At 38.1% G+C, this 144,179-nt stretch overlaps 1 protein-coding gene across 1 annotated transcript; it reads left to right on the top strand.

Annotated features, from left to right (window-relative positions):
* Positions 1-87,842: 87,842 nt before the first annotated feature.
* On the top strand, positions 87,843-143,940 carry LOC150085536 (ethylmalonyl-CoA decarboxylase-like). Its single transcript, XM_090373318.1, has 4 exons — positions 87,843-87,873; positions 106,437-106,528; positions 127,194-127,358; positions 143,086-143,940. The coding sequence occupies exons 2-4, from the start codon at positions 106,438-106,440 to the stop codon at positions 143,760-143,762; spliced, it is 933 nt and encodes a 310-aa protein (XP_090229444.1). The 5' UTR covers positions 87,843-87,873; position 106,437; the 3' UTR covers positions 143,763-143,940.
* The last annotated feature ends 239 nt before the right edge of the window (positions 143,941-144,179 follow it).

Genomic DNA, 144,179 nt, shown 5'->3' with positions numbered 1-144,179 from the left:
TGATGTTTTACTGTACAGAAAAACCATGCAAGCAATCATCATCGGAGCGTGACCAACTCAGCCATTTTGTGAAAAAAGCCCATGAAAATTCCTTGCGTAACTGACGGATTCGAACACGGACCTTTTCCACCCGATTTGGAGAAGACGGTGCTTATATGCATTGTGCTACTGCCAAGTAAATTCTGACTAATTGATAAAAAGAAGAATGTACAATAATGAGTAAATTTATCGAGACCTCATTACATCTAAGAAACCAAAATCGAAATTAATCGATTATCAATAAAAAAAAAAAAAAAAAAAAAAACCATTTTATTGCATTATTAGGCCACACAGGAGCATTTATCCTGGCCATCTGGACCAGGATCTAGATTGTAGAAAATCATCCAGCCACCACAAATGCACACTACAGGAGTAGTAATTTGCATTTAGAACTACCGTAGCCTCTTTAGTAATAGTTTAGTTGTTTCGCTACTCTGAGTTCGATTTCCGTCCATGACTGGAGCAATTTCTGAAGTCCTCTTCAACCGAGGCGATAGTAAGCCGATCTCACGCTCCTTAGTGATTTTATTCAACGTTTTTTCAGCCTGCACAACATGCAAATCGGCTATTGGACACAAAAAATTGTATAGACATAAAACACAAAGGCACAATATAGTCTTAGACGTTGATGTGCCAATAGCCCTACAACAACCAACAAACCAATCTGTGCATGCAAAAGATTCGGTTGTAGCAAAATCGGCAATAGTGTAGGCTTTAGATATAATACAAACTTCCCAGTAAAGAAGGCAGATTAAAATAAATCTTTGGCGAGGGATGCAAAGAAAAACAGCAAACACTTCTTTACTTATGTAAACATTAGAAGGAAGGAGATAAATCAAATTGGTCCATTTGATATGGATGGTTCCACTGTTGATGATCCTGCTCAGGTTGCGGACAAACCGGATGAGTATTTTCATCTACAATCACACATGAGGAATTCTTTAGAGAAGGGAATGCCAGAAGTTTACCAAACTCTAATAGAGAGTTAAATGATTTTGTAATAACTGAGAGCAAAGTGAGACAAAAATTTTTGAAGTTAAACATAAGAAAGGTACCTTGGGATGGATGGGATCTATCCAATTATATTAAGGGAGGCAGCGAAGAAAGTAAGAAGATTCTTAGCCATAATTATGAGAGCATCCTTGGATTTAGGGGAGGTCACACGAACTGGACCTGTGAGAATGTATCCGCAGTCACAAAGGGTTACACGAGTAATTACAGACCTCCATTGGCGTATCCAGGTGTCATCGTACGGGGGGGGGACATGGTGACCAGGCGTTTGTTTTTCTTTAGAACGCCTCCTGCGTTCTTTTTCTTTAATTTCATATTTTCGGTTAAGGGGGGCATAGGCCATCTCTGCCCACCCCTGAATACGTCCCTACAGACCCGTTAGTTTAACTTCTGTTCCGGGAAAAATAATAGAGTCACTGTTTAAAGAAGCACTGCAAGATCATCTAGACAAGACTGCAGTAATAATTCAGACACCGCATGGGTTTGTTAGGGGGAAGTTTTGTCTGACTAATTTGATTGCATACTATGATGTGGTCGCAAAGGAACTGGATGCAAAAAATAATTTTGATATCATATACTCCGATTTCAGGAAAGCTTTTGATACTGTTGCACATAAAAGCCTGCTGTACAAATTGGAGCAGTGTGGCTTTAAGGGTAAGTTGCTGCTATGGTTAAAGGGATGGTTGAGTGGAGGGCGACAGACATGGGTAATCAATTGACACTGCTCTTCGTGGACTAATGTTATTAGTTGAGTTCTCCAGGGTTCGGTGTTGAGCCCATTGTTGTTTTCAGTATTTATAAATGATATAGCTGAAGGCATATCAGTCTTAATGTCAAAGTTTGCAGATGATACAAATGTTGGCAGGGTGGTTAATGCCAATAATGATGGTATGCTACTGCAACAGGATCTAGAAAAGTTGGGCAGATAGGCTCAGAAATGACAATTGAAGTTTAACGTTGAGAAATGCGAAGTACTGCATATGGGTAGCAGTAACCCCAGAATAACGTATCAACCGCGGGATACATAAGGGTAGTATAAAATGAAAAAGAACTGGGAGTAATTGTGCAGACAGATATGATGTTCTCTGAGTAGTGCAGACAGGCTGCCAGAACAGCCCATGGGGTTTTGTTAATGATATACAGGAATTTTGCTAGCAGGGATAAAGAGGTGATTATCCCGTGCATAAGGCAATGGTCAAGCACATCGTGAGTACTGCATACAGGTTTGGGGGTTTCATTTTAGGAATTACGTAGAGTTGCTGAAACGAGTACAGAGAAGGGCAACCATTATTGTCAATCATGTCACCTTCCAGGTGACATGATTGACAATAAAACAAAGCTCTGTGATGATGGTATTCTTCCTGGTTCTCAGACTACGCACAGGAGGGGCTTATATTCAAATTGTGGGACGGTTGCAGAATAGATATGCGGAAGTTTGCCTTTAGCCAGAGGGGGTGGTCGATTGCTGGAATAAACTTCCATCTGTTGTGGAAGTTGATAGAAAAGATAAATAAAAACTAGACAAGCTATTGGATGGAATAGATAGCTGAAATGGGAAGTTTTTTTTGTTTTTTTTTGCTGATGCTCTATAAGCTTACTTTCTTCTATCCTTTGCCACTGTTAATGCTAACACAGAATTGCGGTAATGCAGGTGAATACGCCGGATTTAGAATAAGCGACGATGTAGTTGAAGTCATGAGGAGGCGCTACGTGAGACCGACTAACTCGACCACAATATGAAAACCCATTACCCCTCTCGAAAAGGATCAAACAGGCACTTTTAAACGTGGTGTGTGTGTGTATAATGTTAGTGAGTGTGGAGCCTCCGGTGTTTCCCACTTCTGCCCCGTATGTACGGTGTGGTGACGAACAGTACAACTTTGAATGCCATGAAAATTTTTTTGTGTTGCTTATATAAGTTTTGCGTTGAGTTCTGTTGCTGTGTTCTGCATTTGGCTGTGGGGCCCTTAATGGGACACGTTACCACACACACACACACACACACACACACACCACTGGGAGGTAGCAAGGATTATCAGCTATTCGCTGGCTAGTCTCCGCAAGGGTCCCCTGAGATTCCTGGAAGGAGAAAAAAAAATTAGATGGGAAAGTACACAATGTACGAGAGAAAGGGAGCAAAGATAGAAAGGGATGTAGACGAAGATATTCCCCTGGTGTGGCAGTGGATCAAAGCCCACATGCTCCACTGCCAGATCATAATCCCCTCCTCATCTCTACTAGCAAAATTCGTGTATATCACTGACAAGATCAATTGACCTGCTCTGGCAGCCCGTCTACACTGCTCAGAAAACTTTATATCTGACTGCACAATTACTAGCAGGTATTTTTCATTCTCTAACACACTGAGCGTAGTAAGACACAGTTGGTACATTTCTCTGGGATTACTTCTACCTATATGCAGTACTTTGGATTTGTCAATGTTAAAACTTCAGTTGCCACTTCTCCGCCCATCTGCCTAACTTTTCTAGATCCTGTTGCAGTAATATACTGTCATTAACAACCCTGCCAACCTTTGTATCATCTCCAAAAATTGGACATTAGACCTCATATACCTTCATCAATATCATTGATAAATATACAAAACAACAATGGGCCCAACACCGAACCCTAAGGGCTCCACTAATAATATAAGTCCACGAAGAGCAGTGTCCATTGATTACCACTCTCTGTCTTCTCCCACTCAACCACCCTTTTATCCATTGTGGCAATTTGCCCTTAATGCCATACCGCTACAATTTGTACAGTAGCCTTCCATGTGCAACATTATCAAAAAATAAATTGTTCCTGAAATCCAAGTATATGATATAAAAATTATTTTTTTTGCATCCAGTTCCTTTGTGACCACATCATAGTATCCAATCAAATTGATCAAACAAGACTTCCCTTAACAAACCCATGCTGTCTGAATTATTACTGCAGCCTTGTCTAGATGATCCTGCAATGCATCCTTAACCAGTGCTCCATTATTTCTCCGGCATATTAGTTAAACTAACAGATCTGTAATTACTTGTGTCACTCTTCGATCGCCCTTTGTGAATTGGGGATACATTTGCACATCTCCAGTCCATGGGGACCTCTACTGATTCCAAGGATGCTCTCATAATTATGGCTAAGAATTTGCTTACTTCTTTTGCCGCCTCCTTTAATATAACTGGATAGATCTCATCCACCCCAGGTGCCTGTCTTATGTTTAACTTCAACAATTTCTCTACCCTCAGTTATTACAAAATCATTAAGTTCAATGTTAGAATTTCATAAGCTTCTGTTCTCCACTTCCCTACAGAATTGCTCATGTGTAAATGTAGATGCACAATACTCATTCGGTTTGTCAGCTATCTGAGCAGGATCATCAACAGTCAAACCATTGATATCAAGTGGACCAACCCGATTCATCCCCTTCCGTCTGGAGTTTATATAAGTAAAGAAGTCTTTGCTGTTTTTCTTAGCATCCTTTGCCGAAGATTTCTCGTAATGTGTCTTCGCTTGCCTAACTTCCTTTATCGCTTTATATTAGACTGTATTTAGATGTTAAATATTGTGACTATTAGTACAGTATTTATATGTTAAATTTTTCCTTTTGTTTCCTATTTTGTTTTCTCTTATTATAACATTCATAAATATACAGATTTGTTTGTAACATAAACATATGTTGTAAATATTAAATAATAATAAGCAATAAAATAAGTAATAAGTAAAATAAGTAATAAGTAATAAATAATAAAATATTAAATAATAATATTTCTTCTTAAAATCTACATAAGCACTCTAGCGCTACAAGGCTAGTAGCAAACTTTTTCCAACAGTTGATTAACTTTTTTGAACAAAGCTAAAACTTTGCGATGCTTGACACTACAAAGATAAATCGTAATCTTTTAACAATAGCTGATTTGTTATTGATGCTTTGATTTTGCGCCAAAGCAACTAATGCTATGAAACCAATATAGTCTAGCCTTGACATATTGGCGTCTTAAGGCTGCATAACCCTCGCCCAAGAGCTAACGACTGCATAACCCTCGCCCAAGAGCTAACGACTGCATAACCCTCGCCCAAGAGCTAACGACTAATCACGGTTCTAAAAAGGCTATGAAAAGTATGTTTAAATTCCACCGGTCCTGATCGAATTCAACTCAGGTCTTCTCCCAATGCGATGAGAATGGAAGCAATCGTGCAACACCATGCTCATGCTAACCAAGGGAGTTCTCCAAACATCGCAAATGGCAATATTTATGTGGACTATTGATAAAACTCTTTTTCCAGCACAATATTTATGCTAATACATGGGAAGACCGACTGATTAATATCGTTCTCGAACGCCCAGTTTCATGTCATATGCACAATGCATTCCATGCGTTCATCTCTCACATATGGCGCCCATTATGTGGTTATAAGTTATGGGACGCTTTGTAAACCGACACTCCATGAACAGCGGAAAGATATCAGACAAAATAAATTGCTGAGTTTAATAAAAGTGTGTGTTCCCACTATTAGAAGAAACATAATCTTGGTAGATTGTTGATTTCGACGGTCATCCTTTCTTCAACCTAATGATTTTTCCGAAGTCCACCTTCTGTTTTTATGATTATGAATATGAAAGGGGAAAAAATAATAATAAAATTATCCCCTCTCAGCACGCGTTCATTAGAAAAGAAATTAAATGAAAACAGCGATTAAAACTAGATGCAAAATAATTATAACTCAGCAGAATTGTGGTATTAAAATTAACCAGAGTTATCTCTAGTTCAATTTATTTTCGAATGAATACACAGTGAGAAGGTTTATTTTTTTAATAATTATTGTAGTCTACTTAATCATGATTTCCAAGTCACCGTACTTAGATCAGTCTTCTTTTGATTCCTCCATTAGTTTTAGATTCATTATTTCATCAGTTTTCTGTTAACTTTATTTTCCTCATTAATTCCACGTTTGGGATAAAATCGATAGACAAATTCACTTTTTATCCCTTATTAAAATACGAGGTAGAAGCTAATATATTGATAATTTATTTATTTTTTCCAAAGTTGATTACCGCTTTTCATAAAAGCAGAGAATTTTTCCTAATTTTATTGCTTTTGTTTTTAAAAAAATGGCATGCGCCAAGAAAACAATTAATTTCTCGCCTTTAAATTCTGTCTTTAAGGAGAGTAATCGTAATCACATTATAGTGTCAGCCTTTGATCCTCCCAATTCACAAAGGAGGATCAAAGGCTGACACAAGTAATTATAGACCTGTGAGTTTAACTTCTGTTCCAGGAAAATTAATGGAAGCACTGGTTAAAGAAGCACTGCAGGATCATCTTGACAAGAATTCAGTTATAGCTCAGACACAGCATGGTTTTGTTAAGGGAAGGTCTTGCCTGACCAATTTGACTGGATACTATGATATAGTCACAAAAGAATTGGATGCAGGGAATAACTTTGATATTATATATTTGGATCTTAGAAAGGCTTTTGATACTGTTGCACATGGAAGACTGCTGCGCAAATTGGAGCAGTGTGGCATTGGTGGCAAATTACTGCTAGGGATAAAGGGATGGTTGAGTGGCAGAAGACAGAGAGTGGTAATTAATGGACACTGCTCATCGTGGACTAATGTTATTAGTGGAGTCCCTCAGGGTTCAGTGTTGGGTCCATTGTTGTTTTCTGTATTTATAAATAATATTGATGATGGTATATCAAGCTTAATGTCCAAGTTTGCAGATGATACAAAGGTTGGCAGGGTTGTTAAGGACGCTACTGACACTATGCTGCTGCAACAGGATCTGGAAAGGTTGAGCAGATGGGCTGAGAGGTGGCAAATGAAGTTTAACATTGACAAATGTAAAGTACTACATATGGGAAACAGCAACCCCAGAGCAACGTATCAACTCTGTGGTACTACCCTGACAGTGGTAGAGAATGAAAAGGACCTGGGGTTAATTGTGCAGGCAGATATGAAGTTCTCTGAGCAGTGCAGACGGGCTGCAAGAGTAGCTCATGGTGTCTTATCAATGATATACAGGAATTTTTCTAGTAGGGATAGGGAGGTGATTATTCCCTTGTATAAGGCAATGGTCAGGCCGCACCTTGAGTACTGTATACAGGTCTGGAGGCCTCATTTCAAGAAGGATGTAGAATGTAGAGCTGCTGGAACGAGTACAGAGAAGGGCAACAAAGTTAGCGAACGGAACGAAGGGTTGCTCTTACGAAGAAAGGCTTAAGTTTTGCAAATTACAGTGTCTGGAGACTAGGCACCGGCGACGAGGTGATCTGATAGAGGTGTACAAAGCCTTGAATGGTTTGAGCATGCTCAATGCTGATGGGATTCTTCCTCTAGCTCAGAATAATCACCTGAGAGGGCATAAATTCAAATTGAGGAAAGACAGATGTACGATAGATGTGCGGAAATTTGCCTTTAGCCAGCTGGTAGTTGGTTGGTGGAACAGACTTCCATCCCTTGTTGTGGAAGATGATAGCCTAAATAAATTTAAGGCTCAGCTGCAAACGAACGAACGGAGTGGTGAAGTGGAAGGGTTTTTTTTTTTTTTTTTTTTTTCTGGCTGATGCTGCATAAGCTTGCTTTCTTGCATCATATGCCTCTACTAATGCTAATGCTAATCATATTGGTTTTATTTAATTTAAAGATGCTAATGTATTTTTTCACTTGTAAGTATTAGTTGGTGATTCGACGTAGTATTAAGGTCGAGTTTGGAGCTCTAAAACCCGTGCCGGATTAAGGTACAGGCTAGAAGGCCTCCTGCCAAATACAGAAAAACAATGAGGCAAAAAAATATACAATACAGTATATCCTCAATAAAGGACGCCAAAAAGTCATTCTGTCCGGGGAGTGAAAATACCTTGGTTGGCACTGTCTAAAACTATTGATACCGGATACAGTGAATCATCAATTTTCCTTCGGGTGTAAAGATACATTTAAGTAATTTTGCTAAATTTATTGCATAATATAGAGTGCCGATATTGGAGTATTTTACAAAACATTACTGAGGTAAACCTCTTATTCATTTTTAATTTATTTATAACGTAAAACATACTGAGTCTCGTTGTTCTTATTTTTTCTAATAAAAATATAGTGAAAACCAACTATAATTCTGTTTATTTAATAAAAGGATAAAATTAAGACAATCTCATAATTTTTGGACACTACTGATATTACTGTCAGCCAGTGGCGGATCCAGTAAAAAATGATAGGGAGGGGCACCATTTTGTGCACTAGAATGGCGATCACATTAGCATCGGTGTTGCCACCTGTAGTCAGTTGAAAATAGCTGAGCCACAATGCAAAAATAGATAAAATCCTATGTTAGCAGTTGGTCCTTGAGGTTGTCACAGACATTCTCTCAGATATGCCAGACAAGCTGTACTTGCTACCTGGGAGTCTAAAACGCTGATGGAACTGATATTCGGGTGACACTCAAGTCAAGTGGACCCAAATTCGGCGAAGTCCGGACGGTCTGTGACAGCCAAATCCTCTGCTTGCACCTTCACGATGGTGGGACTGTTAGTAATCCTGGGTATAACCTCCATGCACAAGCACATGGTGGGTGACCACCCAGGTGTGAACCAACGTAAGCAGGGGTCGAGGTGTGGCGCCCACACCACATGGAGGAATGCCGCCCCTCTATGTTACCAGGCAGTACTAGGTGGTAGATGACTCTCATCAACCGGTGAAATACCACCACTTTGCTTATTGGAGGCTTGAAGTGGTGGAACCCATGTTTAGTCTCTAGAGCTAAGTTCCGGTCAACCCTTCCCTATCTCTTCCATCATGCAGTATGATTGATGACTTTTGAGGTTATGATGAACGTCGTGGCGAGATCCAATATTCCTTACATTTCGAGGGTACAGCTCTAAAACGGTTTTCGCAGGCCGGCCGCTAGTTAGTACACCGGACCGAACCTATTGGTAACTCTCTAGGAGGCTTCCGGATCAGCTAGTGTATAATCTTGCTACCTCTACTCTGCCAGATAGTGACTGGAGGGAGTCCGAGTAGTGTGTATGCGGGGAGCATTGTCGAGGCCACGTTATGTCAAGGATCTGGGTATATTCTTACCACATGTACGCCATATCCAAAAATTTCATTACTTCATACAGCATGTCCCACCCACTTTTTCTTACTATTGAATACACCATGAATTGTCAAACAAATAGAACAAGCTTATCTGCGAAAAGATCTAAACCTCCCAAGGATTTCCTAATTCATTTCACAAATATACGTGGTCTCAATTCTAATCTCAACGATGTCCATTTCCACTTGCAGTCTGCCAAACCCCATGTACTTTTTCTGACAGAATCTCAGTTATCGGTTGATTCAACTACTGCTCATCTCAGATGCCCAAATTATTCGCTGTATGATTCCTTTCGCCTCAAAGGTGGTACTTGTGCATATGTCCGTTCTGATATTCCCTGTCAGAGACTTGGCAATTTGGAATCTCCTCTCTTTGATCTTCTCTGGCTTAAAATCTCTCTACCTCATTGTGTCAAATTCATCTGTTGTCTCTACCGTTCTCCCAACTCCACTAATCACTTGGAGCTCTTTGACTTCCTCTCGTTGCAACTTGACTTTCTCCAGTCCAACTTTCCTAACAGTGAGGTAATTTTCCTTGGTGATTTTAATGTTCACAACTCCAGCTGGCTTCCGTTTTCTAGTCACACCGACCCAGCAGGTCGAGATGCTGAGGCTTTTGCAATTACTAATAACCTAGCACAGATTGTTCATTTACCTACAAGAATACCGGACAATCCGAATCATACAGCCAATACGCTTGATCTTTTTCTCACAAACAACCCTTCTAAGTACACGGTCGAAGTGAGAGGTCCTTTAGGCACTTCAGATCACAACTTGGTGATTGTCTCTTCTCCAATGGAACCTTTATCTCATGGCTATTCCCAACCTCGTGTTGTTTGGCATTACAAGAATGCAAAATGGGATGACCTGCGAGACTTCTTTTCTTCTTTTCCTTGGTCGGATTACTGTTTCAAAACTCCTGATGTCAACGTTTGCTCAGATCGTGTCAGTGAAATTATTCTTGCAGGAATGGAATCCTTTATCCCACACTCCACTTTAAAATCTCGTCCTTTATCTAAACCTTGGTTTTCCAATAAATGTGCTAAGGCTGTTCAAGAGAAGAATGTTGCATATCGTAATTGGCTTGTTTCTAATTCTTCAGTTTCATTTTCTGCCTACACCAAAGCTCGCAACAATTGTAAAGCAGTTATTAATCAGTCCAAACTAGAGTTTGAACAGGCTAAGAGTAGAAAACTTGCTTCTTGCCCTAATGGTAGCCGAGCATTCTGGTCTCTTGCCAAAGCTATTGGCCGCAACTTTTGCCCATCTCTGCTTCCACCTCTGTCCAAACCAGATGGTTCTGCTGTCACTTCAGCCAAGGATAAAGCTGACCTGTTAGCATCCCATTTTTCTTCCAGCTCATGTATTAATGATCTTGGTAAAACACCTCCCACCATTCCCAACACGGTCCATTCAATGCCTCCTGTGGTCTTCCGTCAAAAGGATATCAGAAGGATTTTGATGAATCTTGATGCTAAGAAAGCTCCAAGTCCTGATGGTATTTCTCCACTTGTTCTCAAAATCTGTGCTCCTGAACTTACTCCTACTCTTTGCCGCCTTTTTTCACTTTCTTATTCCAAAGGTGTTTTTCCTTCTGCTTGGAAATTTGCTCATATCCAGCCAGTTCCTAAAAAGGGTGACAAATCCCTCCCATCCAATTATCGTCCCATTGCAATTACTTCTACTCTTTCTAAAGTAATGGAGAAATCAATTAACCGCCAACTCTTAAACTACCTAGAAACCTTCCGTCTGATCAACGATCGCCAGTATGGATTCCGTCAGTGTCGATCCACTGGTGATATTCTGGCTTATGTTACCCATTTATGGACTACTTCAATGGAAAGGTTCGGTGAAACACAAGTAGTTGCTCTTGACATCTCAAAGGCTTTCGATCGTGTTTGGCATAAAGGTCTTCTAAACAAGCTTCCATCTTATGGTTTATCAACTGTTTTTAGTAATTGGTTATCCAGTTTTCTCTCAGATCGCTCACTGAGGGTGATGGTAGATGGCTCTCTGTCTTCTAACTTCTCCACTAATGCCGGTGTCCCCCAAGGTTCAGTTCTTTCCCCCACTCTTTTCCTCTTGTATATCAATGACCTTCTTCCATTGACTGGAAATCCTATCCATAGTTTTGCCGATGATAGCACATTGCATTCAACTTTCCATTTTGAGAAACCTTGCCCTGCTCAATCAGCTTCAACTTCTCGAAAATCTGCTACCAATTCCTTAAATGCCGATCTTCAGGTAATTCTCCAGTGGGGCAAAGACAACTTAGTTGATTTCAACCCTTCTAAAACTCAGTCTTGTCTTATATCTCGCAAAAAGGATTCTTCTGCTCCTATGCTTATCTTTAGTGACACTCCAGTTTCTAGGCAAAAGGATATATCTCTTTTGGGGATTACCCTGACTTCTAATCTCTCTTGGCACAAGCACATTACAAATATTGCTTCCTCTGCATCTAAAAAACTTGGTTTTCTCTTTCGCTCTCGGCGTTACTTTTCTTCCAAACAGCTGCTCACTCTGTATAAATCGCAAATCCGCCCTGCCATGGAATATTGTTCCCACATTTGGGGTGGTGCCCCCAAAACCTCTCTCAGGCTTCTTGATTCCATTCAGAAGAGGGCAGTTAGGTTAATTAATGATTCATCTCTAACAGAGTCTCTCCACTCGCTTTCTCATAGACGTACTGTTTCTGCTGCATGCCTCTTCTACAGATATTTCCATGGGCACTGTTCTTCTGAATTGGCTTCTATAATTCCCGCTCTCTCTTTCAAAACAGTCCGAACACGTGCCGCCACCAGCCAACATCCATTTACTGTCCAACTTCAAACCCACAGAACCAACTTTTCATCTTCCTCATTTATTCATTCAACTGCCGTTTTCTGGAACAACCTTCCTTCATACGTATTTCCTGAAAATTACAATCTACAGAAGTTCAAGTCCAATGTCAACAAATATCTTCTTTCGTCTTCTCAACCTCCAACCCAAGCACGGTACTAAGTACTATAGGTTCTAATACCTCTCGTGTTTGGGGTTCTCATAAAAAAAAAAAAAAAAAAAAAAAGCAATGAAAAAAAATTTTTTTTTTTTTTGTAGCTGAAGGGAATTTAAAAGATTGGTGTATATTTTCCGAAAAACGACAGGAGGGGGAACGTGTCCCGATGCCCCTACCCTGAATCCACCACTGCTGCAGGCACGATTAGAAAATTCGTTTGTAGTTGGTTTCTGATTCATCCCCTTCCTGCTAAATGCTAGCAGGAAGGGGATGAATCCGATTGGTCCACTTGATATCGATGGCTCAACTGTTGATGATCCTGCTCAGGCAACTAACAAACTAAATTAATATTTTGCATCTACATTCATACGAGGAGTTATTCAGGGAGGGGAATGCCAGAGGTGTATTAAACTCTGGCAGTAAGCTAGATAATCTTATAATAACTGGGAGTAATTACTTGTAATAACTGTAATAACTTAGATTAGTGAATGGAACAAAGGGTTGCTCTTACGAAGAAAGGCTTAAGTTTTGCAAATTACAGAGTCTGGAGACTGGGCACCGGCGAGGTGATCTGATAGAGGTGTATAAGGCTTTGAACGGTTTGAGCATGCTCAATGCCAACGGGATTCTTCCTCTTGCTCAGAATAATCACCTCAGAGGGCATAAATTCAAATTGAGGAAGGACGGATGCCGGATAGATGTGCGGAAATTTGCCTTTGGTCAGCGGGGGGTTGGTTGGTGGAACCGACTTCCATCACTTGTTGTTGAAGTTGATAGCCTAAACAAATTTAAGGCTCAACTGGACAGGTATTTCGAACGAACGGAGGGGTGAAATGGGAGTGGTGTGTTTTTTTTTTTTTTTTTTTGGCTGATGCTGAATAAGCTTGCTTTCTTGCATCATATGCCTCTACTAATGCTAATGCTAGTAAAGTGGAGGGAAATTGTTGAAGATAAACATAAGAAAGGCACCTGGGGTGGATGGAATCTATCCAGTTATATTAAAGTAGGCAAAAAAAGAAGTAAGCAAACCCTTAGCGATAATTATGAGAGCTTCCTTGTACTCATGGACTGGAGATGTGCAAATGTGACCCCAATCCACAAAGGAGGATCAAGGGGAGACACAGGTAATTACAGACCTGTTATCTTAACTTCTGTTCCAGGGAAATTAATGGAGGCATTGGTTAAAGAAGCACTGCAGGATCATCTAGACAAAACTTCAGTTACAGCTCGAACACAACGTGGGTTTGTTAAGGGGAAGTCTTGTCTGACCAATTTGATTGGATACTATGATGTAATCACAAAGGAACTGGATGCAAATAATGATTTTGATATCATATATTTGGATCTTAGAAAGGCTTTTGATACTGTTGTACATAGAAGACTGCTGCACAAATTGGAGCAGTGTTGCATTGGAGGCAAATTGCTACTAGGAATAAAGGGATGGTTGAGTGGGAGAAGACAGAGAGTGGTAATCAATGGACACCGCTCTTCGTGGACTAATGTTATTACTGGAGTTCCCTAGGGTTCAATGCTGGGTCCATTGTTGTTTCTATATTCATCAATGATACTGATGATGGTATATCAGGATTAATGTCCAAGTTTGCAGACGATACAAAGGTTGGCAGGGTTGCTAATGATACTAATGACAGTACGCTGTTGCAACAGGATCTAGAAAAGTTGAACAGATGGGCTGAGAGGTGGCAACTGTTGTTGTTGTTGTGATGGGGGTTTAATGGCGCACGAGCTGCTGGGGCTATAGTGCGCCTATTCATAGGAAAATAATAAAACTCAAATTTTGGATAGAATCAATTTATGGCTTATTAGAGTGATGTTTTAAAATTTATGATACAATCCAATTTTTTTCAAAAAAGAGAAGAATTCATTGATGTTTGCATCGTCACCTATAATATTTTTTAATGTCTTCGGTTCCGGAAAATTTTTTAGGGAAAGGAGGATGGATATTCTGTCCTGATCATAGTGAGGGCAGTCAACGAGAATGTGTTTGACTGATAAGTGCGAGGAACAGTGTGGACAATGAGGAGGATCCTCTCCTGTAAGTAGGTGAAGGTGAGTCAGATATGTATGTCCTATCCGTGCTCGTGCAAGCACTACTTCTTCTCTTCGTACTGTTTTGATGCTAGAGCGCCAAAGCTGTGGATCCTGTTTCAACTGATAAAGTTTATTATTGCTTTGGGTGTCCCATATCTCTTTCCACATCGCAAGACATGTTGTTTGTATGATATGATTATAGTCATAGATTGGAATAGGAGCAAGGGTTAAATCATAAGTTGATGGATTTTTGGCAGTTTTGTCAGCGAGTTCATTCCCTTTTATCCCCGAATGGGCTGGGATCCAGCAAAAGGTCACTGATTGATGACGTTCCTCAATTTTTAATAATAGGCTTCTGATTTGGTTTAATATAGGATGAACCTTATAACGAAAGTTTTGTATTGCTGTAATTGAGCTTAGAGAGTCAGTATATACAATATATTTTAGAGATGGGTAGAGATTCAGGTTTTCTAAAGCTAACTTTATTGCATGAAGTTCTGCAGAGAAGCTGCTATACTCAGGCGGCAGGGAAGCAGAAATGATTGTAGAGGGAAATACTGCTGCTGCTCCAACAGCTGAGTGTGATTTGGAGCCATCAGTATATATTGGCAATAAACTAGCATATTTCTGAATATGGCTTGCATGGAGTTGTTTCATGTTCAGTGACGGTAAAAGATTCTTTCCCCATTTTTGAAGGTAAGTATCACAAGTTAATTGTGGAGGAGGTGTCCAAGGTGGGTGTAAGCATTTCATTATGTCTAGCCTGTTGACATTAGGAATATTCCAACTCTGTGTTATTTCAATTAGTCGTAAGCCTGCCGGTCTTATTTTACTGGGTTTGTTTCTATAAAGGTTTTGCAGTGGTGGATTAAAGAGTACGGCCCAATACGATGCTGACAGCAGTTTTGTATTCGGGCTGCATACTTAAGAAGTAGTGTTTTCCTGCGGAGACAAAGAGGGGGCTCATGTGCTTCAATATATAAACTTTGGGTAGGGGATGTCCTGAATGCGCCAAGGGCAATCCGCAGTGCACTATGCTGTATAGGATCTAACCAGCGTAGTGTACTCTTTCGGGCAGAATCGTAGATTGGAGCACCATAATCCAAACGGGATCTGATCAATGCTCTATATAGCAGAAGCAAAGATGTACGGTCTGCTCCCCAAGACATTGCAGATAAAGCTCTCAGTATGTTCAGTTTTTTAAGGCAGGAAGTACGTAGCGATTTAATGTGTTCAAGGAAATTTAATTTTCTGTCAAGGATTAATCCCAAGAATCTGATATTGTTGGTCACTGGAATGGTAAAATTTGACATCTGAAGTTCAGGATCTGTATGCATTTTTCGTTGATTACAAAAGTGGACTGCAACAGTTTTCTGCTGAGATAGACGATAGCCATTGAGTCCTGCCCAACTTTGCACCTTATTCAAGGATAACTGCAGTTGCCGTTCAATGGATCTCATATTCTGAGAATGGCAAGAAATGGATAGATCATCCGCATAAAGATAGGTCTCAACTGTATTTGGGAGTTCTTTTGTTATAGAGTCAATTTTAAGGGCGAAGAGGGTTGCACTCAATACAGAACCTTGTGGCACTCCTTCTTCCTGTAAAAATGTCTTAGAAAGAGAGTTGTGGTATCGGACTTGGAACGAACGGTTCTGGAGAAAGTTTCTGATAAATATAGGAAGGTTGCCCCTTAGACCAAGGGCATGGAGGTCGCTGAGAATGCCATGACGCCAGGTAGTGTCAAATGCCTTCTCTATGTCAATGGAAACCAAAACGAGATGTTCATTTTTTACGAAGGCATTGCGAATTGCAGACTCTGCTTTAATCATGAGATCTAAGGAGGACCTGTTCTTACGAAAGCCATGCTGTTTATTACTCATTAGGTGTTGTGTTTCGATGATCCAAACAAGTCGATTATGAATAATTTTTTCAAGTAATTTACCGAGGCAACTGGAGAGGGAAATTGGTCGGTAATTGTATGGCCTTGTAGGGTCTTTTCCAGGTTTCAAAAAGGCAAGAACTGGGGCATGATGCCAGGAGATGGGATAAATGTTTTCCATAAATATTCTGTTATAGTAGACCAGTAGTATTTGTAAATTTTTGTCACCAAGGTATTGTAACATGATATAAGATATGCCATCTGGCCCAGCAGCACCGTTGTGTCGTTTTCATGGCATGTAGAAGTTCGTGATATTGAAGAGGCTGGTTATACGGAAGGAAAACTGAGGTTCGAAAGTTTATGGCTCGTTCTTCGGTCTTGGTCTTTATTTTCTGAAAATCCGCCGAATAATTTGACACCGCTGAAACTTTAGCAAACGTTTTGGCCAAAGCATTTGCTATGTCCTCAGGAGCTGAGAGTTCCTGCCCATTCCATGAAAGAATAGGTGAGGGGGTTGTAGGGAATTTTCCAGAAATCTGTCTGATTTTCTTCCATATTAACCTGGAGTTAGTGTTTCTGTTTATGGTAGATGCAAAATGAATCCAAGAATTCTTCTTGGCTTGCCTTTGAATGAGACGTGCTTTCGCTCTTAGTTTCTTGTAATTGATTAGATTAGTCGTGGTTGGTGATCTGCGAAATATATTCCATGCTTTATTTTTTAACTTCTTTGCTTTAGTGCAGTCTTCATTCCACCAATAATTATGGTGCTGTCGGGAATGCGGATTCGACAATGGAATTGAACACTTAGCTGCAGATAGTATGTGTGAAGTGATATAATCTGTGGCTTCATCTATCGACTGTGTCCGTATATATTGCTCATCCAGGGTGACTAAAGATTTAAATTTGACCCAGTTGACTTGAGAAAACTTCCATTTCCTGCAGGGATTGACTAATGGTGGTTGAGCAGTGAGCAGATCACAAATAATGGGAAAATGATCACTGCCCAAGGGGTCATCTAAAACAGACCATTCTATGATTGGATACAGAGTCGGGGAACATACTGATAGATCAATTGCAGAAGTTTGTCCAGTTGGCAATTGTATGTGAGTGGGTGCACCAGTATTAAGAACAGTAAGGTTTTGTTTGCCTAGAAAAGTTTCAATTAGTCGGCCATGTGTATCTACTTTTGTTGATCCCCATAAGGGATTGTGGCTATTGAAATCACCCAACAGACAGACCGGGGGTGGCAATTGCATTAGCAGGTTTTCAAGATCTTGGTAAGAGAAAGTATGACTTGGTGGGAGATAGACTGATGCTAGTGTTAACGCAATCTGGGTTATCAGACGTACGGCAACAACTTCAATATCAGTTTGCAAAACAATTTGTTTGGTCGGGATCTTTGAGCTGATGAAGATGGCCACACCTCCACGGGCAGCATTTGAAGTATTACGATCTTGTCGATAGATGACATAGTTCTTAATGTTGGTGGAAATTTGTGGAGTTAGGTAGGTTTCCTGTAGACAGAAACCAACTGGAGAATAGCGGTGAATTAGGACTTGAATATCATTAAGGTTGCTACGATATCCTCTGCAATTCCACTGTAGAATATAAGGCATTATTGGTGTTTAGTAGAAGAAGCTGTATCTGACTGCTTTTTTAATGTGGTTGGCTTGTGACGTTCAGGCTTTGGTTTGTCTTTTTTGGAAAAGAATGGTCGACCGGTGTCCATTTCTTCTTCCGCATGTAATTCTAATATAGGTTCTTGTCTAGATGAGTCGAATGTATCCATAGATGTTTCTGGGATATTCTTTTTTAAATGTGAGCTCCGATTATTTGATGTAGAAGCAGTCACTGTGGGAGGAGAAGGAGATGTTGCTGGTACTGTAATTGCAGTATTATTTGCCTGGTTCATCTGCTTAGGGGTATTGGACTGTTGCTGGGAGAGAACAGCCCGAGCCCAGTCAGAAATTGAAGTGTTTATAGGTACTGTAACATCGGTTTGGGTGCCCACTGATTGATACTTTTGCGCAATACTGGCGTATGTACGCTTAGTCAAACTGGGAGCAATTACTTTCCTTGCTTCTTGAAAACTTACTTTATTTTCAATATTATATGTCACAATTTTCTTTTCAGTTTTCCATTTCTCGCATGACCTGGAACAGGCAGGATGGTTGCCTTTACAGTTGGGGCAGGCCATTTCTTTTGCTGAGCAATCACTTTGAGTGTGTTCAGAGGACCCACAATTGGGGCAAACTTGATTTCCTCTACATGCCATTTGAGAGTGACCATACTTTTGGCACTTAAAACATCTCAAAGGATTAGGGATGTAGGGCCTAATTCGACAATGTAGATAGCCTGCTTTTATCGATGTTGGTAGATTTGGTGTATTGAAAGTGAGGATAATGTTCCTTGTAGGTGCAAGTATATTGTCTTTTTTAGTCTTAATCCTTTTGACTGCAATGACGTTTTGGTCTTGAAGTTCTTGCATTATCTCCTCCTCCGTGACATTCAAAAGATCCCAGCTGGATATAATCCCTTTGGATGTATTTAGGGTAGCATGGGGAGAAACCTTTACTGGAATTCCAGCAAAGTTGGCAAGGTTTAGTAGTTTCTGCGAATGTCCATGGTTTATTGTCTCCACTAGTAGGTCGCCTGATTGCAGCCTCTTGACTGTCTTAGGCGATCCTGCCAGACTTTCCAGATGTTTTTGGATAACAAACGGAGAGAGCTTACTGAGAGGCTGATCTCCAAGAGAGTGCATTATTAGAAATGCAGGACAATTTGTCGCTGAGGAAGTGGTTTTCATCCTCTTGGGTTGCGACGTGTTATGCTCGTTGTCTAACTCTGGCCGAGAGCTTGTCGGCTCGAGAGGCGGAAAGGCATGTTGATCCATGTTTGCTCCTTTTAGTCCTTGGCAGATGAGCTTTTCTGCCAAGACTTCCGGCCCCGCCACGGGGAGGCAGGAGCAGTGCCTGGTGTGACCAAGCGTAGAGTATTAGGTGTTAGTAAAAGAAGTATGAAAAATAAAGAAAGGTAGCTTTTCTTTCTTGCTCTATACAAGTACTTTTTGTGACAGTAGCTGATATAAAAATTAAATTTCTTAAGGACAGTAGTAACTTAATATAACTTTAGATCGCTTTTGATAATCACTTTTTAAGCACAGAGAAAACGCTCGATCACATTCGCTTGGCACCCGGGGCCGAGGTGGCAACTGAAGTTTAACATTGACAAATGTAAAGTACTGCATATGGGAAGCAGTAACCCCAGAGTAATGTATCAACTGCATGGTACTACACTGACAGTGGTAGAGAGTAAAAAGGACCTGGGGGTAATTTTGCAGGCAGATATGAAGTTTTCTGAGCAGTGCAGACGGTCTGCAAGAGTAGCTCATAGTGTCTTGTCAATGATATACAGGAATTTTTTTAGCATGGAGAAGGAGTGATTATCCCCTTGTATAAGGCAATGGTCAGGCCACACCTTGAGTACTGTATACAGGTCTGGAGCCCTCATTCAGAAGGATGTTTAGCTGTTGGAACGAGTACAGAGAAGAGCAACAAGATTAGTGAATGGAACAAAGGGTTGCTCTTACAAGGAAAGGCTTAAGTTTTGCAAATTTCAGCGTCTGGAGACTAGGCACCTGCGAGGTGATCTGATTTAGGTCTATAAAGCCTTGAATGGGTTGAGCATGCTCAATGCTGTGGGATTCTTCCTCTTGCTCAAAATAATCGCCTGAGAGAGCATAAATTCAAACTGAGGAAAGACAGTTGTAGGATAGATGTGCGGAAGTTTGCCTTTAGCCAGCGGGTGGTTGATTGCTGGAACAAACTTTCATCTGTCGTTGTGGAAGTTGATAGCTTAAACAGATTCAATGCAGAACTGGACAAACATTTGGGGCGAGTGGATGGGTGAAATGAGAAGGGTCTGTTTTTTTTTTTTTTTTTTTTGTTGGCTTCCCTATACAAGCTTGCTTTCTTGCATCATGTGCCTCTTGCTAATGCTAAACTTGGATTTATGAACAGGAAGTTCTGTAAATAGCAACAGCTATCTCGTTACTGGTTATGGCATTTAATTAATTTGGTAATTAAAGTAATAAATGAGTTACACTATTGAGGGAATAAGTGCTGCGTTTATAATGTAAATAAAACCAATTCAAAGAATACAATGTAATAAAATAGCACATACGGAAACTTTACTGCATTAGTAAAAAATTTATAGCAAATAATCTCAATTGCTGTTCTAAATAAACGGAGCAACCTTATTTCGAACTGAGACTTAACTAGTCTTATTACTTGATTACTGTGAGAGCTGGTTTAATCATCCCCCCCCCCAAAGACAAAGTCTGACAAAGACAACACTTCAGAAAGTCTGTTCCTTCTGGCCTTAACGATTTCTGATCGACATTTAAATTGCCAATGTTCTCTTCAAATACTTAAGTCTTCAGGCCTATGCTATGTTTGTTTTCTTTGCTTTGAATCATAGCAGCCGACTTCGTTTTTTTTTTTTTTTTTGTTTTTTTTTTGAGGGTGAGGGAAGAGGAAGAATCTACTATTAATAATTTGAGTGTACTTGGTATTGTTGTTTTTCTGCAGAGTAACCTAAAACGTCGTAAATTTTAAATAACAATTTTAAAAAAAATGAGTTTTGCAATAAATCAGTGATTCTAAAACTGTGGGAAGTGACGGCATTTCAAATGAAGCGTATTATAGTAATACATTTTCCAATTTAACTAAAATGCAGTTCTCTGAAAGGTGTGCCTACCGTAATATAAACCTTCCGACAAACTGTAGCGTCTCTGCCGACTTTTTTTTTTTTTTTTTTTTTTTTTTTTTTTTTCCGGGGAACCGTGGCATCTATGGCAACCCACTCAAACATTACTCGTTTACCAGTAATGTCTGAGTGGAATGCGAGTTTAAACTTCCATTTTTTGTCGGTCCAAATTTTTTTGAAGATGAATAGCCTGCTTCTGATCGTTAACCACTTTCCCAACCTTTAAGTCGTCGGAAAACTTTTGACAGCTCTACCTGCATTCTCCCGTATATATAATTTAGGAAGATAAGATATAGGAGAAGTCTAAGCACTAATCCCTGAGACACCCCACTTGCTGCTCCAGTCCACTCCGAAGAACACATTTCTAACCATCCTCTGTCTCCTATCCTTCAACCAACCCCTAATCCACAGATAGGCTTCCCTGTTATTTCGACCTGCCCTAATTTAAACGATAAGCTGTCAAGAAGAACTGTATTAAAAGCCTTACTAAAATCCAGATATATAACATCCAAGTTGTTTTTATCATGCAACTGCATTATAGCTAATCAGAGTAATTTACCAGATTGGTAGGGCAAAATTTCTCCTTCACGAAATCTTGCTGAGCCATATTTAGGATACCATCCTTGTTGAGTTGGTCCTTACTACATTTTTAACAATATATTCCATAATCTTACCAATCACAGATGTCAACCTCACCAATATATAACTGATCGTCACTTCTCTGGCTCCTCTCTTATGATTGGGGAGACACTGATACTTCTCCAGTCCAAGGGAATAATCGCTAATTCTAATGATTATCTCATTAAAATTACTAATGGTTGGCTGCACTCACCTGCCGCCGTTTCCAGTATAACTGGATATACACCATCCGCCTCTGAGGCTTTTACATTCTCTCAACTCAGTAGCTTTTCAGATATCATTACGTATGTCACTTGTTTTATAACGGTCCAACTAGGTCGCCATTTCGGTTGGACTGTCAATTATATTATAAGTTTGATATTAAAAATGACCATCAAATTCACTTTCTGCTTCTTTACATTCATATATGATCAAAACTCCTTTACCCCTGTTCTTAGCTCTCTACGATTTTTATACTATGATATTAACCAGAATTCAATAAGTTATTATTATTTTTAAATAAGAAATTAAACAACTGATACCTTTGCCCAAATAATTAACCGGCATAAAATAATAAAGGCGATAGTAGCTAAATCCGTAGCGTAGGGGACAGAAAAAATTCATACGTTATTGTTCATACGTGTTCAAATTTTGCCGACGAAAAGTGTTTTTCCCCCTTAACTCTTCCTTGATTCTATTCACAGAAAAATTAAACGGCGTGATATAAATCAACAAAAAAATAATGACTCTTAAACCGGAACCTTATTTTTGAGTTTTATAACCAAAGTACATGGCATTCTGAGAGCCACTGGAACATAGTCCTGGACAGCTGGCTCACGCAAAAACCTGACAATATCTCTGCCTTCGCCTACGCCTATGATTTGGTTCTTCTAATTCCAGGTCGATCGCGTCTTCAACTAGAACAATCAGCCAATATAGCTCTTTCTGAGATAATCAAGTGGTCAAGTATACATAAACTGCGAATATCTGCCACAAAAACAAAACTGATGGTTTTTAAGGGCAAGTTAGATTACAAAAGACCTCCAAATATAAAGATAGACGGAAAGCAAATCCCTTTTGTTCCTGAATTAAAACATCTTGGCGTAATTTTAGATGACAGGTTAACCTTCTCCTCTCATATTAATCACCTCGCCTCGCAGATTAAGAAGTTCACTGCAGCAGTTATCCGAATTTCCAAATCGGACTGGGGACTAAACAGGAAGACTCTCTTACTGTACTATACTATACAGCAGTGTTCGTACCAATAACAACATATGTTTCGGGAGTTTGGTTTCATAGAGCCGTTAATGTTAAACTCCGTTCCAAGCTCATCTCTATTCAACGGATTATGCTGCTTGCCATGCTCCGGGCCTGCAGGACAGTGTCCTCTGCTGCTCTGCAGGTCCTTGCTGGAGTCTTACCACTAGACCTGCATGTCATCTTCAAAGGACTATGCTATCGCCTAAAGCACGGAGTTCCCGGCGAGATTCTCGGCATCTCATGTAACTTAACTGCTAACATCAAAGACGAGAAACGGAGAATTTGGAATGAACTTATCAGTGTGTGGCAATCACGATGAGATTCCAGTACTACTGCTCAAGTCACCCGCTCTTTTGTTCCTGCAGTTACCTTCCCTCACAACAAGAACGTCCGCCAATGGTTTTCTCCCAGCCTAACAACATCGTATATACTTATTGGGCACGGCTCCATCAACTCCAAACTATTTCAATTTGGCTTGTCTGACACCAATCTCTGCTTATGTGGTGTTGAGTAAACCTGGACGCACATTCTGTATCGCTGTAACTCGTGGTGGTACGAGTTACAGCGTTACATTCTGTATCGCTATAACTTGTACCACCACGACAGATCTACATTACAAGCTGCTGTCAGCAACTTCTCTGAAGGAAAATGAAGTGGCACTGACTGAAAATTCTCAATCGTTCTCAGCTCTACAACAGTTCTGCTCTGCTGTTTTCACCAAAAGAAAGCAACTCTTCTCAAGTTTATCAACATATCGACAACAAGGAACCAACCCAACACCTGCAATGTCTGTCGATATTTCTTAAAACTGATATCGCCTGCCGTTTTTTTTTTTTTTAACTGGTGCTCCAGTTTGGCCAGCTGTGGATACAAGAGTAGTTAACACCAATTGGTATAGCACTACCTCCAGTGGGTGCGGTTTTTGTTCTTCCTATGACAGAAAAAGACTGCTGTTTTGTGGTTCCTGGGCCACAAATAATACTTCTGATTAGGTGAGTGATGTGATTTGCTGTGTGAACATGTTACATGTTCATTACACTTATAACATTGTAATTAACACGATTATATGTATATATCATTGTATATATTTATAATCATTGATAAAAAAACAAAGAAAAAAAAGTTAAAACGACAATAACTGTAACTAATATGTAAATAATATTTATGAGTCAATGCAGTTGCAAGCAATCATGCAATACACCCATAATGTCTATAATATTAAGGATAATATAAAGAACCATTAGAATGAGCAAATCAATCCAATAATAATACCATCAGGGACCTAAGAAAACGCAAAAAAAAAAAAAAAAAAAAAAAAATTATCGCTTTTTACCGACAATCTAGATGACTTCAACTGGGGCCAACCACCCAGAATGAAGGCAAAAAACGACAAGAGGTTCTCTGTTTCTGTGATGATCAATATATGCTAAGTAATTTAAATCTAAACCAAATATAAACCAGTATAGGCCAAATATAAACCAGAATGTAAATCGAAAGATGATAATAAAAGTTAAGAAAATTTAGAAATATTAGAATCAAAGGTAAGAAATATAAGTAAAATATAAATGTAAGGATATATTAATCATCGTTGACCCGACAGAGAACGTAATTTAATGATTAAAATAAGATTAAATATATAATACATACTACATATTGACCGTATCTAGGACATAATGTAATAGTTGTCAAAATAATATGTGGTGCCCCCTATGTGATGGATACGGTAAAAATAAATAATTAAATTAACGCATAGAGAAACATGCAGATAGTAAGAAGAAAAACTAAAGGAGTAGGAATAATAGAACCTGAACTCCACAAAGGCGAAAAATAGTGGTATAGATAAGAAATAGTTTCTCCTACGTCCTCGGATTGCCCTAATAATTTCGGAGAAATAAAAATAAAGAGTGTAGGACAGTTTAAAGACATTACAAGATATAAGTTGTGGCTCGGGTATGCCCGGGATCGCAAACCCGTTCCTATAGTAGGACCCTGAGCTGAATTTGCATGTTATCTCAGCGTGAACTTAAGTAAATTTAAATTAATTTAACTATATATTAAAAAAAAAAAAAATGATACACTGTAATTTGCAAGCCGGTGGGTACAAGTTTTCTACGCCGTAAGACACCAAGAATGCAAAGTGTATCCTATTTACATATATACATGGCACTAAATATAACGATTATACTGAAAATTATATTAAAACAATAGGTTCAGAAAACAAATTTTTGAAATTAATTATGTTTATCGCTTTCCTGAAATGATATTTCAGGTAAGCGATAGGGAAATTATTATTGATCAACCTGCCGTACAACGCTGTTAGCCCGCTGAACAATTTTTATTACTATTGCAGATATGAGCAATATTTAGACATTGCGATAAAATTATATTAGCATGCACTGATTTTGATATATTAGATTTCCAGTTTGTAAGGCTCACTACGTTAAAATTAAATTCATCTCTTTTATTATATATGTTTAAGTCTATATTATTATTATGGAATATTTCTATATGAAGATTTCTTTTATTATATACGTTTACGTCTATATTATTATTATGGAATATTTCTATATGAAGATTTCTTTTATTATATACGTAAACATATATAATAAAAGAGATGAATTTAATTTTAACGTAGTCAGCCTTACAAACTGGAAATCTAATATATCAAAATCAGTGCATGCTAATATAATTTTATCGCAATGTCTAAGGATTGCTTATATCTGCAATAGTAATAAAAATTGTTCAGCGGGCTTAACAGCGTTGTACGGCAGGTTGATCAATAATAATTTCCCTATCGCTTACCTGAAATATCATTTCAGGAAAGCGATAAACATAATTAATTTCAAAAATTGTTTTCTGAACCTATTGTTTTAATATAATTTTCAGTATAATCGTTATATTTAGTGCCATGTATATATGTAAATAGGATACACTTTGCATTCTTGGTGTCTTACGGCGTAGAAAACTTGTACCCACCGGCTTGCAAATTACAGTGTATCATTTTTTTTTTTTTTTTAATATATAGTTAATTTCATTTAAATTTACTTAAGTTCACGCTGAAATAACATGCAAATTCAGCTCAGGATCCTACTATAGGAACGGGTTTGCGATCCCGGGCATACCCGAGCCACAACTTATATCTTGTAATGTCTTTAAACTCCTACACTCTTTATTTTTATTTCTCCGAAATTATTAGGGCAATCCGAGGACGTAGGAGAAACTATTTCTTATCTATACCACTATTTTTCGCCTTTGTGGAGTTCAGGTTCTATTATTCCTACTCCTTTAGTTTTTCTTCTTACTATCTGCATGTTTCTCTATGCGTTAATTTAATTATTTATTTTTACCGTATCCATCACATAGGGGGTACCACATATTATTTTGACAACTATTACATTATGTCCTAGATACGGTCAATATGTAGTATGTATTATATATTTAATCTTATTTTAATCATTAAATTACGTTCTCTGTCGGGTCAACGATGATTAATATATCCTTACATTTATATTTTACTTATATTTCTTACCTTTGATTCTAATATTTCTAAATTTTCTTAACTTTTATTATCATCTTTCGATTTATTTATATTCGATTTACATTCTGGTTTATATTTGGTTTAGATTTAAATTACTTAGCATATATTGATCATCACAGAAACAGAGAACCTCTTGTCGTTTTTTGCCTTCATTCTGGGTGGTTGGCCCCAGTTGAAGTCATCTAGATTGTCGGTAAAAAGCGATAATTAATTTTTTTTTTTTTTTTTTTTGCGTTTTCTTAGGTCCCTGATGGTATTATTATTGGATTGATTTGCTTATTCTAATGGTTCTTTATATTATCCTTAATACCATTGTATATATATATCTACGTATGTACATAGCGGATTTGCTAGTTTCTGGCTAGGGGCCGCTTGGTGTTTTTGTTAATAAAGAAAAAAAAAAAGAGCCACTTGGATCGCAAATATCACAGAACAGTTAACCACAGATTCTGGTAAACTAAAATGACTACTTTTCATATGTGCTGTAGAAGTACACTTAATGTATAATCAGAATTACAACTCTTAACACACTCGTTTGGAGGGGTCTGGGTTCGATTCTCTTCGACGGCTGGAGAAATTTCTAAAGTCCTTTTCAATCGCAGCTATAGTTAGCCAACATCAGGCGGAGGGCGTAAGGTATTTCAGCCCGCACAACAAGCAAATCGGCCAGCGAACACGCACTTGTACAGACAAAATACACGATGATGCAATACTGTAAATCGCTGATGCCTCTACAAAAACAACAATTATAACAATTCGCAACTGTCTTTGAATGCCATCGACTTTCAAAAACATTTATAACCAATTTAAACCAAACGGGGGTACTGTACTTTCAATCATATCCGGCGCTACGTCGGGTTAGGTCAACTTGAGTGTCATACTGACGCTTTCATGGCCATTGTTACTTTTAATTTGACATAACTTAACTCAAATCTTGAATAGGTCTGATTTATTCAATTCGATCTGGAAAGAGAGCCCTTGATACAATACAGACCACAGATGTTAAGATGAAAGTCTGGAAGCGACTGGATCTAGGCGCCAACAAGAAACAGCAGATTAATAGTATTAATGGAACCTTTGCATGAACTAGGGGGAAGCAGGCGGGCGGTAAAACGAATGGAGTATCATTGGAACTTTTCATGTAGTGGGGAAGAGCTGAATTTTTTGTTTGCATCTGGAGCTGTGGGAAAAAGCTGCTTAAAAGTCTTGCTGCAGTTCTTAAACAGACAACCATGGCCGTGTTAATATAGATGAATGGAACTCGGGAGCATTCAACACCGTGCGGCGGAGGAAATATTTATACAGTATAACAGGGACATTTTCATGCAGTGGGGAGGGGGGTTTCTTTTTTTTTTTTTTTTTTGTATCTAATAAGAGTGACAAAGCGACACGGAAGACGACGTCTAGTACTCTGTTAAGTATAGCACTTGTGTGCTATTTCTGATGCAATGCTACACTGATTCATAATACAATTGGTTACCATATGATTACCGATTCTCGTGATACAATTAAGGTTACCATACGATTACAGATTCTCGTGATACAATTAAGTTTACCATATGATTAACCGTTTTGTACATATGATTACCGATTCTCAATAGCTTCAATGAACTTTCAATAAATTCTCTCTGTGGCTATCTCTGAATGGCTTGTCTGCTAACCCCTCGAAGTGCAAAGCAATCTCTTTCTCATCCTGCAAATCTCCACAACTAATAAATAAGGAGTCACTCTTAACTCTGTGATCATCGAAAGGTGTGACCAAGTTAACGACTTGGGGATTCTCTTCTCCAGCAGTGCTAAATTTGATGCCCATGTCCTTAAAATCACCAGCAAAGCATTCAAAACACTGGGATTTATCAAACGGAATACCTATATGTTCAAAAACTACAGATATGCTGTTATCCTTTATAAAACTATTGTTCTGCCAATGCTTGAATTCACCCATCTGGAATCCTCACACAAAGATTTTAATTAACAAAATTGAAGCAGTCCAAAAAAAATTGTCCCGTTACCTTACGTTCCGTAATCTTTTATTTTATCACTCGCTGTGTGATTACTTTCATCTGAGGCCTCTGTGCACTAGAAGAGTTATTGCTGACATCAACCCTCCTAGCCAAAGTAATCACTGGTTCTTATGAAGCATCTGATATCCTTAGTAAAATCAGCTTCAGTGCTCCTTGTAGACAAGTCAGGAACCTTACACTGTTACTGTTTTGTCTTGACTCTGCGACCACTGACTTTATGAAGTTCGGTCAACTGAACAGAATCAGCAAATGACTCTCTCATTGACTTTTTTGACAACTCCCAATCACTGATGAACTCCATCCACAAGTTTGCTCTTCTCTTGAACTGCAAAGTGACTAGCTCTCATCTAATCATTGTAATTTATTATTATTATTTGTTTTATTATTTTTCTATTTTCTAATTTATTTATTTATTATTTGTTTTATTATTTTTCTATTCTCTAATTAATTTATTTATTATTTGTTTTATTATTTTTCTATTCTCTAATTAATTTATTTATTATTTGTTTTACCGGTAACTTAACTTAACGCATACCCCTTTTGTACATATGATTTTAATGTTTGATCTACAGCGATGAGCCAAAACATTATGACCACTTACTTAATATGATGTTGGTCCTCCACGTGCAGCCAAAACAGCTCGTACCAGGCGAGGCATGGACGCTACAAGATTTCTAAATGTGTTTTGTGGTATCTGGTACCAACACGTAACCAGCAGTTGCTTTAACTCCTGTAAGGTCCGTGGTTGAGACGCCGCAGATCGGAGTTGCTGTTCCAACATAAACCACAGATGCTCGATGGGATTGACATCTGGGGAATTTGGAGGCCAGGACAATACCTGGAAGTCTTCCTCATGTTCTGCGAACCAGTCTCGAACAATCCGGGCAGTGTGGCATTATCCTGCTAAACGACGGAACCCCCAGAGGGGAAGACCGTTGCCATGAAAGGGTGTAAGGTATGTTAGTTCTAACGGCTACTGGGATTTCTCCCATCTCCTGGGATATACATTGTATAGGGCAAGAGATTTGAAGGTGTGTGTGTGGGGGGGGGTAATGTGCCGTATATTGTGTTGTGCCTTTTGTTCCTCGGGTCTATTAGTCTAATGATCGCTGTTTCTTGACCAACGGTTGTTATTTTAACAGAGCGTAGGGATGTTCGCTGATAAGTTACTTGTTCTAGGGCCAAATAGGTCGGGCCATAATTTTGATGTGTTTAGATTTTGACCTGTGGGGCATATAAAAAAAAAAAAAAAAAAACCGGTTGTGTAAGAGAAAAGTAAGGGGGGAGGCAGAAGACTGGAGGGTAGGAAACTATGAAAGGGTGTACCTGGTCAGCAATAATGTTTAGGTATTCAAAGTATTTTATTAAATATTTGCGGGCTCCAGGGTTTCCCCTATCCGCCGCTAAAAGGTAACAGTATACATTGTGTACAATTTAAGCCAACTATATACAATGCTGATGATACATAAAGGCTATTTACAATGATAATGATATAGAATAAACACTGGGCTTCGGAATCCAGCAGACTGATTAGTGCATAAGGTAAGAGAATCCAAAAACGTAAACAGTCTACAAACAAGCCAAAGTGATCAGTCCCCAACAACCAGCTGAGCGTTACAAAGATTTATACGTACTTCAAAAGAATAGTTACAATTTCTGGTTTCCAAAACAATAGAAAGGGCCGTAAACCCTTCTATCTAAAATTCGAAAAAAAACAGTACAGTCTTCCCAACCAACCGACAGACGCGGTCTTTCACTATCAATTAACATTAAGTTAGTATTTTACCGAACCTCAGGAGTAAGGATTTTTTTTTCTCCGTTTAAACATTTTCTCCACATAGGTGGAGAAGGCAGCATAATACTCAAGGCAGTTAACTAATCTTGGCAGTTCAGAGCAATCGAATACATTTGTGAGAAGTTGAAAGTCCAGTCTGAAATCATCATTACAGAGGACAATGAAAGACGAGATGCTCAACAGTGTCTTGAGCACCACAACTGCAGAGAGGAGTGTTACTTAATCCTAATGAGAACAATTTAGGGTTAAGGCTGCCATGACCGGTATAGAGAAAAGTAACATATAAGCCAGGATTGAACCGGTCCATTTTCTTATCATAATCAGCAACCTCGGGGAAAAACCTAAAGGTCTCCCTACCCAAGGTAAAAAGCAGACCAAGTATTTTGCCACGCTCTACAACATTCATTTCTCATTCTTTTAATGTCTACATTTTCTTGTAAGCCAGTAGTATAAGTAAAACCATACACAACCTCAGAAGCATTTTATCTTCTACAATATAAAAGATAATATAACATTACCTCATATTGGATTGGCAATCGATGACTGAGGACCTGGAGAGCAGCTGTAGAGACAGTTCAGCAGCGAGGGAAAAAAATCTTTGTGCTTGAGAAAGATAGTTTTGAACAAGGGAATTACCAATTCTATATCCGCAGGCCCCAGTGCATAACACACAGTTGGTATAAATATACAAGGGTAATATAATTTAATAGATTTCTTTACACCAAAAGTAATCTTGGTAATTTTAATAATTTTACAGGTTATAGTTTTAATTTTCTGAAGTACATATTTTGCATGATAATTAAAATTAAGACGGTCATCCAAATAAACTACTAAGTATTTATGCTGCCTAGTACTCCTAATCATTTCTCCATTTAGTCTATTCACGTCAAGGAAGCCCTTTAGCAACATTTGTTTTGTTTTATTGGTCGAGATTTGAAGTTTATGTGTTTGACACCAGATATTCAAGTCCTCGAGAACTTCATCTGCTCTATGCTCAATCTCCCGCCGGGAATTACCAAAAATCAGAATAACAAGGTCGTCTGCGTAAGCGAGCTGAAGGATGTCGTCACGAACAACCGAAAGCCACCAATCAAGGCCCATGTTCCAGCACACAGGGCCAAGAACAGAGCCCTGAGGGCAGCCCCTAGTTACAGATCTTGTGACAGAACAAAATCCTGAAGTGACTGTGATGCTGCGAGGATCAAAATAATTCGAAAGGAAGCGGTAAATGGGAACTGAGACCCCGATCTCTCTGGACCTCGCCAGGACACTCGGCCACCAAACAGCGTCGAATGCCCATTTTGAAGTCAACAAAGAAACTGAGAACATATTTAGAAGTGGAATTTTGAACAGTATTCAGAACCTGACAAATAGCATCAACAGAAAACCTTCTTGATGTTTAGGTACGTCGTAGACATTAGAGTGCTCGGCACATGAATGACTGGACCCAGGGTATCCCAGCAGAACATCGCCCAAAGCATGACACCACCGCTACCGGCTTGTTTTCGTTCCACGGTGCATCCATGCGCCATCACTTCACCAGGTAAATGATGCATACATACCCGGCCGACCACGTGGTACAGCAGGAAACGTGATTCATCGGACCAGAGACCTTCTTCCAATCACTCAAGGTCCAGTTTCGATGTTCGCGTGCCCATTGTAGGCTCTGTCGCCAGTGAATAGTGGTTAGCATGGGCACTCGGAACGGCCTGCAGCTCCATTTTCAGCTGGGTTCGATGTACTGTGTGCTGTGACACATTACTCCCATCACCAGCATTCCAATTACCAGTGAGTTGCGCCACAGTCGCCCTTCTGTTGCCACGTACCATCCGGGAAAGCCTTCGAGCATCGATGAGCCGTGGTCGTCCAACACCTCGTCGGCGATTCGCGGGTTTCCTCTCCTCGGACCACTTTCGGTTGGTACTAACCACGGCTGATTGTAGGAATCCCATCAGCCGTGCCGTTTCGGATATGCTCTGACCATTCGTCTGTCCATTACAATTTGGCCTTTGTCAAACTCGCTTAAATCCGCTGCTTTTCCCATCTGAAGAACAAGAGTAACATTGATTAACGGAGCTCAGTATCAGGTGTTTTTTATACCGTGTCCCGACCCGCGCACGCGCTCTAGTTCACCTGCAGTTGCTGCCATTTGCATTATGACTGGCTCATCGGTGTATATAAATGTTTATCTTACTGTTGGGTTTCTTATTATTGTTATCAGCTCTGTTCATTGTTCTGCTCTCAGATACACTGTTAATGGTTACCCGTTGTGTATCGTTATTAATAAAAATAAAATAAAAAAATATCTTCAAATCTGAACTGCGCTATGACTTATACGTACGCACACGAGTTATCAAGTACTAGAACTAGAGTATCGTGTGATGCCAATGAACGACAAATCAGGATATACTTTTCGATCTACTCAAACAGAAAATATATCAATAATTTTGTTATGCTTTATAAATATTATTCACTTTTGGTATATATTATCATTAACAAAATTAACACATGTTCAAGAAAAATAGAAAAAAAAAAAAACACACAAAAAAAGCCCAGTTATTTCAACACAAAGGAATTCTTATAATAGTGTACTATAATACACTTATATTTAATTTTCATTATATATATATATATATATATTTTTTTTTTTTTTTTTTTTTTTCATTTCAAACCATAATAGCATTCTCTATGGGTATATTTCATTAATACAGTAGTAGGAAAAACGTTTCGGTCTTCGTTGCAAGCTGTGGAATAAGGTTTCGTTTGGTGAAACAATTTATTTGTTTTTCAATAAAATTTCTGTTTGCATTATGGGTAGAATATTCAGTTTAATCGTTACAGTAATTGGTTACTGCGACAATTAATTAGTCTTTGTTTCAATGATTTTAAATAAATATATGGTTTTTTGGCTAGTACAGTTCATTACTTATAGCACATAAAATACCAATTATGACAAACAAATTTTTACTGTACGTGTAATCTAGTTTGGAAAAACAACACAAAGCATTTATGCCTGTTCAAAGGTTTATCAGTTACATCACATATACTATATATGCACTAAAATTTATTAGTTGAAAACTACTCACCCAATTAAAATACTTTCTGATGAGGCAAATCATACAGTTAAAGCAAAATTGAAAGTTCGTAAACAAGAAAAACTGAACACAATTCACTACAATTGTAACAATCAGACTTACGAAAAAAGGCTTAAAATTTCAATGCATCTATCGCCACCTATTGATATTTACTCATTAGCAAATACAAATAATGTCTCTCCTTAAATTAAATGTAATATTTAAGAAGAAGAAACATAAGAAAAATAATATTACTCGAGTCACTGATCTCTCGATTATTTATTTCGTATCCCTCTGTCCGCAAACAGTTTACAAGATCATGAATTTATTAAAATACTGTCATATTACAAGGGGACAATTCAATCAGGCAGTAGTTCCTTCTGTAAATGTTTCCATAAATGTAGTATGCAAAAAGGATCTCACCAACTTGTTTAAGTTGGACACAACTATCGGGGAAAAAAAAAAAAAAAAAAAAAAAATATATATATATATATATATATATATATATACAGAGTGCCCAAAAATGTATACACAATTTATTTATCTGCCCATAACTCAGTGACCTTTTTTTTTTTCTTTTTCACTTTCAAGTTGGTGGTAATAATGGAGAAGATCAGACTTACAGTGGCGGACATCACCTTAAAAAAAAGTAACGTTTCTAGTGAGACGTCTAAGATATCGTTTAATCACAGTCATTTTGTTTGTCGAATCACGTAATAATCACTACTGATGCAAATCAAGTCTATGACATAGTTCTGCAACAGATGGGAGAGGTCGTCTGCTTGAAGATTTATATTTAATCGCAATTTATATGTGATGAATATATCCAATCAGCCGGCCACATTCTCTGGACCTATGGGGCAGTCCAACATTGATATAACTATAGTAACTTCTGGCCTACGACACTACATCTATGATTGGCGGGTCATTTCTGACTGGACATCTAGTGACCATAGAGTTATCTCCTTTTATGTAAAAAATGTTACAACTCAGCTAGTCAATATCGAGTGCCAGGGTTGGTTCGATTCTCACTGAAAACAATTGATTGGTCTGCGTTCGATGCATCAATTCTTATGGACTTCTCTGTGATAAGGCAACGTCAGTTAATAGAGTATTCGGCTGACTCTCTTGATGTATTTATACAGGATTCAATTATAAGAGTAGCGTACAAGGCTGGTAAGAAGAAAGTTGCTAGATCGAAATCCTGTCCTTGGTGGACTTCAGAATTAACAGTATTAAGGCGAGCAGTAAACAGGGCTGGAAGAAAATATCAACGCCACAGACATTGGTACCCCTCCGAGGTTGCAAGGCTGCACGAGGACTATTTGTCTTTAAAAAACAATTATAGTAGGAAGATAGCTGATCAAAAACGGGCGACATGGACACTTTTTATGAAAGAATCGGGAAATTCTAACCCGTGTGGTTTACTATATAAACTGTCACGTGACAAATTCAGGTATGGGGAAGTGTTTAATGCTGTAACCAAAGATATCGGTGAGACTATTGGTTGGAAGGACTCTGTTGAGATAATTTTAAGTAAACTATTTCCAACTGAAGATCCTCAGGAAGATACTGAATATCAAGTGGTATACGTAGAGATAATCGGTTCTATGTAGCTAGAGGACATGCTGCGGAATTTACGTTGAACTTACAGGAGTTTTGAAGAAGCTTAATCTCACAAAATGTCCTGGAATTGATTTAGTCGAGAATATATTTATAACAAGGTTCTATAAGTCATTACCTAATATCCTTTTATTAATCTATAATAAACGTCTAACAGAAGGGCTGTTTCCAACGCAGTGGAAGGTTGCATTATTGAAGCTAGTTAGAAAACCTGGGAAGCCACTATCTGAACCTAAATCATATCGCTCTTTTGGCAAACCTTGTTAAAATCCTTGAAAGGTTAATGGCATTACGGGTAACCGACCTGGTTAACTACGGGTAACTGCTAGTGCAGCAGGTTATGATATCGCCTCAGCAATATCATATCCTGCTGTACTAGCAGGATATGATACCGGCGGAATTACTTGACAAGTACAGGTCACTGATGAAAAAAAGCCGTGAATTAGGGTTGAAATTGAAAGTGTCTGCAATTCTGCCCAGACACGATAGGAGGGAGTATATGATGAGAGCCCTGTCAATCAATTCGGCCCTGGAAAGATTGTGCAGGGCTCAAGGGGTAGAATTTTTTTCAGCCTGGTCTGTACTTGTTAACAGGAGAGACTGCTTCTACAGGGATGGGATACACTTAAATAGAAAGGGTGCAAGAATGTTTGCTGATGCTATCGAGGCAATGTTAGGTGGGTCGGAAAACTGCTAGATTGGGGGGGATACAAGGACTAATAGATTAACTGTAGCCACTGGCAGAGGTGAAAGTGATTCTTGCACTGCTTCTATTGGAATGAGCCGCAGCCTGGAAAATAAGATGCAGGATATTTCAGAGACTGCTGGGAATCATTGGGGTACAAGTAAACACATGGGTTGTGTTAGGGTAGCTAAGAAAAAGAACAGGTGCATGTATACTTGTGTGTACACCAATGCTAGGAGTTTAGTAAATAAATTTGATGAATTTGAGGTATTGCTCAAAACATCAAAGGCAGATATTGTGGGGATTTCAGAGACGTGGTGTCACACAGATATAAGAAATGCAGAACTGGAATTTGGGGAGTACAATGTCTACAGAAAGGATAGACAGGATAGGAAGGGAGGAGGGGTTATGCTATTAGTTAAAAAACACAAAAAATCCAAGGAAGTGAAGCCAGTCGACATCGCTGGACAGTGCAGTGTCGAGTCAGTTGGGTGTGACATAAGCATTGGGAGATCAAAATTGAGAGTAGGAGTGTGCTATAGGCCTAATGACTCTGATGAGTATAATAAGAAACTGTTCGGAGAAATAGAGTGGGCCAGTAAATCAGAGAGTCTTATAATGGGGGATTTTAATTTCCCAGATATTGACTGGAATTTGGGGGCTGGTCACTCACACAGTAGCAAGGCTTTTGTGGATTTATTGGATGATTGTTTTCTACATCAGCATGTTCGGGAGGCAACTAGAGGGAGTAATACTCTTGATTTGATTATCAGTAGTGATTCTTCATGCATTAAGAATCTGCAGATAAATGAACCACTTGGTGGCAGTGATCACAGTGTGCTGAAGTGGGAGTTACTCAAAGAGGTAACTACCATTAGGGGTAAAGGGAAGGGGTATTGCTTTCGTAAAGGCGACTACAATGGACTGAGACAGTATTTAAATTCTATACAGTGGGATCAACTGATGATATTGCCAACAGCAAATTCAAAATGGGAAGCATTCAAAGAACTTATCGTGGAAGCTACTAGGCTTTACATACCAACTAAGAAATATTGTTCAAGGTTTAGGCCTAAATGGTTGTCAGATGAACTAATGAGGCATATGGCAGAGAAGAAAAATGCATGGGATACATACAAATTAACACGTGACACGGACGCCTATGATAGATACAAGTTGATCTGTAACCAAGTTACAAAGGAGGTTAGGCAGGCGAAGGCAGATTACGAGAGATCCTTGGCAAGGGATGCGAAGAAAAACAGCAAAGAGTTCTTTACTTATGTAAACTCTAGAAGGAAGGGGATGAATCAGATTGGTCCACTTGAGATCGATGGGTCAACTGTTGATGACCCTGCTCGGGTAGCTAACAAACTAAATGAATATTTTGCATCGACATTCACACATGAGGAGTTATTCAGCGAGGGGAATGCCAGAGGTGTATTCAACTCTAGCAGTAAGCTACAGAATCTTGTAATAACTGAGAGCAAAGTGGAGGAGAAATTGTTGAAGATAAACACAAGAAAGGCACCTGGGGTGGATGGGATCTATCCAGTTATATTAAAGGAGGCAGCAAAGGAGGTAAGCAAACCCTTAGCCATAATTATGAGAGCTTCCTTGGACTCAGGGGAGGTACCCATTGACTGGAGATGTGCAAATGTGACCTCAATTCACAAAGGGGGATCAAAGGCTGACACAAGTAATTATAGACCTGTGAGTTTAACTTCTGTTCCCGGAAAATTAATGGAGGCACTGGTGAAAGAAGCACTGCAGGATCATCTAGACAAGACTTCAGTTATAGCTAGGACACAGCATGGTTTTGTTAAGGGGAAGTCTTGCCTGACCAATTTGATTGGATACTATGATGCAGTCACAAAAGAACTGGATGCAGGGAATAACTTTGATATTATATACTTGGATCTTAGAAAGGCTTTTGATACTGTTGCACATGGAAGACTGCTGCACAAATTGGAGCAGTGTGGCATTGGAGGCAAGTTGCTGCTATGGATAAAGGGGTGGTTGAGGGGGAGAAGACAGAGAGTGGTAATCAATGGACACTGCTCATCGTGGACTAATGTTATTAGTGGAGTCCCTCAGGGTTCAGTATTGGGGCCTTTATTGTTTTCTGTATTTATAAATGATATTGATGATGGTATATCAAGCTTAATGTCCAAGTTTGCAGACGATACGAAGGTTGGCAGGGTTGTCAAGGACACTACTGACACTATGCTGCTGCAACAGGATTTGGAAAGGTTGAGCAGATGGGCTTCGAGGTGGCAAATGAAGTTTAACATTGACAAATGTAAAGTACTACATATGGGAAACAGCAACCCCAGAGCAACGTATCAACTCTGTGGTACTACACTGACAGTGGTAGAGAATGAAAGGGACCTGGGGGTGGTGGTGCAGGCAGATATGAAGTTCTCTGAGCAGTGCAGACGAGCTGCAGGCGTAGCTCATGGTGTATTGTCAATGATATATAGGAATTTTTCTAGCAGGGATAAGGAGGTGATTATTCCCTTGTATAAGGCAATGGTTAGGCCACACCTAGAGTACTGTATACAGGCCTGGAGGCCTCATTTCAGGAAGGATGTAGAGTTGCTGGAACGAGTACAGAGAAGGGCAACTAGATTGGTGAATGGGACAAAGGGGTTCTCTTACGAAGAAAGGCTTAAGTTTTGCAAATTACAGTGTCTGGAAACTAGGCACCAGCGGGGTGATCTGATAGAGGTGTACAAAGCCTTGAATGGTTTGAGCATGCTCAATGCTGATGGGATTCTTCCTCTAGCTCAGAAAAATCACCTGAGAGGGCATAAATTCAAATTGAGGAAAGACAGATGTAGGATAGATGTGCGGAAATTTGCCTTTAGCCAGCGGGTGGTTGGTGGGTGGAACAGACTTCCATCCCTTGTCGTGGAAGTTGATAGCCTAAATAAGTTTAAGGCTCAGCTGGACAGGTATTTCGAACGAACAGAGGGGTGAAGTGGAAGTGGTTATTTTTATTTATTTATGTTACTTTTTTTTTTTTTTTTTTTTTTTTTTGGCTGATGCTGCATAAGCTTGCTTTCTTGCATCAAATGCCTCTACTAATGCTAATGCTAATGCTAATGCTAATATCAGGGTTCACTCCTGTAAAATCCTGTGAAGATTGTCTAGTGGCGTTTCGAACGCATATTGAGAATTCTACATCCAAATATGAATTAGCAATCTACGTTGATTTCGAAGGGGCATTTGATACAGTTTGGTGGGAGGCAGTGATGGCTCAGTTAAGAAACGCTGATTGTTTCAAGGAATTATCTATGCTTTTCAACAGTTACTTTTCAAATAGATATATGCTAGTGAAGTCCAAGCACTTCGAGCTACGAAAACAGGTTGTGAGAGGGTGTCCTCAAGGCTCCGTCTTGGGACCTCTTATTTGGAAGTCTTACAGAATTTGTTGGTTCGCACGTTCCCTAATTGTAAAGTGCTGGCACTTGCAGATGATCTGACAATTATAATTACAGGACGATCTCGCTCACTCTTAGAATAGAGAGCTAGTAGTGTGCTGACAGACTTAAGTTCTTGGGCTCAAAATTATAATCTTGCTATTACTCCTTATAAAACTAAAATGTTGTTATTTAAAACAGCTTTAGATATAAATCGACCTCCTCAGATCAAGTTGAATGGTGTACAGTTACCTATGGTCCTTGATACCAAATACCTGGGAATTATTGTGGACAGTAAGTTGTCCTTTCACCAACACTTATTATATTTATGCAATAAAATCAGGAAATTTTCTGGTGTTATCATTAGAATTTCAAAGTCTGACTGGGGCCTATCACATAAAACACTGTTTCTGTATTACAAGGCGGTATTCCTTCCTATAACTACGTACGCTGCAGGAGCCAGGTTTCATAGAGTTAAAATAGCTACGTTTCAGACTAAACTAAATTCCATACAGCGCATCATGCTTCTTAGTATTCTAAGAGTATGCAGAAAGGTGTCCACTGCCGCGCTGCAGGTGTTAGCCTGAGAGCTACTCTTGGATCTACATTTGTTGTATCGTGGTTTTTGCTACCGTATTAAGAGCGAAATTGATCTCTATACCAAAAAAATCATACAGAATTTTTTGGTATAGAGATCAATATTCGCTCTGATTGTAGAGGCCAAAAGAAAAGATGTATGAATGAAGTAATCAATTTAGGGCAGACAAGATGGGACACCATACCTACTGGAAGAGTGACCAAATTGTTTATCTCCAACGTGACTTTTCTCAATGATAAAAAAGTTCGCAATTGGTTTACACCTAGTTTACAGTCGTCAATTTTTGTTAACAGGACACGGGTCAATGATTGAGAAATTATATGCATTAGGACTAAGTAACACGGACCTTTGTTTTTGCGGGGCAATGGAAGGCTGGCAGCACATACTATATGATTGTCGAATATATGACAATGCTAGGACAGCGATACGTGAAATTCTTGAGAGTATAACTCCAGGAGAGGAAGCTGTATTTTTAAGAGACCGTAGTAAGTTTCAGATGTTCCAGGTGTTTGCTGAAGAAGTGTATGAACTAAGGAAAAGTATGATTCCAGTGATACGAGGTTGATCAAATCCATCTGGTTGGAGGCATCGAAGTGTTTTGATGCTGCCGTTCTTAATGGTTGCACAACTGGAAGATCTACTCTTCTTTTCTTTATCTCCCTCTTTTTTTTCTTTTTTTTTTTTTTTTTCCTTTCGCGGTTTTTTTTTTTTTTTTTTTATCCCTCTGGAGTGGGCTCCAAATAAAGAATTTTTTTTGCCTCAATTTTTGTTTCAGACCAAATAAATTTTGTCTGAAACCATAGGTGTCCCTTCTACTGGAACTGGCCCACCTTCCCGTGGTGTGGATGAGTACTCAGAATCATCTATCCAGGTGACTGATGCTTTTCGGTAGTCAAGCAGCCAGAACATTACAACAGAACCAGGGCCGTGCGGTAGATTTTCTCAGTATGATGCAAGTCTTCGAAATGCCGCCCCCCCTTACGGTGCCGCTTGATGCTGCCGCCTCTCTGTATCATAGCACCGCACGGCCCTGAACAGAACACACACACACATAATAAACACATACCTACGTCACACACACATATCTGGCCCATTTGTAGTGACAACTGTTCTTCAGAGAGGCACGAGGCGGGGTCAAACTGACGTTCTAGGAGCCGCCCCTTACATAAGGCCTGACGTAGCCCAGTGGTCAGGAGCGAGCACTTGGTTGTCGTGCCGGAGTATAAACGGAAAATTTATTTATTTATTTTATTTATAAACACATGTCCATGTTGCAAAGCAAAGGTATTGCGTCAGATAACGCTTCTGTTGCATCAGACAGTAATTGCAAGGTATTGCATCAGCCGTTTCTAAATACGGCGTTGGAAGGTTATACACGCGGAATATACACGGTTATACACGTTGGAAGGTTAAATACGGCGTTGGAAGGTTATACACGCTCATTAGCATCCTGTTTTGTGGAGGTATAAGCATGGCTCCATATGTTCAGTCGACACCAAGAAAAAAAAGTGTAGCTGTTGCTCTGTCCCAGAAAGGGCTTTCTACGCGTGCTATCGCTGATAAAATAGTCTGCCACCAGTCAACAGTATCCCGGGTGCTGAAATTAAAGCGCGAAACTGGTGATGTGAATAGAAGACCTGGATCAAGCCGTAACAGAATGACTACGCCTTCCGATTATCGATATTTGAAACGGCTATGCATTCGTAATCGCTATGATAGTGCTCTTGATCTAAAATTGGACTTTGACAGACAAGGCCACATTCCGAAAGCCGTCTTTGGTTATCCAAAGACGGCTTTCGGAATGTGGTCTTCATGTCTATCGGCCCAAGAAGAAGCCTATGTTGACCCAACAAATGAGGAAGAAGCGACTTGCTTCGGCTAAAACGCATGTTTCATGGACAAAATGTTTATCCCAAAAGAGCAATGGGTCATTGTCATCTTTTCTGACGAATCTAAATTCAACTTGCATGGCTCGGATGGGAGGCGATATCTCAGAAGACGAAAATCGGAAGCATACCATCCTGACTGCGTAACACCGACTGTAAAGTTCCCCGCCGGCCTGATGGTGCATAACAAGCAAAGAGGTGGGGCGAATTAAGTTTATTAACGGAACGGTGAATGCAGAAACCTACACTGCTATCTTGGAGGAGTGCCGGAAACCCATTATTAGGGATCACCACACAGACTTCCAAAACTGCATTTTTTAACAGGACTCAGCACCTTGTCACACAGCAAAATTGGTAAGTTTTATGCTATTTAGATTTAATAATGAGTTTGTCTTCTTGTCTCACAATTCTTAAAACATACTTACACCAATGGTTTTCCTCCTTTTCTCCCTTGAGGTGCAGTCATACTTCAGAATTGCTGGCATTCCAGTGTTGGACTGGTCCAGCAACAGTCCACATTTGAACCGTATTGAAAATTTCTGGTACATAATGTCGTCTAAAATTGCTCATAAGAAGCCAACAAGTAAGATTCAACTGTAGGAGAGCATTTTAAGGGTGTGGTACCACGAAATTGGGCAACCGTATATCCAGAAGTTGATTAACTCTATGCCAGACCGTTGCAAGGCTGTAATTTCAGCTCGAGGAGGAACAACAAAATATTAAGGACTTATTTTGCTGATTTACAGTTCATAATACTATTTATTACGTTAACTTGTCATTTCAGTTTGTACACGCAAATGCAATAAAATGTATGTTTGGTTGTCACGATTTCCATTTGCACGATTTATCATATTTCCATTAATTAGGCATTTTACCCTTTGGGAAGATATTTATGGCAATTAGGTATATCAAGTGGAGTCTTTTTATTGGATTTCATTCACAGAGATATATATCCCATCTAACAAATGCATTTCGAACATTTCTGCAACCCACAATGCAATGCAGCACAAAACACATTATTTGCAAAATTCACAAGTGATGCAGTGTTTTTGTTCGCCACTGTACACCTGAACAGCGGAAATTTGTGTTGAAGTGATATCGGAAGTTGGAAAATATCAACGAAGTCCAGAGACAGTATGGAGAGTGAACACCACACTGAACTATCAATGCGTCTCACAATTTCGTGTGTTCGTGATAAGTTTGAAACAAATGGCATTGTGCAAAATGTACATGGGAAATGATCAGGAAGACCTCGCACATGCACGAGATCACAAGAGGTGCTGGAACTTTCCGACAAACACCAAGGAAATCTGTCCGACAAGCTGCTCGTGAAACGGCAATCCCTAAATCCAGTGTGCATAACATTTTAAAGCGTGCAAAATGGAAACAGTACATTCCAAGATTAGTACAGGCCCTGAACGAAGACGATCCTGATCGTAGGGTTGAATTTTCCGAGTGGTTTTTAAGAAAATCTGCAGAGGACGCTCTGTTTGCCAATAAGATTGTTTGGAGTGATGATGCAACATTCAAGCTGAATGGTACAATTTATCGCCACGTTCGTACTGGGCAACCGAGAATCCACACGTCACTGAGAAACAACATCTGAATTTACCGGGCATTACAGTGTGGCATAGCTTATCATCCTTGGGTTTTATTGGACCATTCTCTTTTTTTTTTTTGATGCAACTGTTATCGGTGCTGTTTACCTCAACTTGCTTCAGGAATCAATCGTCCCACACATTCGTGAGCTATTTGAGGATGATGATGAATTTTATTTTCAACACGATGGGGCACCACCCCTTTTTCATGCGATGTTAGGGCTTATTTGCATGAAACTTTCCCAAACAGATGGATTGGACGAAGAGGCAGTGTTGAGTTTCCTCCGCGTTCTTCAGATCTAACGCCATTGGATTTTTATTTATGGGGATACCTCAAAGATAAAGTTTATGCCACAAAATCAGCAACAATCACTGAATTACGGCAAGCTATTGAAGCAGAATGTGCAGCAATATCAAGAGATATCTTAGGTGATGTATGCCATTCAGTTTCTAGACGATGTCACAATTGCTTGGATGAGAATAGAGGAAAATTTGAATATATTTTTTTCTCACATTTCTTCTTCGTTATAAAATTGAATTCACGAAACCAAACATAGAAGTTATTAACAATCAAAGTGTGTATACATTTTTTGGAGACCCTTTATATATTTAGTTAATTTTTTAATTACACACAAACGCTTGTGGTTATACAGGTGATAATTTTAAATGGGAATCCTTAAAAACGCATATCTTCAAACTTTAAACCTTCGAACTGGCGCATTCTCAGCTGCTCATGCGCCAAAACTCCAAACCAAGCAACCAATATCTACAGATGATATACTAGTGATCCAATTATAACAAAATAATGAGAACCAACTAGGCACATTGTCCGAAACTTTAAAATCTACTAGGAAATCCAACTCGATTTGACAGCAATTTGATTCTACTGTGGCCCAGAACAGATTGACCCAGGTGGCCGTGCTGTGATTAGCGCCGGGCCCAACAGCTAATTTAGGTCATCGACTAATAGTCATAAATTGATAAGTGATTCAGAACGTAGACAAAATTGTAGGAAGCCACCAGGGTCTAAACCTACCAGTACGTCCCTGACTGTAGTACACCTTATTCATATAGAAAATCGTAACGCTTTCACGTATTGCTGAAGCAGAACTGTTTCTGATTATCAGCCGCTTTTTTTTTTTTTTTTTGTCACAACACAGAAATCTATTAAATTAGTGGAAAGAAAATAAAATCATTAAATTCAAGTTTTCGAATTAGGCCAAAGCTGATTTTTCGTAGTAGCAACTTCAATTCTAAATGAGATAATTTCTCTAAAGAAGCACAGAAAGCTGATAAGTGTGAAAGTGTCTAAAATTCAGTTTCTCAGTATTAGTATTAGCAACGGCCGTATGGTGCAAGAAAGCCTATGGCTTATGCTGCACCAGCCAAAAAAAAAAAAAAAAAAAAAAAAAAAAAAATCCGAACAAAACAATGATAAAAACAAAAATTAAATAAATAAATAATAATAATTAATAAATAAATAAAAATAATAAAATAAAATTAAATAAAAAGGAAATTAATCCTATCATCCTATGCGCTTCCCTTACCCGAAAGTACTATCCAGATGACCTTTGAATTTCCCCAAACTGTCGGCCTCTACCACCCATGAAGGCAACTTATTCCAGTAATTTATAACTCGCTGGCTAAAATAAAACTTCCTGCAGTCCAATCTAAACATTTCCCCGCGTAACTTGAATTTATGTCCCCTAGTTCTAGCATCATTTATAATCTTGAAAATTTTGTCCTCATTCATTTTACTGATGCCTCTCAGAGCCTTAAACACCTCAATCAAATCTCCTCTAAGGTGTCTAGTTTCCAAACTCTGCAACCCACATATTCGAAGTCTTTCTTCATAAGGACGCCCTTTTGCCGATCTCACCAGGCGAGTTACCCTTCTTTGCACCCTTTCAAGAAGCTCGATGTCTTTCTTTAGGTGCGGTCTCCATACTTGAACACAGTATTCCAAGTGTGGTCTAACATAGGCCTTATATAATGGGATTATCACGTCCCTATCTCTACTTGCAAAAGTTCGATAGATCATCGATAGGACACCATGGGCCTTCCTTGCAACCTGTTTACAATGCTCAGAGAATTTCATGTCTGACCGTATCGTAACACCCAAGTCCCTTTCCTCCAGTACTGGGTTTAGTTGAACTCCACCAAGGGAATAAGTTATTTTGGGATTACTGTTTCCCAGGTGTAATACCTTACACTTTGTTGGATTAAAGCACAGCTGCCATTTTTCTGACCATTCTTGAAGTCTATCTAGGTCTCTCTGAAGAAGCTCAGCTTGACAGTGATCATTAACTACTCTACCAATTTTAACATCATCTGCAAATTTAGACATCACGCCCTCTATCCCTTCATCAATGTCGTTTATGAAAATTAAAAACAACAGTGGTCCTAATACTGATCCTTGGGGAACCCCACTTCTTACATCAACCCAATCTGAGGAATAACCATTTATCACAACCCTCTGCCTCCTGCCCCGAAGCCATCCTTCTATCCATCTAAGGATTTTCCCAGTGATTCCAACCTGTTCCAGCTTATAAAGCAACCGCTCATGTGGGACTGAGTCAAAAGCTTTGCTGAAATCTAAATAAACAATGTCGAAATTATTCCCTAAATCCAGCTCGTGAGTGACCCTTTCGAAATAGCGAACCAGATTTGTTAAACATGATTTTCCCTTTACAAAACCATGCTGAGTATCCTTGAGAATTTCAATTCGATCCAAATGATCCTGAATTCCACCTTTGATCAATGCCTCCATGATTTTCCCTACTACTGAAGTCAGACTGACAGGTCGATAATTTCCCACTTCACTTTTAGAGCCACCCTTATGTATGGGAGATACATTTGCACTTTTCCAATCCAAGGGAATCTCCCCAGAGTCTAGTGATGCTCGCATAACCAGCCTCAGTGGTTCAATGCACTCGCTTGCCGCCTCTCTCAAGATTATAGGGTATATTCCATCAACTCCAGGAGCCTTACTAGTCTGTAGGCTTGAAAGTTTTTTCATTAAATAATCTTGCGAAATTTCAATATCATTAATTACATATTTTTCAACTTCGCTCCCACAATTTCCCATTGCCACAAAAGGCTTTTCATTTGTAAATATCGATGCAAAATAACTGTTGAGTTCATCTGCAACGGCAGCTGGTGTATTTATTACTATCCCCTTTCCCTTACGTAAAGGTCCGATCTGGTTTGTCCTGCTCTTCTTGGCATTTATATATGTGAAGAATTCTTTATCCCCCCTCTTTGCTCTGTTTGCTAGTGATTTCTCATAAACTGCCTTTGCCTGTCGAACCTTTTCTGTGGCTCTATTACACATCACAGTAGCGCATTTAAATCAGCTGGTCTCTCCCCCTAAGGCTCTGCAAGATTTTGGGGTTCCTACCGTTACAAAATTTTGTTTATTTATATGTGCATTTCAGCTTTTTAAGGGGCCGCTCAATACTAGCGACCTTAGATTTTTTTATTGCACCTACGTGCCAACGCATCATTGTGTTTAATTTGAATATTAAAAAAAAAGTTGAACTATTTACAATTTTCATTCTATTTGTTGTTATGTTCTTTTATTTTGTTATTTGGAGCATTAGCAGCTAGGACCATATTGCTCCGGGATATGCGGTGGTCATTCCCTGACCTTTCCGCATCCTCCGTATTTGGTGGGGACGGGCTCGAGCGCCGGTCTAATAAAGAAGTAGGTGCTACGCACTGCTGCTACTTCCAACTTGGCTACGGAGGTGCCATTTTATTTTATGCTTATGTTTCTTTTATTTTACGATATTCACGGTCTACGCATTTTAATTTTATGATATTTAACTCAATGTGTAATTTATTTCAATGTTTTTTTTTATTTATTTATTATTATGTTTTTTATTTCTGCATGCATTAATTACAATGCGTGAAGACTATCATTAAAAATTATCATTATTAGTACCACCCGAGACATGCCTCGTCTACCGGCGTGTATGATGTCTATAAATTGCGCGTATTCTCTGGTCCGTTTATTGTTTTTCTGGACAAAAAAAAAAAAAAAAACACAAGGGAAGTTTCCAGGGAAGGAAAAAATGAAAACCTTGCTGTCTTCGTCTGAGAGCAACTAACTCAGCCAGAGAATGGGAGATTCGGGAGAAAGAAGTAAAACAGTCGATCAGGAACTTCCACAACTGGCAAACCCAAGGAATAGATAACGTCCACAACTACTGGTACAAGTAGCTCACTTACACACAAATGCATCTAGCAGAGCAGTTTACCCGAATGATAGGGTAGTCTGCGCGGTAGCTTCCATAGTCAACGTCCTCCTCAGACCGGGTAGAAAAGGCCCGGGATCGAATCCCATCGATGACGCGACGAACTTTAATGGGTTTTTTTCACTACGTGGCTCAGTTAGTCGGTCTCAGGCGTAGATAGCAAGGTTTTGCACCCCGCCCCCAGAAACTGGGATTTTTCGTCCAGCAAAACAGACAAATCGACCATAGAACACACATAATTAACAGACATAAGACAGACGGCACGGCATATGAATTTAAATATTCGGGTGGCCTAATATAATAGTTTGGGTTTTTTTGTTTTTTTTTTTTTTTTGATTGATAAGGCATCCAGAGATAATCCCATAGTTTCTCACTCAAGGAATCACATATCTCACATATCTTTTATAGTAAAGCCCAAAATACAAGAAACCCAGCGAAATACAGGCCAATCACTTGTCTCCCAACGATCTACAAGATCCTGACCAGCTGCATAACCAAGAAGATATCAGATCACTTGGAGAGCCAGAACATAATGGCCGAACAGCAGAAAGGACGCAAGTGGATGAGCAAAAGATGCAAGGAGCAAACCTGTACACCCTAACCGACCTGATGCGCATGGATGAAATTAAGCTCTATGCGGCAACCGAGAAGCAACTCCAGCAACTACTCCGGATCGCTGAAGAATTCAGCAATGATACAGGATGGAATTTGGTCTAGACAAATGCAAGATCCATAGATTGCATCAGGGAAAATTAGTCAGTTGAAACTACGAACTGCAGACTGCTAAAGAGATTGAAGCCATGACAGAGGGAGAGACAAATACCTAGCAATGATACAAGCTCATCAGTTATAGCACAAGGAAATCAAGGCCTGCCTGACTGAAAAATACTACCAGAGACTCAGAAGCCTGCTGAAAGAAAAGTTGAATTGATTGAACACAGGTGAAGCCATAAATACCTGTGCAGTCCCAGTTCTAACTGGGACTACACAGATATTTATGGCGGGGTGCAACAGACCTTTGGGATCATAGATTAGGCTAACACCGAGCTAGATGATATCATGAGAAAGAAAATGACAATGATGACCAAGAGCCGCCAACACCACCCGAAGTCAGCCATGGGGAGACTGACAATAGCTCGGAAAGAGGGAGGAAGGGGCCTAATAGACCTCATTGAGCAACAGAAAATAGCGATAGCTAACCTGAAGAATTACTTCCAGAAAAACGCAGCAGCACTCTACCAGGCCATAAGGAAGATGGACAAGCGGCATACCCCACTCAAGCTAACTGAGGAGTCCCCTCCCACCCAGACAGCACAAACAAAGCTAGAAATATGTGCAAAGAAGACACTCCATGGCAGACACTACAATGACCTCCATCAAGATCACATAGATAAAATGGCTACCAATGCATGGCTCACGAGTGGGACTCTCTTCCCAGAGACTGAAGGGCTTATGCTCGCCATCCAAAACCAGGTAATCAACTCTAGAAACTATAGAAAATATATCGACAAGGAGCCTGGAGTGTCAGACGACACATATCGACAATGCCCCCTGGCCTCAGAAACAATCGTACATATCACCACGAGATGCAAGGTCTGATAATCCCACACAACAGACCGGACATAACCCTTGTCGACAAGAAGGAAAAGGCTACTTATCTGATTGACATAGTGGGGTCCAATACTGGCAACCTCTAGAAAACCCATGAGGAAAAAATCAGGATGTACACAAACCTAAGACAGGAGATCAGAGAGATGTGGCATAGGCAACAAGTAATGACCATCCCGATCATCGTGTCAACCACCGGTATTGTGCCAAAGACCCTACATAACAGCCTAGTAGCAATAGGTCTCCCTGAGAACACCTACAAGGAACTCTAGAAAGTCGTAATCCTGAACACCTGTAGGACAGTCAGAGAGTTCCTCGACCAATAGTAACACCAGACATAACAACCACCCTGTGTACTTGGTAGTAATACCCGTCACGGGGTGCAACCCCCCAATCAGGAAGAAATAATATAAGAGCAGCAACAACAACAACAATAATAATAATACAATACAATTTATTTTTATTAAGAGAATTTGTTTACAATAAATGAACTTGTTAAGAAAAGTGAATTTTTTGACAAGTTGTAATTACAACATTTACAACAGTTTTTGCATACAAATTTGTTATCTAACAGAAAAGATAATGAAATCACAACACACAGTACATTCCGCACTGCAAGCAGAGATAGCAATTTGTCTGCATAGCAATTCTAATTTACTGTATCATTGAGTATCAAAAATTTTCTTATTAAGAATTTTAATTTGGAGCTTGAATAACTTCTCCTGAGCCTGAAATCTACACTAGCCAAAAAGTTGTTTATTATATTCATTGTATACCTATCTCCAAATCTATTTAATACCCTAGGGTGAGGCAATACAATTGCTTTTGGGTTCCTTAAGTCATGTGACACATTTCTTTGCAGATTCGACTCTTCAAAAATAATGTTAAGATTTTTCAGGATTAAATTTAATTTCAGTTTTTGAACTGGATAAAGTATTTTATATTTCGACAAAAACTGCCTTCTCTTATTCAGATCATTCCAAAAGTTTACCCCCTTTAAAAGTCTCAAAATCTTGTTAATTAAGTTGTTTATTACCCTTATTTCAGTTATATTTGCTCTTGCCCATAATTTACTAAGTAATTGAGTTGGGACTCCACTAATGCATAATATAAGGTAACTTTTGTTCTAAGATTTAACTTATTCTTAATGTAGTAAAAAAAGTACACATAAAATCTCATTTTTTTGTACAAATTTGTTATATGAATTGCCCAACTTGGAATGTAGTCATAACCCAAGGAAACGGTGATTTGAAACTTCTACCACAGTTTGACATTTGCAATTCTGGAAATTCTGATCACGTAGGTATTAATGTTTATGTAATTTAATTGAAGGATGACTATCCAAGATTTGATGAGGAGGTCTAATTACCAAAAATTTTGTTTTTTCAAAGTTGAGTGCTAATTTATTATCATACAATCAAGTTTGTAAATGTATTACATCTTGCTGTAAATCTTCAGTCATTTTTGGTAAGTTCTTTCCAATTGTATAAGATTATATCATCTGCATAAATTTTTATAAAGGAGTGCTTAATTACTTTGAATATGTCATTTATATAGATATTGAACATGATTGGCCCTGCATGAGTGTCCTGAGGCACTCCTCTCTTCTCTCTTTACATTATATGATTTTCCCTTTGTATTTTCTACTTCAACTGTTATTTTTCTTCTGGTTAAATAACATGCTAAGAGTTGATTGATTCTTCCCCTAATACCATATATCAGTAATTTTGTTGCAATATTGGAATATCAATTAAGTCATATGCATTTGTCAAATCTATAAATAAAATCATTATGAAATTATTGTTGTTTAAATGTAAGTTAAAAGAATCTACTAAATTCTCTAATAATATCCGTGTGCTATTACCCTTCTAATATGAGAATAGAGAGTTGTTTAGCAGTCCATATTAATGTAAGTATTTGCTAATATGTGAAAAAATATAATTTTCTATTATCTTATTTATAACTGACTGTATTGTTATTGGTTTATAATTGCAAAAGTCATCTGGTGATCCCTTTTTATATATTGGAATTACCTCAAATGAAAGTAAATTAGTAGGATAGCTTCCTGACTCAAACATCCGTGCTATAAGCTCCACCAAGAGAACAGAGAACTGTTCTTTATTTCTCTTCACTTCGGTTACTGTAGTCCAGTCTGTAAGATTTCTTGTTCTTCAACTGTTCTATAATCTTAAGAGTCTCAGTATATTGTGGAGTTAAAGACTACACAAGAGTTCACTATCTGAGGAAGACTATCTTGTTGATTAAAAAATTTTTGCAATAGTGAATATAATCTCTATTGAGATCTAATATAGCTTTGGCAAACCTATTTGCAGCCTCATATTGTTTATTTGTACCAGAAATCTGTTCTACTAGTGTTTTAATTTGATTTCCCCTTGATAATTCCTTGTATGGCCACTGAAAGACTGAAGGGTTTGAAAAAGTCATAACTTGTTCATTTTTAATCTTTTTTATTTTCTTTTTTTACAGGTTATAGAGCATCCCTTGGAGATGAAAATGTGTCCACTGAAAGATTGACCACCCTTTCAGAATCTTCTGAAGCAATGTTCTGGTGATGCCTAGTTGAGCAGAGCGACGATGGGTAGAGGCAGATGGATCCTCAAAGACACTCTGCCGTACAGCTTCCACCGCTGTGTCAGTGCACACAGTGCGCTTAGGACCTCTTCCCAGAAGATCGCCGACTGATCCAGTTCTTTCAAACTAGGCAATTAGGTTCTGAATCATGTTATCGCTAGGAGGACTTTAAAATGTTGCCAGTATTTTCTCTGAGTTTCAATAATTGATCTTTCACTGGAATAGAAAACCCCAACGAGTTTTATTTGTTGCTGGACATCATATGTAGCCATTTTAATCTCCAAGGGATGCTCTATAATCTGTAAAAAAATAAAATAAAAAAGATTAAAAATGAACAAGTTATGACTTTTTCAAACCCTTCAGTCTTTCAGTGGCCACCCTGTACTTAACAGGTTATTTATAACGTTCCATTTATCCTTTTAAGTGTTTTTTGTTTTTTAATCATACCTGTCAGTTTATTTCTAAGTGTTTTATAATTGAAATGACGTTCTATCTTTGATGGAAAATTCCTGCACTGCCGGAAGTATTTATCGCTTTGTACCATTAATTCTTCTATTTCGTTAGTCATCCAAGGTTTCTTAAACTTATTTCTCCTACTCCTAGGACTTATGTTGCAAGCTGAGTGGTTTACTTTTCTCCCTGTATTAAACCTTGAATTGTTTATCATTTGTATTATCTTATTTGAAAAGATGTTCACATTTGTGGTGTAAGATACTTGCTCTTATATTAACATATTATCTATGTTTTGTTTCAGTTTACTCATTGATAAATAATTTTTCTTCATAACATTTGTTAATTTTATATCCTTACATGGATGTTGTTTTGAGTACATATCCACTTTCTGTGATCTGAAAATTGATGTATGTAATAATAGTATGTAAGAATTAGCATACTTCCAACTTTATATTTGTTATAAGGTGATATAAACAAGAGCTTACTGTTCTATCACCCTCCATCCTTTGTTGCCTAGTTATTCCAAATAAGGTGTGTTCAAATCCATAATTGTTTAAGATTGCAGAGTATTTGAGTATCACATTATCAGTTTCATTGGTAAGTAAATTAATATTAAAATCTCCTACTAGTATAGTGTTATCAGCCTGTATGTCAGCCTATTGCAAAATTGTGTTATCTAATTCTATTAGGAAACTGTTTATAGAATCTGATGGTGGCCTATAAAAAACACAAATCATGAACGTGTTTTCAGGATCTTCTCCTAATAATTTAACACAACACTTTACTGCCTTAAAGCATGTTCTATAGTATATTATTATTCCTCCACCCCTTCTCAAATCGCTCAACATATATACCTTGTCATAACCTTATATGTTATAATAAGAAATTTCATTGCTTTTTATGTTAACCTCTGTTAAAACTATACATGAAATAAATTCTTTCATTGCATTTATATATTGCAAGAAGTTAAACGAATTTTTTCTTAATGACCTGATATTTAGAGCTATCAGAAAGAACTGATTTTTATCAATTATAAGAGCTTGAATATTCAGATTATTTAAAAAATGTAAGGGTGAATTAAAAATCTGGGAGTCCTCAAAAAGCATACCTGATGTCTTAATTTTACCTTAGCTCTAGATTTCAAGAAGTTTCAATTATGAAAAATAAAAGAGTATTTTTTATACTGCAGATCTTATGAACTCAAAATTCTTATGGCTCTTGATGATTCATTCTTCTTCACATAAATCCTTCCATGTTTTAACCATAAAAATTTGTAACTGTGAGTTTTTACTAATTGTTTTGTTTCTCAAAACAACGGCGCCTCCGTAGCCAGGTGGGAAGGAGCAGCAGTGCGTAGCACACGCTTCTTGATTAGACCGGGGTTCGAGCCCGTCACCACCAAATACGGAGGATGCGGAAACGTCAGGGAATGACCACCGCATATCCCGGAGCAATATGGCCTTAGTTGCTAATGCTCCTAAAAAAAAACCAAATAACAAAATAAAATAACTCAAAACAACTGCTTAAGGTGAGTTGCTAAGTGATCATTTATGAAGATTGGAATATTGCTATTGTTCTGATAAACATCATTTGCAGTCAGTCGGACCTCCTTTGCCTTTATAATCCATTTTTCCTTTGCCACATGATTTGCAAATTTCACAATTAGTGTAGGCTTATCATTTTTTTTCTTATTGTTAGGCATATAATAATGTACTACTTCTTCTTTATTGTGCTGTAGCTGTAATGCAAGCCCTAGCTGCCCTAGATCTTGTCCTGGTAATCCAGTTAATCCTACTATTTCTACATTATTTGCTAACAGCTGTTGTTCTATTGAGTCAATTCTTAAGTTAAATAAATTGGACTTTTCCTCATTTTGCTTGAATGAACCTTCCAGATCCACAATTCTTTTACTGATTGCAGCATTGGAATCCTGTAGTTTACTTATGATTTTTTGCGTTTTGTCAAAGGAATCTGAGACAAATGAAATTGATTTCTTGATATCTTCAGCTTCTATCTTCAGGTCTTCCATTTGCTTCTTTATTGGTACAATTTCTATTAGTAAATCCAGAAAATGGATTTTACTGGATAGCTTCTTTAGTATGTCCTCTATATATAGGGTATTCGCCTGCTTTTGTGTAACTTCTAAGTCTTCATTTGCTGCAGTTGATGAATGCAGCAAATCGTGATATTCTTCTGCCAAGTACGAAATATGACATTTCTCTTCCTCCTCTTCTTTCCTGCACAATATACATCTTCACTGCTGTTTCTTTTGTTTCGCCATTGCTTTATAGGTTGCTTCTTTCAATGAGCATCGATAATGATACCCATTGTTGCAGCCATGACATACCACCTGTAGCACTGCAGCAGTAGGTTACATTATTTGCATATATTGTGACTCATATTTAACCCCAGGGGCTCATATCTGGTGAGTATGGGCTTGGCACACCCAGGGTCCTGAGCTGGATATCATCATTCTTCTCTTTCTTGGTGATTCCCCTTCTACTTCTGACTCTTGCTCTCTCCCTCTCAGGGTAATTCAGAAATTTTTTTTTGATTGGTGCAGCATAAGCCTCAGGCTTCCTTGCACCATATATCCAATAATAATAATAAATTAATAGTAATAAATAAATAAACATCGTGAAAGTTGCTCCAATGAACCTACCAACCCCAAGGTCGGAGTAGCGGCTAGGGTCGATTGTGGCGCCATCTGGCGTCACTCCCTAGAACTACCACTGGACAAAAGCCGAAGCTAAACAGGGCCACCTCCATTGATGGATAATGTCGCAGAGAAATATTAATCATACTACATCAAGTGTGGCGCAGGATAAAGTCACTCACGTTCAGGGCCTAGGCAGAGGGGTCAGTTCTAAAAATCAGAGACAGTGGAGCAAATGGTGCTGTCCCCCGTATGACTACCACAAGAGAAGGGCAAGACCATCCAGCCCCACCAACTGGAAGTACTACGTGCAACTGCGCTAGTGACCACCCAGGAAGGGAGAAAATACGAACGCATGAAGTGGAGCATTGAAATGAATGCGTACATCATTCAAGCTTACTACGGAATATGAAGCTGGAGACTGATATGACAACTTACAGGGCGAGACTACATACAAAGTGGCTGGAATGATTCCCGGATATTCAGGTCACCGAACAGAGAATAGTGGTCCAGAGAAGGACCATCGTCAGGAAGAACCTGATAGCTCCTGCAATCTTGGAAAACGTCAAGCAAGACGTGAGTGATCAACTACAAAGCATAAAGAATATGGAACCAGAGGAGGAAGAGCAAGAAGAAATACAACCCACAGCAGCTGAAGTGGAAAGAGACGAGGTCATGATATCCAGAACAGAGGACAAGTGGAAGAAGGCCCCAACAGAATTCGAGGGAATGGACCCCACAAAGACTCACTTGATACTGAAGCAAAGGCTGAATAGAACCTAGAACCTTGTGAAGAGTCACAGACCACCTCAATCAGCATATAATACAGCATTACCTCGACAGCAATGGTGCAACACTGGAGGCCATCCACACAGCCGTGTATTGTGCTGCAGTAGCAGCCATGAGAATTAATGGAAGAGAAACCAGAGACCAGCAGCAGAAGAACCAAAAACAGAAGGAACCGCCACCTTGGGAAAGAAGACTTCAGCAGAAGATAGAAGAATTAAGAGTCAAGATAGGCCAATTGACCTAGTACCAATGGGGCAATAGGAGTAAGAAATTAATCGGAAAAGTGAAGAGCAGCCTCAAGAGAGACAGCGTCCACAGCAAACATGAGACAAAAAAATCAGAGAATAGGAGAGTACTTGGACACATTGAAGCAGAACCTCCTTGCACTCAGCAAGAGACTACGCTGATACAAAGAGAGCTCCCAGAGGAAAATAAACAACCGAATTTTCGATGAGGACCAAACAGGCTTCTACAGGAGTCTCGGAGAAGACGAGAAAGAAGGGAATGGACCACCCAAGCAGAAGGCGATTGAGGAGTTCTGGGGAAACATATGGAGCGGGGAAGTAAGACATAACAGCTGAGCCCCCTGGATAGAACTAGAACACAAGAAAACCAAGAACGTACAAGAAATGAGAGGGTGGGAGATTCGGGAAGAAGAAGTAAAACAGACGCTCAAGAACTCTCACAACTGGCGAACTCTAGGAATAGATAATGTCCACAGCTACTGGGACAAGAAGTTCACTTGCACACACACAAGCACTTGGCAGAGCAGTTCACCCGAATGATAAGGCATCCAGAGACAATCACGAAGTTTCTCACTCAAGGAATCACATATCTGAAGATGAAGATACAAGAAATCTGGCAAAATATAGGCCAATCATCTGCCTCACAACAATGTACAAAATCCTGACCAGCTGCATAACCAGGAAGATATCAGATCACTTGGAGAGCCAGAACATAATGGCCGAACAGCAGAAAAGATGCAAGCGGCTGAGCAAAGGATGCAAGGAGCAATTAAACATAGATGCTGCAGTTATGGAGAAAGCCTACAAGAAACGCCGCAACATGTACACAGTCTACATCGATTACCACAAGGCCTTCGACTACGCACCTCATAGTTGACTAACAGAGGCGCTGAACATCTTCAAAGTCAATCCGATAGTGACAAACTTCCTAGGAGAAAAAATAGCGAAATGGAGTAACACCATTAAGGTCGAAAACATCATAACCAAGCTAATCCTTATCAGAAGAGGAATCTTTCAGGGAGATGCCCTAAACCCGTTGTGGTTCTGTCTAGCACTTAACCCATTATCCACCCTGCTCAACAGTAGCAAGTATGGATATCACCACAAAAAAGGAAGGAAGAACCTTTACACCCTCACCCACCTGATGTACATGGATGACATCATGCTCTACGCGGGAACCGAGAAGCATCTCCAGCAACTACTCCAGATACCGAAGAATTCAGAAATGATATTAGGATGGAATTTGGTCTTGACAAATGCAAGACCCACGGACTGCATCAGGAAAAATTAGTCAACTGAAACTACCAGCTGCAGGGTGGTAAAGAGATCTAAGCCATGGCAGAGGTAGAAGCCTACAAATACTTGAGAATGATGCAATCTCAGCAGTTACAGCACAAGGAAATTAAGGCCTGCCTGACCAAAAAAATACCATCAGAGACTCAGAAGCCTGCTGAAAGCAAAGATGAAGGGAGGTAACACAGTTAAAGTCATAAACTCCTATGCAGTCCCAATTGTAACAAACTCCTTCAGAGTGATAGATTGGACTAACACCGAGCTGGAGGATATCATTAGCATTAGCATTAGCATTAGTAGAGGCATATGATGCAAGAAAGCGAGCTTCTACATCATCAGCCAAAAAAAAAAAAAAAAAAAAGAAAAGAAACCGCTCCCATTTCACCCCTCCATTCGTTCCAAATACCTGTCCAGCTCAGCCTTAAATTTATTTGGGCTATCAACTTCCACAGCAAAGGATGCAAGTCTATTCCACCAAACAACTACCCCCTGACTAAAGGCAAACTTCCGCACATCTGTCCTACATCTGTCTTTCCTCAATTTGAATTTATGCCCTCTCAGATGATTATTCTGAGCAAGAGGAAGAATCCCATCGGCATTGAGCATGCTCAAACCATTCAAGGTTTTATACACTTCAATCAGATCACCTTGCAGGTGCCTAGTCTCCAGACATGGTAATTTGCAAAATTTAAGCATTTCTTCGTAAGAGCAACCCTTCTCTGTGCTCGTTTCAACAGCTCTACATCCTTCTTAAAATGATGCCTCCAGACCTGTATACAGTACTCAAGGTGTGGACTGACCTTTGCCTTATACAATGGGATAATCACCTCCTTATCCATGCTAGAAAAATTCCTGTATATCATTGACAAGACACTATGAGTTACTCTTGCAGACCGTCTGCACTGCTCAGAAAGGGGTTACTGCTTCCTGTATGTAGTACTTTACATTTGTCAATGTTAAACTTCATTTGCCAGCTCTCAGCCCATCTGCTGAACTTTTCTAGAACCTGTTGCAGCAGCGTACTTCATCAGTGTCCTTAACAACCCTGCCAACCTTCATATCGTCTGCAAACTTGGACATCAAGCTTGACATACCATCATCAATATCATTTATAAATACAGAATACAACAATGGACCCAACACTGAATGCTGAGGGACTCCACTAATAACATTAGTCCACGATGAGCAGTGTCCATTCATCACCACTCTCTGTCTTCTCAAACTCAAATATCACTTTATCCATAGCAGCAATTTGCCTCCAATGCCACACTGCTCCAATTTGTTCGGCAGCCTTCCATGTGTGCAACAGTATCAGAAGCCTTTCAAAGATCCAAATATATGATATCAAAGTTATTCCATCCATCCAGTTCCTTTGGGACCACATCATAGTATCCAATCAAATTGGTCACGCAAGACTTTCCCTTAACAAAACTATGCTGTGCCCGAGCTATAACTGAAGTCTTGTATTGATGATCCTGCAGTGCTTCTATAACCAGTGCCTCCATTAATTTCCTGGAACAGAAGTTAAACTAACAGGTCTATAATTATTTGTGTCGCCCTTTGATCCTCATTTGTGAATTGGAGTCGCATTTGCACATCTTCTGTCCATGGGTACCTCCCCTGAGTCCAAAGAAGCTCTCATAATTATGGCTAAGGATTTGCTTACTTCCTTTGCTGCCTCCTTTAATATAACTGGATAGATCCCATCCATCCCAGGTGCGTTTTTTATTTATCTTCAACAATTTCTCCTCCACTTTCCTCTCAGTTATTACCAAACCATCTAGCTCACTGCCAGAGTTTAACTCACCTCTGGCATTCCCCTCCCTGAATAACTCCTCATGGGTGAATTTAGATGCAAAATACTCATTTAGTTTGTTAGCCATCTGAGCAGGATCATCAACAATTGAATCATCAATATCAAGTGGACCGATCTGATTCATCCCTTTCCTTCTAGAGTTTACATAGGTAAAGAACTCTTTATTGTTTTTCTTTGCATCCTTTGGCAAGGATTTCTCATAATCTGCCTCCTACCTAATCTCCTTGTGACTTGGTTACAGACCAGCTTATATCTATCATAGGCTTCCATGTAACCCATTAATTTATATGTATCTCATGCATTTTTCTTCTCTGCCGTATGTCTCATTAGTTCATCTGACATCCACTTAGGCCTAAACCTTGAACAATATTTCTTAGTTGGTGTGTAAAGCCTAGTAGCATCCAAGATAAATTCTTTGAATGCTTCCCATTTTGAATTTGCTGTTGGTAACATCATCAGTTGGTCCCACTGTATAGAATTTAAATACTGTCTTAGACCATATCTGTTGTTATAGAAGTTGATAGCTTAAATAGATTCAAGGTAGAACTTGACAACATTTGGAGCGAGTGGTGGGGGAAATAAGGGTTTTTTTTTTTTTTTTTTTTTGGCTGATGCTATATAAGCTTGCTTTCTTGCATCATGTGCCTTTGCTAATGCCTAAAAGTCACCATTACGAAAGCAAAAACCCTTTCCTTTACCCCTGATGGTAGTTACCTCTTTGAGTAAATCCCACTTCAGCACACTGTGATCACTGCCACCTAGTGGTTCCTTTATATGCAGATTTTTAATGCATGAAGAATCACTACTGATAACCAGATCAAGAGTATTGCCCCCTCTAGTTGCCTCCCGAACATGCTGATGTAGAAAACAATGACCCAATAAATCCATAAAAGTCTTGCTAGTGTGTGAGTGACCAAACCAGAAATTCTAGTCTATCTCTGGGAAATTAAAATCCCCCATTATAAGACTCTCTGATTTACTGGCCCACTCTATTTCCCTCTACAGTTTAATATTATACTCACCAGAGTCATTAGGCCTATGACACACTCCTACTCTTAATTTAGATCTCCCAATGCTTATGTCACACCAAACTGACTCGACACTGCACTGTCCAACAATGTCGACTGGCTTCACTTCCTTGGATTTGATGTGTTTCTTAACTAATAGCATAGCCCCTCCTCCCTTCCTATTCTGTCTATCCTTCCTCTACACATCGTACTCCCCAAATTCCAGTTCTGTAATCCTTATATCTATGTGACACCACGTCTCTAATATCCCAACAATATCTGCCGTTGATGTTTTGAGCAATACCTCAAATTCATCAAATTCATTTACCAAACTCCTAGCAGTGGTGTACATGCAAGTATACATGCACCTGTTCCAATTCTTAGCTACCCTAACACAACGCATGTGTTTACTTGTACCGTAGTGACTCCCAGCAGTCTCTGAAATACCCTGCATCTTGTTTTCCAGGCTGCTGCTCATTCCAATAAAAGCAGTGCAAGAATCACTTTCATCCCTGCCTGTGGTTACTGTTAATCTATTAGTCCTTGTATCTCCCCCCCCCCAAGCTAACAGTTTTCTGACCCACCTAACACTGCCTCGATAGCATCAGCAGCAAACATCATGAGAAAGACAAGGATAATGATGACTAAGAGCCGCCAACACCAACCAAAATGTGCAGAGGAGAGACTGACAATTGCCCAGAAAGAAGGAGGAAGGGGTTTGATAGACCTCATTGAGCAACAGAAGACAGTTAACTTGAAGGATTATTTCCAGAAACACACAGCAGCCCTCTAGCAGGCCATAAGAAGATAGACAAGCAGTATACTCCACTCAACCTAAGCGAGGAGTCTCCTCTCCAAGCAGGAGGCACAAAAGAAGCTAGAAAAATGGGCACAGAAGACACTCCATGGTAGACACTACAATGATCTCCATCAAGATCACATAGATAAAATTGCTTCCAATGCATGGGTCACGAGCAGGATGCTTTGCCCCGTGACTGAACGATTCATGCTCGCCATCCAAGACCAGGTAATCAACACCAGAAAATATAGAAAATACATCTCCAAGGAGCCCGGAGTGTCCAATCACACATGTCGATGATGCCACCTGGTATCAGAAACGATCCAACACATCACCGCGGGATGCAAGGTGATCACCCAGACTGAGTATACTCATAGACACGACCAGGATAACACATCAGAAGCTAGCAAGGAAATAGCAGCTGATCGAAGAAAGTGTACCGTACTACAAGTATGATCCCCAGGCTGTACTAGAGACCCCATCACACAAGCTGCACTGGGACCACGCCATAATAACAGATAGGACAATACCGCAGAACAGACCGGACATAACCCTTGTGGATAAGAAGGAAAAGGCTACCTATCTGATTGACATAGCGGTACCCAACACTGGCAACCTGCAGAAAACCCATGGGGAAAAAATCAGGAAGTACACGAACCTAAGACAGGAGATCAAAGAGATGTGGCATATGCAACAAGTAACAACCATCCCGATCATCGTGTCAACCACAGGTATGGTGCCAAAGACCCTACATAACAGCCTAGCAGCAATAGGTCTCCCAGCGAACACCTACAAGGAACTCCAGAAAGTCGCAATCCTGAATACCTGTAGGACAGTCAGAAAGTTCCTCGACCAACAGTAATACCAGACATAACAACAACCACCCTGTGTACTTGGTAGCAATACCCATCATGTGGTAGAACCTCCAATCAGGGAGAAATAATATAATAATAATACAATACAATACAATTTTATTTATCAAGAGAATTCGTTTAAAATAAATGAACTTGTTAAGAAAAGTAAATTTCTTGACAACAAATTGTAATTCTTCCTTTACAACAGTTTTGTACAAATTTGTTACAGAAAAGACTATGAAGTCACTACACATAGTATATTCCACACTGTAAACAGAGGTAGTAGTTTATCTGCATATCAATTCTAATCTACTGTGTCATTGAGTATCAAGAATTTTCTTGTTAGGAATTTTAATTTGGAGATCGGGTAACTTCTCCTGGGCCTGAAATCAATGCTAGCCAACAAGTTGTTTATTATATTCATTGTGTGCCTATCTCCAAATCTATTTAGTGTCCTAGGGTAAGGCAAAGTAATTGCTTTTGGGTTCCTTAAATTTTGTGAGACATTTCTTTGCAGATTCAACTCTTCAAAAATAGTGTTAAGATTTTTTAAGAATAGATTTAACTTCAGTTTTTGAACTGGATACAGTATTTTATGTTTCAACAAAAATTGCCTTCTCTTGTTCAGGTCATTCCAAGAGTTTGCCCCATTAAAAGTTTCAGAATCCTATTCGTTAAATTGTTTATTGCCCTTATTTCTGTTTTATTTGCTCGTGCCCATATATTTACTAAATAATTGAGTTGGGAGTCCACTAATGAATAAAATAAGGTAACTTTTGTTCTAAGATTTAACTTATTCTTAATGTAGTAGAAAAAGTACACATAAAATCTCATTTTTTTGTACAAGTTTGTTATATACATTACCCAACTTAGACTGTAGTCAATCCATAACCCAAGGTAACAATGATTTGAAACTTCTTCCACAGTTAGACATTTGCAATTCTTGAAATTCTGATTTATGTAGGCAATCATGTTTGTGCAATTTGATAGAGGGTTGAAAGTCCAAGGTTTGATGAGGAGGTCTTATTACCAAAAATTTTGTTTTTTCAAAGCTGAGTGCTAATTTATTATCGGGCAACCAAGTTTGTAAATGTATTGCATCCTGTTGTAAATCATTCTCCATTTTTGTTAGGTTCTTTCCTATTGTATATAAGATTATATCATCTGCATAAATTTTTATAAAGGAGTTCTTAATTACTTAGAATATGTCATTTATATAGATGTTGAACATGATTGGCCCAGCATGTGTGCCCTGGGGTACTCCTCTCTTTACATTATAAGATTTTCCCTTTGTATTTTCTACTTCTACTGTTATTTTTCTCTTGGTTAAATAATTTGCTAGGAGTTGGTTGAGTCTTCCCCTTATACCATATTTCAGTAATTTCTGTTGCAATATTGGGATATCAGTTAGGTCATATGCTTTGGTCAAATCTATAAATAAAATCAATATGAAAATTATTGTTGTTTAAATGTAAGTTTAGAGAGTCTACTAAGTTCTCTAATAATGTCTGTGTGCTCTTGCCCTTCTGATATGAGAATAGAGAGTTGTTTAACAGTCCATATTGATGTAAATATTTGCTTATATGGAAAAATATATAATTTTCTATTATCTTATTTAAAATCGACTGTATTGTTATTGGTCTGTAATTGCAAAAGTCATCAGATGGTCCCTTTTTATATATAGGAATTACCTTCAATGAGAGTAAATGTGGAGGATAGCTTCCCGACTCTAACATCTGTGCTATTAGCTCTACCAAGAGAACAGAGAACTGTTCTTTGTTTCTCTTTACCTCGGTTACTGTAATACAGTCCAGTCTGTAAGATTTCTTGTTCTTTAATTGTTCTATAATTTTAAGAATCTCAGTATAATGTGGAGCTAAGACTACACAAGAGTTTACTATCTGAGGAAGACTATTTTGTTTAGTAAAGAAAGCTTGGCAATAATGTAAATTATATCTGTTGAGATCTAATACAGCTTTGGCAAACCTATTTGCAGCCTCATATTGTTTGTTTGCACCAGAAATCTGTTCTACTAGTGTTTTAATTTGGTTTCCTCTTGGTTTTTTCTTCCTTGTACTTAACATGTTATTTATAATGCTCCATTTATCCTTTTGTGTTATCTGCTTATCCATGAAAAGATGATTGTAATAAGTGTTTTTTTGCTTTTTCATCATACCCATCACTTTATTTCTGAGTGTTTTATAATTGTGATAATGTTCTTTCTTGATGGACAATTTCTATACTGTCTGAAATATTTATCCCTTTGTACCATTAGTTCTTCTATTTCTTTAGTCATCCAAGGTTTCCTAAGCTTAATCTCCTGCTATTCCCAGTGTTTGTGTTGTTGGCTGTGTGATTAACTTTTCTCTCGGTATTAAACCTCGAATTGTTTATAATTTGTATTATCTTATTTGAAAAAACATTTACATTTGTTGTGTAAGATGCTTGATTTTGTATTAACATGTTTTCTATGTTCTGTTTCAGTTTACCTGTTGATAAATAATTTTTCTTCGTAGCATTTGTTAATTTTATATCTTCATATGGATGTTGTTTTGAATACATATCTACTATTAGTATACATGTTCTGTGATCTGAAAGTTGATTTAATAGTATGTAGGAATTAGTGTTACTTCAACTTGATATTTGTAATTAGCTGGTCCAAACAAGAGCTGACTGTTCTATTACCCTCCATCCTTTGTTGCCTAGTTATTCCAAATAAGGTATGTTCAAATCCATAATTGTTTAAGATTGCAGAGTATCTGGGTATCACATTATCAGTTCCATCGGTTAGCAAATTAATATTAAAATCTCCTACTAGTATGGTCTTATCTGTTTGTATGTCATCCCATTGCAAAATAATGTTTTCTAATTCTATTAGGAAGCTATTTATTGAATCTGATGGTGGCCTGTAAAAAGCACAAATCATGAATGTGTTTTCTGGGTCTTCTAATAATTTAACACAGCAGTTTTCAGAAGACTGAGTTAAGTGGTAAACCTGTATTGCCCTAAAGCATGTTCTGTAGTATATTATTATTCCTCCACTCCTTCTCAACTCTCTCAAAATATAGACCTTATCATAATCTTGTATGTTATAATTGCAAATTTCATCACTTTTTATGTTAACTTCTGTTAAAACTATACATGAGATATATTCTTTCATTGCATTTATATATTGCAAGAAGTTAAACCATTTTTTTCTTAGTGACCTGATATTTAGAGCTACCATAAAGAACTGATTTTTATCAATTATAAGAGCTTGAATATTTTGATTATTTATAAAATGTAAAGGTGAATTGAAAATCTGTGATTCCTCAAAAAGCATACCTGATGTCTTAATTTTACCTTAAATCTAGATTTCTGGAAATTTCAATTATTCACAATAAAAGAGTCTATTTTATAAACTGCAAATCCTTTGAACTCTTAATTGTAATGGCTCTTGAAGATTCATTCTTCTTCACATAAATTTTGCCATGTTTTAGCCATAAAAATTTGTAACTGTGAGTTCTTATTAATTGTTTTGTTTCCCAAAACAATTGCTTGAGGTGGGCTGTTAAGTGGTCATTTATGTAGATTGGGATATCGCTATTGTTCTGATATATATCTTTTGCAATTAGTCGGATCTCCTTTGCCTTTCTCATCCATTTTTCCTTTGCCACATGGTTTGAAAACTTCACAGTTAGTTCACAATAATAATAATAATAATAATATAGATGTGTAATCAAATTTCTAAGCTGACAATGTGATCATGCTTCTTGATTTGAATCTAAAAAGGTACAGAAATAAACTGGGAAACACATGGGTTGCGGATGTGGGGTGGGAGAGATAATGGAAAATTGAGCATTTGTATCTATATTTGTTAATTAATTGTAATAATAATGTTAAAAGTATTTTTAAAGATATTCTGGGATGTTTTATTTTCCATAGTCTTATCCCTCCACCAAACATGAAAGCTAGATCTGCCCTTGTGAATAACAAACTAAATTCCGATGTGCACAATAAATAGTATGCCGCTCTAAGAGCAAGGCTCCAAGAACATCCCATAAAAGGGAATCTCTTCGGAATTCGGTGGCTCCTATCAGTGATTAACTTACTTTTCACTCATTGGGCACTGATGCTATGCTAAATGATAGCTTATTTCGATGGGACCAGATGGCTCGAGTCGCTTTTCTGTAATGACTCCAGTGAGTTGAATTAGCCAAGTGAACTAATCTTGTTCATCGCTAATTCATGAACTATGTTAAGATATCACTGAAAGATTGTGATTTCTGTGAAAAAGATAGTCTCAACAATTTTCCATGTACCACAGGCATGTTTGCATACCCAATCAGACGAAACCAGGCCTCATCAAAGAAGAAAATCCAGTCTGACATTTAAGGGTTTCAACCACTTTTCTCAGTAACCATCGGCAGTAATGGTTTTCGTTTTCCACTGTATTGTGTCAAAAGTTTTGTTTCCACTGTATTGTGTCGCTACATAACATGTCCTCTGTACGAAAACAGTTAAATAACTTCACCGCAGTTATGTAACAATCGCAGTTTCAACTGTTACATTCCCTGTTGTTTTATTTTATTTATTTATTTTGTGCAAGCCTCTGTAGTGACTTGCATGCATTGCTGCCATGTTCTCCCAAGTTATCCCCAATTGGGGATAACTTGGGAGAACATGGCAGCAATGCATGCAACTTGTGCCAATATAAGACCGCCGTAGCCTAGTGGGCAGGCGCATGGGTTCATAAGTACAAGTGCCTTGAGTGACCGGGGTTCAAGCCCGTGACTATTGAATACGGTGCTGTTTCTTGAATTCTGTCTATCTTGTGAACTCCTCTGACAGTTTGGTCGTCCCGGAGTATAAACAGAAAATTTATTATTTTATTATTATTGTGCTAAACATTCCTCAGTCACCACAGTCGATGTGCGAACGCAATATAACATTCCCAGTCTTCCCGCACGTTTTCACAAGTTCATATAGCAGATTTTAATGGTGTCTCGCGACATCGAAATTGCCTGCAAAAATCGTGTTGATTAGTTGTAAGCGGCTTGGGAGCTGGATATCATCATTCTTCTCTTTCTTGGTGATTCCCTTCTACTTCTCTCTCTCTCTCTCAGGGTAACGGGTTTTGTTTTTATTGGCGCATTAGCTACTAAGGCTCAGGGTAACGGGAATTTTTTTTCTGGTGCAGCATAAGCCTCAGGCTTCCTTGCACCATATGGCTATTATTAATAATAATAATAATTAAATTTTGGGGTAATATTCCACCATGAGCGGCGCCTCCGTAGCCAGGTGGGAAGGAGCAGCAGTGCGTAGCACACGCTTCTTGATTAGACCGGGATTCGAGCCCATCACCACCAAATACGGAAGATGCGGAAAGGTCAGGGAATGACCACCGCATATCCCGGAGCAATATGGCCTTAGTTGCTAATGCTCCTAAAAACCAAAACACAAACAAACCGCCATGAGCACGCACTGCTCAATGCCAAACGTACAATGCCATGTACGTTTGGCATTGAGCAGTGCGTGTTTATTTATTTACTGCTTGCAGTAAATAAATAAACACGCACTGCTCAATGCCATTTATTTACTTTATTTACTGCTTGTTTATTTACTGCTTGCAGTGGGCATGCGCATTCGTAGTTTAACAACCTGTCGACAGATGGCGACGCCATGCATAGATTACAGAATACTACTTGTAAATACTGTATTATATCTCCAGCACTTTTTTATTCAAAGTCATTCGCATTTTCATGAGTTCTCATTTTAAATGATCACGTATACGTCATTAAGTGTGTAGTCAGTTTTCATAGGTTTGGGGATCTAAAGAAACAATTATTAAAAGTTCCAAATTCTACATCGCTTTTACGGTTAAAGTGACAAGATCCTTAGAATCCCAATGAGGGACATCTAGGGGGAATTTTCACCCCCCCCCCCAGAAACAATATACACATTTTTTTTTTTAAATATAAAAAATACTCACATACAAAATAAAAATTAAATACATATACTTCTTTGAACTAAACTTATAAAAGAAAATATCACACTTCTTAAAAAAACAAAAACAAAACAAATATAGGCTATATATATATATATATATATATTTTTTTTTTTTTCTTTTCCACAGAAAGGCTGAAATTCAGTATACGGTACCCTCGTGTATATAACTAACGAACAGAAGGTTGCGTGAAGGACGTGAACTGAGAAAAATAGTTGCAATTAGAAGGGAGGAAAAAATCACTTATTATAGGTGCCATGATTTTAATCGATTTTCATTTTCGTTTAGTGAAAAATGGCTAGGTTTTTTTCTGTGAAATAATAATAATAACAATACATACTTCTTTTAACAATAAAAACAAGAGAAATTAAATAATATAATTAAATATATTTCTCCGCTGAGTGAATTTTTCTTAATAATTCTTTATTATTTGCCATTTCTTCATAAAATTCTTCACATGAATTAGCAAAATTGCACTGAACTTGTAGTATTGCTTTCAGCGTTTCTACGGTCAGTTGTGTATTTGTTGACGTCCGCAGCTTATTTACTACGGAAAAAACTCTTTCCGTTGTACCATTGGTTTCCGGAAAACATAATGCAAATGATTTACATTATGTTTGCCATTAAATATGGAGGCTACATGTCCAATCCAGGACATTTTCCGGAACAGTTTGCAATGCAGGGCAAACGACTGAAATCCGGGACTGTCCCGCATAATACAGGACGTTTGGCCACTTTACTTTTACGTACAATGACCAGTCTCTCGTTTTTCCTGGACTGACCAGATTTTGGGCATAACGTCCGCGTGTCTCTGAATTATTATTATTATTATTTTTTTTTTTTTTTGGAATGCAGTTTTGTTATACAGTAGTTTCATATAAACTCGGGATATAGTTTCTTAACTAAATATACGTAGTTTAAATTTTATAACATATAATTTCGTTTTTACGATAATGTTAATATAGCGGTTAACATTATCGTAAAAAAAAGGTAATACACGTATTGTATAAGAATGCAAAGAAAAGTAACAAAGGACTCTGTTTACGTTAATACTGATTGTTAATACTAATTGGCAGAGGCGGATTTAACGGCGGGCGCACCGGGCGCGCGCCCTGGGCCCCGACTTCTGAAGGGCCCACGCAAAACCCCAACAAATTAGTTGAACATATTAGTTCAAAACTTTGTGATTATTATTATGCTATTATTAATTATATTATACATATATTATATTCAAATTTTATTGGAAATAAAACATTAATAGTACATAATATTTTTTATTTATTTTAAAAAATGGTTAACATGTATTTTTATTTTCCCTGTCTCTCTCTTTTTTTTAAGGGGCCCAATATTTTCTTCTGCGCCCTGGGCCTCAACCGACCTTAATCCGCTCCTGCTAATTGGCCCACAAGATATGAATTACATAACCACTGATGATCCTGTTCAGATTGCTGACAAATTGAATAAGTATTTTGTATCTACATTTATGTGTGAAGAAATTTTCTAAGGACGGGAATACTAGAAGTACACCAAGTTATAACTGAGACCTAAATTATTTTGGACTACAAGAAAAGAAAGCGGAAGAGAAACTGTTGAAGAAAATAAATAAAGCACTTGGAAATGATGGAGTCTATCCATTTGCCTCTTCTCTTAAACTGCAAAGTGACTAGCTCACATCTAATTATTGTAGTTTATTATTATTTGTTATATTATTTTTCTATTCTCTAACGGATTAATTATTACTTGTTTTACCGGTAACTTAACTTAATACAATCCTCTTTTGTACATATGCTTTTATTATTTGAATCTATATTAATGTTTATCGTCCTGTTGGATTTCATATTATTGTTATTATGTTTATTGATCTGATCTCAGATACACCTGTTGTGTATCTTGCTATTAATAAAATAAAATAAAATAAAATATTAAAAGAAGCAGCAAGAGAAGTAAGCATACCATTGGTCATAATTATGAAAGCATCCTTGGATTCATGGGAGGTCTCTATAGATTGGAGATGTGCAAACGTATCTCTTACTCAAATGGCAAAGTGAATAATGATAGTCCTGTAAGCTTTATTCCTGTTTCTAGGAAAATAATGGAATCAATGGTTAAAGAAGTTGCAATAATCTTCATAAGAATGCGGTTATACGGAAATCATAGCATGGATTTGTCAAGGAGAGATCTTGTCTGACCAATATGATTAGTTACTAGGACACAGTAACAAAGGAACTGATGCAAAAAATAATTTTGACGTCATACATTTTTATTTCAGTAAAGTTTTTGACGCTGTTTCACAGACTGCTGTACAAATTGGAGCAAAATGGCATTAGGGACAAGTTACTGGTATGGATAAAGGGGCAGAAGAAAGAAAGTGATTATAAATTAGCACTGCTCATTTTTAGACTAAGGAGTCTCTCAGCGTTCAGTGCTGGACCGCTTATTGTGTTCAGTATTTATTAATGATATTGATGAAGATATCAATAGTTTAAATCTTTTTCAGAGATTTGAATTCTTAAAAGTCTCTTCAACCGGGAATGTAGAGTATTTAGCTTATTTCAGGACGTCTTCAGAATTTTTCTGACATGCAAACATGCATTCAGTCAAACATTAAACACACACGTGTACAGACGTAATACACACTGATGCTATATGACCTAAGATGCTGATGAGCCGTAAAACCATGAATGTTATTGAGAAACACCTCAATTAATTTAATAACTAGGTTTCAAGACAACAAGGCTACAAGAAACGAGAAGATGCAAAGCAGTTATTGTCTTGAAAGAGGAGTGCATGATAAAAAATTTAAAAAAAAAAAACTTTAAAAAATAGCTTATATAATTCGTGAATGAACCCTTAACCATTAGAGAAGAATTTAGTGCTAAGAATTTCAAAATACACCACGAATTTCTTCTGAATGCTATAGTTCTATAGGACACTTGGAGAGAGATGATAAGAAAAAGTGTACGCAGTACTGTGTACACTTCGTAAAGTTGCAAGAACAACATATTGTTTTAAGTTCAAAAATTATGAGAAAGTCTGTTTGTCCATCCCATCAATCTACAATAAGTAGGGAATTATTGCCTAACTATTGGTTTTCCAGTGAAAACGATATCACAGGATTTGGCAATCCTGTGATATCGTTTTCTGCGCTATAGGATTGAAATCACTAATTTCACTGACATAAAATTCTCCGGTACAGTATTGGGAAAACTTTTGCAAATCATGTAAAAGTGTGCATCAAATGTTTAAAATAAAACAATATGTTTTAACTCTTTATTTTAAGCACTAGGCACTAGAAAACATTAGGAGTCTGAATGACAGTTGTTGACGTTCAACGAAACATCATGATGAACTGTAACTCAGACCATGACATCACGCTTGAACTATTGTTTTTGACGTCACTCAAAACCGTGGGAACCATGACTACTTCCTGCGTTGCCAGCTGTCGTCTACAACGATTGCTGCTATGTTTGTCAAACGCCCACTCATACACAATTACCGCAACTTCAACTGTGCTGTCATCTAGCGGAGAAGTATTAATCTACTAGATTTTGCCAACAGGAATTGAGCAATTACTTCGGTTCGAAAGGAGCGAAAAAATAAACTGTATAACACTAAACGTTTTTATCATTTGGACCAGGGTTAGATATAATGGCCCAGATCTGACCCGTTTCCGTCCTCCATCGTATTTCATTGTGGACTAAAATGTTTTAAAAATGCATTGAACCCTTAATCCATATTTATATAGTCTAAAAATATACGAATTAATGCCGTACTTTACCCATTAATATTGTTGAAAACAATAGGAAAAATATGTACATCACATGGACCAGAGTGTACTATTTCGTTCACCTTTGCTTGAGAAGAATGATATATATATATATATATATATATATATTAGTTGAAAATGAAATATGTATTGAACACTAGGCGTTCATGACATCAATGTGCACGTTGATGCATATTAATTAATATCTCAGAATAGTATCGAAATAAGTGATAAAAGCAGCGGTCCGAGTTGCGTGACAAAGTCAAACCAACGCCGTAAAAAAAAAAAAAAAAACAAAAAAAAAAATCCATACCTGAAAAATGTCACTAACTCACTTTAACATGCAATATGTAATACAGCTCGACTAAGAAAATAACAGAATGGTATCCAACAGGAGCTAGAAGAATACCTGGAAGACAAAGGCGGAGATGGATAGATGAAATTCATGAGTTTGTGGGTAGTAAATGGATGGCCAGTGCTCAAAACAGAAGGAACTGGAAAGTTGCTGGAGAGGCCTTCATCCTGCAGTGGATTGAAAATGGCTGATAATGATGATGTAATACAGTACCCATTTCTGTTACATTTGGAAATACATAAATTATATTTTGATATACACAATGGCAAATGTTTCTTTTGCAGTTGATTCATATATTCCAAGGAACAAATTTATGAATTCATCAAGAAAATAGTATGCATCTCAAAAATTAAAATAAAATTGATTGACTTGCTGACTTCCTTTATATACTGCCTATCAAAATATTAAAGAACTCATATAATAGCAAGTAAGTCCATGGACTTTTTAGTGGTGTTACAGCTGCAGTCCTGTGAAGCATGGATTTGGTTATATTTTGTAAGCCTCAGTTAATAAGAGTGAAAATGCTATTCAGCCTACAAAATCTGTTCAGCTGTAAAATAGTACAGTATATTGAATTCTGGGGCAAGAATGCTAATTCTAGTCCTCTTTTAGTTACAATTTAAGCCGAAATGAGGTACAGTTTTCCATATACAGTACTTCAGATACTGTACTTAAGATTATCAGTACAGAAAAGGAAAGGAGAAACCATACTTCCACAGTGTCAATTATTCGTGGAGTTATTCAGTTGCAAATGCACTTAACATTAAGTGACTCGCCCTTAAAACCTTTTATCGTGAACGGTGAACCAGGAGTTACAGCAAAGAGAATTTCTAATGGGCTGGTAAAGGTGACGCCCCGAGAGCGAAGGCTCTAGGTGGTCTAATGACATCACCACAAGAAATTAATTGAAGTACCCGTTAACTTGTGTTCGGATATGGATATATTTTTTCTTCAAAATTATCAATGAAATTAAAACAGTTAAAGTAATAATTTATATAAAAGTTTCACTCCGGTGAATTGAAGATTCATTTAGTCAAAATTAAAACTTAATATCACGACTTTTTTGGCGGTTCACCTACTAATTCTTTTCTGACTGATTTTTTAAAATTAACCAAACTAAATTTTAATAGATGTTTATTGCAGTAGTTCTTACTGAAAATTAAAAAAAAAATTAAACGTGATTACAAACTTGTGTGTATTTAGGTGTGCATTTATAATATATTTTATTATAAATGCACACCTAAATACACACAAGTTTGTAATCACGTTTAATTTTTTTTTTAATTTTCAAAGTTTTTATTAAAATAGGACAACTTGTCCACCAATTTTTATCAAAATATTTTCTATCATGTATAAAAATCAAAATACTTAATATTTAAGAAATTTTTAGAATATTCGAGAATATTTCAGAAAGGTGTAGAAATGTGGTAGCATATTGTAGAAGGTTCATGAATATGATAAAACGTTGAAGATGATTCCAGAATATTCCAGAAAGTGGGAGTATTGTTGCGATATTACGTATAAAAGATTGCAGATGATTCTAGAGTGTTTTTCAATAATATAAAGAACGAAAGTTCTAAACAAAGTTATTCTATGAGAACTATTAGCAAAAAAAACCAGATGTTTCATTTAAAGAAGCACAAACTATCATTTGGAAATTCAAGGAGACTGGCAGTTTAAAGGACAAACCATGATTTGCACAAGATAAAACAATAAACTGATTTCTAAACGCAATCGACAACTTTACTAAATTGAAATCTGAATTGAGGTCAATAGAAACAGAGAAACTCCCATGTCTACATCCACTCTAAAACTTCCTCATAAAACAAGCAGGCTTCATGGTCGTAGAGCGGTCCGAAAACACTCATTAAAAAAGAAAAAAACGGTTGGCCTGGGATAAGAGCCATAAACATTGAACAGTTGAAAAGTGCAAAAACGTACTGTGGATGATTGAAATCAAATTTGAAAATTTTGGATCGGAGCGTAGAGTTTATATCAGACGACCAACTGAAGAAAAAAATGGCGCCACATTGTTTAGTGTCTACAGGCAAGCGTAGTTCCATCATGATCTGCGATTGATTCTGTTTTTCTTCAGTGAATGACATCGTCAGAATTGAAGGAATTTTAAGAAAAGAAGTCTATAAAAACATTGTTGAACATATTGCAGTAGTATTATCCTCTAGACTTCGAATTTAGGAATAAATTTTATATTACATGTAAACAATGACCAGAATCACAACTCTAAGCTGAGCAGGGACTTTCTAGGAACTAAACAACAGGAGGGAGTATTGCAAATTATGGTCTGGTCACCCAAATCGCCCGACTTAAACCCAATAGAGCTTTTATGGGATCATTTAGCCCGTCAAATCCGTGAAGTCTGTCCACCTTAGAAAAAGTTTAGGGGAAGCTTGCAGGTCGCTTGGAATAATGTTAGTGAAGAGAATGTTATAAACGCTATTATAAAATCAGATTAAATCTGGATATTTCGTGGAGGATATTTTGACGAAAAATCAGTGTAGTTGTATTAATCATTTCAATATTTTTTGCTGTAAATTTTTCAATGCTTAATAAAAAAGAATCATAAAATACGTGGTAGTATGTTATTTTTTTATATTAAACCTTATACCGACATAGTCAATTAAAAAAAAATAATAAAAAAATAATTAACGAAAATTGCTGTCATACTCTGTGATTCCAAACTTTTAGGCGGAGTGCATGTCTCCTCATGTGTGTAGTCGAGCAAGCAGAAGAATTCATTTGGTTTACTCAACCCATTTAAGGCCTGAAACATCTCAATCAGATCTCTTCACAAGCACCCAATCTCAAGATGCCGCAATTGTAAAACTGAAGCATATCCTGGTAAGAACACTCTTTTGCACCCCTCACCAATCACATTGCTTTTCTCTGTATCCGTTCTACAGATCAACATCATACTTAAAATGATACCTTCAGACTTATATGCAGTACTTAAGATGTGACCCGACCACTACCTTATATAATGGGATAATCACCTTCTTATCACTGCTAACAACATTCCTATACATTATTGACAAAACCTTACGGACCGTCCTAGCAGCCTCTCTGTACTGTTCATAGAACTTCATATCTGACTGCACAATTATCCCAGGTCTTTTTTCATTCTGCATTACCCTGAGTGTGATCCAACAGATTTGGTACGTTAATCTCGATTTACTGATCTCCCCCCCCTATATAAAGTACCTTGGATTTATCGATATTATGCTTCAGTTGCCACTTCTCAGCCCGTCGGCCAAATATTTCCATATCTTGTTGCATTAGCATATTCTGATTACTGTCATTAACCACCTTACCAACCTTAGTCTCATCTGCAAAGTTAGACATTTAGCCTGTCAAGCCTTCATGACAGAGTTATTCAGACTGAACCCTAGGGAACTCCATTAATAACAGTAGTCCAGGAAGAGCAGTGCCCATTGATAACTATGCCTTGTCGTGTTCCAGTCAACCATCCCTTAATACACAGAAGAAAATTCCCCTAATGCCGCTCTGTTTCAATTGTACAGCAGTCTTTTTTGTGACACAGTATCAAAAACTTTTCTGTAATCTAAGTATACGATGTAAAAATTCTGTTTAGTAAATACAGATTCTTTATTACTGTGTCATAGTATCCAAACAGAATCGTCCCTTAACAAATCCATATTTTGACTGCAGTATAACTGCATTCCTGTATAGATGGTCTTGCATTACTTCTTTAACCAATGACTGTTATTTTTACTTGAATCCCCCCGACCTTTGTGAATTTCGGGTACATTTGCACATTGCTAGTCCACAGGAGCTTAACCCTGAATCCAGGGATGTGTCATAATTAATGACTAAACGTTTGCTTACCTCTTTTGCTGCCTTTGATATAACTGGATGATCCCATGTACCCCACGTGCCTCTTTATATTTAGCTTCAAGAGTTTCCTCTCAGTTATCACAAAATAATTTAGCTCCCTGTTAGAACTTAATAAACGTGTAACATTCCCATCCCTAAAAAATTCCGTATGTGTAATAATACCTTTAAACAATTCATATTTAGTGGACCAATGTGATTCATACCTTTCCTTCTAGTGATTGCATGTGTAAAGAAGTCGCCTCTGGTTTTCTTTGCCAGAGACTTCTTATAATCTGCCTTAGCGTGCATAACATTATTTGTGACTTGATTACAGACTGGTCTATATCTACTATAGCCATCTCTATCACCTGATAATTTATATGCATGCCGTTCGTTTTTCTTCTCTGTTACGAGTCTGATCAATTCATCTGACGTTCATTCAGGTGTAATCCTTGAACAGCATCTCTTGATTAGTGTAAAAAGTCTAGTGGCGTGCACGATTACATCCCTGAATGTTCTCACGTTTAGAATTTTCTGTTGGCAATTTCGTCAGTTGGATCCGCTGCATAGAGTTCCAAAACTTTTGACGCCATTGACCATAGTTACATATTTAAGCAGCAACTCCCATATCAGTACATTGTGATCATTGTCACCTAGTGGGTCTTTTATCTGCAGAATCTTAATATATGAAGGCTCACTGCTGATAATCAGATAAAGAATATTTATTTTTCTTATGCCTTTCTAACGTGCTGGTGTAGGGACAATCATCCAATAAATCGACAAAATTTTTGCTAATGTGTGAGAGACCAACCCAAATGGTCCAGTCAATATCTGGAAAGTTAAAGTCTCTCATTATAAGGCATTCCGATTTACTGGTCCACTCCGTTTGTCTGTTCTGTTGTTCGTTATTCTCTTTTTTTTTTTTTTTTTTTTTGGTAGTTGTTGGCGCATCGGCTTCTGTGGCCATAATGCACCTCCCAAGGTTTTTGCAGTACTTTGATCCAAGCCCGAGGCGGGATTCGAACCCGCGACCTTTGGGTTGCCAGGCAGGCACTTTACCCACCCGGCTAGCCCGGTCGGCCGTTATTCTCATCACAGTACTTTGGCCTGTATCACACTCCTACCCTCATTTTTGTATTTTGTAGTTCCAGTTGTTATGTCACACCAAACTGCCAGCCTCGTGGGTAGCACAGTTAGTGCAGTCACCATCCTCCCCACACCGGTGGAAAATATCTGGATTCGAGTCCTGTCGATGACGTGAGGAATTTTTATGGGTATTTTTCACAACGTGGCTGAGTTGGTCTCAGGCGAGGGTAGCATGGTTTTTACTCCCGGAAACTTGGTTTTTCGTTCAGCAAACAGAAAATCGACCACAGAATACACGAAAATTAAAGACAATATATACGGAGCAATATGGCCTTAGTCGCTACTGCTTCTAAAACCCAACTACAACAACACGAACAACAACCAAACGGACTCAATATTTCAGCAGCCAACCATGTCCACTGGATGCACTGCCTTAAATTTTATTTGCTTCTTCACAAAAATCATAACCGCTCCCTTCCCCTCCTGTCCTGCCTGACCTTTTTGTACAGCACAACAGTGGTTATCTTCGTCCTTGCTACACCGGGTGAATTCTGTGGGTTCCAATCCCGTCAATGACCCGAAGAGCCTTTATGGGCTTTTTTCACTCTGTGGAAAAAAATGTTAGTCAGTCTTAGACGTGGACAGCAAAGTTTCCTACTTCGAAAATTCCGGTTTTTCGTTTACCAAAAAAGCAAATGGATTACAGAGAACAGATGTAATTTATAGACAAAAGACACACTGGCAGATGAGTTAGTTCTCGGGTGGCCCTAATACGTTAGTTTTTTTTTTTGTCCTTTATATGGACCTTGTATTCCCCATATCCAAATTCTGAGTCCCTTATGTCTGAGTGACACTATATCTCCATTATAACCACCGTGTTTGCCGTTTTATGAGTACTTCAAATTCATCAAATTTATTTATTATGCTGCTGCTATATACAAATCACAGATTAGTAAGTACAGATAGTCAAAGTGGTTTCAGTGCCTCACTGCACAACGTGTTGAAGTGCTCATTTCGTTTGTGTGTACTTAAGGGACGGTCATATATTTTGCGAATATGAATAAATTACATTGAGTATTTTCGAAATATGGGAGTGATATTTCTCGAACAGCTGGCCGATTGATGTGGTGGGAGTGTAAGATCGGCTAAGTATAAGAATAGGGAAAATAAACTACCCCGCGTCAGCTGTAGCTCACTGCCGGTTCATTCTACGTGTACCCACAGCACACCGCGCTTCGGCAATGTCCGTCATTGTCTGTGGTGCGCTGATGTGAGAAACCACAGGTGGTGCCTGACCCTAATACTATGTCTGTGGTGGGCTGCGGTAGCGAGACGTTGAATTTCTGAACTACGAGCTTCTCATTATGCAAAGTTCTGTAACATTTGATTATCAGTAGTGATTCTTCATCCATTAAGAATCTGCAGATAAATGAACCACTAGGTGGCAGTGATCACAGTGTGCTGAAGTGGGATTTACTCAAAGAGGTAACTGCCATTTGGGGTAAAGGGAAGGGTTATTGCTTTGGTAAAGGCGGCTACGATGGACTGGGACAGTATTTAAATTCTATACAGTGGGACCAACTGATGATGTTACCAACAGCAAATTCAAAATGGGAAGCATTCAAAGAATTTATCTTGGATGCTACTAGGCTTTACACACTAACTAAGAAATATTGTTCAAGGTTTAGGCCTAAGTGGATGTCAGATGAACTAATGAGACATACGGCAGAGAAGTAAAATGCATGGGATACATATAAATTAATGGGTTACATGGAAGCCTATGATAGATATAAGCTGGTCTGTAACCAAGTCACAAGGAGATTAGGTAGAAGGCAAAGGCAGATTTTGAGAAATCCTTGCCAAAGGATTCAAAGAAAAACAATATAGAGTTCTTTACCTATGTAAACTCTAGAAGGAAAGGGATGAATCAGATCGGTCCACTGGATATTGATGATCCTGCTCAGGTGGTAACAAACTAAATGAGTATTTTGCATCTAAATTCACCCATGAGGAGTTATTCAGGGAGGGGAATGCCAGAGGTGAGTTAAACTCTGGCAGTGAGCTAGATGGTTTGGTAATAACTGAGAGGAAAGTGGAGGAGAAATTGTTGAAGATAAATAAAAAACGCACCCGGGGTGGATGGGATCTATCCAGTTATATTAACGGAGGCCGCAAAGGAAGTAAGCAAATCCTTAGCTATAATTATGCGAGCTTCTTTGGACTCAGGGGAGATACGCATAGACTGGAGATGTGCAAATGCGACTCCAATTCACAAAGGAGGATCAAAGGCTGTCTCAAGTAAGTATAGACCTGTGAGTTTAACTTCTATTCCAGGAAAATTAATGGAGGCACTGGTTAAAGAAGCACTGCAGGATCATCTAGACAAGACTTCAGTTATAGCTCGGACACAGCATGGTTTTGTTAAGGGAAAGTCTTGCCTGACCAATTTGATTGGATACTATGATGTAGTCACAAAAGAACTGTATGCAGGGAATAACTTTGATATTATATATTTGGATCTTAGAAAGGCTTTTGATACTGGTGCACATGGGAGACTGCTGCACAAATTGGAGCAGTGTGGCATTGGAGGCAAATTGCTGCTATGGATAAAGGGGTGGTTGAGGGGAAGAAGACAGAGAGTGGTAATCAATGGACACTGCTCATCGTGGACTAATGTTATTAGTGGAGTCCCTCCAGGTTCAGTGTTGGGTCCATTATTGTTCTCTGTATTTATGAATGATATTGATGATGGTATATCAAGCTTAATGTCCAAGTTTGCAGACGATACGAAGGTTGGCAGGGTTGTCATGGACACTACTGACACTATGCTGCTTCAACAGGATCTGGAAAGGTTGAGCAGATGGGTTGAGAGGTGGCAAATGAAGTTTAACATTGACAAATGTAAAGTACTACATATGGGAAACAGCAACCCCAGAGCAACGTATCAACTCTGTGATACTCACTGACAGTGGTAGAGAATGAAAGGGACCCGGGGGTGGTTGTGCAGGCAGATATGAAGTTCTCTGAGCAGTGCAGACGTGCTGCAAAAGTAGCTCATGGTGTATTGTCAATGATATATCGGAATTTTTCTAGCAGGGATAAAGAGGTGATTATTCCCTTGTATAAGGCAATGGTCAGGCCACCCCTAGAGTACTGTATACAGGTCTGGAGGCCTCATTTCAAGAAGGATGTAGAGATGCTGGAACGAGTACAGAGAAGGGCAACAAAATTAGTGAATGGAACAAAGGGCTCTTACGAAGAAAGGCTTAAGTTTTGCAAATTACAGTGTCTGGAGACTAGCACCGGCGAGGTTATCTGATAGAGGTGTACAAAGCCTTGAATGGTTTGAGCATGCTCAATGCTGATGGGATTCTTCCTCTTGCTCAGAATAATCACCCGAGAGGGCATAAATTCAAATTTTGGAAAGACAGATGTAGGATAGACGAGCGGAAATTTGCCTTTAGCCAGCTGGTGGTTTGATGGTGAACAGACTTCCATCCTTTGTCGTGGAAGTTGATAGCCTAAATAAGTTTAAGGCTCAGCTGGACAGGTATTTCGAACGAACAGAGGGGTGAAGTGGAAGTGGTTTTTTTTTTTTTTTGACTGATGCTGCATAGGCTTACTTTCTTGCATCAAATGCCTCTACTAATGCTAATGCTAACACAACCGAAATTTACTACTCATCAAAAATTAACACTACACGTAGAAAACGTGGTGTAACTCGTGCAGCTTGCGATGAAGCGGGACAAAATTTGGTAAGGTGGCGTACCATACAATAACGATGAAATGAGGAGACAGTGAGTACCTTTGGACAGGTACAAGGGACATCTAAAGGGGTTGTATAAGAATTACCAAAAAGGTCACATTAGAGAAGTTGCCACAGGATGCTCGAAAACATGGTTACATGCCAGCGGTGAGGCGTATGATTTCCTTTCACGGATAAACAGGCCTGACAGAGGGTGAACTATGTTCAATATAAGGATATCTATAAGATTCTGTGGTAACAAATCCCCTTCTTCCACCAGCGCAGATTTATCTTAGTTCACCAAGTAACCAAAGAGTCGGCTTTCAGCGTGCAACTATGTGCGACTTTTTAGGGGTGCAGCTGTGATCATTATTCCTCCCCACACAAGAACTCCATCTCCACCGTAAGTGTACCTTTCTTTGATGTTGGAGGGACGGTATCGTATTGCTCATACATTCATATATAGTCTGTGCAGTAGCACAGTGATAAAGTCACCATCCTCCCCCACACTGGGTGGAAAAGGCCCGGGTTCGAATCCCGTCGTGACGTGAAGATCTTTAATGGGATTTTTCAAACCGTGGCAGAATTAGTCGGTCTCAGGTGTAGATAGCAAGGTGGGGCTTTTTCGTCCAACCAAACAGGCAAATCGACCAGAGAACACACGCAATTAACAGACATAAGACACAGCACGGCAAATGAATTTAATTTTTCGGGTTGGCTAAAAATAATATTTTGGTTTTTTTTTTTTTTTTTTGGTTTTGTGCGTTTCAGCACAGTGGTATCGTCACCGTCCTCTCCACACCGGGTGGAAAAGGCCCGGGTTCGAATCCCGTTGATGACGAGAGGTTCTTTAATGGACGTTTTTCACTCCGTGGCTGAGTTAGTCGGCCTCAGGTGTAGATATCAAGGTTTTTTCTCCAGAAACTGGGGTTTTCCGTCCAGCAAAACAGACAAATGGACCATAGAACACACGCAATTAACAAACATAAGATACACAGCAGATGAATTTCATTATTCGGCTGGCCTTAAAATAATAGTTTTTTTTTTTTTTTTTGTAACTTTCAACACACAGTGGTATCGTCACCGTCCTCCCCAAACCTGGCGGAAAAGGCCCGGGTTCGAATCCCGTCGATGACGCGAGGAACTTTAATGGGCTTTTTTCACTCCATGACTGAGATTTGTCGGTCTCAGGCGTAGATAGCAAGGTTTTTCTCCAGAAACTGGGGTTTTTCGTCCAGCAAAACAGGCAAATTGACAAGAGAACACACGCAATTTACAGACATAATACGTACAAGGGCATATGAAAGAAATTTTGGGTGGCCCTAATGTAAAAATTTGAATTGTGCGTTTCAGCACTACCGTGACAGTGGACCCAAACCAGCACATTAGGCTGACACACGAGCGCCAATACTTTTTCGGGCCCGCTCTACAGAAGTTCTACACCAACACAGATGTGCAAGATGGAGATGGGTAAATGCGTAGGAGCCACCAGCGATAACACACACACACACACACACACACACACACACACACACACACACACACACACACACACACACACACACACACAAAGGCATCCCCTATGGCTCTATCATGTCCCCCTAGAGGTAGCCTCGCGAAAAAGTGCACAAGAGTAATAGTAATAGTAATAGAGGCATGTTCTGCAAGAAACAGGCACTTATGTAGCATCAGGCAAAAAAAAAAAAAAATTACGCAACCATTCCCTCTAAAAGTTTGTCCAACTCCTCCTTGAATTTATTTAAGTTACCAACTTCCACAACGACAGATGGAAGTTTGTTCCAGCAATTAACCACCCGCTAGCTAAAGCCAAATTTCCGCACATCTATTCTACAACTACCTTTCCTCAATTTCAATTTATGTCCCCTTAGGTTCATAATCTGAGCAAGTGGAAGAATCCCATCAGAATTCAGCGTGCTCAACCCATTCAAGGTCTTATACACCTCAAACAGATCACTTCGCAGGTGCCTAGTCTCCAGCTGCTGCAATTTGCAGAACTTAAGCCTCTCTTGGTAAGACAATCCTTTCATTCCCCACAATAATCTTGTTGCCCCTCTGTACACGCTCAAGCAAATCTACATCCTTCCTAAAATGAGGCCTCAAGACCTGTACGCAGTACTCAAGGCACGGCCTGACCATTGCTGTATACAAAGGGATAATCACCCATCCTTTTCCCTACTAGCAAAATTCCTGTATATCATTGACAAAACCTCATGACCTGCCCTTGCAGCCTGCTACATTGCTCAGAAAATTTCATATCTGACTGCACAATTACTCCCAGGTCTTTTTCATTTTCTACCACCATAAGTGTAGAACCACACAGTTGGTACGTTCCTCTAGGGTTACTTCTACCGATATGCAGTACTTTGCATTTGTCAATGTTAAACTTTAGTTGCCACTTCTCAGCCCATCTGCCCAAGTTTTCTAGATCCTGTTGCAGTAGCACACTACGGTTACTGTCATTAACAACCTGGCAACCTTTGTATCATCTGAAAACTTTGACACTAAGCATGATATACCTTCATCGACATCATTGATAAATATACAAAACAACGGTGTGCCCAACCGAACCCTGTGGGACTTCACTAATAACATTAATCCACGAAGAGCAGAGTCCATTGATTACTACCCTGTGTCTTCTCCCACTGAAGTACCCTTTTATCCATTGTATAAACTGACCCTTAATACCATTCTGCTCCAATTTATGGAGTTGCCTTCCATGTGCAACACTGTCAAAAGCTTTTCTGAAATCCAAGTATAAGATATCAAAATTGAATTTTGCATCCAGTTCCTTTGTAACCACATCATAATATCCAATCAAATTTGTCAGACAACACTTTCCCTTAACAAACCCATGCTGTGTCTGAATTATTGCTGCAATCTTGTCTAGATGATCCTGCAATCCAACTTTACACAGTGACTCCATTATTTTACCTGGAACAGAAGTTAAACTGTCTGGTCTGTACTTACTCGTGTCAACCTTCGTTTCCCCTTTGTGAATTGGGGAGACATTCGCACAGCTCCTTCCCGTGGGGACTTCCCCTGAGTTCAAGGATTCTTTCATAATTATGGCTAAGGATTTGCTTAGTTTCTTTGCTGCCTCCTTTAATATAACTTGCTTGATTCCATTCACGTGTGTTAAGTTAACACATATAACATTGTTCTGAATCGTAGGAGAACTACTGTCGGAAGTTCTCCGCGAACCAAAGCATTCCTCCTACTTTGAGCCCTTTGCTTTGCTGCTCTATTATGAGGCATGATTTTTGTCTATATTTAATTTAAAAACAACACACGAAACTGAGTGATCGAAAAGAACAACGCTTATTTGACTACAATACAAACTACGTTCTTTTATATTGTTACGTAGTATGTGAAAAAGTCATTAAAAATAAAATAAATAAATTTTCTGTTTATACTTCCGGGACGACCAAACAGTCAGAGGAGTTCACAAGATAGACAGAATACAAGAAACACCACGGTATTTAGTAGTCACTCAAGGCACGTGTACTATAAATTTATAGTTCATAGACATCTTTTGATACTGACTGCATCTCCAAGTATTGCCGATATGAATGTTACAACAAACTGTTATATTAGGGTCCTCCGGTAATTCCTTATATATACAAATTTGTATATATACAGTATATCCATATATGTATTCTCTCTGTAAATTGTGTATGTTTCTGGTCGATTTGCCTGTTTTGCTCGACGAAAAATCCCCAGTTACCAAGGGGAAATAAACTTGCTATCTACGCCTCAGACCGACTAACTCAGTTTTTTCACGGAGTGAAAAAAGCCCATTAAAATTCTTTGTTCAATGCTACAACAATAGTGGCAGAATTTGAATGCTGTTATCGATTCAGCACAATGGTGGTAAAATTCGACCGTTGTTATTGATATAATGCAATGGCGGTAGAATTCAAATGGGGATTTTTAAGCAATTACAAAGGCTATGTAACGAACAAATTCACAAACTTAATCAGATAAAAAAAAAAGAAATTCCACCACTAACTTTAATTAAATCAAAAGTTCAAAAAAAAAAAAAAAAAAAAACCCAGTAATTTTAAAGCAATGAAGAAAGTTTCAATTAGCAGCTCCAGAAAAAGATGCACCTCCAGATAGCCTCGTTAGTGGAGGCTGTACGACTTCCATGAACCTTATCATTGAGGCGTAACTGTTATCCAGTAACATCGACTCTACCAAATATATAGAAAATCCTTTAAATCCTCTGTCACGCAACAGAAACCTGGCTAACATTCTCCCCATCAGATTAAAATTCCAAAACATTACCATTTGATCATATGTTACCTTTACTCCGTCGTTGACCATTTTGAGACAGCTCGAAATGTAATGTGCAGAATATTAACGTGGAAAGAATGTAGCCACAAGCTTGTGATGTGCATAACTTGTGTGTCACGTTTCAGGGACAAATGCTAGCGAGAGCCAAGACTGTAGTTGTAGTAGTAGGATCGTTAGGAGCATCGTGGACTAAGGCCATATTGCTTCGTGTATATTGTCTGTAAATTTTGCATATGTTCTGTGGTCGATTTTCTGTTTTCTGGACGAAAAACCCGAATTCCCGGGAGGGAAAACCATCTATCTCGCTTGAGACCGACTAACTCAACCCCGTTGTGAAAAAGGCCCATAAAAATTTCTCGCGTCATTGACCGGATTCGAACTCATGTGTTTTCCACCTGGTGTGGGGAGGACGGCGATTCTACCAACTGTGCTAATCACGAGGGGGAAAATTCTGGTAAACTTACACAAACACCAAATAATCATATCGCCGACAGGTGCGGCTCGTCCATAGGCACTACAGCACTCCCAGCTATTTAAACCTAAATATACAGTGAACGGAGGTATATGAAATTTTGTGAAGAACAATGCAACGCAATGAATATTTTATTAACAGGACCCACATATAGTATGCACATGCTCTTTTTCCTGTAGTCATTTCAATAAAAAATGAATAAAAACACTGTGCTCCAGGCAGTGACACATTTTGCCTTCGAATTGACAACTTGCCAATATACATTTTTTTTATAGGTGAAACGAATCAAAGTCACTGTAAAGCACGTAGTGCAGATTTCATCGTTGACCATGATGGGTGTGTAGTCACAATGTCGGTGTCTTTTTGTTATTCGCCCGAATTCCAATTAAGTCAATACTCAACAGTCAACAGTGTAATTATGTGATTACAGCTTAATTGCGGATTGAGCTTGAACTTGGTAAGTTAAGTTATATTATGATGTGTAAGTAAAACATTATTTCCACTGCACACGATTTTGTGAAATTTGATTCGATCATGGCCTTCATGCTTCCCCATGAAGTAAATCGCGTGACAGTGAATAAACTTCAGCAACTTAGTTTTCACAACTATCTCTCCAAGAAAAAAAATGCGATTAAAAAAGAAGGCCGCCCGACACCAAAGATTCCAATTTCTCAGCGGGGAATAAGTTAAAATAAGAAATATATTCGCAGTTTTAAAACTGAATGGTACTGGTACCAAAGCAAAAGTTGGCTTTGTGGTTGTGAAGTTAAAAATGCATTATTTGTTTTCCATGTTTACAGTTCGGAGGTGACTTAAAGTGGACAAAAAGTGGCTTTACAAACATAAACAGAGTGAAAAAAAAACTCTAAAACATGAGAGTTCGAAGAAACATATTGATAATGTGATTTCACTGTCGCCTTTAAAAAGCGTAAATATTAAGGAACAGCTTAGTAAGGCCTACAGACTTTCGATCTGCAAACATAACAGAAAAGTTACCAAGAATCGTGAGGTAATATCTAAAATAATAGACTGCATTAAATTTTATGAACAGTTTGAAATTCCTTTATGAAAAAGACGATTCTAAAAATCCAGGAGTATTCAGAGGATGAATAAATTTCGCCTGTACATTAGATTCCAATTTAAAGAACCATCTAGAAAGTAATGCAGCATTAAAAGGCATTGCAAAAACTATTCAGAATGATATTCTTGACTGTTTGCTGCAAATATGCCAGGATGAAATAAAAAGAGAAATTAACGATGGTTCATTTGTAGCTGTCATGGCTGATGGCACAACAGATGTTTCAGAACATATATTCTTCTCTTTCTTGGTGATTTCTCTCTCAGGGTAACTTGGAATTTTTTTTTGGTTTGTGCAGCATAAACCTCAGGCTTCCTTGCACCATCTGACTACTGTTCTGCTACTACTACTACTAATAATAATTGTTCTGAGACATGAACTGAACGGAGATATTTTTGAGCGTTTTTGGGGTTTTTTCACTCCCGAAAACCAAACGGGAGACGGAATATCGAAGTGCATTCCAGATCAGTTAGACATAATCCTCGAAGGAAATACTGTGCTCAAAAACTGATTGCTCAGATATTTAATGGCGCAAGTGTAATGAAAGGTAAGAAAGGGGGAGTTCAGGCTAAAATAAAAGAAGTGCACAAAAATGTACATTTTATTCACTGCTATGGACACTAACTGAATCTAATGATGAGCAATGCAGCAAGTGGTACCCGAGATTCTAGAATATTCTTTTTGAATCTCATGTCGATACCAACATTTTTCTCGAGATCACCACATCGTCTCTCTGTTCTGAGAAAGCATATGGACAGCCGTGTTGCCCGACCTTTCCCTACAAGATGGAACTTCAATATATGCACCGTGAACAGCGTTTATGAAAAATTTAAAATCCTTAAAAAAGTGCTTGGAGGAACTACAAGTGACAGCAAACGCAGATAACACGATTTCAGAAGCAACTTGAATTTTGCACATCTTGGGTAATGAAAAATTCGATTTCTGGTTATAACTTTTCCATCAGATAATGCCTCACGTGGAAGTTATTTATAATCAAATGCAATCTCGAGAAATTGAGGCAGTTAAAATACATGAATATATAGGAAACTTTAAGAATGCCATTCTAAAAATCAGGAATTCAATGGACTGTGAAAATCCTTCAAAAACACTCATGATTGAAGCAAAGGAAGTATGCGAAGTGTTGACATAGGTGAGAGATATTCTTTTACAAAGCAATTAATTACTGCTAAATTGGTTAAGAAGGAGAACTTTGTTATTTTTTGTACGAAAATGTCCATGGAAGACGTACGGGAGACTACTGGGACATATACCATGATTGAAAGAGAAAAACTTCTTACGGAATTACAAGTTTTCTATAGCAGACATAATCTACAATTATTGCAAATTAACTGACTCGCTGAAATTAATCTCAGAAAATAATCTAGTTGAAGTTCTTGGTGAACTTCAGCTAGATTATTACTCCGGGTACCTACCCGCCCACCAATGAAGGGCCAAACAACCTGTAAGGGCCGTCCGGATGGTGGTATGCACAGAGTAGTAAGATATTATGCTGTGGTGGATAAGATATCTTATTACTCTGTGGTGGATAATAAGTAATGAGATATCTTATTACTCTGTGGTGGTATCGTTACTCGTAAAGGCATTCACAATATGCGATGCAAACAAAATGATACCGTGTAATCAACCTCGGTTGATTTGACATACAGACGATGCAATGCACCAACTTGTAAATCAATTTAACTAATAAAAGATGCCTACTAGAGAAGAGCTTAGAGGTAACAGCTCTGTTTAAAAATTATTTTGATTTTATCATTTTATTCACAAAGTTTTGAACACGTGTCATTTTTCAGCATTACCCGCACCTCTGTGACCCTGATAATCTCATTTGAAAGTGGTAGGACTCTCTACTGGTACGACAGAAGTACGAAGATTTTCGGCAGGTTTCAGTTGTGGTTTGATGTGTTTATATTTGTATTAACAACTTATTAAATTACATATTCACTTAAAGGAAGATTAATTTCCAGTATATTGTAATCATTGTTTCCGTTTATGTTATCACATTTTTACCTTATCGTGCTTTATGCACGTGCAATGGAAATGATTACATAACATTTTGATTTATTATTATCAGTCATATGGTGCAAGGAAGCTTGAGGCTTATGCTGCACCAGCCAAAAAAAAAAAAAAAAAAAACCCATTCCCGAGCTACACAGAGAGAGAGAGAGAGAAGTAGAAAGGAATCACCAAGGAAGAGAAGAGATATTATTGCCGATGCTTCGTGCAATTTGCTTTGTTTTCGGTGTTGTTATGCCGTGAAAGAGCAGGGCCGGCTTCAGGGGCGATCGAGCTGTGTGGCAGCACAGGGCGTCAAAATTTAGGGAGTGGAAAATTCCCCGCAAATTCAATGATTTGCTGTAAATATCACGTCGCGATATGAAGTCAATCTTACGTTCCGATTCAAGCAATTCTAGCAAAATGTGGTTAATTTATTTATTTCCTAAATAATATATTATATTCCATCCTTCAAGGGCTCTCATACATGTTTCTTTTTTAAAATAAAAAAAGTTAGTATTTTTCAGTTAATAGTAAAAATATAATAGTTAAACTTAATAGGAAGTTGAACAGGGTGCACCAAAAAATTTTGCACAGGGCACTGATAGACCTGGGGCTGGTCCTGGGAAAGAGCATACTGTATTTGTACTCCTACCAATTGCACAGTTTACTGGACTAAGGCCAGGCTCCACATCTGGACGTTTATCAGCTATCCAGGAGATAGCTGCTCCCTGGTGGCAAAGTAGCCTGACATAAACAATACATACTGCAGTGCATATGTTAATATACACACAAACACACATTAATACTATGTCAGGTCCGTTTTACAGAGATTCTGTGTATACCTTTAAGACATTAAGCAGAGATAAGCATATGCCTAGAAGCCACCATAGACAGGAACACATACACATGCACTCCTACCAATCTGACTGGTTTTCAGTAGAGCATTAGCCCCTTTTCTAATTCTTGAGTTTATTTATTTATTTTTTTGTTTGTATAGATTTACAGAAACACTAACAGTTTTATTTTTATTGACTTTCTCAAAGAAATAGTGGACAGTCAAGTTAAAGTGCAAAATACTTTTACTAAATACTATTATATAATAAAATACTGCTTGATTTTCATATTTTCTTTCTGGCCACTTCCATCTTTTTGTGTACACATTTCTGCTCTGCATCAGTAAACAACACTGAACAGCTACATTCTTGTTGCATCAGTTATTGTTATCAATTAAGCAGTATCCTGAAGTGACACAATAAACAGCATCCTGTATAATATGAAGCTAGTCCCTGATACCCAGCATTTTTGGTGATTCCTTTACTTCTGACTGTCTCTCTCAGGGTAACTCGGGAATTTTTTTTTTGGCTGGTGCAGCATAAGCCTCAGGCTTCCTTGTATCATACGGCTAATAATAATAATAATTCGCCCCACCCTTGTGATTAGATGTTACTAGTTATTTTGTAGAAAGTGAATGATTAAATGTTATTGTTAAATATCACATGATAATTTTTTTGACTTTTGACAAAAGAGAACTTTTGCTGTCTGAATAAACTGGAGAATTAAAAAAACAAAAAAAAAAAAAATATGTATATATATATATATATATATGTCTAAAGCTTATTGCAATTAGGTATTTTTATGTTTTTATGATATGATACGTTATTATTCTTTAAGTGACTGGCACAAGATGGCTTTGGCCACCATTTACAATCATATCATTATTCTTTGTAGCATTATTTGTAACTTTATATTTAGGTATCTAATTAGACACAGGATTTGTATTGCATTAATATATTACGTAAGATAATCATATTTTTCATCTTGTGAACATTTTATGTAATATCTTATGTGTTGATTGTTAGCATTCCCAGAGCTGAACTACTTCAAGATATGCTTTATATGTGTAAAAGAGTGACATATGCACCTCTCAGAGGCACTGGAGATTTCAAAGAGAGTAAAAATAATGGGAATGGAGGGAAACTTGTAATAGAATATTATACACTGTCCAGTCCAAACATTACAACCATTTACCTAATAGTGGCTATGTCCAGGGGCGGCTCGTTGGTAGGCACCGCAGAACTGCAGCACCCCCAGCCTTTTAAATCTAAATATATAGTCAACGGAGTTACATGAAATTTTGTGAAGAACAATGCAGTGCAATGAATAAACAGGTCCTGCATATAATATACTCATGCTCTATTTCCAATAATCATTTCAATAATAAACGAATAAAAACACGAAATTATTTTCAACTTTGAAGTTTAACTGGAGGTGAAACTGTGCACTACACAGTTCCATATTTTATCCCCAGTGTGGTTGAGTCAATGCCTAGTTGGCAGGTTGCCAATATGCATTTTTTAGAGTTGAAAAAATGAGTCAAAGGAACTGTGGCGCGAGCAGTGCTGATTTGAACAGTGAACCAAACTTGAATGAAAAAGTTATTAATCTATTTTCAACAAATAAAAACTGAAGAATGGATTTTATTTTTAAATAAAATTTGGATATTACCCAAGTCTGTTAATGGTAAATATCAAGTTAATGTTTTGTAGTATTTTTAATTTGCTTATTATTATTACCATCTATGTCTACATGTCTTATAACCAAGGCAATTTAATGTAACTTTAAGAAGCAGCACCCCAATGCATCAGAGTCATGAGCTGCCACTGGGTATGTCCTCTCTTTCTGCCAGTACCACTGCCACATGGCAAGTCGTGGATTCTATATGGCCTCTAAACATTGCAGGAGGTGTGCTGTACTGTGTCACCAGGCTTATGTCCCATAGATCTGCCTGCGATAGTCCATGCCGGATCTGTTATTTGGCAACATAATCCCTGAGATATTTTATGGGATTCATATCTGGAGAATTGAGCAGGCAAGGTAGCACCTGGAAGTCACTTTCATGTGTTGTGAACCACTCTTGAATAATAGCAATGTGTCAGGGTGCATAGTTCTGATAAAAACACCTATATTATCTGGGAAGGCAGTTGCCATAAAGCAGTGTACCCAATCAACCATAATGGATAGGTAAATTTTAGCATTTGGAGTTCAGCCTTGGGGTGTACCAAGATACCTGACGCCTCAGTAGCCAGGTGGGAAGGAGCAGCAGTGCGTAGCACACACTTCTTGATTAGACCGGGGTTCGAGCCCGTCACCACCAAATACGGAGGATGCGGAAAGGTCAGGGAATGACCACCGCATTTCCCGGAGCAATATGGCCTTAGTTGCTAATGCTCCTAAAAACCAAATAACAAACAACAAACAAACAACCAAGATACCTATACAAAAACACTGCAGCCAATCTGTCTGTTGGACCAGGACATTGGAGTGATTCCTGTTGTCAGTTTGTTGCTGTACCGTCCATCTACCATTCACACAGTATAGTAGGAAATGTGATTCATTTGAAAAGGCAACTTTTTTCCAGTCATCAATGGTCCAATGATGCTGTTTAGATGCAAACTTTAGGCATTGTCAGTGATGGGTTGCCATAAATATGGATACCTTGACTATGCACTTACTATGGTGGCTCAGACAGAGAAGGTTCATTGAATTGTCTTGGAAACGCTGTTGGTCATCCCAAGGTTAAAGTCCATGGCTGGCCATTCTACCACAGCACGGATTATGACCTTCACATTCTACAGGTTGTTGTTTGGTAAATTATTGATAGGACACTATGCCTTCCTGGCTGTCTGTTTACGCTGCTTAGAGAACTTCATTTCCATATGTGTCATATTTCCAGATCCCTTTCTTATGCTACTATTTTTAATTCGATCTCACCAAGTGTATATTATTTTGGAGTTGCTATTTCCCAAGTTTAAGACATTGTATTTGGCTTCATTAAAACATAGCTGCCACTTTTCTAACCATCCCATCCTTGAAGCCTGTTCAGTCATCCTGAAGGAGCACTGCCTGCCACTGAACATTAATGACTCTTCCAATCTTTACGTCATTTGCAAATTTTGACATCATGCTTTCCCTCCCTTTGTTGATGTTCTCTATGAAACTCAGAAATCAATGGCAAATCCTTTGGGGGAACCCTCTTATGATGTTACACCAAAGTGAAAAATATCCATTAATCACAATCCCCTTCCTTATGCCTTGCAGCCAAAATCTGATTCATCTTAGGATCTTTACAGTAATCCCAGCATGCTCCAGCTTATAGAGTAATCTCTCATGAGGGACTGCATCAAATGCCTTGCTAAAATTGAAATAATTTTAAGTAACTGTTGTGGGTTGAGTTCAACTGCATGTTCAGTGCGGAGTATTTAATAGGATAAGTTCATATGGTTAATTGAGAATGGGTGTGGGTGATGAAACAATTAGTAGTTGCCTTGGGTACAGAAATACTGCACCCTAGTTTTTTAGTCTACAAAAATTCATATTTGAACATATATATCATTATATACGAGAGGGTATCAAAAAGTTTGTACCCTGATCTAGATAAAACATCAGTAGGAAGATGCTGTTTTTGATATAAGTTGTCTACATATTCAATAACCATATAAAGGGAAATTTCATTCTCATAGGTGATCGTATACCAGAAGTGGAGCCTGGAATCTGAGGAAGGATGCTGTGGTTGACAAAGTGGAGTATCGAGCAGTGATCAAGTTCCTGCATTTGCAGGGCAAGAAAGCTCAGGACATTGACAAAGAAATGAAAGCTGTGTATGAGAAGAATTGTCCGTCCTATGACACTGTAAAAAGTGGACATGGGAGTTCCAATGTGGTCATACAAGTGTCTTTGATGAGCCAAAAGAAGGAAGGCCATCAATGTCCACAGACAGTGAAATGGTTGCAAAGTTTCAGCAGCTTGTGCCAAGTGACAGATGTGTGACAATTAATTTCATTTCAGATGCAGTGGGAATTAGCATTAGTAGAGGCATATGATGCAAGAAAGCAAGGTTATGTAGCATCAGCCAAAAAAAAAAACAAAAAAACTTCCACTTCACCCCTCCGTTCATTCGAAATACCTGTCCAGCTGAGCCTTAAATTTATTTAGGCTATCAACTTCCACAACAAGGGATGGAAGTCTGTTCCACCAACCAACTACCTGCTGGCTAAAGGCAAATTTCCGCACATTAGTTATGAGTCTGCCCACAGCATTTTGCATGACCATCTGCACATGTCTAAGGTCTCTACACGATGGGTTCCAAGATTGTTGATGCCTCTGCAGAAGCAATGTCAGTGCCGAGTGACAAATGTGTGACAATTCATTTTATTTCAAATGCAGTGGGAATTAGTTATGAGTCTGCCCACAGCATTTTGCCTGACCATCTGCACATGTCTAAAGTCTCTGCACGATGGGTTCCCAGATTGCTGATGCCTTTACAGAAGCAATGTCAAATGTGATGTTTTTGCCAACTATTGGATTTGTGTAATGCAGTTGTGAGAACTTTTTTGATTGGTTAGTGACAAATGCTGGGTGTACCAATATGATCCAGAAACTAAAGACATGTCAAAGCAGTGAAAGTGCACACTTCCCAAAAAGGCAAAGACCACTCCATCTGCAAAGAAGGTGATGATGTCTGTGTTTTGGGACAGAAAAGGGATTATACTGACAGATTACCTATCTCGTGATTCCACACTTACCAGAGAATACTACAGAGATCTTTTGAAAAGGTTTGAAGGTGAAAAGGTATGGAATGTTAATCAAAGGTGTCCGTCTTCTGTCAGACAATGCACTGGCTCAAACAAAGTTGCCACCACCAACTTTGTTGCCCAGTGTGGCTTCGAACTATTGCAGCACCCACCCTATTCTCCTGACCTAGCACCATCAGATTTCTTTTTATTTTGAGAAAGGAAGAAACTATTGCATGGATACCACTTTGATTCAGCTCAGGAAGTCAATGAAGTGGAATCGTGATTTCAGGCAAAAAAGTGCAGGCTTCTATGATCAGTGCATTAAACAACTGATCCATAGATGGGAGAAATGTATTACTATACATGGAGTGTACATAGAAAAGGATTAAAGTTTCTGTGAAGTTTCACCTTTCTAGGGCTGTTATTTTTAGGTAAGGGTACGAATGTTTTGATACCCCCTCATATGATAAGACCACAACTGGCTTACCGTATTATTTAGCACACTATGGACAAAGTAGTTAATGGGAAAAAAATTTCTGAACAGCCAACCTGCCAGTGGAGAAATTGAATGTAGTTTGCAGAGTGTAATCAAAGTCTAGAATTTCATGTATATAATACTAGACAAATAGGTATTGCATTCTCTGAATTGAACACTATAATGTTAAAACAAAAAAAAAATATTGTCTGAAGTTGAGATCATTTCATAAAATTGCAAGAAAGAAAATGATAAAATATGGGGAAATTGAAAGTACTCTGCTTGTATAGTTCAAGCAGCAGACAATACAGATTGTTTTGTTTAATGGATCACAACTGTGGGAAAAAAGCAGGAGAAATGAAATAGAATGCAGAGCTTAAATCATCAAATGGTTGCTTGGATTGCTTCAAGAAACAAAGGGAGAGAAAAATGAGGAAGTTGGTGGTATTCGTAATATTGAGAAATGGAAGGCTGCCATTTTCCTCAGCAAGTTAAAAGATGAACAGAGTTATCTTTAATGCTGACAGTGTGGACTGTGGCGCCTCCGTAGCCAGGTGGGAAGGAGCAGCAGTGTGTAGCACGCGCTTCTTGATCAGACCGGGGTTCGAGCCTGTCACCACCAAATACGGAGGATGTGGAAAGGTCAGGGAATGACCACCGCATATCCCGGAGCAATATGGCCTTAGTTGCTAATGCTCCTAAAAAAAAAAAAAACCAATCAAACAAGTGTGGACTGTTTTATAATATACCCGTATTTCTCCATGTATAAGACGCACCTTTTTTGAAAAATTTGGGGTCAAAAAACTGGGTGCGTCTTATACAGTGGTTGTAGATTTTTTTACTTGCATTTCCCGCTTTTTTTTTTTGCGCTTGTTGTCTTTGCGCTCATTGTTTCGCACTTGTTACCAGTATATTAGGTTATGTTTTGCCACGTTCTGCCCAGAATTGGCTCAGAAAAGATTTTCGTACAGTGCTGAATTCAAGTTGTGAGGAGTTGTATGAATTTTATGATGAATAAAACTTGAGTTCAATAACTTTATGTAATACATTTTTTTTTTCAAATTTCGGGCCCCAAAATTAAGGTCCGTCTTATACATGGGAGCGTCTTATACATGGGGAAATGCGGTACTCTCCACCGAAACCTCTGTTTTGAAGGATGAATGCTGCCATGAAGATGAACACAGCAAGAAGAGATTAGCCATATTACTTGGGGGCAACTTGGATGGGCCTAAAACACCTGAAAACTTGTTCTACTAAACATTGGAAAACCATTGAAACCACAGTATTTTAAGAATGGTTTCCTCCTTCACATGAAAGTATATAAAAAACAGTTTTCAAGACTGGTTTTTTTTTTTTGCAATTTGTAAATTTTTTTTCTGTATTGCCTTTGTGAACTAGATAGTATTGTTATTGGACCTATAATTGTGAATTGGCAATTCGGAACTGGCCGAGTTTGGAATGCAAACTTAACCAGTCGTGATCTGTTTAATACTTGTGCAGATTTTGCACACATCATAATCTGGTTAGGTTATAATATGTATAGTACTGTACTTGTGAAAATTTGGTAACTCTGTGATCAGATAAATTTCCATTTGTAGTCACAATGGCTAGAGGAGTTGACAACTTCATAGTAACTATTTTATTTTATTGGTATATCATTACAACAATTAACAATGTGTTATGCATTTTCTTGTGTCAGCATATGGGTTCAACCTCATAATGTGTGTACTTGCATCCATTTTGTTATAAGGCCTACAGCAGAAAGAAGTATAATGACAGGCAGAGTGAAGCACAGATTCATCATCTAATTCCTACTTTTCCAAAAAAAGGGAACCTAAAACATGTTATTAAGTGAGTGCAGTTCAAGGAGAGGATTTATGCATTTTATAGTGATATAAAAGAGTGGTATAAGCAGTTCAAGTAGAAATTTATTAGTATTCATGATGCAGCAATTTCAGAGCACCCACCAACTGCTATCATGGAAGAAAATGTGAAGTAACTAGATGAACTGGTTCATGGAAGACTGCCATGTAATAATTTGCAAAATTTGATTCTGCAGAAAACAGCTTTCATGTGCATAAGTACTGCAATTTTCAAAAGATGCAAAGCCAGAAATTCTGTATGGGAACTTTTAAGCATAATACTATAACCATAATTATTCTTTTCCTGACTATGGATGAGAGCCAGATTTATAATTTTGGCCCTGAAACCTAGCTCTCCAAACGGTGGAAACATTTGTCTGTCACTTTTTACAAAATTATCTTCTAAAGGGCATCACCAGAACATGTGGCTACAACCTTCTGTCCTATTTGCATGCATCTTTCAAGGAAAAATGTATTTCTTAAAACTTTTTTATGCTATAGTTATATATTTCTCTCTCTCTCTGTGCTCTAACCCAATTCCTTATTATTCTTTTCACAGACAATTGTGGTCTATCTGTGTGACCACAGCTCCCCTCAAGGCACTATTAAAGGTGATATTATAACAAATTGGAACTTTTAAATGAAGGAATGTTCATGAAAGAGTATTATTTTTCATTATGTGTATACACCGATATGAGCCAAAACATTATGACCACCTACCTAATATGATGTTGGTCCTCCATGTGCAGCCAAAACAGCTCGTACTTGGTGAGGCATGGACGCTACAAGATTTCTAAATGTGTCTTGTGGTATCTGGTACCAACACGTAACCAGCAGATCCTTTAACTCCTGTGAGGTCCGTGGTTGAGACGCTGCAGATTGGAGTTGCTGTTCCAACACAAACCACAGATGCTTGATGGGATTGATGTCTGGGGGAATTTGGAGGCCAGGGCAATAGCTGGAAGTCTTCCTCATGTTCCACGAACCAGTCTCGAACAACTCGGGTGGTGTGGCATGGCACATTATCCTGCGGAAAGACAACACCGCCAGAGGGGAAGACCATTGCCATGAAAGGGTGTACCTGGTCAACAATGATGTTTAAGTAGGTGGTAGATGTCACAGTGCCCGGCACATGCATGACTGGACCCAGGGTGTCCCGGCAGAACATCGCCCAAAGTATTACACCCCTGCCACCGGCTTGTTTTTGTCCCACGGTGCATCCAGGTGCCATCACTTCCCTAGGTAAACAATGCACACGTACCTGGCCGTCCACATGGTGCAATAGGAAACGTGATTCATTATACCAGATGACCTTCTTCCAATCACTCAAGGTACAATTTTGATGCTCTCTTGCCCATTATAGGCACTGTCGCTGGTGAACTGTGGTTAGCATGGGCACTCCGAGCAGCTTGCAGTTATGCAACCCGTAACCAGCATTCCAGTTACTGGTGAGTTGCACCACAGTCACCCTTCTGTTGCCATGTACTATCTGGGAGAGCCTTCGCTCACCTCAAACATCAATGAGCTGTGGTCATCCAGCACCATGCCGGCGGTTCGGGGGTTTTCCCTCCTCGGACCACTTTCGGTAGGTACTAATCATGGCTGACTGTGAGCATCCCACCAGCCATGCCATTTCAGATATGCTCTGACCCAGTCATCTGGCCATTACAATTTGGCCTTTGTCAAACTCGCTGAAGTCCGCTGCCTTTCCCATCTGAAGAACAAGAGTAACACTGATTAATGGAGCTCAGTATCAGGTGTTTTTTATACTGTGTCCCGACCCACGCATGCGCCGTAGTTCACCTGCAGTTGCTTCAATTTGCATGACGACTCGCTGGTCATAATGTTTTGGCTTGTCGATGTATGTGTTAATAGTTTGTTTACTCTTTTATTCTAATCCAATTCCTTAGTATTCTTTTCACAGACAATTGTGATCTGTGTGACCACAGCTCTCCTCAAAGCACTATTAAAGGTGATATTATAACAGATTGGAACCTTTAAGTGAAGAAGGAGAATGTTCATGAAGAAAGAGTATTAGTTTCCATTATGTGTATATGTGTTAATAGTTTGTTTAGCATAATAAATATTTTTTCTGCCTCAATTGCTTATGAGACATACAAATTCTGCTCAGTGTACATATTTGTATATAGAAATATAACTCTCAGCTATTTGTATCTTCTGACTACTTTAAACAGTCAGATTGCATTTTGGGCTGTTAATACCTTGATAGGTGCTGTGGTCACATAGATAGATAGACCGCAATTGTCTGTGAGAACAATAGTAAGGAAACAGGTATAGAGTATAGTACAGATAATAAAGGTAGCATAAAAAGGTATAAGGAATTCTGAACAAAGGTGTGCTTTGCTCCATATGATAGTGTTTCTGCACATAATCCACATATTGTCATGCAGTTGGAAAGCCAGTGTAGTTTGTAAATTTTGGCACATAGACTATATTTTCCTAAATCCCTTAGATATCTTCTTCTTTCCATTGTTAAAGATTTTTGTATGACTAGCATTTTCCTAAAGATGGTGTGCAATGATTTCCTATACTGAATCATGGTTTCAAGAGGAGCCAGAGGTGGTCTACAAAAGGGGACTGTGGAAATGTATCTATTAGTGGCAGCAATCACTCTTCCTGGTTGGTGGAAATTAAAACAAGACTAGTGTTTTGACCTTCTCAGTAAGGGTTTCTGGTGAATATGGGGCCTTACTTGTCCAGATGACCTTCTTTCAATCACTCAAGGTCCAGTTTTGATGCTCACGTGCCCATCGCCGGTGAACTGTGGTTAGCATGGACACTCGGAGCAGCCTCCGAGTGCCCATGATAACTAGTGTAACTAGTAGCTAATTAGTATAAGTTCAGATCCTGGATATATTGCCAACTTTTGAGTAGTATCTAAGTTGATTTTCTTCCTGCAAACACTATTCATTTTGCAATGATTGGACCACGATAGAAATAAAGTCCTCACATGTATGCTGCTTCAGAAGTTGCAGCCAGGCACACAGGCATAAACTATCTGCTTGTAAGTCCACAAGTTTCATTTCTGCATTATAGGAAATCATAAATTCAAATATTTAGTTATTTTTTTCAGAAAGTCAAGCTTTTGACATTTCTTAATAGAAGGACAGCAACTATGAGAATGTTGTTGCCAGTGCCTGAAAGAAATCCTAGGATATACTAAATTGTACCTTCAGTTTTAAGAAATAGTTCAGTAGGTTGTGATATTTCACCTTGTGGGCTTTGAAGCATAGATGAAATTTTGACTTATAAACTTGGGTTGTGCTCTTGCTGATGAGGAGGAAATGTGCACAGCAAGATTATCATATTCTGAAGCAGGAAAAGATAGCAAAAAATATTGTGGAAGGCAATGCAGATTCTCCTAAAAGTATATAGGAAATGAATGTTGGGCTTCCATGTATGCAATACACTTCACAGGCTGAAAAGAAGATGCAAACAAATTACTTTTATTTCAAGAAATGTGATTTATGTGAAGGCAGAAGACCTGCCTGTACAACTTAATGGGACCCAAATGAAGAATAATAATTAAGTAATTGTGTTAATTTTCACTGAATTTATCACATTTTCAATCTTCTTTGCAATTTCTTATCTGTTGATTGTTAGTATGTTAAGAGATTACATAAGTTGTTGTGGACATTAAGCAAATAAATTATAGAAGCTTTTAGTCCATGAATAATTAGTGATAGTGTTTTATAAATTTTAATGTTTATTGGTAATTATAAGCTGGTAAATTTTGTAAAACAGGGCTGTTTTATTTGTATTAGGAGCTTAGTAATGTGCATCATCTTGCAAATGATGACATTCCATTCCATTTATTTGTACACATAATTATTACATTTATATACAAAACTTACAAAATATATATACAATTTTATTTACATTAACATTCTTGTTATACATATATAAAATACTAAATTATACTCATATGACCTCCTGGTGCATTGCATACGTGTATCCCAGGATCAAGGGTGGCTCCTAGGCAAAAGCCCATCTCCACCTAGTTCATCTGTACAGCTGTAGAACCGCTACAAGGAGGGCCTAAAACCATGTGTGGTATTATACCACTGCCAATACAAGGCAGCTGCTACCTGGTGCCCTTCTCTAAGCCCGGGTTTACATTATCTGTTTGTGCCGAATGCACAAGTGCTGCACCCACTGGAGGTAGTGCAATACTGATGGGTGCCTATCTAGCTCCAGATTACCCTGACCTTGGAACAAGCAAAAAATTATTATTTTATTATTATTAGCCATAAGGTGCAAGGAAGCCTGAGGCTTATGCTGCACCGGCAAAAAAAAAAAAAATCCTTATTACCCTGAGAGAGAGAGAGAGAGAGAGAAGTAGAAAGGAATCACCAAGAAAGGGAAGAATGATGATATCCAGCTCAGGACCCTGGGTGTGCCAAGCCCATACTCACCAGATGTGAGCCCCTGGGGGTTATGAATGAAAAGTGAATCACTAATGGAGAAAATTCCACAAATTATCCTCAATACCACCAAGAAACAGTAATTATTATATAAACCGATATATACAACACTTGTTTTAAATGTTTTCAGAGTCTCAAAATTCCTGAGAATCCGGAAAACAATATATAATTAGTATACATACACTGGACTAAATTTGACTGCAGAAATATTCTTCAAAGAAAGACCACCTCCACATTCATTTAACAGCACTATCTAGTCTTTCTGCTAGAACTTCCAAACCTGCTGACATCTTGTCAATAGCAATTGACCTAAATCACCATTAAATCACCATTGATTGACAAAAATCAACACAATAATGCAATCATTAAAATTAGCACAATAACAATTCACATAAATCTTCTGTTTCCACATTAACCTTTTGTCTTTTTGTGAAGTCAATTCCCAGGAGAAGCTGAAGTTCTTAGCTGAGTCCTCAATGTAAAGACATTTCTCGAGAAGGTTTGCAGAGCTGTAAAGTTATCATGATCTTCAACTAGGATATTTACATCTCCAATAGGTTTGGAACCAACCACAGACATTAAATTCACTCTAGGTTGAGAATACAATGGACAGTTCAAAAGTACATGAATCCCTGTTTGATATGCCCCACATGTATAGTGTGGGTCAGGCCCAAATAACCATGCTCAAATAACTTAGCCCGGAGGGACCCATGCCCTGTTAGCAGATAAGAAGTTGTTGTAGAAGGCCTAAACCACGCAATAACTGCAGGGGTTGTTAAGAATTCCATTTGCACAATATATACTAGTCCAAATTCGCTCTCATTCCATCTTTTTTGCCATAAAACAGTAAATTCCTTCCAAATTATTTTCTTCTCCCTTTTAAAGTTGCTGGCTGGGTCAGTTGTAATTCCAAACAATGTCTTAGACTGTCCTTTTTTTAGGTAGTAAATCAAACCCTGGAAAGCAATATATAAATCCACAGGAATCATACCGGCAAGTACTTGGAGAGTGTTATTTGAAACAGTTCTCTGAAAACTGCTGTGCCAGAAGCTGGATTTGGCATTTAGATCTGCTGTTATTATTAGATTTTTAGAAGCAAAATTAGTACATATATTGTTAAGACTCTAATGCATTAAGGGCTTAAGCCTCAAGCTGCAAAAGAGATTAGACTATGTGTATTTTAGTGCAATTGCATCATTTATACACAGCTAATTATAGATTAGCAAATTTGCAGTAGCGGCATCGTTTAAGTTACATCTCATATTGTGAATGGCAACTCATCGTGAATACCTTCACGATGAGTTGCCATGACATTGCACTACTTTGAATAAGTAATGCTTCACCCGAAGGAGAAGACTGTTGTTACTTATTCTCAGTGGATACACCCAGACGGTACCGTTTCAGGGCTATTTGGCCCTTCTGAGAATAAGTAACAACAGTCTTCTCCTTTGGGTGAAGCGTTACTTATTCGAAATAGTGCAATGTCATGGCAACTCGTCATGAAGGTATTCACAATATGAGATTTAACTTAAACGATGCCGCTATTGCAGATTTGCTAATCTATAATTAGCTGTGTATAAATGATGCAATTGCACTAAAATACACATAGTCTAATCTCTTTCGCAGCTTGAGGCTTAAGCCCTTAATGCATTAGAGTTTTAACTTATATCATACACCATCAGGCATCTCTCATATTGTGGAATTACTTCACAACTGTTTTGTCATCATTACATCACTTGGGTACCTACCCACCCACCGAAGAAGGGCCAACTAGCCCTGAAACGGCACCAGGGGGAGCCTGATGATGTCTGGAGTTTCCAAGAATAGGTAACAACAGTCTTCCCCACTGGGGAAGCATTACCTATTCAAGGAGTTTTGAGTTTTTGAGTGGTGTGAGTTGAAGGAGTTACTGTCCCTTTCATTCTTCTACACTGTTTCTTTTCCTCTTCCCCTCTTACTATTACTTTCCTTCTACCTTTTTGCTTTTCTAAGTCTAATAGGGACAAGTGGATAGTTGAGTTATTATCCCACACATATACAAAATAGCCCTGAAATGGTGCCATCTGGTGGTGGTATCCACTGAGAATAAGTAACAGTCTTCTCTTTTGGGTGAAGCGTTACTTATTTGAAGTAGTGCAATGTCATGACAACTCGTCGTGAAGGTATTCACAATATGAGATGTAACTTAAACGATGCCGCTATTGCAAATTTGCTAATCTATAATTAGCTGTGTATAAATGATGCAATTGCACTAAAATACACATAGTACATATATTGTCCAAACGTAGAGAGTCAATTGTATGTCCTCAGTTGGCAGACAGTAAACAGATGCAATATGAAAGGTGTGGAGATCATTAAACAGGTCACAGTGTCTGTACATAGACCTGTAATATTGGTAACCACCAGATCATTATTTAAAAAAACTATTGCACTTTTTGGAGATTTGTCAAGCGAATGAATAATTATTGCCGAGGTTGGAAAACCCATAACTTTATGGGCCCCCACCTCCTACCTGCAAAGAATGGAAGGGTTCCTGTATGCAAATAATGTCAAAGTTATTTTCAAATGCTGCTATTTTAATCTCATCCATTGCCACTCTTGAGTGCTGACCATTTATCTGTACAACTTTTACACCCTCATATATAACATCACCCAAAATTGGATTCTTATCAGCCAACTCTTTCACTGAATTTGAACCATTATCACTCATGTTTTGTTCTACTGTCCGTAAGCTGTACCGCTTTCAAGTATTTTGGATACTTAGCATCCCTTACAGAATGATTATAATCTCTACCATGTCTCTTACAGTTGATACATTTTGGAGAATCTTCTTTATGGGGACACTCCCCATAGACATGACCATCCTCTGCACGGTGTCCAAAAGAAACTGCCTTATGGGAACAAAATTGGGCCGAGTGGCCATACCCCAAACAACGGAAACATTTGCTTATAATCGTAAAGCTATGGAACCTGTGTGATGTGAATCCAAGATAGATTCTATCACTCTCCAGAATGTACCTCATCATACGAGGACTAAATTCAATCACCCAATTAACCACTTTTGTACCTGATCTAGAACTAAATCAAAAATATGAAGTTCTCTGAGCAGTGCAGACGAGCTGCAAGAGTAGCTCATGGTGTCTTGTCAATGATAAAGAGGAATTTTTCTAGCAGGGATAAGGAGGTGATTATTCCCTTGTATAAGGCAATGGTAAGGCCACATCTTGAGTACTGTATACAGGTCTGGAGGCCTCATTTCAAGAAGGATGTAGAGCTGCTGGAACGGGTACAGAGAAGGGCAACAAGATTAGTAAATGGAACAAAGGGTTGCTCTTACGAAGAAAGGCTTAAGTTTTGCAAATTACAGAGTCTGGAGACTAGGCACCGGCGAGGTGATCTGATAGAGGTGTATAAGGCTTTGAATGGTTTGAGCATGCTCAATGCCAATGGGATTCTTCATCTTTCTCAGAATAATCACCTCAGAGGGCATAAATTCAAATTGAGGAAGGACGGATGTCGGATAGATGTGCGGAAATTTGCCTTTGGCCAGCGGGTGGTTGGTTGGTGGAACCGACTTCCATCACTGGTTGTTGAAGTTGATAGCCTAAACAAATTTAAAGCTCAACTGGACAGGTATTTCGAACGAACGGAGGGGTGAAATGGGAGTGGGTTTTTTTTTTTTTTTTTTTTTGTTTTTTTTTTGGCTGATGCTGAATAAGCTTGCTTTCTTGCATCATATGCCTCTGCTAATGCTAATGCTAATGCTAAATGCTAAATCTGAAAGACACCTTGTCTTTAACTTCCTCCTTCGAGAATCCAAAATCTTTTAAGTTTTTAATGAATAGATCTTTAAGTATATCCTCCTTAACATAATCATGAGGGGCACCATATATTAACACTGTTGGATCTGATAACTGAGGTTTCTCCATCATTGTAAGATCTATCTCTTTCAAGGCAGGAGCAGAAGAGATCCTATTAGCATCTGCCGAATGTGTGGTCTCCACAAGGATCCTCTTATTTGTAAGGAGATGAATTCATTTGCTTTCTTCTCCTTGTGGTCATGCTTAATGACTTGAGTCACTTTCTTCTCCTTGTGGTCATGCTTAATGACTTGAGTCACTTTCTTCTCCTTGTGGTCATGCTTAATGACTTGAGTCACTTTCTTCTCCTAGTGGTCATGCTTAATGACTTGAGTCACTTTCTGCTTTATGTCTTGACTCGAACTCAAGGAAGAGTCCTGAGAATAATCAGATTCTGAGGATAATCAGATTCCCAACTTGCACTGTCAGCCTCTGTTTGGATTTTGGTTTATTTTGTTCACGACCAAAGCTGTTGTCACTGCCTCCAAGTCAGCCCAAAGACCAAAAATTCTATTGGATGCTGGTTTTGTTATTGTACTTGGCTCTTTAGACATTATTTCTCCTAAAGCCCTTCTTACCTTAGCCAATGCCACATACACCTAAGAGGCATTTAATGATCCTCCCAGGTTTAAACCATCTATAAAAGAAATCCTATAGTCCTCCCTACTGAAAACAGTAATTATATTATCCCCTATACCACTTGGAGAATCATAAACTCCATAACCCTCACCGTTCTCGGCTGTACTACTTGCTTGAACTACTTTAACGAGAGACTGGCGGTTCATATCTTCTTCATCATTCAAGGTCATAATTTTTCCATATTTGTTTTATCAAGTTTCAGTTTGTCTTTTTCCCTTATTATAATAGTTTTAGGGGTCTTTGATTTCCTTTTACCTTTATTTCTTATTGGTGTCCAAAAAGATTCTTTCTCTAGAGACACCTGTCTTGTTGCAAAATCCACAGAGGAAGAATATGCTTGAGAAGAAGATGAATATGCATCAAATTCCTGGGATCAAGTAATATCTCTGTCTTCTTCTGACATTATATTATTTAGAAAAGTAATCTAGACAATGAAAAGTCTGAGAACCAATTAATTCCCAGTCTATCAATATAGACACTTTTCCCCACCTGGGATGAAATCTGCATAAGAGTTGAAGATTTCCCCAAGGTGGGTTTTCAGATCTCAGCCCTTAATGGACAGGGACGCCATAAAATTATGCACCAAATAAGTAATTCCTCAACCCCAAAATTAAGAGAGTTACAGCCACTTTAAATTTCTTTAAAAGTAGCCCAAAACTAGGCCCATGTTAGCCTATGGGACTTTACCAAAATGTAATTGTGAATTCAAAGTAATAAAACACTAATATGTCCACAGTATATGATCACATATAAATATTTAATGGCTTCTCCCTAAAGGTGGCTAACCCAAGCCAGTAAATATTCAATGCAACAAGGTATCAAGTCTCCATTTTGTGTAATGTTATTTCAACGGGACAATGTAAAGTCTATGGGAATTTTCACAAGGAAAAATCCTCTATGGTAAGCCTATGAGGCTATGGTCTATATATGCGTCGCTATTAGAGACAAAATTTTCAAACACCAATATCTTGTATGTATCTTCAGCACCTGCAATAAAATTTTATCCTATGACTCACCAATGTTATCTCTATCCATTTCATATATTTAATAAACATAACTACTCTTTAAACCACACTTATGCATCAAAAAAGGGGAGCACAATTCCATAAGCACTTAACACAACCATCACTACGCCACCTGCCATCTGCAAATTATGACAGCTGAAAAATATTTTTATTATTATTATTAGCCATATGGTGCAAGGAAGCCCGATGATTATGATGCACCAGCCAAAAAAAAATTTGAGTGCCCTAAGAGAGAGAGATAGATAAATACATAAAAGTAGGAGGAAATCACCAAAAGAGGAAAGAATGATGGTATCCAGCTCAGGACCCTGGGTGTGCCAAGCCCATACTCACCAGATGTGAGCCCCTGGGGTAATTATTTTATATTCCACTTCAGATAAGTGTTTTTTTTTTTTTGGTTTTTTTTATTTTATGAAGGTTTTATGAGCTAGTTCCTCAAAAAAGAATTTCACTATAATTTGTTTGGGATCAGACTTGACTTTTTTTTAATTAACTTTTTTTTTTTTTTTTTGATAAATGAGTGTCTTCTTATTAAGTTATTGATATAATTTTTTCCCTTTTACATTCAGTATGTCTCAAGGCTTGTTTATTAGAGAACTAATTCCTGTTAAACTTTTGAACTTTTTGAAGTGCTTAAAAGGCTCAAACTCTTTAAAAACAGGTAATAATGCAAATTAGTGTTATTAAAATATTGATATGAATGCAAAGCTGGTAAAACATTTTGATTTGTTTTATATATATATATTTTTTACAATTAAGAGTAAAGTTTGGATTTGTTCATATAGTGAAACATTTATTACTTATTTCATTAAGTTTTCATTGACATGCTAGACACTATCATAAATTTGTTGGTTAAAGTAAGTATAATAACATAAAATTTTAGACATATAAAATAATTTGTAATTTTTTTTTATGTTAACTTTTTGAACTGGAAAGCACTATTTTTGATATTTTTACTAGATATATAATCATTGATTGGTTGTTAGTAACTGTTTAAATTTGTAAAACAACCTGTTTTATTTGTATTCCAAACTTAGTAAAGTGCATTACCTCCCTGCAAATTATGACGGTTTAAAAACATTTTATTTCACACTAGAAAGTTTTTATGAGCTTGTTCCTTGAAAAAACTTTTGACAGAATTTAACTGTTACTTGTTTTGGATCACATGAAAACTTGCAAGTAACAAAATACTTTATTTATTTATTTTTTTTTTTTTTGTAACTTAGTATCAGAACTAATTCTTGTTAAACTGTTCATTTTTTAAGTGTTTAAAAACTTCAAAATATTTAAAAACAAGTGATAATGCATATTAATTCATTTGTTTATTTATTATGATCCTTGAGGTTGTCACAGACATTCTCTCAGATATGCTAGACAAGCTGTACTTGCTACCTGGGAGTCTAAAACGCTGATGGAACTGATATTCGGGGGACACTCAAGTCAAGTGGACCCAATTTCGGCGAAGTCCGGACGGTCTGTGATAGCCAAATCCTCTGCTTGCACCTTCACGATGGTGGGACTGTTAGTAATCCTGGGTATAACCTCCATGCACAAGTAGATGGTGGGTGACCACCCAGGTGTGAACCAACGTAAGCAGGGGTCGCCCCTCTATGTTACCAGGCAGTACTAGGTGGTAGGTGACTCTCATCAACCGGTGCAATACCACCATTTTGCTTATTGGAGGCTTGAAGTGGTGGAACCCATGTTTAGTCTCTAGAGCTAAGTTCCGGTCAACCCTTCCCTATCTCTTCCATCATGCAGTATGATTGATGACTTTTGAGGTTATGATGAACGTCGTGGCGAGATCCAATATTCCTTACATTTCGAGGGTACAGCTCTAAAACGGTGTTCGCAGGCCGGCCGCTAGTTAGTACACCGGACCGAACCTATTGGTAACTCTCTAGGAGACCTCCGGATCAACTAGTGTATAATCTTGCTACCTCTACTCTGCCAGATAGTGACTGGAGGGAGTCCGAGTAGTGTGTATGTGGGGAGCATTGTTGAGGCTACGTTATGTCAAGGATCTGGGTATATTCTTACCATGTGTACGCCATATCCAAAAATTTCATTACTTCATACAGCATGTCCCACCTACTTTTTCTTACTATTGAATACACCATGAATTGTCAAACTAATAGAGCAAGCTTATCTGCGAAAAGATCTAAACCTCCCACGGACTTCCTAATTCATTTCACAAATATACAGGTCTCAATTCTAATCTCAACGATGTCTATTTCCACTTGCAGTCTGCCAAACCCCATGTACTTTTTCTGACAGAATCTCAGTTATCGGTTGATTCAACTAATGCTCATCTCAGTTGCCCAAATTATTTGCTGTATGATTCCTTTCACCTCAAAGGTGGTACTTGTGCATATGTCCGTTCTGATATTCCCTGTCAGAGACTTGTCAATTTGGAATCTCCTCTCTTTGATCTTCTCTGGCTTAAAATCTCTCTACCTCATTGTGTCAAATTCATCTGTTATCTCTACCGTACTCCCAACTCCACTAATCACTTGGAGCTCTTTGACTTCCTCTCTTTGCAACTTGACTTTCTCCAGTCCAACTTTCCTAACAGTGAGGTAATTTTTCTTGATGATTTTAATGTTCACAACAGCAGCTGGCTTCCGTTTTCTAGTCACACCGACCCAGCAGGTCGAGATGCTGAGGCTTTTGTAATTACTAATGACCTAGCACAGATTGTTCATTTACCTACAAGAATACCGGACAATCCTAATCATATAGCCAATACGCTTGATCTTTTTCTCACAAACAACCCTTCTAAGTACATGGTCGAAGTGAGAGGTCCTTTAGGCACTTCAGATCACAACTTGGTGATTGTCTCTTCTCCAATGGAACCTTTATCTCATGGCTATTCCCAACCTCGTGTTGTTTGGCATTACAAGAATGCAAAATGGGATGACCTGTGAGACTTCTTTTCTTCTTTTCCTTGGTCGGATTACTGTTTCCAAACTTCTGATGTCAGCGTTTGCTCAGATCGTGTCAGTGAAATTATTCTCGCAGGAATGGAATCCTTTATCCCACACTCCACTTTAAAATCTCGTCCTTTATCTAAACCTTGGTTTTACAATGAATGTGCTAAGGCTGTTGTTCAAGAGAAGAATGTTGCATATCATAATTGGCTTGTTTCTAATTCTTCAGTTTCATTTTCTGCCTACGCCAAACCTCGCTGTTGTTTGTTTGTTATTTGGTTTTTAGGAGCATTAGCAACTAAGGCCATATTGCTCCGGGAATATGCGGTGGTCATTCCCTTGATCTTTCCGCATCCTCCGTATTTGGTGGTGATGGGCTCGAACCCCGGTCTAATCAAGAAGCATGTGCTACGCACTGCTGCTCCTTCCCACCTGGCTACGGAGGCGGCCCAAACCTCGCAACAATTGTAAAGCAGTCATTAATCAGTCCAAACTAGAGTTTGAACAGGCTAAGGGTAGAAAACTTGCTTCTTTCTCTAATGATAGCCGAGCATTCTGGTCTCTTGCCAAAGCTATTGGCCGCAACTTTTGCCCATCTCTGCTCCCACCTCTGTCCAAACCAGATGGTTCTGTTGTCACTTCAGCCAAGGATAAAGCTGACCTTCTAGCATCCCATTTTTCTTCCAGCTCATGTATTAATGATCTTGGTAAAACACTTCCCACCATTTCCAACATGGTCCATTCAATGCCTCCTGTGGTCTTTCGTCAAAAGGGTATCAGAAGGATTTTGATGAATCTTGATGCTAAGAAAGCTCCAGGTCCTGATGGTATTTCTCCACTTGTTCTCAAAACCTGTGCTGCTGAACTTACTCCTATTCTTTGCCGCCTTTTTTCACTTTTTTATTCCAAAGGTGTTTTTCCTTCTGCTTGGAAATTTGCTCATATCCAGCCAGTTCCTAAAAAGGGTGACAAATCCCTCCCATCCAATTATCGCCCATTGCAATTACTTCTACTCTTTCTAAAGTAATGGAGAAATCAATTAACCGTTAACTCTTAAACTACCTTGAAACCTTCCGTCTGATCAATGATCGCCAGTATGGATTCTGTCAGTGTCGATCCACTGGTGATATTCTGGCTTATGTTACCCATTTATGGACTAATTCAATGGAAAGGTTCGGTGAAACACAAGTAGTTGCTCTTGACATCTCAAAGGCTTTTGATCTTGTTTGGCATAAAGATCTTCTAAACAAGCTTCCATCTTATGGTTTGCCAACTGTTTTTAGTAATTGGTTATCTAGTTTTCTCTCTGACCGCTCACTGAAGGTGATGGTAGATGGCTCTCTGTCTTCTAACTTCTCCATTAATGCCGGTGTCGCTCAAGGTTCAGTTCTTTCCCCCACTCTTTTCCTCTTGTATATTAATGACCTTCTTCCATTGACTGGAAATCCTATCCATAGTTTTGCCGATGATAGCACATTGCATTCCACTTTCCATTTTGAGAAACCTTGTCCTGCTCAATCAGCTTCAACTTCTCGAAAATCTGCTACCAATTCCTTAAATGCTGATCTTCAGGTAATTCTCCAGTGGGGCAAAGACAACTTAGTTGATTTCAACCCTTCTAAAACTCAGTCTTGTCTTATATCTCGCAAAAAGGATTCTTCTGCTCCTATGCTTATCTTTAGTGACACTCTGATTTCTAATTTCTAGGCAAAATGATATATATCTTTTGGGGATTACCCTGATTTCTAATCTCTCTTGGCACAAGCACATTACAAATATTGCTTCTTCTGAATCTAAAAAACTTGGTTTTCTCTTTCGCTCTTGGCATTTCTTTTCTTCCAAACAGCTGCTCACTCTGTATAAATCGCAAATCCGCCCTGCCATGGAATATTGTTCTCACATCTGGTGTGGTGCCCCCAAAACCTCTCTCAGGCTTCTTGATTCCATTCAGAAGAGGGCAGTCAGGTTAATTAATGATTCATCTCTAACAGAGTCTCTCCACTTGCTTTCTCATAGACGTACTGTTTCTGCTGCATGCCTCTTCTACAGATACTTCCATGGGTACTGTTCTTCTGAATTGGCTTCTATAATTCCCGCTCTCCCTTTCAAAACAGTCCGAACACGTGCTGCCACCAGCCAACATCCATTTACTGTCCAACTTCAAACCCACAGAACCAACTTTTCATCTTCCTCAATTATTCATTAATTTTCAGGAAATACAAGTGAAGGAAGGTTGTTCCAGAAACTGCCGTTTTCTGGAACAACCTTCCTTCACTCGTATTTCCTGAAAATTACAGTCTACAGAAGTTCAAGTCCAATGTCAACAAATATCTTCTTTCGTCTTCTCAACCTCCAACCCAAGCACAGTACTAAGTACTATAGGTTCTAATACCTCTCGTGTTTTCGATTCACATAAAAAAAAAAAAAAAAAAATTATATTTATTATTTTAATGGGCATTTGAATTACTGTATTGTGCATAATCATACTAAATTAGTGTTTTAAAAAGAATGGGGAAAATATGTGTAAAACATTCCACAATAGGTTAATTTGCATATTATATTATTTTGATACAATAGGACCTGGGCATTTGTGGGAATCTCAAAGATTTTTGATTGGAAAAACCTTGATGAGCATACTTAAAGACCCACGAGAAAAACAGGGAAGGGATTAGGTTTGTGGCTAGTAAGATATTTTTGTATAAAATCAATTTTGATATTAATCCATGATATAGGTCACCAGTTGGCAGACTGATGTTTGCATCCTTCTCATCATTTTTCATGGAAAACAACTAATACGAGCCTAAGACAATAATTCATATTTAAAGTAATTATTTTAGTTTATCATTTTTGCAAGTTCCCTTAATTTGATACATGACCATTTAAAAAACATCATATTTTAATTTTGAATGCACATTTCTTCACCTTTTGTAATAATAAGTAAGTGTTCCACAATAAAAGGAATTAAAAGTATGTTACTTAAAAGTTTATTAATTTTATGCAGCTTTGCATAAATTTGTATAAATATTTATATACATTTTGCATAAATTATTTGCATTTTTTGCAGGCACTGATTATTATTATTAGCCATATGGCGCAAGGAAGCCTGAGGCTTATGCTGCACTAGCCAAAAAAAAAAAAAAAAAAAAATCCCACATTACCCTGAGAGAGAGAGAGAGAGAGAGAGAGAGAGAGAGAGAGAGAGAGAGAGAGAGAGAGGAATGATGATATCCAGCTCAGGACCCTGGATATATATTATACCTGGGTTTGCCAAGCCCATACTCACCAGATGTGAGCCTCCTGGGGATCAGTATTGTGATGATCCTGATTCTTTTTACATCTTTGGAGCAACATTTTGATTATGTTGGAATTACATGAGGAGCATAATTGGCTCATGATGTGTTTCTATTTAGTCTCAAGTAGGACTGCATTTTCCAAGGAGCATGTGTCAAGCCTGTCTTTCTTGTGTGACACTTGAGTTAATTGCGAAGTTTAATAATGAGTTTGGTAGGCTTTATCTAGTGTGCATTCTCACAATCTCATTTATGGAGTGAGATTAAAGTTACTGCATATTATTTTAAGGATGCATGCATTCGATTTAGGATCCAGCTTGATATGTCATTGACAGCAAACCTGGAATAGAAGAAGGGTATATGAAAGTGACATCTAGAAGATTTATGCCATTCTTAAATGTGACTTTCACTGTTTCATGCAGATTCATCAAATTGGAGGAGTGGTTTAATATGACAACTAGTAAGAAACAGGTTAGATAAGAAAGTAGAGGTGCTGTCTCCTCTGTTGTTCTGATGATATTAATATGCTAAAACCAGTTTCTGTGGCAGTTGCAACTGCATGTTGATTTTTATATAATTAACATCCTTTAATTGGCATCCTTTGCATTGCAGAACCTGTGGCTCTGAAATGCAAAAGATGTCAATTGCCCAAGTGAAGCATGCTCTCTGTTGTGTTTTTTGTTGATTTCATTTCACTTTAGTTTAATCTTGATGTAACCAAGTGGGAGGTTGTTCTTGCCTTTCCATGACTGAAAATAACTGATCTCATTTGTTTGTATTGTACTGTATTTCTGATACACACGTCCATTTACTTGTATTGCTACTAGGTAGTGTCTTAGTTGAGTGAATCATGTCTTGGTCTAGGTGGAAGAATACATTCATTGCAGTGTGATAATGTTTAGATCAGGATTAAACTGAAATGAACTGTATAAGCATATATGATTCAATGTGGTAAATTCCCATTAGTATTAGTATTTGTGTGCTTTCTTCCATGTTGTGGTATAGTTTGGATTCTTTTGTGTTTGGTTGTCCAGCATTCTTTTGTTGAGGTCATTTTGTTATGCAGTTAGGCTGGGGATGCCCAGGATCAGTTTGTCTGAGCATGTATTAGTATTAGCTAAATAGTGCATGGAGGCCACAGGCTTTTGTTACCCTTGTTAAAAAAAAAAAAAAAAAAAAAAAAGGTAAAATATAGATAAGAAAATACAGTCGGACCTCTATATAACGAAATCGATTGTTCGCTTGAAAAAATTCGTTACACAGAAATTTTGTTGTTATTATTATTATTAGCCATATGGTGCAAGGAAACCTGAGGCTTATGCTGCACCAGCCAAAAAGAAAAAAAAAAAAAAAAAAAAATTCCTACATTACCCTGAGAGAGAGAGAGAGAGAGAGTAGAAGGGAATCACCAAGAAAGCAAAAAAGAGAAGAATGATGATATCCAGCTCAGGACCCTGGGTTTGCAAGCCCATACTCACCAGATGATATGACTCTTTCAACAGTGAAAAATACTGTAAATTCAGAAATATAGTAAAAGATGGGAAATAAATGGGAATGAATAAATTTTCTAACATTTTAAAACAATTAATTTATTAATATCACATATTAAGAAATTACTATTTACATGATGCACACAATGTATTAGTACACTTTCAAGAATTATTTTGTAAAATATTTAGTTATTTTTTGTTGTACAATGCATTCTACTATACACCGTTTATAAAAATGTTCCCATTTGTTTTAACACTCAAATATATATTCTGTTACATTTTCTTCCCACTGAAGGCCTCAATGCAAAGTTTCAAATGCTGCCAACATTTATTTATTGTTTGGAAGGTCACTAGTCAATATTGTCAGTTGTTCTTTGAATGCTCTCCAAAATATTGGAGTCACTCGGATATTCGGCTACTATGACATCATTATCAACTCCTAAAAATTCGTCAAGAACAATTTCTCCACTGATCAAACCTCGCTTGGAACTCTTCCCAAGATTGCTCAATGTCTTGTAGTAGTTCATCCCTCTCATTGCTTTTAATTAGCGTTTTGGCAAAACATGCTTTTGCAAAACAATTCTGAATCATTGTTTCCACCACATCTTGACTCCACACTTTCAGCAACTATGCACATCTGCAAATCTATAGGTTTGTTGGTTTCTATTCTCAGTAGAATTTTTTTTTCAGTATACACCTTTGATAGTGCATTTTCAAATCCTTGGCCCATTGGCTGCAGTTTAGACGAGGTATTCGGATGGAAGAAAACAAGCTTCACACTTGTAATTCCGAAATTACTGAGTGAAGGTGGGCAGGGCAGTTGTTGAAATTCAACGCAATTTTTCTGTTTTCTTTTGTCATCTTTCTATTGAAATTTAAAATCCACTGTTCACTTGTCATCCAAGCTTTTTTGTTTTAGTTGTAGTCTAACTCTAGTGACTTTACTCCTTTGAAACATGGGGTTGTTTACTTTTGTCTATTACCAAAAGCTTCAGTTTTTCATTACCAGCCATATTTGCACCAACCAAGAGTGTAATTCTCTCCTTACTATTTTTACCACCTACATATTTATCACCTTTAAAAGTCAGTGTCTTGCTCAGCAAACATTTAAAAAATAGACATTTAATCAATGTTGAATATACTGGTGTGCAAAATTTAAGACCAGTCAGGTTTTCTTCTGTAGCTTTTCATAGGAGTGGCCTGGATATGGGAAAAGCATACCAAAGGAACCTCGTGAGGTATAGAAATGATGAAGGAAACAATACCGACACAACAGCGGAAACAAAACGGTACAGAGGGACTTTATTTAAAAATGGCAACATAGCACTGGCTGCTATGATAGAGATGCATCACTGCCAAAGATGGAACAAAGGGAAGAGGTGGTCCTCAGTAGGAGATATGGCCACCCCTAATGTCGATGCGGGCTTTGCACCGCCTGTTCATACTTAGAACAATGTTGTTGATAAGTTCTTGCAGTAACATTGTCCATTCCTCTGTCAGTGCCATCTTCAGCTGGTGAACATTTTCTGGTGGGTGTGGATCTGCCGTTAGGCATTTCCCCCCTGGGCACCTCTGTAGCCAGGTGGGTAGGAGCAGCAGTGCGTAGCACACACTTCTTGATTAGACTGGAGTTCGAACCCGTGACCACCAAATATGGAGGATGCAGAAAGGTCAGGGAATGACCACTGCATATCCCTGGAGCAATATTGCCTTAGTTGCTAATGCTCCTAAAAACCAAATAACAAACAAACAAACCAGGCATCTCCCCATAGCATCCCATATGTGTTCGAAGGGATTTAAATTGGGGGGAAACAGGCACGCCAATCCATATAAACAATGTCCTCACTTTCCAAAAGCATATCAACAGCTACGGTGTGATGGGGTGTGGCATTATCATCCATAAACAAAAACCCAGGGCCAATGGCACCTCAGAACAGATGCACATGGAGAAGGATTACCTCAGTACAGTAGCATGCACTGGATATAGTACCGCCTTCCAGTATTGGGAGTTGTGTACGTCCATCTAAGATAATGTCTCCCCAGACGAAAACACCTCGACCACCATATCGATCCCTTTCAGTGATGTTTGCAGGGTGATACCGTGTGCCAAACTGTTGGCAGATTAGCTGATGTCTAGAATCTCTGCTGAGACTTAATCTGCTCTCATCAGTAAAGAGTATCTTAAGTAAAAAGATTTTGTAGTTATAACCTTTAGAAATAGTGTTGGTCCTTAAGTTTTGCACACCAGTATATCTTTGTGCTCGTAGTCCTCCATGATTTTTTTTCAAAACTGTTTCTTTCCAGTGGGTATATTCTTCTTAGCTTGCAACTCCACTTTCATCGGAAATAACTTTTTCGAGTAAGCCCTGGTTTTCTTTAAATTTGACCAGCCAACCAGAACTGTCTTGGAATGTTTTATGCCCCAGAAAAGATGCGTACTCCATAGCCTTTTCTTTTATTAATGGCCCTGATATCAGCACCTTTTGGTCTGGAATCAACTTCATTTACTTAAACACTGCTTCATCTACGCCTTCACAAAGACATAATTTTGCACTCTTCTGACTATATCCCATTTCCTCAAACACTTTGAAAATCGAAACAGTTTTTCAGAATGGTTAACGCACTACTCCCAGGAATACCAAATTTTAAAGAAATTTATTTATTTATTTTTTTACAGAGAAAACAGGTTGACCAGAGCCAATGTCTGCGTCGGGAATATGCCTTAATCTTTGCCAGTGGCTGTGGACTTGACCAGCGTGACTTCTCAGTGCAGTATTGTACTGAGAAGTACACTACTGTACTGAGTTTTGAGGGAGGCAAAGGCCTCCCTCAAAACCTTCCATCTTTTTCTATCCTGTGCCGTGTTTGGGCAGTTTCCTCCTGCAGGGTTTTATGGGAACCACTAAATTATAAAATGTTTTAGCTCTTAATTCGTGGAATTAATCCCTTTAGCTCTTAAAATTTAAATGGATTAATTCTTAATCCTTTTAGCTCTTAATTCGTGCTTTTTACAGCATCAGCTTTATTGCCTAAAGGCCACAGATTCGAACAATGCGTACCCAGGTCTCTCGAAATCAGTTCGTTATATGGAATTTTTTTTTTGTTATATAGAAACTATTTCAATGTAATGACCAAGATCAAATCAAAAAAGTTCGCTACACAGAAAAATTTGCCATATGGAAGTTCGTTAAAGAGTGGTCTGACTGTAGACATATTATGTACTTCCCTCCTTGCATAGCTAACTATCCAGTTGATCTTTGAATTTCTTCAAATTGTCAGCCTCAACTACTTGTGGAGGCAACTTGCTTGCTAAAATAAAAATTTTTACAATCTAGTCTAAACATCTTCCTCTGTAATTTGAATTTATGGCACCTAGTTTTATTAACAGTGAAACCTTCACCTTCATTCATTTTTACTTATAACAGTGAAAATTTCACCTTCATTCATTTTACTAACCCCTTTCAGAGCCTTGTAAACCTCAGTCAGGTTCCCTCTGACACAGTGTACGACAGATGGCAGCATGAAAATTTATTTTGAAATTGTAGGAGAAATATTTTTCCAATTTTGGCTTACAAAGGCCAAAATTGGTATATTGACTCTTAGAAACTGATTTTCTGATTTTGGCTTACAAAAGCTGAATCTGAAATTCTCTGCAATTCAGATTCAGAATTTGATGAAATTGAATTAAGTGATATATAACTAGACATAAAAGATATATATTATACCAAAAAAGAAGTAATGAGTTTTATACGAATGTTTTATTATTTTTTCATATGCTTTCAAGATTTTTTACTGATTTTTTTTGTGATTTTAAAAAAAAATTCTGATTTGGTTTTTTGAAATAATTTTGTTTTAATATTGGGTAGCTAAGTCTTATCTAGAAGTCTGCATGTTATTAAAGATGAGCACAGGAACAGCAGATTTTTTTTTTTTGGGAGAAATAATACAAGACTGACTTTTAGAAGGATTGAAGTTAACTACATTTTCTTCACCCCATTGAAGAATTACCTAGAAATTGGCATTTAAGGAATTGCTGATGGTTATTTGTGATGTTGATGCTGTTTGTGGAGAGAAAGGTTTCTGAACTGGAAGGTGGAATATAGTGCATTGTCTTTGGCAAAATTATGGATAGGGTTTCTAGTCTGTGGAAGAAGGTCATTAATATCCAAGAGGAAAAGGGTGGAGAAAGAACTGAATCTTAGAAACACAGGCATCAACTGAGCAGTTAGTAGACAGAGCTCTCTACCATCACCTGCAGTGAGCAGTTGGAGAAAATTATTTACCTAATTTCATGAAGTGGAAAGCAGACCATAAGATGCAAGCTTGTTCAAAGGTTCTTTATGCCAAACACAATCGGAAACTTTGGAAATGGTCAAGAGTAATTGATTGAATTTCACTGAATGTTTCCATTGAATTTGTCCAAAGACGAGTCAAGATATCACTAGTTGATCAGGCAGAATCAATCCACATTGGCACTCATTAATCAGATGGAAGGTTTCAAGATAGTGTAAGATTTAGCAGTTGATGGATTTCTCCATTACTTTGGAGTGAGTAGGGGTAAATGAAGTGAGATGATAATTGAAAGGGGGAGATTTTTCACCCCTTTTTTTGAATTTGGTGGTTTAAGTAAATTTTCATGCAGAAGGAAAAACATCAGTGGAATAAGAGTGTGTCAGTGTAAAATAGGGTCAACCTCTATAGTGGAGGTTTGGAGAATTAGTGGATAAATACCATTAGGACCTGGAGACATCTTGGCATAAAGATTTTTCAGAATTCTTCTAGTGTTCTTTTGCCAAAACACCATGGGTGGAATTGAGAAGAATGTGTTTTGCATGATATGGGGTTATTTACTAAGGTCATCAGTGCTTAGCTCTCTTTACTGTATTCAATTTAAAAGTATTTGTTATCAGTACCTCAAGTTCAGATGTCATTATATGCCACGTGTGAAAAGTCATATGCTAAATATCTTAAAAAATTACTGTGTTCTCATCTCCACAATATTGGCATACAGTAAGAAGTAATTGCAATTGAAAAATGCTTGGAAAGTATTAAATAACTACCCATGAATTTTATTTCGCAAATAAAATATTTTGGGATTTTTCAGAATTTTTCAAACAAGAAGAACCCAGAGAGCAACAAATAAAAATAATTTTTTTAAAATTTAAAAACATCTTGATATATTTTCAGCTTCTTAGATTTAGTGATTCTGAGCCACTAAATCAGTGGTACCACAGAGTTGGTACCACTGTCAGTGTGGTACCAACTCTGTGGTACCACACTGACAGTGGTAGAGAATGAAAAGGACCTGGGGGTAATTGTGCAGGCAGATATGAAGTTTTCTGAGCAGTGCAGACAGTCTGCAAGAGTAGTTCATGGTGTCTTGTCAATGATACACAGGAATTTTTCTAGCAGGGATAAGGAGGTGATTATCCCTTTGTATAAGGCAATGGTCAGACCATACATTGAGTACTGTATACAGGTCTGGAGGCCTCATTTTAAGAAACGATGTAGAGCTGTTGGAACGAGTACAGAGAAAGGCAACAAGATTAGTGAAGGGAACAGAGGGTTGCTCTTACAAAGAAAGGCTTAAGTTTTGCAAATTACAGTGTCTGGAGACTAGGCACCTGCGAGGTGATATGAATGAGGTGTATAAAGCCATGAATGGTTGTATTCTTCCTCTTGCTCAGAAGAATCGCCTGAGAGAGCATAAATTCAAATTGAGGAAAGACGGTTGTAGGATAGACGTGCAGAAGTTTGACTTTAGCCAGCGGGTGGTTGATTGCTGGAACAAACTTCCATCTGTCTTTGTAGAAGTTGATAGCTTAAATAGATTCAAGACAGAACTGGACAAACATTTGGAGCGAGTGGATGGGTGAAATAAGGGGTTTTTTTTTTTTTTTTTTTTTGGCTGATGCTGTATAAGCTTGCTTTCTTGCATCATGTGCCTTTGCTAATGCTAATACAGAGCAGCTTATATCTATCATAGGCTTCTGTGTCATATGTTAATTTATATGTATCCCATGCATTTTTCTTCTCTGTCACATGTCTAATGAGTCCATCTGACATCCATTTAGGTCTAAATCTTGAACAATATTTCTTTGTTTATATGAAAAGCCTAGTAGCATCCAAAATTAATTCTTTGAATGCTTCCCATTTTGAATTTGCTGTTGGTAACATCATCAGTTGGTCCCAACGTATAGAATTTAAATACTGTCTCAGACCACCATAGTCACCTCTATGAAAGCAAAAACCCTCCCCTTTACTGTTAGTTAGCTCTTTGAGTAAATCCCACTTCAGCACACTGTGATCACTGCCACCTAGTGGTTCCTTTATCTGCAGATTCTTGATGCATGAAGAATCATTACTGATAATCAGATCAAGAGTATTACTCCCTCTAGTTGCCTCCCAAACATGCTACTGTAGAAAACAATCAGCCAATAAATCCACAAAAAGCCTTGCTAGTGTGTGAGTGACCAACCCACAAATTCCAGTCAATCTCTTTGAAATTAAAATCCCCCATTATAAGACACTCTGATTTACTGTCCCACTCTATTTCTCTGCACAATTGCTCATTATACTCATCAGATTCATTTGGCCTATAACACACACCTACTCTAATTTTTTCTTTCCCATTTTTTCTTTATGTCACACCAAACAGACTCAAAATTGCACTGTCCACCAACATCAATTGGATGCACTTCCTTAGATTTTATGTGTTTCTTAACTAGCAGCATGACCCCTCCTCCTTTTCTGTCCTGTCTATCCTTTCTGTACACATTGTGCTTCCCAAATTCCAGTTCTGCACTGCTTATGTCTGTGTGACACCTTGTCTCTGATATCCCAACAATATCTGCCTTTGATGTCTTGACTAGCACTTCAAGCTCATCGAATTTATTAACTATACTCCTAGTATTGGTGTACATGCAAGTATACATGCACCTGTTTCTACTCTTAGGTATCCTAACACAGCCCTGTATTTACTTGTTCCACTATGACTCCCAGCAGTCCTGGAAATCCCCATTGCCTTGCTTTCCAGGCTGCTACTCAATTGCATTTCAATAGAAGTAGTGCAAGAATCACTTTTACCTCTGCCAGCGGCTACTGTTAATCTATTAGTCTGTGTATCCCCCCCAAGCTAGCAGTTTTCGGACCCATCTAACTCTGCCTCGATAGCATCAGCAAATATTCTTGCACCCTTTCTATTTAACTGTATCCCATTCCTGCAGAAGCAGTCTCTCCTGTTAACAAGCACAGACCAGGCTGAGAAAAATTCTACTCCTTGAGCCTTGCACAATCTCTCCAGGGCCAAATTGATCGACAATGCTCTCATCATATACTCCCTCCTATCGTGTCTGGGCAGAATTGCAGACACTTTCAAATTCAACCCTAACTCACAGCCTTTTTTCAGCATTGATTTGTACTTGTTAAGTAATTCCGCCGGTCTCCTACTCTTAATATCATTAGTGCCAAAGTGTACAACAATATCACTCTTTGATTTTGTGGATTATCTGGGAAATTAATTTCCCGATCTCCCCAGTTAATCGGGAGTCTACTATACTATATTATTTGTCAACCAAAATTTTATAAAGTATGATGATCTATTTGAGAGAAAATTAAAAAGCACCCAGAGAAAAATTACAATCTGAGATTAACTCTATATTTAGCAAAACATCTTGGAAAATTTAGAGATTAGATAGAATTTAAAATTTACACACAATATGAAACTAGTCTGTGACTAATTTCTATAAATTATTAAGAATGCTTACAGAAGAGTAAACAGATTAGTCTCAGTGGTGTATTTAATTGTAATTAGGGTAAGTAGCCACTAAAGGCCCAGAATCTTGAGGAGATTCTGGGCCTTTACAAAGGAGGTTAGGCAGGCAAATGCAGATTACGAGAAAATCAGCAAAGAGTTCTTTACTTATGTAAACTCTAGAAGGAAGGGGATTAATCAGATTGGTCCACTTGATATCGATGGTTCAACTGTTGATGATCATGCTCAGGTAGCTAACAAACTAAATGAATATTTTGCATTTACATTCGCACATGAGGAGTTATTCAGGGAGGCGAATGCCAGAGGTGTATTCAACTCTGGCAGTAAGCTAGATAATCTCGTAAAAACTGAAAGTAAAATGGAGGAGAAATTGTTGAAGATAAACATAAGAAAAGGCACCTGGGGTGGATGGAATCTATCCAGTTATATTAAAGGAGCGGAAAAGGAAGTAAGCAAACCCTTAGCCATAATTATGAGAGCTTCCTTGGACTCAGGGGAAGTACCCATGGACTGGAGATGTGCAAATTTGACCCCAATCCACAAAGGGAGACACAGGTAATTACAGACCTGTTAATTTAACTTCTGTTCCAGGGAAATTAATAGAGGCATTGGTTAAAGAAGCATTGCAGGATCATCTAGACAAGACTTCAGTTATAGCTTGGACACAGCATGGGTTTGTTAAGGGGAAGTCTTGTCTGACTGATTTCATTGGATACTATGATGTAGTCACAAAGGAACTGGATGCAAAGAATAACTTTGATATCATATATTTGGATCTTTGAAAGGCCTTTGATACTGTTGCACATGGAAGACTGCTGCACAAATTGGAGCAGTGTGGCATTGGAGGCAAATTGCTACTATGGATAAAGGGATGGTTGAGTGGGAGAAGAAAGAGAGTGGTAATCAATGGACACCGCTCTTCGTGGACTAATGTTATTAGTGGAGTCCATCAGGGTTCAGTGTAGGGTCCATTGTTGTTTTCTGTATTTATAAATGATATTGATCATGGTATATCAGGCTTAATGTCCAAGTTTGCAGATGATACGAAGGTCGGCAGGGTTGTTAATGACAGTACACTGCTGCAACAGGATCTAGAAAAGTTGAGTAGATGGGCTGAGAGGTGTCAAATGAAGTTTAACATTGACAAATGTAAAGTACTACATATGGGAAGCAGTAATGTAATCTTAGAGTAACGTATCAACTCTGTTGTACCACACTGAAATGGTAGAGAATGAAAAGAACCTGGGGCTAATTGTGTAGGCAGATATGAAGTTTTTTGAGCAGTGTAGACGGTCTGAAAGAGTAGTTCATGGTGTCCTGTCAATGATATACAGGAATTTTTCTAGCAGGGATAAGGAGGTGATTATCCCCTTGTATAAGGCAATTGCCTGACCATTGCCTTGTATAAGGCAATGGTCAGGCCACACCTTGAATACTGTATACAGGTCTGGAGACCTCAGTTTAAGAAGAATGTAGAGCTGTTGGAACGAGTACAGGGAAGGGCAACAAGATTAGTGAACAGAACAAAGGGTTGCTCTTACGAAGAAAGGCTTAAGTTTTGCAAATTACAGTGTCTGGAGACTAGGCACCTGCGAGGTGATATGTTTGAGGTGAATAAAGCCTTGAATGGTTTGGGCATGCTCAATGCTGATGAGATTCTTTCTCTTCCTCAGAATAATCACCTGAGAGGGCATAAATTCAAATTGAGGAAAGACGGTTGTAGGATAGATGTGTGGAAGTTTGCCTTTAGCCAGCGGGTGGTTGATTGCTGGAACAAACTTCCATCTGTCTTTATAGAAGTTGATAGCTTAAATAGATTCAAGGCAGAACTTGACAAACATTTGGAGTGAGGGGATGGTTGAAATAAGGGTGTTTTTTTTTTTTTTTTTTGGCTGATGCTATATACGCTTGCTTTCTTGCATCATGTTCCAATGCTAATGCTAAAACAATAAGCAAAAAAATTGGGATTATGAACAATGTGCATTTAATATAAAAAAACCAAATTGTAAAGATACATATGTTCTGTTATTTATTGAAATTTATTGAAAATTTAAAGTAAAGAAGTTTGTTTTTTTGCCATTCACCAAACCTGCTAGCTTGGGGGGTGACAAAGACAATAGATTGACAGTAGCCACTGGGAGAGGTGAAAGAGATTTTTGCACTAATTCTATTAGAATGAGCAGAAGCCTGAAAAACAAGATGCATGATATTTCAGAGACTGCTGGGAGCCATTGCGGTACAAGTAAACGCACGGGTTGTGTTAGGGTAGCTAAGAATAGAAACAGGTGCAGGTATACTTGCGTGTACACCAATGCTAGGAGTTTAGTAAACAAATTTGATGAATTTGAGGTATTGCTCAAAACATCAAAAGCAGATATTGTTGGGATATCAGAGACGTGGTGTCACACAGATATAAGGGATGCAGAACTGGAATTTGGGGAGCACAATGTATACAGAAAGGATAGACAGGATAGGAAGGGAGGAGAGGTTATGCTATTAGTTAAGAAACACATAAAAACCAAGGAAGTGAAGCCAGTCGACATCGCTGGACAGTGCAGTGTTGAGTCAGTTTGGTGTGACATAAGCATTGGGAGATCAAAATTGAGAGTAGGAGTGTGCTATAGGCCTAATGACTCTGATGAGTATAATAAGAAACTGTACAGGGAAATAGAGTGGGCCAGTAAATCAGAGAGTCTTATAATGGGAGATTTTAATTTCCCAGATATTGACTCGAATTTGGGGGCTGGTCACTCACACACTAGCAGGGCTTTTGTGGATTTATTGGATGATTGTTTTCTACATCAGCATGTTCGGGAGGCAACTAGAGGGAGCAATACTCTTGATTTGATTATCAGCAGTGATTCTTCATGCATTAAGAATCTGCAGATAAATGAACCACTAGGTGGCAGTGATCACAGTGTGCTGAAGTGGGATTTACTCAAAGAGGTAACTACCATTAGGGGTAAAGGGAAGGGTTATTGCTTCCGTAAAGGCGACTACGATGGACTGAGACAGTATTTAAATTCTATACAGTGGGATCAACTGATGATGTTACCAACAGCAAATTCAAAATGGGAAGCATTCAAAGAACTTATTTTGGAAGCTACTAGGCTTTACATACCGACTAAGAAATATTGTTCAAGGTTTAGGCCAAAATGGATGTCAGATGAAGTAATGAGGCATATGGCAGAGAAGAAAAATGCATGGGATACTTACAAATTAACACATGACACAGAAGCCTATGATAGATACAAGTTGATATGCAACCAAGTTACAAAGGAGGTTAGGCAGGCGAAGGCAGATTACGAGAAATCCTTGGCAAGGGATGCAAAGAAAAACAGCAAAGAGTTCTTTACTTATGTAAACTCTAGAAGGAAGGGAATGAATCAGATTGGTCCACTTGATATTGATGGGTCAACTGTTGATGATCCTGCTCAGGTAGCTAACAAACTAAATGAATATTTTGCATCGACATTCACACATGAGGAGTTATTCAGCGAGGGGAATGCCAGAGGTGTATTCAACTCTAGCAGTAAGCTACAGAATCTTGAAATAACTGGGAGTAAAGTGGAGGAGAAATTGTTGAAGATAAACAGAAGAAAGGCACCCGGGGTGGATGGGATCTATCCAGTTATATTAAAGGAGGCAACAAAGGAAGTAAGCAAACCCTTAGCCATAATTATGAGAGCTTCCTTGGACTCAGGGGAGGTACCCATAGACTGGAAATGTGCAAATGTGACCCCAATTCACAAAGGAGGATCAAAGGCTGACACAAGTAATTATAGACCTGTGAGCTTAACTTCTGTTACAAGAAAATTAATGGAGGCACTGGTTAAAGAAGCACTGCAGGATCATTTAGACAAGACTTCAGTTATAGCTCGGACACAGCATGGTTTTGTTAAGGGGAAGTCTTGCCCGACCAATTTGATTGGATACTATGATGCAGTCACAAAAGAACTGGATGCAGGGAATAGCTTTGATATTATATACTTGGATCTTAGAAAGGCTTTTGATACTGTTGCACATGGAAGACTGCTACACAAATTGGGGCAGCGTGACATCGGAGGCAAATTGCTGCTATGGATAAAGGGGTGGTTGAGGGGGAGAAGACAGAGAGTGGTAATCAATGGGCACTGCTCATCGTGGACTAATGTTATTAGTGGAGTCCCTCAGGGCTCAGTGTTGGGTCCATTATTGTTTTCTGTATTTATAAATGATATTGGTGATGGTATATCAAGCTTAATGTCCAAGTTTGCAGACGATACAAAGGTTGGCAGGGTTGTCAAGGACACTACTGACACTATGCTGCTGCAACAGGATCTGGAAAGGTTTAGCAGATGGGCTGAGAGGTGGCAAATGAAGTTTAACATTGACAAATGTAAAGTACTACACATGGGAAACAGCAACCCCAGAGCAATGTATCAACTCTGTGGTACTACACTGACAGTGGTAGAGAATGAAAGGGACTTGGGGGTGGTTGTGCAGGCAGATATGAAGTTCTCTGAGGAGTGCAGACGCGCTGCAAGAGTAGCTCATGGAGTATTGTCAATGATATAGAGGAATTTTTCCAGCATGGATAAGGAGGTGATTATTCCCTTGTATAAGGCAATGGTCAGGCCACACCTAGAGTACTGTATACAGGTCTGGAGGCCTCATTTCAGGAAAGATGTAGAGCTGCTGGAACGAGTACAGAGAAGGGCAACAAGATTAATGAATGGAACAAAGGGGTGCTCTTACGAAGAAAGGCTTAAGTTTTGCAAATTACAGTGTCTGGAGACTAGGCACCAGCGAGGTGATCTGATAGTGGTGTATAAAGCCTTGAATGGGTTGAGCATGCTCAATGCTGATGGGATTCTTCCTCTAGCTCAGAATAATCACCTGAGAGGGCATAAATTCAAATTGAGGAAAGACAGATGTACGATAGACATGCGGAAATTTGCCTTTAGCCAGCGGGTGGTTGGTTGGTGGAACAGACTTCCATCCCTTGTGGTGGAGGTTGATAGCCTAAATAAGTTTAAGGCTCAGCTGGACAGGTATTTTGAACGAAGAGAGGGGTGAAGTGGAAGTGGGTTTTTTTTTTTTTTTTTTGGCTGATGCTGCATAAGCTTGCTTTCTTGCATCAAATGCCTCTAGTAATGCTAATGCTAAAATTGTGATTATGATGAACAATGTGCATTTAATATAAAAAAACCAAATTGTAAAGATACATATGTTCTGTTATTTATTGAAATTTATTGAAAATTGAAAGTAAAGAAGTTTGTTTTTTTGCCATTCACCAACATTGTACCCTTTCATTAAAGTTGACACTCCAGCACCTTTTTCATGTTTATTGATGAGTTAGTTTTTGTTGTATTGAAGGAACAATTTTTTTTTTTTTACAGGATGGGTAACTTTAAAACTTTTGAAATAAATGCAAACAAAATACATATGTAATCATTGAACAATCACACTCAAAGTGTGCTAGCCCGCTTAACATGCACTAACCAACTCGTTACAATGGATTTTGAATATATACCTGTTTGTATGCACATGCACCTAAGGATTGAAGGAATTCCTAAAGAACAGGATTGTACAATAGACTCCAAGTGGTGGATTAAGGGTTTGTGGGCTCTAAGCAGTATTTTTTAAAAAATATATTTAAATTTAAAATAAATTATTGTAAGTAGATACTGTAATTGAATTTTTTATGACACTAATCAAATTTTTTTTTTAGTCACCGGTTAGTCTGCAACCCAATTAAACTGCTCCCAGATAATCGGAAGACTGCTGTATTTCAAATTAGTAAATGCCAGCAATAATTGAAAATTATTGTTGAGGCAGTCAGTTTTTATTTTTTATACAGATAAGATGTATTCAACTGGGGATTACCGATGTACTCTCAGTCTGGCTGAAATTCGTGAGAAGTTCAGTAAACTAGGTGAAGGACAGGTGGATTTTACCAAGAACGATGAGTTAGGAATTGCCACTGTGTGCCTAAACAACCCAAGAAGAAAAAATGCATTATCAGGTATGGACTAAAAATTGATTTATATATTTCATATAAATGTGTACTTTGTTTATCTTTCTGATATGAATTATGAGCAGGTGAATGCTGATTATTTGGCTATCAAATTTAAACTAACTTTTTTCCCCCTAATAATAAAATTTTATCTATACATACATATTCTGCAGTATCATCTCATTTTTTTTTTTTTGAAAAAAAAAATAACATTTTTTTATTAGTTAATAATAAAAAATTACTTAACAAGCTATAAGCTCTAACAAAAGGTGAATTTTTATGAGTGTAAAATGTTTTCACTGCTAATTTCCACTTGTATGTTGTCCTCTCCCATCTGCTGGCTTCCTCATAAATATCCAGCAGTATTCATCAGCAAGCTCGTTTGGACTCCGCTTGCATTTATACCATTTTTCAGTGCAAGAAATTTGGTGAAATCTTTCTCCAGTGTTCATTGTTGACATTACCAGTTTTCTAAAGATATGAAGGTAGAAAATAAATTTTTAAGCCCATTAATAGTACAATACCAGTTCTTTGTACATTTTCAGTAGTGGGTCAGTAAGCATCTCATAGTTTGCTGATCTTTCATTCCTTATAAAGTTTTGAGAATGCTTTGAAGGCATTTCTTGGTGTTGTTTTGTATGTATTATCAACAAAAGAACTTTCATTAACGTATTGATTTGTAAGTGAATGAGTACAGCCACTCCCCAGATTATGTAATACTCAACTTATGGAAATGCGACTTTACGAAGTTTTTGCCAGCCGGTGAAAACTTAAAAAAATCATGGAAACGTATTTTGCATCCCATAGGAATAAATGGAGATACTTTAATGTGAACCCAATAACACATTGTTTTTTTTGGTAATCCATTCAAAGACCTTGGAAGTTGAAATTTTTGCGATATAACTCATCTATTTATCTCTCTAAAAGATCATTTTTATAATGGAAATTGCACTACACTTTCATCATTATCATATGTTCCGTTATAAGAATCAATTTTGAACATCTTTGTGATATTTTTCTAAAACACATTTTTGGAGTTCACTACCATAAAATAATTAGTAGCATTAGTAGAGGCATTTGATGCAAGAAAGCAAGCTTATGCAGCATCAGCCAAAAAAAAAAAAAAAAACCCACTTCCACTTCACCCCTCTGTTCGTTCCAAATACCTGTCCAGCTGAGCCTTAAACTTATTTAGGCTATCAACCTCCACCACAAGGGATGGAAGTCTGTTCCACCAACCAACCACCCGCTGGCTAAAGGCAAATTTCCTCACGTCTATCCTACATCTGTCTTTCCTCAATTTGAATTTATGCCCTCTCAGGTGATTTTTCTGAGCTAGAGGAAGAATCCCATCAGCATTGAGCATGCTTAAACCATTCAAGGCTTTATACACCTCTATCAGATCACCTCGCTGGTGCCTTGTCTCCAGACACTGTAATTTGCAAAACTTAAGCCTTTCTTCGTAAGAGCACCCCTTTGTTCCATTCACTAATCTTGTTGCCCTTCTCTGTACTCGTTCCAGCAGCTCTACATCCTTCTTGAAATGAGGCCTCCAGACCTGTGTACAGTACTCTAGGTGTGGCCTGACCATTGCCTTATACAATGGAATAATCACCTCCTTATCCCTGCTGGAAAAATTCCTGTATATCATTGACAATACTCCATGAGCTACTCTTGCAGCCCGTCTGCACTGCTCAGAGAACTTCATATCTGCCTGCACAATCACCCCCAAGTCCCTTTCATTCTCTACCACTGTCAGTGTAGTACCACAGAGTTGATACGTTGCTCTGGGGTTGCTGTTTCCCATGTGTAGTACTTTACATTTGTCAATGTTAAACTTCATTTGCCACCTCTCAGCCCATCTGCTCAACCTTTCCAGATCCTGTTGCAGCAGCATAGTGTCAGTAGTGTCCTTGACAACCCTGCCAACCTTTGTATCATCTGCAAACTTGGACATTAAGCTTGATGTACCATCATCAATATCATTTATAAATACAGAAAACAATAATGGATCCAACACTGAGCCCTGAGGGACTCCACTAATAACATTAGTCCACGATGAGCAGTGTCCATTGATTACCACTCTCTGTCTTCTCCCCCTCAACCACCCCTTTATCCATAGCAGCAATTTGCCTCCAATGTCACACTGCTCCAATTTGTGTAGCAGTCTTCCATGTGCAACAGTATCAAAAGCCTTTCTAAGATCCAAGTATATAATATCAAAGTTATTCCCTGCATCCAGTTCTTTTGTGACTGCATCATAATATCCAATCAAGTTGGTCAGACAAGACTTCCCCTTAACAAAACCATGCTGTGTCTGAGCTATAACTGAAGTCTTGTCTAAATGATCCTGCAGTGCTTCTTTAACCAGTGCCTCCATTAATATTCCTGGAACAAAAGTTAAGCTCACAGGTCTATAATTACTTGTGTCAGCCTTTGATCCTCCTTTGTGAATTGGGGTCACATTTGCACATTTCCAGTCTAATAAAAACAATTTGCACATTCCGGTTTATTGGGCTTTTCTGTTAGTACAATCTGTTATAATTGGGTAGTAAATTTGATCTTATTGCATTTGCAATAATACTGATAACTGGAATTGTGTGAGTTTTTACGTTATGGTATTATGGTGAAATGAGTTCCCCTTCACTGAAATCTTCAATCGTATAATGAAAACATAAATAAATTTTCAGAATCTTCTCTTCATTTCTATTTACTTATTACAATGGTGAAGGGAAAGGGACCAATGGAAAGTGCAAGTGCTGACAGTGCTAGGAAATGAAACAAAATTGATTTAGAAATGAAGATGAAAATGATTAAGAAGTACGAAGCAGGACAAAGTTTGTCATCTATTGCACGGAATTATGTCTTGTTGCTGCAATAGTGACTACTATTTTAAGGGACAGTGCGCATATAAAGTTTGTTTGTTTGTGTTTTATTGGCGCAGCAGCAGCTGAGGCTATAATGCGCCAGCGCATATAAAAGAACATGTTAAAGGATCAATGCATTTAAGATCAACAGTGATCACAAACAGCATTCAGGTGCTATATCGAAGAAGCTATTAATAATATGGATGGAAAATCAGATTTAGAAGAAAGTGCCCCTGAGTCCAATGGCCATTGAAGCGAAAGCAAGAAGTATTTACGAAGATATTAAGGATAAGTATGGGTGGTTTAATAGGTTCAAGCATTGCGCTGGTTTCCAAAACATTAAAGTATGTGGTGAAGTCGCCAGTGCCAATTCTGCAGCTGCAGAGAAACTTTGTGATGTGTTGGAAAGAACCCCTTCTAAATCTCTACAGCCCTCAGCTTCCGTAGTGGCTTGCTTATCAGCTGGAGAGTTAATTCTGGCAATGATGCTCGAAAGGTAAAACTTGCTGACGTTATGCCTGTCTCCTCTCTTTTTGTAATTTTATAATTTTGAAATTTTTGTAATTTTGTACACTTTTGCAATTTTTCCTGTGCATGAGATAAAAAAAATTGAATGAATAATTCTATTTACATGTTCGTCAAACTCTTTTTTGCTTCAATTAAATTTAATCAAATTTGCAAGTGCTGCATAAGCATTTAGGGAAATTCCGACTTATGTGGAGTTCCACGGAACGTGGTCCTTAGGTTAGTCGGAGAATGGCTGTATTCCCTCCTTTATCTTCACATCACTAAGATCCAATGAAATTTCTGTTTCACATATTAGAAATGCCCTCTTTTGTCCAATGTTTTTATGAAGGTTTTTATTAAGCCTAATTTGTTATGAAGAGGGCAAAAATCTTTTTCCCAATAACTAGTGGTGGATGGTGAATGTTGTTATGTCCAGGAACATGTACTCTTTGAGATGATTAATTCTGAACTATATAATAGGCACTTCTTATTCTATTGTCCCATATTCACACAAGAAACAGCAAAATTTTGCAATTTCAGATCACAATTTGTTGTGATCTGAAATTGCAACACTTTCAGATCATAACCAATTTTTCAGTTATCTTGTGTCAGTTTTTTTGAGAATTCCACATTTCTATAGGTTTCCTGGAAATGGATAGCACGTCCACCCGGTATGGATGATAGGTACAGGCAACCCCCGTATAACACGGTACTTCTACAACACGGTTTCGCTCTAACACGGTTGATAAATTGCAGCAATCCTCGCACAACATGGTTTCACTTTAACACAGTTAGAGAATTTCGGTAAACCTCGCATAACAGGGTATTTTTGAGCTTTTGTGCGGGGAAAACCCTGCTAATATGTTGGATGTAATTTTTCAAAGTTTCTACTCTTTTTGAATCCCCGCTGTTGACTCGCTAGTCAAAAAAAAAATTATTGAGAAATCCCTTTATTTTATTTTGTTAGGAAATTTCTGTGTTACATTCTGTGCTATTGAACTTGTACTTGTTGAACTTGTGGAAAAAAATCTAGATTTCAAAGTTTGACTACTATTGGATAGCACACCAGACCATCCAAAAGATTTGTCATCAAAACGTTGAAGTTATGTTCCTACCACCACAGTTGTACTTGGTTAATACAACTTCTTTCATCAAGACATTATATCCACCTTTAAAACTCATTCCATCAGAAAATTGTTACAATGGATTTTGGAAAAAACTGATTCCAAATCTTTTGAAGTAATGGAGGCACGGAAACATTTCACTGTATCAGAATCATAGCTTTATCGCTGAAAGAAGTAAAAACTGTCAATGTTCAATGTGTCTGGAAAAATGTATGGCCAGAGTCGGTTCATTCAGGATATATGATCGAACGGGCAGAAAACAGAATCGGTGTGATAGTAGAACTTGTTACGTCAGTAGGAGTGGAAGGTTTTGATGATGATTACTGAAGCCCTCGTGGTTTGATAGAATCGCCCTTCTCCCCACACCGGCTAGAAAAAGACCCGAGTTCGAATCCTGTTGATGAAGGGAGGAATTTTTATTGGTTTTTTTTCACAATGTGGCTGAGTTAGTCAGGCTTGGGCGAGGGTGGCATGGTTTTTTTCTCTTGGAAACTCGGGTTTTTGTCCAACAGAAAATCGACCCCAGGGCACATGCAATTCATAGACAATATACACAGAGTAACATGGCCTTAGTCACCGATGCTCCTAAAAAAATAAAAAAAGATATGATTACTGAAGACGGTCAAGAATTACTGGTAGAAAAAGAAGCTGGCATAGCGGATTTGGTGCAAATGTCTTTGGAAGTAAAATCAAATCAATTTAGATGATGATATTGCAGGTGAAAATTCTAAACTTTCAAATTTTACACTAAAAAGCATAGGGGAAGGCATAAAGTTAGCCGAGCAATTAGAATCTTATTTTTTGAATGCAGGTTCTTGAATGAAAGGAGTCCAAAGTTCAGAAGGGAGCTTCAAAAATGCATAGTTTCATAAGATGAAATTCACAAAGATTTATCAAGCAAAAGCAAACAAATCCAGATTACTGATTTTTTTAAAGAGAGCAGAAGATACACGAAATCTAGAATGGTGTATTTTTATTAACATTTTGTTAACGAAATAGTGTATTTTTGTTAGCTTTTGGATTGTAACCCCTCCCTTTTTGTATTTTTTCTTAGTCCCATATAACACGGTTTCGCACAACGACATTTTACAGGAACCTAATAACTGTGTTGTACGAGGGTTATCTGTATTTCCATTATGCAATGGCATGGCCTTTAACTTAGTAATAATCATGCAGACCTGACAAGTCTCTCTCCAAAATAATTGTTGTGAATTAATTTTTGATTCAAGGTTAATGGCTGAACTTTTATTGTTTTTTTTTTTTTCTAAATGTAGACAAAGTATTATTTGTGCAGTTTTGAATGTGAACAGTTAATTTTTGCCTACAATTACACATGTAAAGCACCTGTCAGGTTCAGCATGACCGTTAACTATTTTTGCCTTCTGCTACATCGTATCCTAAACAAGTATGTTTCTCAACTGTTGGTTGATGCATCTGCTAGAGAAAATAGATATGTTTTGTTTTGTGTTTAACCCTGCAGCCTTGATGCCCCTAATTATTACAAACACGGTGACTTTTGACAGGTGTAAACTTTCTTTTTCTTTTTTTTTTTTGAATTTAAGGAAAAAAAGTTTATGGGTTTTTTGAATTCTGTTTGGTTAGTATGCCAGTACTTACTGTATCCATTTTTTTGGTTTTTAATTAAAAGTTAAATATTTGGGCGCCTCCGTAGCCAGGTGGGCAGGAGCAGTAGTGCATAGCACACGCTTCTTGATTAGACCGGGGTTCGAGCCCATACCCACCAAATATGGAGGATGTGGCAGGTCAGGGAATGACCACCGCATATTCCCAGCCCAGCTAAAGGGTGAGGGTTGGCGTCAGCAAGTACTTACTGTATCCATTTTCTTTGGTTTTTAATTAAAAGTTCGTTGGTTTTTAATTAAAAGTTAAATATTTGGGCGCCTCCGTAGCCAGGTGGGCAGGAGCAGTAGTGCATAGCACACGCTTCTTGATTAGACCCTGGTTCGAGCCCATACCCACCAAATATGGAGGATGTGGCAGGTCAGGGAATGACCACCGCATATTCCCAGTCCGGATAAAGGGTGAGGGTTGGCTTCAGGAAGGGCATCCGGCCGTAAAAATTGCAAGCCAAAACAATAAAAAATGCTGACCCCATATAATAATGGGAAAAAGGCGAGGACAAAAAAAAAAAAAAAGTTAAATATTTAAAAAATACTGCGTATTTTATAGCACCTTTTATTTTCAAAATAAAAAAAATTTAATTATGTTGTAAATTAGAAAAACCATATATGTATAAAAAAAAAAAAGAAACAAAGTTATGAGCCTTTTCCATTTAAAAAACTGCTCAATTCACAATATTTAAAGTGTGTGCTATATATTTCTGCTTTTATATGTATAAATAGTTTTAAAAATATTTTTAAAAAATGCATATAGTAGATCCTACCATTCACTTCATTTTCAAATTTGGCACCCTGTCTATTCCCATGTGATTATCCATTTGTGTATTCATCATTCAAAAATAATAATGAATATTTCAAATGAATCCTTCAAAAAAATACAGTTTATGACCATTAGAAACTGTCAATAATAATTAGATCATGTGGGAGAATTCTATCAATAACTTGAATTAAAACAAAACACACAATTCTAAGGTTCATAATATCAGTAGAAGTCAGTCTCCCACACTAGCATTACTATTAGTTAAAAAGTACGTGCCAGGTGCAATCTCTCTAAATCTCAGAAAACGATAAATAAAATTTAAAAACTATATCAAGTCAGAATTTCTATATTTAATAAGGCAAATAAAATCTGAGATTTTTATCTTCAGACCCATGTTAATCATTGGCTGAAGATAAAAATCTTCAAAAATCTAAATAATACTTCAAAAAGATAAATTTATACTAGCCTCAAATTTTCATTTGAGGATAGCATTTTTTTTTTTTTTTTTTTACCTTTCAAGATTCACCATGTCATTTCTTAAAAATTTTTGTGTGTATATGTCAGTATATTTAGTGTCAAGTTTTGATGATATAACAGTGCACTACAAAATGACAATCTGAGGTGGCAGAACTTTGATCAGTATTTAAAAACTTCATTTGCATTAGGTGTTCTGGTTTTCTCTTATTAGTTTAAATCTTTTCTAAATAAGAGAATAATTACTGATCACCAGGAATTTTTGAGGAATGGAAGAATTATGAAAATTAAAATAGAAAACACTAGTGATTATTCATACCTGAGATGATAATATTGATAATTTTCTGGGATTTTAATTAAGCTTCAGAAGGACATTTTGTGGAGTACTACTAAGTAAGGTTTATAATAAGAAACTTTTCCATGTGAAGTATTTTAATTAGTTTATTGGTATTCAAAAGGACAGTTTATATAGTTAGACCCCAGACAATCCCAACAACTAAATAAAATTGGCTGTGTTTTGGATTTCAATATCAAAATCTATCTTCAGGCCTAGGTTTTTGGGTTTGGGAGGAGTTTTAAAACTTTACCATGGAAGGCTGAACTGTACCACTGTAGAAATCAAACTGCATCATCATACTCCTCCCAAACCCCTAAACCTAGTTCCACAGATGGATTTAGATACTGAAATCCCAATTTTATTTAATTGTTGGGATTGTTTGGGCTTAATTGTACCAATTGTTTTTTGCACATTAATAAACTAATTAAAATAGTTTATATGGAAAGGTGTCTTTATTTTAAATCGTCTTTATTTTAAGAGTGCTTTTCTTTTGGTTATCAGAAGATAATCAGTGGTTTATAAGATATTCAAAGAGGAGAGAATTACATAAAAGAAACATCCATCTACAATTTTGGAATAGTATTACCGCTCTTGGATTAAAGGCTACACATTTAACTTCCAAAAGTACCTGGGTTGTAGGACACCAGCAGGATAAAAACATCACTTTTTTTTTTTTTTTGCAGTTTACAGTATTAGCTGTTTCTGCCCTATCCAGTACAATTTCCTAGGATTTGAATAACAAACTAAAAGCAGCCACTCTCTCCAGTCACAATACTAGGAATTTTCCATTCCAGCCAGTCACTGATTCTGCAGAATTCCCTGTGAATACTCCAAGATACTCCAAGGGCTTCCAATCCTTCCTTCACTGGCTTGTGTAGTATTCACACTCCTGTGAATACTACACAAGCCAGTGACATTAGCAGCTCTGTTATCACATCAGGAGGCATTTAAGGCTCATGCAAGTTGCTAGTTTGAAGCTACCACACACACAGTGGAGTCCCTTGTACTGATCATTCTCATTCCCACCATAGAAAGAAATCCTCTTTATACAAGGTTTGGCAAAAAAAATGTAGATTTTATTTTGCTTTAGCATTAGCATTAGCATTAGTAGAGGCATATGATGCAAGAAAGCAAGCTTATTCAGCATCAGCCAAAAAAAAAGAAAAAAAAAAAAAAAACAACCACTACTCCCATTTCACCCCTCAATTCGTTCGAAATACCTGTCCAGCTGAGCCTTAAATTTGTTTAGGCTATCAACTTCAACAACAAGCGATGGAAGTCTATTCCACAAACCAACTACCCGCTGGCTAAAGGCGAATTTCCGCACATCTATCCGACATCCGTCCTTCCTCAATTTGAATTTATGCCCTCTCAGGTGATTATTCTGAGCAAGAGGAAGAATTCCATCGGCATTGAGCATGCTCAAGCCATTCAAAGCCTTGTACACCTCTATCAGATCACCTCGGCGATGCCTAGTCTCCAGGCTCTGTAATTTGCAAAACTTAAGCCTTTCTTCGTAAGAGCAACCCTTTGTTCCATTCACTAATCTTGTTGCCCTTCTCTGTACTCGTTCCAGCAGCTCTACATCCTTCTTGAAATGAGGCCTCCAGACCTGTATACAGTACTCAAGGTGTGGCCTGACCAATGCCTTATACAAGGGAATAATCACATCCCTGTCCCTGCTAGAAAAATTCCTGTATATCATTGACAAGACACCATGAGCTACTCTTGCAGCTCGTCTGCACTGCTCAGAGAACTTCATATCTGCCTGCACAATTACCCCCAGGTCCTTTTCATTCTCTACCACTGTCGGCGTAGTACCACAGAGTTGATACGTTGATCTGGGGTTACTGTTTCCCATATGTAGTACTTTACATTTGTCAATGTTAAACTTCATTTGCCACCTCTCAGCCCATCTGCTCAACCTTTCCAGATCCTGTTGCAGCAGCATAGTATCAGTAGTGTCCTTAACAACCCTGCCAACCTTTGTATCGTCTGCAAACTTGGACATTAAGCCTGATACACCATCAATATCATTTATAAATACAGAAAACAACAATGGACCCAACACTGAACCCTGAGGAACTCCACTAATAACATTAGTCCACGTTGAGCAGTGTCCATTGATTACCACTCTCTGTCTTCTGCCACTCAACCATCCCTTTATCCATAGCAGCAATTTGCCTCGAATGCCACACTTCTCCAATTTGTGCAGCAGTCTTCCATGCGCAACAGTATCAAAAGCCTTTCTAAGATCCAAATATATAATATCAAAGTTATTCCCTGCATCCAGTTCTTTTGTGACTACATCATAGTATCCAATCAAATTGGTCAGACAAGACCTGCCCTTAACAAACCCATGCTGTGTCTGAGCTATAACTGAATTCTTGTCCAGATGATCCTGCAGTGCTTCTTTAACCAGTGCCTCCATTAATTTTCCTGGAACCGAAGTTAAACTAACAAGTCTATAATTACTTGTGTCAGCCTTCGATCCTCCTTTGTGAATTGGGGTTACATTTGCACATCTCCAGTCCATGGGTACCTCCCCTGAGTCCAAAGAAGCCCTCATAATTATGGCTAGGGGTTTGCTTACTTCCTTTGCTGCCTCCTTTAATATAACTGGATAGATCCCATCCACCCCGGGTGCCTTTTTTATGTTTATCCTCAACAATTTCTCCTCCACTTTCCTCTCAGTTATTAGAAAATCATCTAGCTCACTGCCAATGTTTACTTCACCTACGACATTCCCCTTCCTGAATAACTCCTCATGTGTGAATGTAGATGCAAAATACTCGTTTAGATTGTTAGCCACCTGAGCTGGATCCTCAACTGTTGAACCATCAACATCCAGTGGACCAATCTGATTCATCCCTTTCCTTCTTGAGTTTAAATAGGTAAAGAACTCTTTTCTGTTTTTCTTTGCATCCTTTGCCAAGGATTTCTCATAATCTGCCTTTGCCTGCCTAATCTCCTTTGTGACTTGGTTACAGACCAACTTATATCTATCATAGGCTTCCACGTCACCCATTAATTTGTATGTATCCCATGCATTTTTCTTCCCTGCCATATGTCTCATTAGTTCATCTGACAACCATTTAGGCCTGAACCTTGAACAATATTTCTTGGTTGGTATGTAAAGCCTGGTAGCTTCCAAGATTAGTTCCTTGAATGCTTCCCATTTTGAATTTGCTGTTGGTAACATCATCAGTTGGTCCCACTGTATAGAATTTAAATACTGTCTCAGACCAGCATAGTCTCCTTTACGAAAGCAAAAACCCTTCCCTTTACCTCTGATGGTAGTTACCTCCTTGAGTAAATCCCACTTCAGCACACTGTGATCACTGCCACCCAGTGGTTCATTTATCTGCAGATTCCTAATGCATGAAGAATCACTACTGATAATCAGATCAAGAGTATTACTCCCTCTAGTTGCCTCCCGAACATGCTGGTGTAGAAAACAATCATCCAATAAATCCACAAAAGCCTTGCTAGTGTGTGAGTGACCAACCCACAAATTCCAGTCAATATCTGGGAAATTAAAATCCCCCATTATAAGACTCTCTGATTTACTGGCCCACTCTATTTCCCTGTACAGTATCTTATTATACTCATCAGAGTCATTAGGCCTATAGCACACTCCTACTCTCAATTTTGATTTACCTATGCTTATGTCACACCAAACTGACTCAACACTGCACTGTCCAGCGATGTCAACTGGCTTCACTTCCTTGGATTTTATGTGTTTTTTAACTAATAGCATAACCCCTCCTCCCTTCCTATCCTGTCTATCCTTTCTGTAGACGTTGTACTCCCCAAATTCCAGTTCTGCATTCCTTATATCTGTGTGACACCACGTCTCTGATATCCCAACAATATCTGCCTTTGATGTTTTGAGTAATACCTCAAATTCATCAAATTTATTTACTAAACTCCTAGCATTAGTGTACACGCAAGTATACATGCACCTGTTTCTATTCTTAGCTACCCTAACACAACCCATGTGTTTACTTGTACCGCAATGACTTCCAGCAGTCTCTGAAATATCCTGCATCTTGTTTTTCAGGCTTCTGCTCATTCCAATAGAAGCAGTGCAAGAATCTCTTTCACCTCTGCCCGTGGCTACTGTTAATCCATTAGTCTTTGTCTCCCCCCAAGCTAGCAGTTTTCCGACCCACCTAACACTGCCTCGATAGCATCAGCAAATATTCTTGCACCCTTTCTATTTAAGTGTATCCCATCCCTGTAGAAGCAATCTCTCCTGTTAACAAGTACAGTCCAGGCTGAAAAAAATTCTACCCCTTCAGCCTTGCACAATCTTTCCAGGGCCGAATTGATCGACAAGGCTCTCATCATATACTCCCTCCTATCGTGTCTGGGCAGAATTGCAGACACTTTCAAATTCAACCCTACATCACGGCTTTTTTTCAACAGTGACCTGTACTTGTTAAGTAATTCCGCTGGTCTCCTACTCTTAATATCTTTACTCCCCCCCCCCTTTTTTTTCACTATAAAAAGGCACTGAATCTTAAATTTATTATAACATTTAAAAATGTCTGGTGAGTGTGTACCGACTTGCATATTGGTGGGTACTTAGAATAACATTTTCTGTTATTCTAAGTGCACACCTATATGCAAATCAATGCCATAACACAAGAAACCAAAGTGTCATGTGTTATGGCATTGATTTCTGCCCTTATTAAATTTTTAAGTCATTTAATGTGTATGATTTGAAAATGCATATTATCTCCTTCAAGTAACTCATAGAAATCTGGTAACCTTAAGTATGAATGTTATGGCAGCCAGTTTGTCTTTGTTATCTGAAATTTGTTTGGGAATGCTGAAGGCAACATGTTTATTGAGTCTTGTGTGACGAATAGCTACATCTTGTTTTAACCACAACTCTGATTAACTTCTTGCATTTTTAGTACAAGGAAGTTTTCAATCATGTATCAGTATCTTTCATCATCACTGTTTCGCCGTGATGAGTATTGAAAAGTATGGACCAGTTATGCTACTTGGCATTACTCCATGCTATACCATAACACACTGTATCGTAAGAACAGTCTTTTACATCCCGAAAATGTCAGTTTTGTTTTTCAAAAAAAGCATAATAAGGGAGTGCTGTTGAGCTGTCCTTGTCTTCATTATGAAATTTTACATATCAATTTTAATTGGAAAGAAAAAGATTACCAGATATTATTTTTTATACTGTGTTATAATAAATTTAGGATTTCACTATATATTATATAATAAAACAGCACTTTTATATTATTTTAAAATAATATAGCAAAACCTATACTTCTTTTGCCATATCTTGCACAGTGCAATCCCACCTCAGGATAATTCCATAAACAGGAAGCAAGGCATTAATTTCAACCTGGAGTACATAAACATCTTTAAGTATAGCAAACATCATTAACGACTTCAGAAATAATGCTACAAGACTCTTTTTTTTTTTTTTTTTTTGGTAGTTGTTGGCGCATCGGCTTCTGTGGCCATAGTGCACCTCCCAAGGTTTTTGTAGTACTTTGATCCAAGCCCAAGGCGGGATTCGAACCTGCGACCTTTGGGTTGCTAGGCAGGCACTTTACCCACCTGGCTAGCCCGGTCGGCACTACAGGACTCACTCACCACCAAAGTTACTGGTCACAATCCGCTACAGGCCACCCCTCTCCTTACTGTAAGCCAAGTGGTTCCTTGTCATATGTGCTTGCAATAGCGGTAATATAAATTTTTCTTATTTACAAAACACTAGTTTACAACAAAAATATAACTAGTTTTTCGTAAATAATCAAAATTTTTGTAAATATTATTTTACAGTCTTTTGTATCATTTTATTTTACTGTTAAATCAGTTTTAAATGGTTGGTGTATCTGTTTAAATTTGTGGTATGAATAATCCCAATCTTAGAGGCCTTATTGCAGATATAAATTTTTCTGTTTAATATTCTGGTATAGCCATATAAGATGAGAGGAGTTGACAAGGTAGAGAGGATAGAATATCACTGTATTTAGCAGCCACACGGGCTTGAACTCTGGGGCAGCTCAAATGCACCCTCATGTTTGACCATTTGGCTGCTATGCCATCCGAAATTAAGGCCATTGCATTTATTAGGCAGTTTAAATTCTACTAGCCATAAAAGTGTAGGCCTTCATAACCAAGTGGTCAGGAGCGGGAGGAATGCAGTAGCACATGCTCTTTGAGTAGACCGGAGTTCAGTGGCCTCTGACTGCTAAATATGGTAGATCTGCCAACTCGCATGGACCAGTGTTGCAGATTATGGTCCATTTCCCTCAACATGAATTGTTGATGAGGCTTCCATCTTGCAGTGGAATGGCTGCAGTTTTTTTAGCCATAAAAATATGAGACACAACAGAGAGGACAAGAAAATCCTTCTACGTTTCATAATTTTTAAAAGGCCCAAAGTAGCATTAGCTAGCTATTTTATAGATTTAAAACCATCATGCTTAAGGTAATGAAAGTTAGTTTTATCACAAAGTATAATAATTATCCCATTATAAATGTGATATTTTAGTTTCTTTTATGCTTTTAGTGTTCTTGATGACAAAAAATTGAGATAAATATTCATATGTAGTCATTATGTCTGTAAAAACTGGAATGTGAAAATTATTAAAGCATATTTTTATGCTCTAATGATTTTAGCATTATAGCAATGTATATTTTTACCCACTTTTAGTTATGGGTAAAAAAAACAAACAAACCCTATTGCTACTGTGAATATGGCATTTTATTTTTACAGTGCTTGGCAATCATTGACTAAGGAATTATAATTATAAATATTCACATTTAATTTTGGGAAATATCTCAACGTGTCTAATCCTGTTATAAGAAGTGATGTGCTGCTACTGGGTCAAATTACTATGAATCATAATGAAAAATAAAATTTGGTCATTATATCAAGAAATCTTTGATATAACTACTGTTTAAAAAAAAAAAAGCTAAAACTACTATTTAAGAAATTTATATAACTATTCACAAAATACAGAGTTTTTTTGAGGATTGTGCAAAATAGTGGCAATGTATAGTTGTCATGCTGGTGGCAAGAGGTGTGGCTTGTCATCATTTTCACTTGGTTAGCTCCAGTGATAGCATGATTGCAGAAATACAGTATGGAGATGTTTACTTACCTCCATACACTGAAAAGATTTGGGTTTACACATTGTAGTGTGTGAGAAACAATCATAACCCTGGATGTGTTGGCCACTTCAACATTAATGATTTTTCTGAATTCATTTTCTATGCAAGGATTCATCATGTATATGTTATCCTTTAATAACCCACAAAAAAAAAAAAAAAAAGGCATTGATTAATAAAAGGTATAAAAACTCAATTGGCAAATGCTTTCTCAATGTGCTTATTGGCAACTTCTAAAACTAGTTTATTATATTTTGCCTTTTGCCATGTGGTTCTTTGATAGAGGCTTCTCATTTTATATATTCCCCAGCCTAACTTATCTTAATGAAACTGTTACATCCAGTTAGGTTAGGAAAGTTTATATTTCTCTTTTCAGATAAAAGATAATACTGCACTCACTTGGTAGCATAATTTCCATGGCACAACCAGGTGCCATTGATTGCAGTCTGCTGTGTGATCCCTTGATGAGACCTTGTTTCTCAATTTCCCTAACCTAATTTATTGTAATGAAACTGTTACATACAATTAGTTTAGAAAAATTCACTAAATTATTGGAAAAGAGTAAGATAGAGTTTTTGTTTCTAATTTGTAGTTAAAAGTAAACAATGCACCTTGGTGGTGTAATATTAGTTCCATAAAACTACAAGTGCTGATTCAAAATACAGAGCAAACATGCTAGCAAGCAATGTGCTACTCTCACCCAGTGCAGCAGCTGTGTGTATGTCATTGTCTATGCAGTCCTCAGACTGCCTGTCTGTATAATATTAATTTAAAAAATACTGTTTTTTTTTTTGAGATTTGCCTGAGAAAAGGTGAGCTTATGATTTTTTTTTGCAAGAAACTGTTATTTAAGATGGAAAATATATTTTCAGGTGTTATGATGGTTCAGCTTGCAGATATTGTATCTGAATTAGAAGAATGGACTCAAGGAAAGGGACTAATTTTATGTAGTTCTGGAGAAATGTTCTGTTCAGGAGCTGACCTTTCACTTGTAAAGAGCATTTCGAATCCTGAAGGTGGGTTCCACATGGCATGTTTTATGCATGATATTTTGACTCGTATATCAATGTTACCATTAGTGAGTGCTGCTGTTGTGCAGGGAAAAGCCATAGGAGGTGGGGCTGAACTCATAACTGCATGCGATTTCCGTTTGTTGACGGCTTCTGCTGAAGTACAGTATGTACAGTTGAAAATGGGAATTGTCACAGGATGGGGTGGTGGTACTCGTTTAGTTCGTCTTCTTGGATTATCTAATGCTTTAAGAATTTTAACTTCTTGTCAAAAATTATCTGCAAGTGACGCATATACTTTGGGTTTAGCTACTGATGTACTCAGTAATGAAGATAATCATTTTCAACAAGCTGTAGATTGGTTAAAACAACATACTGAAGGAGCTCCAGAAGTTATAAGGGCTATGAAATTAATGGCTGTAAGTTCTTCTGCATTACCATTGCAGGAGGCATTAAAAAAAGAGAGAGAGATATTTGCTTCAGTTTGGGGTGGCATTGCAAACAGGCAAGCTTTACAGCAGAATGTAAAACATAAATAATCTGGATGCCTTGAGACACTAAATTTGGAATTTCATTTGAAGATAAAGTCATTCAAACAATTCCTTAAGAATTTTTATATAACAAATCTTTTAAGTTTATAGTACTGAGGTATATTTTGCATTGACTTATCAAAATACCATCCAATACAGAAATTGAAACTTTAAATTGTTCAGATCAATCCCCAAAGACAGAGTATATTAAAAGAAATTTATAATGTAACCTGTAGGAAAATCCTTCCTTCCTTCCCCAAAAATGTAGAAGTTTGTCATGTTTAGAATGCAGCTGAGATGAAAACTAATAAAAGTAATGAACTTTTTAATATAATAACTTTCTCCATGAAAAGCATGAATTCCACAAATTTTTATGCTTGAAGGAAAAAAAAGATATCAGTGGTACTTTCATGTAGTGTACGAAAT

This window comes from Mastigoproctus giganteus, chromosome 5 (assembly GCF_048544385.1).
Source record: "Mastigoproctus giganteus isolate SK-2022 chromosome 5, ASM4854438v1, whole genome shotgun sequence".
NCBI lineage: Eukaryota > Metazoa > Arthropoda > Arachnida > Uropygi > Thelyphonidae > Mastigoproctus > Mastigoproctus giganteus.
The sequence above is the reverse complement of the archived record's forward strand: the minus strand, read 5'-3'. Positions and strand labels throughout refer to the sequence as shown.

Excerpts from the sequence above, each read along its gene's own strand:
- LOC150085536 (XM_090373318.1), top strand. The coding sequence starts at position 106,438 with ATGTCTCAAGGCTTGTTTATTAGAGAACTAATTCCTGTTAAACTTTTG. Across the intron at positions 106,529-127,193 it reads CTCAAACTCTTTAAAAACAG|ATAAGATGTATTCAACTGGG; the intron begins GTAATAATGCAA and ends TTTTTTATACAG. Across the intron at positions 127,359-143,085 it reads AAGAAAAAATGCATTATCAG|GTGTTATGATGGTTCAGCTT; the intron begins GTATGGACTAAA and ends ATATATTTTCAG.